A 144,179-nucleotide genomic window follows, 5' to 3' on the forward strand; every position below is an offset into this window, starting at 1 on the left:
CGTGCCTGAAACGATGATACAGGTAATTCACTTTTTTTCCACCATTGGCCTCGTAAGTTCTTTATGAGGATATGCTCCACTACAGAGATGTTTGAACAGGAAAGTATAGTACTCAAAGAAAGATTCAAAAGTAGGGGTTACCCTAGGAGATATGTAGAACAGGCACACTGGAGAGCACGAGCCACAGGTAGACAGAAAATTATTAAAAAGTAAACCCAAAAAAATGAACCAATTGACCAGATTGGTTACTCCGTACAATACAGCATGAAACCATCTGTACGATATTCTAAAAAAACACTGCCCGGTTTTACAAAATGATTCCACGTTGAGACAACACATCACGCCCTATCCAAGCATTACGGCGAAACGAGCACCGACCTTAAAAACGTTACTAACTTCCAGCCATTTCATAAGAGATAAGCACAAAATAGGAATTACAGGTAATTACAAGTGTTGTAAATGTTCAATTTGCCCATTGATGATAACAACAAAGGAGTTCCACAGCACTATCGCCCAGAAAAAAATTATTTATCAGACATTTTATCAACTGTCAGACGATTGGAGTGATTTATCTCCTTGAGTGCCCATGCAATAAACAATATGTGGGACAAACAAAAAACCAACTCAAGACGAGAATCCAGAAACACATTTTAACAATCAGATTGGCAGCACGCGATAGGAGAGAGAACAAACCACTGACCACCGTTGCAGAACATGCCCTCGATTTCCATGGTGGATCTATAGAGGGGTGGCGGGTGATGGGCATTGATAAAATGATTCGGAATGAAAGGGGTGGTGATGTTACAGTGAGATTACTAAACTCGGAGCTAAAATGGATACATATGCTCAGATCTAATCAGATCTAAGCAACCGAGAGGTCTTAATGAAGATTTAAATTTTGGGTGTTTTTTGAACAATTAATAACATATATTTATATCATGCTTAGGTTATTGAGCACTAATATGTTTTTACATTGAAAGGTAAGATTCAGCAGTGATTTTTTTGGTACCTAAGTAAGTAGGGTCCAGTTTCCTGTCAGTTACTGTTTTTGTTCCAACTTGCCACTATGTGACGTGTCTTTTGAGATGCTTCCTGGTGTGATGACTCTTCTCCTCCTGACTCCATAATAATTTTCTCCTTTTTCCTCCAGGGTGGTCCCCTGAGGTGAGCAGTGTGGACCACACAATATAATCTTTCAACATCACATTATAACACTGATGTGATCCCCCCCCCCTTCTATCTGGGTATTTCTTTCCACCTGTACACTGGTACCCATGGGCTTTTCCCTGTGTGGATGTAGTGTTTTTGATATGGGTGTCTCGGTGCTATTATTGGTATAACTGAGATGGAGCAATTTGTTCTAACCAATTTCCCTTATATCCACCTTTGATTAGAATTCGTATTTGCCTTTCATGATCATGAGGATACCAATGGAATTCTTCTACTATACTTCCAAGTGACCTCCAGTCAATTCTGAGAAAAAAACTTTTTGGAATGTGTGGCTTGATGTTTCAGCAATGAATATTCCCCTGTAACTCTATTTTGAGAAGAATATTGATCTATATTGAATATATAATCCTAGCACTAGATGGCAGTAATGCTTTTCAGATGCTAGGATCGTTTTCATGTATTTGTTAATACGGTTTCTTTCTTTCTATATATACAGGGAGTGCAGAATTATTAGGCAAATAAATATTTTGACCACATCATCCTCTTTATGCGTGTTGTCTTACTCCAAGCTGTATAGGCTCGAAAGCCTACTACCAATTAAGCATATTAAGTGATGTGCATCTCTGTAATGAGAAGGGGTGTGGTCTAATGACATCAACACCCTATATCAGGTGTGCATAATTATTAGGCAACTTCCTTTCCTTTGGCAAAATGGGTCAAAAGAAGGACTTGACAGGCTCAGAAAAGTCAAAAATAGTGAGATATCTTGCAGAGGGATGCAGCACTCTTAAAATTGCAAAGCTTCTGAAGCGTGATCATCGAACAATCAAGCGTTGGATTCAAAATAGTCAACAGGTTTTCGTGTGGAAAAACAAAGGAGCAAAATAACTGCCCACGAACTGAGAAAAGTCAAGCGTGCAGCTGCCAAGATGCCACTTGCCACCAGTTTGGCCATATTTCAGAGCTGCAACATCACTGGAGTGCCCAAAAGCACAAGGTGTGCAATACTCAGAGACATGGCCAAGGCAAGAAAGGCTGAAAGACGACCACCACTGAACAAGACACACAAGCTGAAACGTCAAGACTGGGCCAAGAAATATCTCAAGACTGATTTTTCTAAGGTTTTATGGACTGATGAAATGAGAGTGAGTCTTGATGGGCCAGATGGATGGGCCCGTGGCTGGATTGGTAAAGGGCAGAGAGCTCCAGTCCGACTCAGACGCCACCAAGGTGGAGGTGAAGTACTGGTTTGGGCTGGTATCATCAAAGATGAGCTTGTGGGGCCTTTTCGGGTTGAGGATGGAGTCAAGCTCAACTCCCAGTCCTACTGCCAGTTTCTGGAAGACACCTTCTTCAAGCAGTGGTACAGGAAGAAGTCTGCATCCTTCAAGAAAAACATGATTTTCATGCAGGACAATGCTCCATCACACGTGTCCAAGTACTCCACAGCGTGGTTGGCAAGAAAGGGTATAAAAGAAGAAACACTAATGACATGGCCTCCTTGTTCACCTGAGTGATGCAAGTGATGCAGATAACAGGCAAGCTAATAGAGACAGACCTCCCAGTCAGCAGCAGTGAGAGCAGAGCAAACAAGGCATCCCAGAATACCAAGGCTGTGTTTTTTAACCTCTTGGGTACCTGTTATCAGATAAATTTCACATCAGAAAGCCTGCATGTGTAACATTTCTTGAAGTTCTTCTAAGCTGCGGCAATTAAATAGAATGTTTAGAACAGGCATGGGCAAACTTGGCCCTCCAGCTGTTACGAAACTACAAGTCCAACAATGCATTTGCCTTTATGAGTCATGACTGTGGCTGTCAGACTCCTGCAATGCATTGTGGGACTTGTAGTTCCGTAACAGCTGGAGGGCCAAGTTTGCCCATGCCTGGTTTAGAAAGACTAATAGACAGATTCAGGGCAAGCAGAGGCAGTTTAAAAAAAATGCACATCAAAAGGGATGCTGGGGCTGCCTCCTTTATAGTAACTCTGTCTCTGCACAGAGAAAATGTATCAACTCAGCCAGCACAGGTAGTTTAGTGCGGGAATTCCCCGACCTTTCATCGCAAGTGTAAACTGTTTTATGAATTAGCACACAAAAGTCTAAAGTACCGATGCTGTGTTTTCCCTCCAAGATTTTTTTTTTCCGCAAATGTTTTATGAATAGAGCCCACAGTGTTTTAGAGGGGAGGAGTAGAATTAAAGTACAACTGAATTGTGATATATATGGAAGGTGGCATATTTATAGTGGTTGAAAAAGGCATGTGTCCATCAAATCCAACCAGAAAAGTAAGCATTAGGTACCCTTTCCACTTGCATCCTCACATATCCCAATTGAACCAGGGGAAGGCAAAACACCCTTACCTTTAGGGCTGGAACCCACAAGAGCGGTTTTGTGAGCATTTTGGCAGCGCTGCGATACGCTAGCGTTTTGCCAAAACGCTCAGCTAATGTTAATGGATGGGGCAACTTCCACAGGAGCGTTTGCGTTTCCCGAAAACGCAAACGCAGAACATGCAGCATTTTGGGAGCGTTAGCGCTTCAATGTTAAGTATACAAACGCTAGCGTAATCGCTTATCAAAACCTAAACGGAGCGGTTTTGCTAGCGTTTTGAAGTTACAGCACACTGTAACAAAATTAAAATTAATTGAGAGGACCAATCAGGATTAAAACACGAATCGCTAAATGCTACACAACTGCTGACACATAAAATACACTTTTAAAATACGCTCCCTAAAACGAGCATGAATCCGCTTGCAAACCGCTCATACAAAACACTAGCGGTTGCGTTTAGCGTTTGCAGATTTCAGTGGGTTCAAAAATCCGTCCTGACTCTAGGTGGCAGTCACATAAAATCCCTGGATCAACTTTGCAGGGAGTTAACTAGTAATTATAGCTGTAGATGTCCTTAAATGCAAGAAAAGCATCCACACCTCTTTTAAATCCAGATATAAAATTTGTCACAAGTTCACAAGTACTTCCTGTGGTAAAATATTCCACATTTTAACAACTCTTAGGCCTCAATCACATTGCATTCCGCTCACGTTGGCGTTGGACTTTTTTTTAAGTGATTTTTTTCCTTTCCCGGCGATTTCTGTGAGTTGGGTGTTTTGGGTAAGCGCTTTTGTAGCCGTTTTTGCAAACCGATTCCGTTTTTTCACTTCCTGATGTCAGTCAGTAAGTGAACTCTTTGATCTGGAAAAGAATAAGTACAATGTATTTATTCTTAAAAACACGAACGCAATCGCTGCACAAAACGATTTTGTGAGCGTTTTGCGTTTTTCCTATACCTTTCATTGTAGCAAAATCGCCCTGAAAATAGTCCATGCAGCGCTTCTCTGAGCGGAAAGCGGACGGATCGCCCTAATCTGAACTAGCACATAGGATAGCATGGTGAAAGCGCTTTCAGAGTGATTTTGAAAAATCGCAGGTGCCTAACCTAATCCAAAAATGCCTCCAGTATGAACGAGCCCTCACTGTAAAGATTTATTACATGTTAAACAATGCAGATTGACTAGCTGTCCAACTGAGCCTGTAACCTCTTATACTTCTAATCATAGATCCTGAACAAGTCTGACTGAATAAGCTGCATGCTTGTTTTAGGTATGTGATTCTGCCACTACTGCAGCTAAAGAGATCAGCAGCCATGCCAGGCATTTGGTAATATTTAAAAAAGAAATACATATGGAAGCCCCAGATCTCTTACAGTTCAGGACCCCCACAGGGCACGGCTGGCAGTGGCACTGGGCCACTAGTGTTTATTGATAATATGACACAGAACAGAAGCAGCCAAATTAATTATGAGGTTTTCAGAGACATAAATACAGCTAAATGTAGTTAAATCTATTGGGTGGCATTTTATGATACAGATTTACAATATTGATTATACAAAATACAGTATAGAAATACACTCACCTAAAGTATTACTAGGAACACCTGTTCAATTTCGCATTAATGCAATTATCAAATCAACCAATCACATGGCAGTTGCTTCAATGCATTTAGGGGTGTGGTCCTGGTCAAGACAATCATCTGAACTCCAAACTGAATGTCAGACTGGGAAAGAAAGGTGATTTAAGAAATTTTGAGCGTGGCATGGTTGTTGGTGCCAGATGGGCCGGTCTGAATATTTCACAATCTGATCAGTTACTGGGATTTTCACACACAACCAATTCTAGGGTTTACAAAGAATGGTGTGAAAAGGGAAAAACATCCAGTATGCGGCAGTCCTGTGGGCGAAAATTCCTTGTTGATGCTAGATGTCAGAGGAGAATGGGCCGACTTATTTAAGCTGATAGAAGAGCAATGTTGACTGAAATAACCATTCATTACAACCGAGGTATTCAGCAAAGCATTTGTGAAGCCACAACACGCACAACCTTGAGGCGGATAGGCTACAACAGCAGAAGACTCCACCGGATACCACTCATCTCCACTACAAATATGAAAAAGAGGCTACAATTTGCACAAGCTCACCAAAATTGGACATTCGAAGACTGGAAAATGTTGCCTGTTCTGATGAGTCTCGATAGAGTCAGAATTTGGCGTAAACAGAATGAGAACATGGATCCATCATGCCTTGTTACCACTGTGCAGGTTGATGGTGGTGTAATGGTGTGGGGGATGTTTTCTTGGCACACTTTAGGCCCCTTAGTGCCAACTGGGCATCCTTTAAATGCCATGGGCTACCTAAGCATTGTTTCTGACCATGTCCATCCCTTCATGACCACCATGTACCCATTCTCTGATGGCTACTCCCAGCAGGATAATGCACCATGTCACAAAGCTTGAATCATTTCAAATTGGTTTCAGTGACAATGAGTACACTGTACTAAAATGGCCCCCACAGTCACCAGATCTCAACCCAATAGAGCATCTTTGGGATGTGATGGAACAGGAGCTTCTTGCCCTGGATGTGCATCCCACGAATCCCTGAACCTCCCTAGATGTGTATGTCACTGTTAACCACACTAACATTCGCCCTACCTCTCAAGCCAACTGTCTGGGTGTCACCCTGGACTCCGCACTCTTCTTCACTCCCCACATCCAAAACCTCACAAAATCCTGCAACTTCCACCTCCGTAACATATGCAAGATCCGCCCTTTCCTGACCTCTGCCACCACCAAACTCCTCATCCATGCCCTCATAATTTCCCGCCTTGACTACTGCAATACCCTTCTGTCTGGTCTCCTTATGACCCGAATTGCCCTACTGCAGTCCGCCATGAATGCATCAGCCAGAATTATCCACTCCTCCCATCGCTTCACCATGGCAGCTCCCCTCTGTGAATCCCTCTACTGGCTTCCTATCCAGTCCAGAATCAGATTCAAGATACTGTGTCTGACAAATCTGTCCACAAAACCTGTTCAACCTACATTTCCGATCTTACTCAGAGGTACACACGTAACTGCTCACTCCGCTCCTCCAATGAACTTCGCCTGACCGCCCCCCCACATCACCCAGTCCCATGCACGCCTCCAGTACTTCTCAAGAGCTGCTCCAACACTATGGAACTTCCTACCTCCACCCATGAGGGCAGCCCCCTCCTTCAACATCTTCAAGAAGCCCCTCAAAACTCACCTTTTCACTTTGGCCTACCACCCCTCACTAGTGCTCTAATCCCACAACTGAACTCTGGTCCACTACCTTTCGTGTCCCTACCTCTCCCTCTAGATTGTAAGCCTTCGGGCAGGGTCCTCCTTCTTTTGTGTCCTACCTGATTATGCACCTCCATTACTGTGCACTCATGCTATGTATTTAAGTGAACTCAACTTGCCTAATCTCCATGCTCCCATCTAGTGACTGACTATCCATTAGCTTGTACTCATACTGTGCTGCATGATCTGCTTTTTCTTGTATTTCTGTATTGTCTTATTGCTGTATGTAACCCCTAAATGTCCAGCGCTGCATAATATGTTGGCGCTTTATAAATACAATAAATAAATAAATAATTCACTTTTATCTGCTGCCTGATCTTCAGTACATTGCTGCACAGCGTTGGCATTTGTTTACTGCCTGTGAGGACAGGCAGCCAACTGTACCAGGAGTGTGTGGACTTTTTCTCGTTCATTTTGGTAAATTTTAAGTGATACACATTGCTTGTGGACAGAGGGATATGTCTGTTGGTCAGCACCCCTCTAGGAGCAGATCAAGTGAAGTGGGCCCCCGGTTTGATAGCCACCCTAAACACTGCAATGCTAAATTGTGCTTATACGACACCAAAGTGGTGAGTTGGGTGCCGATACTAGCCAATTGGCCAGTACTTTGGCTACCGTTTTGAGGTAATACTAGCTGATTAACTAGTGATAGACGATTGGCTAGTATCTAGGTTAACAAATCAGGTACATTGTACGGCAAGGGTCTGGTGTTAGAAATTAAGAGGGTGTTAGTCAGGCCCGTTTCTAGGGCCGTGCAGCCCGTGCCGCCGCCCGGGGCGCTGACGGGAGGTGGGCGTTGAAATGGAGGGGGGAGCCGGAGCCGCTGGGAGGGCAGCCCGTCCTCTCCCTCCCTCTCCCGAGCCGCCCTCCGTGCTCCGCCCTCAGATGCAGAGTGCAGCGGCAGCCAGGGAGGGAGCGCTGTATACAACATACCTCCCTGCGTTCCAAGCGCTGCTCTCTCGCCGCCGGTCTCTTCCTCTCTGCCGCCTATACGATGATACACACGCTGGTTCCGGCTAAACAGGAACCAGCGTGTGTATCATCGTATAGGCGGCAGAGAGGAAGAGACCGGCGGCGAGAGAGCAGCGCTTGGAACGCAGGGAGGTATGTTGTATACAGCGCTCCCTCCCTGGCTGCCGCTGCGCTCTGCATCTGAGGGGGGAGCACGGAGGGTGGCCCGGGAGAGGGAGGGAGAGGTCGGGCTGCCCTCCCTGCGGCTCCGGCTCCCCCCTCCATTATGGGGGGCAGCTACCTATCTAACGTACCCTGGGGGGCACCTACCTAATCTAACCTACTCTGGGGGGCACCTACCTAATCTAACCTACGCTGGGGGGCACCTACCTAATCTAACCTATGCTTGCGGGGCAGCTACCTATCTAACCTATCCAGGGGGGCACCTACCTAATCTAACCTACGCTGGGGGGCAGCTACCTAATCTAACCTACCCTGGGGGGCACCTACCTAATCTAACCTACCCTGGGGGGCACCTACCTAATCTAACCTACGCTGGGGGGCACCTACCTAATCTAACCTACGCTGGGGGGCACCTACCTAATCTAACCTATGCTTGGGGGGCAGCTACCTATCTAACCTATCCTGGGGGGCACCTACCTAATCTAACCTACGCTGGGGGGCAGCTACCTAATCTAACCTACCTTGGGGGGCAGCTACCTAATCTAACCTACCCTGGGGGGCACCTACCTAATCTAACCTACGCTGGGGGGCACCTACCTAATCTAACCTACGCTGGGGGGCACCTACCTAATCTAACCTACGCTGGGGGGCACCTACCTAATCTAACCTATGCTGGGGGGCAGCTACCTAATCTAACCTATACTGGGGGGCACCTACCTAATCTAACCTACGCTGGGGGGCAGCTACCTAATCTAACCTACCCTGGGGGCACCTACCTAATCTAACCTACCCTGGGGGGCACCTACCTAATCTAACCTACCCGGGGGGCACCTACCTAATCTAACCTACGCTGGGGGGCAGCTACCTAATCTAACCTACCCTGGGGGGCAGCTACCTAATCTAACCTATGCTGGGGGGCAGCTACCTAATCTAACCTATACTGGGGGGCAGCTACCTAATCTAACCTATACTGGGGGGCAGCTACCTAATCTAACCTATACTGGGGGGCACCTACCTAATCTAACCTATACTGGGGGGCACCTACCTAATCTAACCTACGCTGGGGGGCAGCTACCTAATCTAACCTACGCTGGGGGGCAGCTACCTAATCTAACCTACCCTGGGGGGCACCTACCTAATCTAACCTACGCTGAGGGGCACCTACCTAATCTAACCTATGCTGGGGGGCAGCTACCTATCTAACCTATCCTGGGGGGCACCTACCTAATCTAACCTACGCTGGGGGGCAGCTACCTAATCTAACCTATACTGGGGGGCAGCTACCTAATCTAACCTATACTGGGGGGCAGCTACCTAATCTAACCTATACTGGGGGGCAGCTACCCATCTAACCTATACTGGGGGGCACCTACCTATCTAACCTATGCTGGGGGCAACTATTCTGGCTACCTATATTAGAGGCACCCACCTAGCTAACCTGTACTGGGGCACCTACCTATCTAACTTATACCGGGGGCGCCTGCCTATCTAACCTATACTGGGGGCAACTATACTGGCTACCTATACTGGAGGCACCTACCTGGCTAACCTATAGCGGGGGCAACTATACTGGCTCACCTATGCCTGGCTACCTATACTGGGGAACCTATTCTTGGCTACCTATACTGGGGGACCTATACTAAGTGCAACTAGACCTGGATAACCTATACTGCGGGCACCCATACCTTGCTTGGGGGGGGGGGCGCAATTTTTACACACTCGCCCTGGGTGCATTTTAGCCTAGAAACTGCACTGGTGTTAGTCATGAAAGGAATACTGAGGTAAATGATGTATGTCAAACTGAGCCTATATATACAATATGTGCTGGCATGGTTGCATACACTTACACAGTTACATAGTTATTTGGGTTGAAAAAAGACCTACGTCCATTGAGTTCAGCCAGAAAATAAAGTACAACACCAGCCTGCTCCCTCACATATCACTGTTGACCCAGAGCAAGGCAAAAACCCTTACAAAGCATGGTCCAATTAGCCCCAAAAGGGAAAAATATCCTTCCCGACTCCAGATGGCATTCAAATAAAATCCCTGGATCAACACCACTGGGCATTACCTACTAATTATAGCCATGGATGTCTTACAATGCAAGAAAAGCATCTAAGCCCCCTTTAAATGCAGATATAGATTTTGCCATAACTACTTCCTGTGGCAATGCATTCCACATCTTAACCACTCTTACTGTAAAGAGCCTTTCCTAAATAAATGGCTAAAACGTTTTTTCCTCCATGCGCTGATCATGTCCCTCAGTCCTTTGTAAGAGCCTAGAAGCAAAAAGCTTATTCGCCAAGCTTTTATATTGCCCTCTGACATATTTATACATGTTAATTAGATCCCCTCTAAGGCGTCTTTTCTCCAGACTAAATAAACCCAGTTTATCTAACCTTTCTTGGTAAGTGAGACCTTCCATGTCTCGTATCAATTTTGTTGCTCGTCTCTGCACCTGCTCTAGAACTGCAATATCTTTCCTGTAATGTGGTGCCCAGAACTGAATTCCATATTCCAGATGTGGCCTTACTAGAGAGTTACACAGGGGCAATATTATGCTAGCATCTCGAGTTTTTAGTTCCCTTTTAATGTATCCCAAAATTTTATTAGCTGCAGCTGCAGTGGCTTGGCATTGAATACGATTATTTAACTTGTTGTCGATGAGTACTCCTAAGTCCCTCTCCAAGTTTGATGTCCCCAACTGTACCCCATTTATTTTGTATGGTTCTAGACCATTGGTACGACCAAAATGCATGACTTTAAATTTTTCAACACTGAATTACATCTGCCATTTATATGCCCATATAGCCATCCTATCCAGGTCCTTTTGCATTATGTCACTATCTCACTATCTTCCTGAGAGTTGATGATTCTGCAAAATTTTGTATCATCTGGAAAAATAGCAACATTGCTTTCTACTGCATCTACTAGATCATTAATAAATACATTGAAGAGCACTGGACCCAGTATTGACCCCTGTGGGACCCCACCGCTAACAGTCACCCACTTACTGTCTGTTCTCCTCCAATGTGCTCTAGATACTCATAATTCAGTCCATTAGCAGCCCTGACCAGAGTGCGTCGGCCAACTTTGACCCTCAGGTAGTTTAGATGTCCATCAGTCAGAAATGTCTTACTGCACATGCGTTGCTAAACTACCTGAAGGTCAGAGATCGCTGGCACACTTTGGTCGGGGATGCTAACAGGCTGAATAACAAGCAGCAGGAGAATAACAAACAGCAGGAGAGGAACAGACAGTGGCAGCAGAAGGATCAGGATGGAGAACAACGACAATGTAGGGATCACAGCCACATGCCAATCCAGCTGAAATGACAGCCTAGGTGATGCGGCTCAAGTTCAGATCACCATCTGGGCTGGTGTTATTCAGCTTGGTGTGTGTCTGATTGAGCGGCACCGGAGTGAAGAGAGAGGTGAGTGTTGTGTCCCAACAATAGTTTGTAAATCCACTAAGGGAACTCACTACAAGATAACTAAAGCCATCAAAGCAAATCAAAATCCTCATTGTTTCCTGTTATTTTATAAGAGGAATACACAAGGAAGCCTTTTTTGGTTAGAAAAAAAAGTTTTAATCTCCAGGTGTAAGAAAGGGTCCTTTTGTGTAAGAGCAGGAAGACTGTTGGATAGTCTTCCACCCTGATTCTGGGAGATAAGATAGATTGTCTCAGAAAGAAGAAGTGGATTGCCATCCTAAAAGAACAAAACATAAAGAAATAATCAAATATGGAACAAGTATTTTTAACACTGTTGATTTATTGTGATTTGTGTACAATAAAGTTGTTAATTAAAATATGTATATATTGCTAGTAAAGGTAAAACCAATAATGCGTTATATAAAAGTATGTCCTAAGTTATATTACTTATTGTACATTATTTGTAAATAAATCTGTTTTGAGCAATAACTGGAAATACTGTTTTATGCCCCTACAGAGGGTGCAGTGAGCCTAGAGAAATTTTTTACATCTCCTCTGTCCCTTAACAAAATTCAGTTTTCTTTTCCAAACAGCAGAGCACTGACAGCAGGCCTCGACCAGAAAGATCTTTGGGATAAATTATACAAGGTAAACATAGCTATTCTTTTTTTTATTTCTCATAGGCCAGGAAAAGTACTAGTTCACTATAATTTTTTTTAATTATTTCTTCCCATTTCTCATCATTGTGACAGTGAGGCCCCATTTACACTTAATCAGTTGGTGTGCGTTAGTGTGTGTTAGTACGCATTTTTTCCATAGCAGTACATTGTGACAAAGATTTCAGTTAAAACGCGTTAAGTGTGAAAGGTGCCATAGGAAAACATGGGCATTACTTTGAAAATCAGTTTTCTTTCCGTTTTGACTGAGAGAAACTGATTAAGTGTAAAAGGGCCCTGACAGTTATGGAAAGTCCAATATTTTACAGTTGTCGTGTTTACAGGTGTAAGGGCTGGTTCACACTCGGGAGCTTTTCAGCACTTTGCTGATCACCAGCGATGAGCAAAGCGCTGTGATTAATGTATTGCTATGGGATCATTCTCACTGTAGCGTTTGTGGTTTGCATAAATCACAAACTCGCTGCATCCGAAGACATAACAACAAAAGTTGTTTAGGTGGTACCTGTAATGACTAACTGTACAATATTTTTCTGTGCTTTCAAAACTTTAAGTTTCTTCTTCAGGCATGTTTCAAAACCGGTTCTGAAACATGCCTAAAGAAGAATCTTAAAGTTTCGAAAGCCTGTAGAAAAAATCTTGTACAGTTAGTCATTAAAGGTATCACCTAAACAATTTTTGTTGTTATGTCTTCGGATTCTCTCCATGACTAATACCGGACCACACGCAACTAAACTCGCTGCATGCAGCATTTTGGGCGCAATTGCATTGTGATTCCAGTTTTGTTGAATGGGAATAGCAAATCATAGTAAAGCCACAAAATGTTGTGCCACAAAATTGTGATCGCTATTTTCATTTGCGCTTCCAGTGTGAACTACCCTTAAGAATAAATCTCTCAATGCAGCACTTAGAGCCATTTCACAAAAGAGGAACTTTGTTGCTAGTAGCAACTGGCCACAGAAACTAGAAGCTACAACTACACTGCAATACTTTTTAATGGAGCTGCTAGGAATTAGTCACTAGCACTAGCAACAAGTCACTGTAGTTGTTATGACTGGCTGCTAGCGACCCATGACATGACCCTAACAACTGTCAAAAGTTTACCTTCCAGCTGAGTCACTTTGTAACATGTGACACAACACTTGATCAAGAATAACATTTGAAATTTTACATTTTAAAATAGCATTGTCCTTGAAATGTTTTCAGTTAATAAAATTATTACGCTTGCTCTGCTGTCCAACATCTGCTTAGTCTAACAAGCAGAGGCGGCGCCAGGGGGGTGCTTGGGGGTGCTCGAGCACCCCCTAGAATTGTCCAAGCACCCCCTGGAGTGAACTGACTTCAGGCGTCTAAAAGACGCCAAGTCAGTTCACACAGCGGCAGCACGGAGCAGCAGCAGGGCTACGGTAAGATGGCCGCCCGGAGCCCTGTTCTGCAGACTTCGAGTCTGCAGTGCATGGCTTCGGGCGGCCATTTTCCCGTAGCCCTGCTCTCTGCAGGCAGGAAGTCTCGTCGTGACGTCGGGAAGGAAGAGGATCGCGGGCGCTGCGCGCCACAAGGAGGTCGGGACTCGGGCTGGAGGTCGGGAAAGAAGGTCTTCTGGCTGTAGGTGAGAAAATGGGTTTTTCTTTTCTTTTTCAGTTGATGCTGATTGTGCATATTGGGGTCATATCTGCTACGGATTGTGCATATTGGGGTCATTTCTGCTACCGATTGTGCATATTGGGGTCATTTCTGCTACCGATTGTGCATATTGGGGTCATATCTGCTACCGATTGTGCATATTGGGGTCATATCTGCTACCGATAGTGCATATTGGGGTCATATCTGCTACCGATTGTGCATATTGGGGTCATATCTGCTACCGATTGTGCATATTGGGGTCATATCTGCTACCGATTGTGCATATTGGGGTCATATCTGCTACCGATTGTGCATATTGGGGTCATATCTGCTACCGATTGTGCATATTGGGGTCATATCTGCTACCGATTGTGCATATTGGGGCCATATCTGCCACCGATTGTGCATATTGGGGCCATATCTGCCACCGATTGTGCATATTGGGGCCATATCTGCCACCGATTGTGCATATTGGGGCCATATCTGCCACCGATTGTGCATATTGGGGCCATATCTGCCACCGATTGTGCATATTGGGGCCATATCTGCCACCGATTGTGCATATTGGGGCCATATCTGCCACCGATTGTGCATATTGGGGCCATATCTGCCACCGATTGTGCATATTGGGGTCATTGGACGTGTTTTTTGTTAAAATCTGCTCACATTACGTGTATTTTCTTGAGAAAACCTGCACAATTATGTGAATTTTCTGGGAAAAGGGTCACCAAAACTTGGGCCCTCTGTCTTTGTGTTGCACTTTTAAAGGGAACCCGAGGTGAGAATAATATTGAGGCTGCCATATTTATCTCCCTTTAAGCAATACCAGTTGCCTGGCTGCCGTGCTGGTCCTCTGCCTCTTATTCTTTCAACCATAGACCCTGAACAAGCATGCAGCAGGTCAGGGGTTTCTGACAATATTGTCAGAACTGACAAGATTAGCTGCATGGCTTGTTTCTGGTGTAATTCAGTTCACTACTACAGCCAAATAGATCAGCAGGGCTGCCAGGCAACTAGTATTGTTTAAAAGGAAATAAATATGGCAGCCACCATATCACTCTCACCCTGGGTTCACTTTAAATTACAGTTAGCCCCGCCCTCATCCGGTCATGACCACGCCCATTTTTTCGCCGCGGCGCGCTTCGCGCGCCGCAGGTTGTAGCCACACCCATTTTTTGCCGCGGCGCGCTTCGCGCGCCGCAGGTCGTCAGCTCCCCCGGAAATTGGTCCAGCACCTGCATAGCACCCCCTAAAAAAATTTCCTGGAGCCGCCACTGCTAACAAGTGAAGAAACAGTTTCTATTAACAGCTCCAAAGATAGTAGATCTAAGTGAAAATGCTTGACTGAGTTGTGCCTGGAAGAAACTTATCATTAATAACACAACAGGAGGTGTAACACTTTCCCAAAGTACATTTAAACACAGGCCATTACAACCTTTACTGCTGCTAAAAATAGCTTGAACCTTTGTTACACTGATAGTGCACATAAAGATTAGTAGGTGTTATGCAAATTGTATAACGGACACTACACAAACAACGTAATGTATACGATGAGTCATTAGGTGCGACATATGCTTTGTATCTTTAGTATGCTTATGTTACTTTTGAGTACCTGGCATGTCTATACATTGCAATGTACATCCTACTGTTAGGGCACTAGAGTAGCAACCGCAGTTTAACCAGTAAGCTTGACTTACCACCATGGCTTATTCTGTATTTGTTTATGTGCAGACTAATTCTGTTTTTTATGACAATTGGAGACAGTGATTTATACAAGGGTCTGACCTAAATTTCTGACCTTTAGCCCTGTAAAATGCAGGTTCTACTGTGACAATTTGCACTGTGTCTTCCTGTCAGCACTGATGGTGCCCGAAGTGTCTGACGGCGTCAGTTGAGAGAGAGCAGCCTTGCAGGTAGTGTTGGGCGAACATCTAGATGTTCGGGTTCGGGCCGAACAGGCCGAACATGGCCGCGATGTTCGGGTGTTCGACCCGAACTCCGAACATAATGGAAGTCAATGGGGACCTGAACTTTTGTGCTTTGTAAAGCCTCCTTACATGCTACATACCCCAAATTTACAGGGTATGTGCACCTTGGGAGTGGGTAAAAGAGGAAAAAAAAATTAGCAAAAAGAGCTTATAGTTTTTGAGAAAATCGATTTTAAAGTTTCAAAGGGAAAACTGTCTTTTAAATGCGGGAAATGTCTGTTTTCTTTGCACAGGTAACATGTTTTTTGTCGGCATGCAGTCATAAATGTAATACATATAAGAGGTTCCAGGAAAAGGGACCGGTAACGCTAACCCAGCAGCAGCACACGTGATGGAACAGGAGGAGGCGCAGGAGGAGAAGGCCACGCTTTGTGAGACACAACAACCCCGGCCTTGCATGAGGGCAAGAAGCGTGCGGATAGCATGCTTTGTACCGCCATGCAGTCATAAATGTAATAAAGATAAGAGGTTCCATAAACAGGGACCGGCAACGCTAACCCAGCAGCAGCAGCAGCAGCACACGTGATGGAACAGGAGGAGGCGCAGGAGGAGAAGGCCACGCTTTGTGAGACACAACAACCCAGGCCTTGCATGAGGACAAAAAGCGTGCGGATAGCATGCTTTTTACCGCCATGCAGTCATAAATGTAATAAAGATAAGTGGTTCAATAAACAGGGACCACGCGGCAACGCTAACCCAGCAGCAGCAGACGTGATGGAACAGGAGGAGGCGCAGGAGGAGAAGGCCACGCTTTGTGAGACACAACAACCCAGGCCTTGCATGAGGGCAAGAAGCGTGCGGATAGCATGCTTTGTACCGCCATGCAGTCATAAATGTAATAAAGATAAGTGGTTCAATAAACAGGGACCATGCGGCAACGCTAACCCAGCAGCAGCAGACGTGATGGAACAGGAGGAGGCGCAGGAGGAGAAGGCCACGCTTTGTGAGACACAACAACCCAGGCCTTGCATGAGGGCAAGAAGCGTGCGGATAGCATGCTTTGTACCGCCATGCAGTCATAAATGTAATAAAGATAAGTGGTTCAATAAACAGGGACCACGCGGCAACGCTAACCCAGCAGCAGCAGACGTGATGGAACAGGAGGAGGCGCAGGAGGAGAAGGCCACGCTTTGTGAGACACAACAACCCAGGCCTTGCATGAGGGCAAGAAGTGTGCGGATAGCATGCTTTGTACCGCCATGCAGTCATAAATGTAATAAAGATAAGTGGTTCAATAAACAGGGACCACGCGGCAACGCTAACCCAGCAGCAGCAGACGTGATGGAACAGGAGGAGGCGCAGGAGGAGAAGGCCACGCTTTGTGAGACACAACAACCCAGGCCTTGCATGAGGGCAAGAAGCGTGCGGATAGCATGCTTTGTACCGCCATGCAGTCATAAATGTAATAAAGATAAGTGGTTCAATAAACAGGGACCACGCGGCAACGCTAACCCAGCAGCAGCAGACGTGATGGAACAGGAGGAGGCGCAGGAGGAGAAGGCCACGCTTTGTGAGACACAACAACCCAGGCCTTGCATGAGGGCAAGAAGCGTGCGGATAGCATGCTTTGTACCGCCATGCAGTCATAAATGTAATAAAGATAAGTGGTTCAATAAACAGGGACCACGCGGCAACGCTAACCCAGCAGCAGCAGACGTGATGGAACAGGAGGAGGCGCAGGAGGAGAAGGCCACGCTTTGTGAGACACAACAACCCAGGCCTTGCATGAGGGCAAGAAGCGTGCGGATAGCATGCTTTGTACCGCCATGCAGTCATAAATGTAATAAAGATAAGTGGTTCAATAAACAGGGACCACGCGGCAACGCTAACCCAGCAGCAGCAGACGTGATGGAACAGGAGCAGGCGCAGGAGGAGAAGGCCACGGTTTTTGAGACACAACAACCCAGGCCTTGCATGAGGACAAAAAGCGTGCGGATATAGCAGCAATGCTTTTTGCCGCCATGCAGTCATAAATGTAATACAGATGAGAGGTTCAATAAACAGGGACCGGAAACGCTACACCATCCCAGATGTTCATTGGTCATGTTACTTGGTTGGGGTCCTGGAGTGTTGCGTAGTCATTTCCAATCCAGGATTGATTCATTTTAATTTGAGTCAGACGGTCTGCATTTTCTGTAGAGAGGCGGATACGCCGATCTGTGACGATGCCTCCGGCAGCACTGAAACAGCGTTCCGACATAACGCTGGCTGCCGCGCAAGCCAGCACCTCTATTGCGTACATTGCCAGTTCGTGCCAGGTGTCTAGCTTCGATACCCAATAGTTGAAGGGTGCAGATGGATTGTTCGACACAGCTACGTCATCTGACATGTAGTCCTTGACCATCTTCTCCAGGCGATCGGTGTTGGAGGTGGATCTGCACGCTTGCTGTTCAGTGGGCTGCTGCTGCATGGGTGTCGGAAAATTTTCCCACTCCAAGGACACTGCCGATACCGTTCCCTTTTGGGTACTAGCTGCGGCTTGCGTTGTTTGCTGCCCTCCTGGTCGTCCTGGGTTTGCGGAAGTCAGTCTGTCTGCGTACAACTGGCTAGAGGAGGGGGAGGATGTCAATCTCCTCTCTAAAGTCTCCACAAGGGCCTGCTGGTATTCTTCCATTTTGACCTGTCTGACTCTTTCTTCAAGCAGTTTTGGAACATTGTGTTTGTACCGTGGATCCAGAAGGGTATAAACCCAGTAATTGGTGTTGTCCAGAATGCGCACAATGCGTGGGTCACGTTCAATGCAGTCTAGCATGAATTGAGCCATGTGTGCCAGAGTCCTACCAGAATCCTCATCATCCTCTTGTGAGCGTTGTGATAGTTGTTGTGATGCATCATAGTCGTCACCTTCCTCCTGGTCTGCTTCTGCTGACCATTCGCGTTGAATTGTGGAAGTCCAACGTGCACCGCTCTGGCCCTCGTCAGTGGTGGCATGAAATTCCTGCTCCAACTCCAGCTGTTCCTCCTCCTCTTCTTCGTCATAGCTGCTGGGGCCAGCGTTCCCTGAGGCGGATGGCCTGATGTTGGTACCATCACGCTGATCGTTTTCTCCTTCAGATTCCCCCAGTTGCATCATGACAGCTGTTTCCTTGATTTTTAACATCGACCTCTTCAGTAAACACAGCAGTGGTATGGTAATGCTGACTGAAGAGTTGTCACTGCTCACAAGCAACGTGGATTGCTCAAAATTTTGGAGGACTTGGCAGAGGTCCAACATGTTGGCCCAATCGGATCCACAGAAGCTTGGCAGCTGGCCGGATGCGCCTCGGTACTGCGCCATCATGTACTGGACCACTGCACTCTTCTGCTCGCAAAAGCGGGCTAGCATGTGCAGCGTAGAATTCCAGCGCGTAGGGACATCACACAGCAAGCGATGGTGGGGGAGATTGAAGCGCTCCTGCATCTTGGCGAGTGCCCCCGAAGCAGTACTGGAATTTCTACAATGTTTGGCCACTCGACGCACCTTCAACAGAAGATCGGCCACGCCTGGGTATGTCCTCAGGAACCGCTGAACTACTAGGTTCATCACGTGCGCCAGGCAAGGGATGTGTGTCAGCTTAGCCAACCTTAAAGCGCGAATGAGATTACTCCCATTATCACACACAACCATGCCCAGTTTCAGGTCCAGCGGTGCCAGCCACAAATCCGTCTGTTCCTTTATTCCCCTCCAAATTTCCTCCCCTGTGTGCTGCTTATCCCCAAGGCAGATTAGCTTCAGCAACGCTTGCTGACGCATGCCAACAGCTGTGCTGCACTGCTTCCACGATCCTACTGCTGCTGGGTTAGCGTTTCCGGATGAGGTACAGCTTTGAGATGCGTTGGAGGAGAAGGAGTCAGAGAGGTAGGTGCTGCTGTTGTTATCCAGTGGGAGGGACGGTGGTGCAGCTGTTTGTGGCGTGGGCAACACCCGTGCCGTAGCAGGTGAGGAATCGCTGCCAGGCTCCACAAGGCTCACCCAGTGCGCGGTAAGGGAGATGTATCGACCCTGGCCGAACGCACTCGTCCAGGTGTCAGTGGTGAGGTGAACCTTGCAGGCAACGGCATTCTTCAAGCTTCGGGTTATTTTGCTGACCACGTGCTCATGCAACTCAGGCACTGCAGAGCGCGCAAAGTGGTAGCGGCTGGGAACCACGTAACGTGGGATGGCCACTGACATCATGCCCTTGAAGCTGTTTGTCTCCACCACTCGATATGGCAGCATTTCGCAGGCCAGAAGCTTGGCTATGCTGGCTGTTACTGCCACGGCCCGGGGGTCATTTGCTGGCAATTTCCTCTTGCGCTCAAACATCTCCGACACAGACAACTGAACCGTAGCGCTGCACACGGAAGGGCTGTTGGTTGTTGTGTTTGATGAACACTGGGAGACCTCAAGAGCACTACTCCGGAAAGTGACAGTGTCAGCGTCGTCTGATGTTTGTGAATGTTGTGAACCACGCAATGGCTGGGCTACTGCTGCTGCTGAGGCGGGTCTGGTGGTGAGTCTGGTGAACCCAAGGGAGGCAGTGTTGTTGCTGGTACCCTGTCCTGACGCGTTTGCCCACAGAGTGGGATGTTTGGATAGCATGTGACGGCTCATGCTGGTGGTGGAGAGGTTGTTAATACTTTTCCCCCTGCTCAGGCGGGTCTTGCACACCTTGCAAATCGCCATGGTAACATCCTCAGTGCAGTCTTCAAAGAAAGCCCAGACTTTGGAGCACCTGCCTCCTTGCTGGCGATTTCTGTTTGCTCCTCTTTTGCCTCTCACTTGAACTTCCACGCTTGTGGTGCCTGAAATTGCGCGCCGCCTACCTTGTGGCACAAGGCGAACTCGTGCAGCAGTGGGTTCTTCAACAGACTCATCTGTGCTGCTGCTACGACGGCGATGTTCTCGTTCACAAACAAAATCTGGGTCTCTGTCCACATTGTCCATACCCTCCTCTTCCATCTCCTCAAACTCGTCATATGTCATTGTGGGCCGCCGCCGTGGAGTAGAGCTCCCCACAACAACCTCTGCGCAGCACACTCCAACGTCGTCTTCCAGATCTTGTCGGCCGACCTCCTGCAATTGCAACCCCTCCTGCCCAAATTGCTCTGGGATTTGGGTTTCCGAGTCCTCCTCGGACTCGCCTTGTATTTCAGTGCGCGGTGCATTTCCCACAGTTAACGGTTGTGAATCCAGGCACAACATTTCTGGCTGTTCCTCCATTGACCTTTGAAAGGTGGAAGTTTGTTGGGCTGGGAATAGCTCCTGCGAATACCCCATTGTGTCCTGAGGTAATTCATCGGACTGGTTATCTGGCAGTTGTGTGCGTGGTGTCGCTGCCAGTTGTGTCAGCTTTGTGCCCACTGGCTCCTTGTAACTGGCTGAGGACTCGGACCTCGTGCGTGATGTGCTGGTGCTGCTTAACCCACTGCTGGACGCTTGAGAGGTCATCCAAGTAATTATCTGGTCCTGTTCTTTTGGATTTGTGAGGGTTGTTGTCCTGGACAACATGGGCGGTATTGAGTGGGTTTTCTTGGGTGCTCCCCTGTGGCCTGTACGTGAACCGTCAGGGGAAACACCTCTTCCCTTGCCCCTCCCTCTTTCACCGGATTTCTTCCTCATTTCACTTATCCTTACAGTACACGCTGACTGGCAGCAGTACAGTGGCAGTACAGAAATGCTATACAGTACCACTATTCCCAGCAGCGACACAGAGCACAATGCTATACAGTGACGGGTGAGCGGTGTACCACTATTCCCAGCAGCGACACAGAGCACAATGCTATACAGTGGCGGGTGAGCGGTGTACTACTATTCCCAGCAGACACAGAACAGTAAACAGAATGCTATATAGTGTGGCTGAGCGAGCGGTGTACCACTATTCCCAGCAGACACAGAACAGTAAACAGAATGCTATATAGTGTGGCTGAGCGAGCGGTGTACCACTATTCCCAGCAGACACAGAACAGTAAACAGAATGCTATATAGTGTGGCTGAGCGAGCGGTGTACCACTATTCCCAGCAGACACAGAACAGTGAACAGAATGCTATATAATGTGGCTGAGCGAGGTACACAGAGTGGCAGTAAACAGAATGCTATATAGTGTGGCTGAGCGAGTGGTGTACCACTATTCCCAGCAGACACAGAACAGTAAACAGAATGCTATATAGTGTGGCTGAGCGAGCGGTGTACCACTATTCCCAGCAGACACAGAACAGTGAACAGAATGCTATATAATGTGGCTGAGCGAGGTACACAGAGTGGCAGTAAACAGAATGCTATATAGTGTGGCTGAGCGAGCGGTGTACTACTATTCCCAGCAGACACAGAACAGTAAACAGAATGCTATATAGTGTGGCTGAGCGAGCGGTGTACCACTATTCCCAGCAGACACAGAACAGTAAACAGAATGCTATATAGTGTGGCTGAGCGAGCGGTGTACCACTATTCCCAGCAGACACAGAACAGTAAACAGAATGCTATATAGTGTGGCTGAGCGAGCGGTGTACCACTATTCCCAGCAGACACAGAACAGTGAACAGAATGCTATATAATGTGGCTGAGCGAGGTACACAGAGTGGCAGTAAACAGAATGCTATATAGTGTGGCTGAGCGAGTGGTGTACCACTATTCCCAGCAGACACAGAACAGTAAACAGAATGCTATATAGTGTGGCTGAGCGAGCGGTGTACCACTATTCCCAGCAGACACAGAACAGTGAACAGAATGCTATATAATGTGGCTGAGCGAGGTACACAGAGTGGCAGTAAACAGAATGCTATATAGTGTGGCTGAGCGAGCGGTGTACTACTATTCCCAGCAGACACAGAACAGTAAACAGAATGCTATGTAGTGTGGCTGAGCGAGCGGTGTACCACTATTCCCAGCAGACACAGAACAGTAAACAGAATGCTATATAGTGTGGCTGAGCGAGCGGTGTACCACTATTCCCAGCAGACACAGAACAGTGAACAGAATGCTATATAGTGTGGCTGAGCGAGCGGTGTACCACTATTCCCAGCAGACACAGAACAGTAAACAGAATGCTATATAGTGTGGCTGAGCGAGCGGTGTACCACTATTCCCAGCAGACACAGAACAGTAAACAGAATGCTATATAGTGTGGCTGAGCGAGCGGTGTACCACTATTCCCAGCAGACACAGAACAGTAAACAGAATGCTATATAGTGTGGCTGAGCGAGCGGTGTACCACTATTCCCAGCAGACACAGAACAGTGAACAGAATGCTATATAATGTGGCTGAGCGAGGTACACAGAGTGGCAGTAAACAGAATGCTATATAGTGTGGCTGAGCGAGCGGTGTACTACTGTTCCCAGCAGCGACACAATGACAGGGGGGACCCTGGCTAGCGTGGCTGGAGCGCGAACTACCCTGCCTGCCTACCCAAAGCTAAACCCACAGACAAATGGCGGAGATATGACGTGGTTCGGGTATTTATTTACCCGAACCACGTGACAGTTCGGCCAATCAGTGCGCGTTCGGGTCCGAACCACGTGACCCGTTCGGCCAATCACAGCGCTAGCCGAACGTTCGGGGAACGTTCGGCCATGCGCTCTTAGTTCGGCCATGTGGCCGAACGGTTTGGCCGAGCACCGTCAGGTGTTCGGCCGAACTCGAACATCACCCGAACAGGGTGATGTTCTGCAGAACCCGAACAGTGGCGAACACTGTTCGCCCAACACTACTTGCAGGACAATCCTGGTGCTCAAACAGTTTTGTCAAAATTCAGCTTTAGTGCTCAATAAGTTTTATTATATTTTCAAAGTACCACCATTAAAAGTACCAAAAGTGCAGGGCAAATGCAGGGGACGCTTCAGTCTGGAGGCCTCTGTATACCAAAGCTGTGTTTAGAAAGTATGCACCCCGTTATTGCCTGTGTGACTCTGGATTTACCCTGCACTTTTGACACTCTTAATAGTTTACTTGAATACTATATATAATACAGTTACATTTTTAATAATGGTGGTTGAACAGACGTCAAATTTTATTTGACTCGCACTTGTGCAACCCATTCCCCCTTTTTACACAGGCAGTATTATGATGCACTGTTCTGCTGTCACTGGCTGTGTTAATGGCTGCACTTAATGGCACACTTTCCTGAGTCAACTTACATTTGAGTCATCAAAAAAAAAAATCATATTTGGGTTGACTTACATATGAAGTTGACTTATATTCAAATATATTCGGTATCTCCTTTACTGGATGAAATGTATTTCCTATAAATATGTATTTCAAACTTTACTATTTTTCACAGTAGTGGTTCTTTGATGAGACTTTTGTGGATAACTAAATATTAAGATGCTATTTTTTAGTCTGGTTGCCAGAGGCATTGATGTGCTGGCCAGTATAGCTTCTATATACAGTAATATTATTAGTTTGTATAACATTGCTGTTTTTACCTATTGTTTTGGAATGGGATGTTTGGAATTGCGATGTTTGGCATACATCTCTATTATCGCTTATGCTGACTTTTTAGATTACATGTTATACTAGCAAAGTTATACCTTGACTCGGAGGTCCACTGGAACACTTCTGTGGGTTTGTGTACAATTCACAGTTTTCACTTTCTCTGCCACTTTGGGAATTACCTTTGTAAAAGATAAAGAAATATATATTTTTAAACCAAAAAACAATACATTATTGCCTTTATTAGATGCTTTGGTACTTATTTGATTAATGTTCTGATATCCTTGTCACTGAATCATAACATTTAACAGTTATACAGTTGTGCCTGTGTGTACAGTACATACCTGTGGTGCAAAGTTTTCAGACAAAGGCAGGCAGGCAGTTCTGACCTGGAGTACAATATTTTCCAGAAATGTTTAGCAACCTTTTAAAAATGTACTGAAATTAAAATGAAGTGTTGAACACATGCAGGCAGTGGTGTACAAATAGGGGGTGCAGTGGTTGCAACCGCACCAGGGCCCTTGTACCTGAAGAGTACACATGAGGCCCTCCTTCAGTCGCTGCATTAGCACTTTATTGGTGCTACTGTAATTGTAATCATCAATTCTATATATGCTTTGAAGAGTGGTAATCCTCCTCTCTCCTTTCAAGACACACCATCATTACCTACTGCCTCCCTCCTCTACTATCTACATGTAACACACTTCCATCTTCACTGCAAGTACCCCAACCTTCCATTCTTACTGCTGTGTTTGTACAGTCATCTACCTGGTGCAAACTGTGCCTTTCACAAGGAACCCATATTTGCTAGTTCTTATTTGAAAGGGTTTGTTTTCAGTGTCGGACTGGGAGCTTGAAAAGCTGCGGGCCACCAGCTGGCCAAGCAGCAGAAACCATGTGTTATCACTCCCAATAGAAACCTGTAGCAAGTCTTCACTGTGAGCAGCAACTCATGATTACTGCTGCTTGACCAGCAAGTGGATTTCCTCAGCTTTACTATCTCCCAGACTGACACTGTTTTGAATAATGCTGTACTTTGCATTGTAGTTGCATTGATTCAATGCTAATGCTGTAGTTGCATTTATTCAAATTGCTACCTGGCATCACTTTTGAACTCTTGAAGTGGTTTAGGTACAAATATTACACAAGATGTCATAAAGGGGACAGGCAGTCATCTAGATGTTCATAGTTTGGGATTCATTTGTTTACCTATCATTTGATGTTGTTGGTTATTAAATAAGGTCCAGATTTGTTTCCTGCATATGAAGATAGCAGCAGCAACAGCGAGAACAATAAGCAAAACCACAGGCCATGTCACATAGAGTATAGAAGATTCGTTGTTTGTTTCTAGAAAATAAAAAAAAATAAAAATTCAACTGTTACTTATACTTTAAAGGTGGTTTTAAATAGGTCAAACCATAGTCAATATTCTAGTTTTGAAAAATGCTGGCACAACCCTTTGTTTTTATAGCTACAAAAGCTCCTGCTGAAGTTTCAGGCCCCCTTAAACTCATTAGACATACTCTCTGTAATAGAAAGTAGAGGGGTACTCCATCGTGGGGAGGACGCTTTGAGACTGAAACTGTGGGCAGAGTTGCCTAGTTATCTAGGTAAAAAAAAAGACAAGTGTCCATCAAGTTTAATCTCACAAATTATCTCCCTGACTGGATCAAATATCATCTTCCTACATCTAGCAGGCATTGCTGTGGAAGTCCTTCAAATTTAAGAAAGCATCCAAACCCTTTTTAAATGCAAGTATGTTCAGTAATTTGCCATAACAAATTCCTGTACTGAGATATTTAACATCGTAACTAGAGTTGGGCCGAACGGTTCGCCTGCGAACGGTTCCATGCGAACTTCAGTGGTTCGCGTTCGCGTCCCGCAGGCGAACCTTTGCGGAAGTTCGGTTCGCCCCATAATGCACATGGAGGGTCAACTTTGACCCTCTACATCACAGTCAGCAGGCCCAGTGTAGCCAATTAGGCTACACTAGCCCCTGGAGCCCCACCCCCCCTTATATAAGGCAGGCAGCGGCGGCCATTACGGTCACTCGTGTGCTGCCTGTGTTAGTGAGAGTAGGGCGAGCTGCTGCAGACTGTCTCTCAGGGAAAGATTAGTTAGGCTTAACTTGTTCCTGTCTGGCTGCATACCTGTTCTGTGAACCCACCACTGCATACCTGTGCTGTGAACCCACCACTGCATACCTGTGCTGTGAACTCACCACTGCATACCTGTGCTGTGAACCCACCACTGCATACCTGTGCTGTGAACCCACCACTGCATACCTGTGCTGTGAACCCACCACTGCATACCTGTTCAGTGAACCTGCCACTGCATACCTGTTCTGTTCAGTGGACCCGCCACTGTATACCTGTTCATTGAACCCACCACTGCATACCTGTGCTGTGAACCCACCACTGCATACCTGTTCTGTGAACCCACCACTGCATACCTGTTCAGTGAACCCGCCACTGCATACCTGTTCTGTTCAGTGGACCCGCCACTGTATACCTGTTCAGTGAACCCGCCACTGCATACCTGTTGTGTTCAGTGAACCTGCCACTGCATACCTGTTCTGTGAACCCGCCACTGTATACCTGTTCTGTTTAGTGAACCCGCCACTGTATACCTGTTCTGTTTAGTGAGCCAGCCACTGCATACCTGTTCTGTTCAGTGGACCCGCCACTGTATACCTGTTCAGTGAACCCGCCACTGCATACCTGTTCTGTGAACCCACCACTGCATACCTGTTCTGTGAACCCACCACTGCATACCTGTGCTGTGAACCCACCACTGCATACCTGTGCTGTGAACTCACCACTGCATACCTGTGCTGTGAACCCACCACTGCATACCTGTGCTGTGAACCCACCACTGCATACCTGTGCTGTGAACCCACCACTGCATACCTGTTCAGTGAACCTGCCACTGCATACCTGTTCTGTTCAGTGGACCCGCCACTGTATACCTGTTCATTGAACCCACCACTGCATACCTGTGCTGTGAACCCACCACTGCATACCTGTTCTGTGAACCCACCACTGCATACCTGTTCAGTGAACCCGCCACTGCATACCTGTTCTGTTCAGTGGACCCGCCACTGTATACCTGTTCAGTGAACCCGCCACTGCATACCTGTTGTGTTCAGTGAACCTGCCACTGCATACCTGTTCTGTGAACCCGCCACTGTATACCTGTTCTGTTTAGTGAACCCGCCACTGTATACCTGTTCTGTTTAGTGAGCCAGCCACTGCATACCTGTTCTGTTCAGTGGACCCGCCACTGTATACCTGTTCAGTGAACCCGCCACTGCATACCTGTTGTGTTCAGTGAACCTGCCACTGCATACCTGTTCTGTGAACCCGCCACTGTATACCTGTTCTGTTTAGTGAACCCGCCACTGTATACCTGTTCTGTTTAGTGAACCCGCCACTGCATACCTGTTCTGTTCAGTGGACCCGCCACTGTATACCTGTTCAGTGAACCCGCCACTGCATACCTGTTGTGTTCAGTGAACCTGCCACTGCATACCTGTTCTGTGAACCCACCACTGCATACCTGTGCTGTGAACCCACCACTGCATACCTGTTCAGTGAACCTGCCACTGCATACCTGTTCTGTTCAGTGGACCCGCCACTGTATACCTGTTCATTGAACCCACCACTGCATACCTGTGCTGTGAACCCACCACTGCATACCTGTTCTGTGAACCCACCACTGCATACCTGTTCAGTGAACCCGCCACTGCATACCTGTTCTGTTCAGTGGACCCGCCACTGTATACCTGTTCAGTGAACCCGCCACTGCATACCTGTTGTGTTCAGTGAACCTGCCACTGCATACCTGTTCTGTGAACCCGCCACTGTATACCTGTTCTGTTTAGTGAACCCGCCACTGTATACCTGTTCTGTTTAGTGAGCCAGCCACTGCATACCTGTTCTGTTCAGTGGACCCGCCACTGTATACCTGTTCAGTGAACCCGCCACTGCATACCTGTTGTGTTCAGTGAACCTGCCACTGCATACCTGTTCTGTGAACCCGCCACTGTATACCTGTTCTGTTTAGTGAACCCGCCACTGTATACCTGTTCTGTTTAGTGAACCCGCCACTGCATACCTGTTCTGTTCAGTGGACCCGCCACTGTATACCTGTTCAGTGAACCCGCCACTGCATACCTGTTGTGTTCAGTGAACCTGCCACTGCATACCTGTTCTGTGAACCCGCCACTGTATACCTGTTCTGTTTAGTGAACCCGCCACTGTATACCTGTTCTGTTTAGTGAACCCGCCACTGCATACCTGTTCTGTTCAGTGGACCCGCCACTGTATACCTGTTCAGTGAACCCGCCACTGCATACCTGTTCTGTTCAGTGGACCCGCCACTGTATACCTGTTCAGTGAACCCGCCACTGCATACCTGTTGTGTTCAGTGAACCTGCCACTGCATACCTGTTCTGTGAACCCGCCACTGTATACCTGTTCTGTTTAGTGAACCCGCCACTGTATACCTGTTCTGTTTAGTGAACCAGCCACTGCATACATGTTCTGTTCAGTGGACCCGCCACTGCATACCTGTTCTGTTCAGTGGACCCGCCACTGTATACCTGTTCAGTGAACCCGCCACTGCATACCTGTTGTGTTCAGTGAACCTGCCACTGCATACCTGTTCTGTGAACCCGCCACTGTATACCTGTTCTGTTTAGTGAACCCACCGCATCAGTGCGCATACCTGTGCAGTTAAGTGAACCCACCTACCTACGTGAGTGCATGCAGTGTGATATACCACTCCGTGCATACCCGATATGGACAAAACAGGTAGAGGAAGAGGTAGTGCCAGAGCCAGAGGAAGGCCACCCGGCAGGTCTGCACGAGGTCGTGTAAATGTAATTTCGTGTGGACCTGGCCCACAGTACAGTGCTCGGAAGAAGGCACGTCCCATCACCTCCCAAGATTGTCAGGACGTGGTTGAGTATTTAGCGACACAGAACACCTCATCTTGCTCAGCCACCAGCGCTACTACTAGCACCACTTCCGCTGCATTTGACACTTCGCAAGAGTTATTTAGTGTTGAAATCACTGATGCACAGCCATTGTTGTTACAGCCAGATGAATTTTCACCAGCTAATATGTCTGAGTTACGCGGCAACACTATGGATGTAACGTGTCAGGAGGATGAAGGACCTACTGATGGTGCAAGTTTGGATTTGTCTGAGGCAAGCGAAGCTGGGCAGGATGACTACGATGATGACGGTAATAGGGATCCTCTGTATGTTCCCAATAGAGGAGATGAAGAGGGGGACAGTTCAGAGGGGGAGTCAGAGAGTAGTAGGAGGAGAGAAGTTGCTGAAAGAAGCTGGGGCAGCTCTTCGTCAGAAACAGCTGGTGGCAGAGTCCGGCACCATGTATCGCCACCTATGTACAGCCAGCCAACTTGCCCTTCAGCATCAGCTGCTGAGGTCCCCATAGTGCCCACATCCCAGGGTGGCTCAGCGGTGTGGAAATTTTTTAATGTGTGTGCCTCAGATCGGACCAAAGCCATCTGTTCGCTCTGCCAACAAAAATTGAGCTGTGGAAAGGCCAACACTCACGTAGGGACAAGTGCCTTATGAAGGCACCTGGAGAAAAGGCACAAACAGCAATGGGATGGCCACCTGAGCAAAAGCAGCAGCAGCACACAAAAGCAAAGCCACCCTCCTTCTCCTCTTCCTCCTCCATCAGGTGCATTATCTGCTTCTGCCGCTTTCTCCCTTCCACCTTCACAGGCACCCTCCTCCACTCCGCCTCTGCCCTTGAGCGGTTCCTGCTCCTCTGCCCACAGCAGCAGTCAGGTGTCCGTGAAGGAAATGTTTGAGCGGAAGAAGCCAATTTCGGCCAGTCACTCCCTTGCCCGGCGTCTGACAGCTGGCGTGGCGGAACTGTTAGCTCGGCAGCTGTTACCATACCGGCTGGTGGACTCTGAGGCCTTCCGTAAATTTGTGGCCATCGGAACACCGCAGTGGAAGATGCCAGGCCGCACTTATTTTTCGAGAAAGGCCATACCCCAACTGCACCGTGAAGTTGAGAGGCAAGTGGTGTCATCTCTTGCGAAGAGCGTTGGGTCAAGGGTACACCTGACCACGGATGCCTGGTCTGCCAAGCACGGGCAGGGCCGCTACATTACCTACACAGCCCATTGGGTGAACCTGGTGGTGAACGATGGCAAGCAGGGCGCAGCGGACCAAATTGTGACACCTCCACGGCTTGCAGGCAGGCCTCCTGCCACCTCCTCTCCTCCTGCTACATGCTCTTCGCTGTCCTCCTCCTCCTTGGCTGAGTGGCAGTTCTCCTCTCCAGCTACACAGCCCCAGCTCCGCAGGGCCTATGCTGCATGCCAGGTACGACGCTGTCACGCCATCTTAGACATGTCTTGTCTCAAAGCGGAGAGTCACACTGGAGCAGCTCTCCTGGCTGCTCTTAAGAAACAGGTGGATGAGTGGCTGACCCCGCACCACCTGGAGATAGGCAACGTGGTGTGCGACAACGGCAGCAATCTGCTTGCCGCTTTGCATATGGGGAAGCTGACACACATACCCTGCATGGCACATGTCATGAATCTAGTGGTTCAAAGATTTGTGGCAAAGTACCCTGGCTTAGCGAATGTCCTGAAGCAGGCCAGGAAGTTCTGTGGGCATTTGAGGCGGTCTTACACAGCCATGGCACGCTTTGCGGAAATTCAGCGCAAAAACAACATGCCGGTGAGACGCCTCATTTGCGATAGCCCGACTCGCTGGAACTCGACCCTGCTCATGTTCTCCCGCCTGCTAGAACAGAAGAAAGCCGTGACCCACTACCTCTACAACTACAGTAGAATGAAACAGTCTGGGAAGATGGGGATGTTCTGGCCCGACAACTGGACACTGATGGAAAATGCATGCAGGCTCATGCGGCCGTTTGAGGAGGTGACCAACCTGGTGAGCCGCAGTGAGGGCACCATCAGCGACTTAATTCCCTACGCTTACTTCTTGGAGCGTGCTGTGCGTAGAGTGGCGGATGAAGCTGTGAATGAGCGTGACCAGGAACCGTTACGGCAGGAACAGGCATGGGACCAATTTTCATCAGACCCAGCTGTTTCCTCAACACCTGCGGCAGCACAGAGGGGGGAGGAGGAGGAAGAAGAGAAGTCGCGTGCAGAAGACGAGTCAGACTCAGAGGATGATGAGCAAGGTGTTTCTTTGGGGGAGGAGGGGACAGCGGCAGGAGAACAACCTCAGCAGGCATCGCAAGAGGCTTGTGCTGCTCAACCTTCCCGTAGTATTGTTCGCGGCTGGGGGGAGGAGGTTGACTTACCTGACGTCACTGAGGAAGAGCAAGAGGAGATGGAGGGTACTGGATCCGACTTTGTGCAGATGTCGTCTTTTATGCTGTCCTGCCTGTTGAGGGACCCCCGTATAAAAAACCTCAAGGGGAATGAGCTGTACTGGGTGGCCACACTACTAGACCCTCGGTACAGGCACAAAGTGGCGGACCTGTTACCAACTCACCGGAAGGTGGAAAGGATGCAGCACATGCAGAACCAGCTGTCAACTATGCTTTACAATGCCTTTAAGGGTGATGTGACGGCACAACGCCAGCAAGGTACCACTGCCACTAATCCTCCTCCCGTGTCCACGCAGTCAAAGACAGGACGCTCCAGCGATCTCATGGTGATGTCGGACATGCGGACGTTCTTTAGTCCAACGCCTCGCCGTAGCCCTTCCGGATCCACCCTCCACCAACGCCTGGAACGGCAGGTAGCCGACTACCTGGCCTTAAGTGTGGATGTAGACACTGCTGTGAACAGCGATGAGGAACCCTTGAACTACTGGGTGCGCAGGCTTGACCTGTGGCCAGAGCTGTCCCAATTTGCCATCCAACTTCTCTCCTGCCCTGCCGCAAGTGTCCTGTCAGAAAGGACCTTCAGCGCAGCTGGAGGCATTGTCACAGAGAAGAGAAGTCGCCTAAGTCACAAAAGTGTCAAGTACCTCACCTTTATCAAAATGAATGAGGCATGGATCCCGGAGGGCTGCTGCCCGCCCCAAGACTAAGTCAGTCCCCGCACACACAGCATCTCTGCCTGCACGCCGTGTGACTGGCTGCCTGGCCTGCCCCAAGAAGACTAAGTCGCTCCCAGTCCCTCCACACAGCATGTCTGCCTGCAGGCCGCTTGACTACCTTCTCCGCCACCACCAACAGGGTCCGGGACTCCAGGCGGATTGCTGAATTTTTTAGGCCGCTGCTAGCAGCGGCCGCTGTAATAATTTTTCTGGTGTGTGTACATGACTGCCTAATTTTTCTGGCTGCACTGCGGGCAGCTGCAACAACAAAAGAAAAGGCATGTACATGCGCCCATTCCCCTTCGTGATCATTACCTTGCCGTGGTGAAGGGGCTTGCGTATCACAATGAAGCAATGACCGGCGCCTAGATGAGTGTCTCGGGGGGCACACCCACGATAATAAGGTCGTTGCCTCATTGTGGTCAGACCAAATTTGATCAGCTGGACAGTCACTGTTCTGTCATTCAGCTACATCAGCCAGGCGACCATATGGGCTGTAAAGCCACCAAAACCTGCACTCTCGCCATGGTGCGCACCAGTCCAGCACGGCCGTCACTACACAAACAGCTGTTTGCGCTGCGTTACACGGTGAGTTTGGTGTGTCAGTGTGAAGCAGTACCTTAATTACACTACCTGATTGATGTATACACATGCAAGATGTTTGAAAGCACTTTAGGCCTGTCATTTAGCATTCAATGTGATTTCTGCCCTTAAAACGCTGCTTTGCGTCAAATCCAGATTTTTCCCCGGGACTTTTGGCATGTATCCCACTCCGCCATGCCCCCCTCCAGGTGTTAGACCCCTTGAAACATCTTTTCCATCACTTTTGTGGCCAGCATAATTATTTTTTTTTTCAAAGTTCGCATCCCCATTGAAGTCTATTGCGGTTCGCGTTAAACTTTAACGCGAACCGAACCTTCCGCGGAAGTTCGCGAACCAGGTTCGCGAACCTAAAATCGGAGGTTCGGCCCAACTCTAATCGTAACCATGCTTTATAGACCTAGGGATACAAAGATGGGATATATATATATATATATATATATATATATATATATATATATATATATATATATATATATATATATATGTTATTTAGGTCACCTCTAATGCTAGGTATGCAACATGGAATTTCCCATCAGATTGACAGGTTGAAACAATAATTTCCAAAGTGTCTGATCTGCTCCCGATCAATAGCAGGATCAATAACAGAGTCTGAGTGAGCAGCAGAGGGGCCAGGGTTATTTGGAACAGTGCTGCCACCACAGACACATGGAGCGATAGGACCTTGGGTGTATAGCTGAGCTGCCAGAAGGAGCAGTGGTGAGGGGGTAAGGACCAACAGGGCCAGTTGTACTGGCAAATGAATGGCAGGTAGCAACATGCAGTGGCAGTAGTCCAGTGTGGAGTTTTAGATTTTCCTTAGTAAAGGAGGCTCCCAGATGCCAGGTTAGTGGAAGGTGGAAGATGTGTGTCAGGGACTTTGGACCTGTTCCTAGCAGGCCTAATGTAACGCTCGTAAATGACGGGAAGTGTGTCTTCCCAACAACATGAAAAGGGAAGTAGGGTAGGGTGTAAACAAGTTACTGGGCACTAAAACTCACCAGTAATTTTTGCTGGTGAGTTAGGAAAAAGGATAGCGTCCATTCAATGTTACTCATGTCATAGGCTTTGGGGACCAGTTTAGAGCATACTGTCTACCCAAAGAAGCTAGTGTTAACTTTCATTAGTCACCCAGACTTATCAAAGTGATACCTGATATTTTACTGGTTGAGCAACAGAAACTCTTTTCTTCCACTTCCAGCGCCACGTCCATACTGGTTTTCTTCACTGTGTTAGATGCAGTCTTTACTTGACATGTGTAAGTTCCAGAATCATTCATAATAAATGTATTGGCACGACTAAAATTCTGAATAGGCTCTCCATCTCTGTAGAAAGCAAACCACAGTTCTGTTGTTTGTCTCAGTGGACTAAGACTTGTTTCACATGTCAGCGTCACGTGATTTCCTTCCACAGCTCTTAGAACAGGATACGTGAACAGCTCTATGGTATAAAATAAAAAAAATAATTTATATGTGTGGTTCATGCGAAAGGGCAATGCCATAAGTATAGCTGTTTGTGCAGACTATTTAATTGTTACCTCCAAAATTGACCTTGTACCATGGTAGACTACAATTGTGGTAGGTATTAGTTTATGAGCTCCTTTGAGGGACACACCATACTGGTTCACACTGCTGTAAGTCTAGTTGCAGACTTGTATTTCACAGGAAGCTTGATTTATGACATTTTTTTGAGTGGAAGGAAGCAAGTGTTGTGGAGACAAAATGGGGAGCACGCTTCTGTCTCCACAGCCCTTGCACCTCAAGCACTGGATTTGACATAATCTCTGATCTAGGCTTTCTCAACCAGGGTTCCCTGGAACCCCAGGGTTCCTTGAGCACTCTGCAGGTGTTCCTTGGCATTTTCCCCCATTGTGATAGAAGTATAAAAAAGCACATTATAATAGGGGGTACTGTGAAAAGAAACACTAAATTGGGGGTCAGAATATTAATGAGCACATTAATAAAAAGCACTAGGAGACAGTATAATAAGTGGCAGTGTAATAGGGAGTAGTGAAATAAACAGCCTCATCTATTTTTAGGACCTTGCCTCCTGCAAAATAAATGCAGTGGTTCCTCAAGTTAAAAAAATTGTTTGCAGGGATTCCTTGAGAGCCAAAAGTTATTTTTAGGGTTCCTCCAGGAAAGCAGGAAAGAAAGGTTGAGAAAGGCTGACACACACACACACACACACACACACACACACACACCTCTCTCACACACACACACACACACACACACACACACACACACACACACACACACACACACACACACACCTCTCTCACACACACACACGAACACACACACACACACACACACACACACACACGAACACACACGAACACACACGAACACACATACACACACACACACACACACACACACACACACCTCTCACACACACACACACACACACACACACACACACACACACACACACACACACACCTCTCACACACACACACACACACGAACACACACACACACACACACACACACGAACACACACGAACACACACACACACACACACACACACACACACACACACACACACACACACACACACACACACACACACACACACACACACACCATCATGCTCTTCATCCCCATACCATAACAAGCACTTGATCACACACACACATAAAACAAGTGTGTCCACCATGCTTTTCATACCCATAACAAGCACTTGATCTGTAAGGTAGACCCCATGTATCATCTGCCCCTGCTCCCCTATAGTTACGCCCCTGGGTCAAGTATTGGGGGTTGAAAAATTGACGCATTGAAGGCTGGTATTGTGCATACATGTAAAAAAGACGCATTGGAAAAATGTTCTGCTAGTAAAATATCACTAAACTTAGTGATATTCTACTACTGCATTTTGATCGTCAAACATCTTAAAACATTTACCAATATTTTACTAAGGCTAAACCTAAGCCTACTCTCACACAGACCCCTTCCCTGGTGGTGGCTAACCCTAAGAGCCCCCTCTCCCCCCGGTGGTGCGTAGCCCTAAGACCCTCCCCCCCCCCCACCCCGGTGGTGCCTAACCCTTAGACCCCCCCTGGTGGTGCCTAACCCTAAAACCCCTCTGGTGGTGCCAAATTCTAAGACTCCCCCCTGAATTCTGTATAGGATTTACCTTGGACAGAAATGGTCGATTCATCTGAGTGTCTGTAAAATAGTAAGTGATGTTTCACTTGCTTTGTACATGCAAACTTCCAAATAGATCTCCGGTCTACATTAGTAACAAGTAACTCAGATTTGTCTCCCCAGTCTTGTACGACGTTCTGATCCTTTGAAAACACGGTCTGATGGGCAGCATATTCTGGATAATGGTGGCATCTCAGTGTCACATTGTCCCCTTCATAAACATGGAGCGGAGCCTGCAGGATCACATAACCTGAAAATAAAGAGGTAAAACAATAGTACAAAAGAAATCAATGCAGTACTTAGATTACTCAGCTGCATAAGCAGGAGAAACAGCGTAGCATGGAAGAGGATTGCGAGGAACATATAGGCCCACAGGGGCTGGAAGAAGCCCCAGGTAAGTAAAAGAACAATTTGGGGGTTCCCTCATGTTGTTGGGTTTAGGAAACACATGAATGAAGTACCACAGAGACGAGGAACACACTATTGGGAGGAAACTGAACTTGTGAGCCTACAGTTTAGAGAGAAAACCAAGCTGGAATGAAACCATTACTCACCACCCTTAACATCCAGTCTTACTGAATCACTTCTTTCACTGGTCCCTATCTGGCACTGGTAGTTTCCACTGTGTTTACCCTCTGCTTGGTAAACGGTATAGCTTTTCCCTGTGTGTATCCAGTTATCATCCTTGTACCAGTGATAAGCAATGTCTCCTTGCTTGGTAGAATCCAGATTACAGGTCATCGTTGTAGACTCTCCATAGAATATCTTGCTCCAGTTTGGATTGAAGGACACTACAGGCCTCATGTTAGCGCCTATAAGAAAACTCAAATGCACTTACAGATATTTAAAATGGAGAAGACATGCAAGAAAAGATAAATGCTTTCTGGAGAGGTGATTATATACAATAGATCAAAATCTTCTGTTTTTCTCAGCAGTTAGTCTTGAGTTTGACCAGTCATGCCCCATGTTATACTTCTGCTTTAATTTGAAGACCGTGACAGTACTTCATGAATTTACCATAAGGTGATCATCTGTGATCTCAGCTCCATCTTTTGACCCTAGTCTGTTGTTTTATACTTTGTATAAACAGTGCATATTAAAGGGTGGTACAGTGGCATATTGGATAGCATATTCCCTTTGCATGGTTTGTATGTTTTCTTCTTGTTTAGGTTTCCACTAACATTCCAGAAAACAAGCATAGGATAATTTGCTTTCTCTATATTGGCTTTCCTCTAAAAACGGACTCTAGACTATGGTTGCGATTTTAGATGATGACTGTGGCAGTTTACTGGGCCCACTGAAAGTTGCCTAATGCTTACTTTTGTTGCTAAAGCACTGTGAATCCTATGAGCTAAAAGTACTATACAAATATGACCTAGTGGTAGCAGTGTGGTAAATGGAATCATCCTGATTAAAAACTTCTTGCTAGTTTACCCTCTTTATCGTTGCTGGTCAAATAATGCATGTGGGAAAGGTAGCTATTACAGTAACTGTCAAATGGCCTGATGCACAAAATTGTGGTTATAATGCCATGCACAGACAGCACACAGAAATATTAACTTCCTTCTGGCAACAAGTACCGCGAGTTACACCGTTATCATTTAACCCGTGGTACTAGTGCATATAGTAACGATCATTACTAATGAGCCTTACCATTAGTAATGATTGCTCAAGAAGGCACATGCAAAGACCTGTATTAAAAGGAACCTGAGGTGATAGAAATACAGCTGGCATATTTATTTCCCTTTAAACAATACCAGTTGCCTGGCAGCCTTGCTGAATACTGCTGCCAGACTGTTAACCAACCCCATCACCTCCACATTACCGCCAGTCCTGCACTCCCTTCACTGGCTACCTATAAAATGGAGGGTCCTATTCAAGATCGGCCTACTGACATTTAAATCACTAAATAATCTAGGCCCTGGATACATGAAAGAAATGTTACAGCTGCGTAGCAATCCCTGCAATCTCAGATCCACAGGTTCTAATAATTTAGTCATACCCAGATTCCACTTGGAAACTTTTGGTCCCAGAGCCTTCTGTCATGCTGCTCCTACCTTTTGGAACTCCTTACCTCAGCAGATCAGGACAACTCCATCCCTGGATGTGTTTACATCCAGACTGAAAAACCCACCTGTTCAGTGTAAAGGATAGCGGAGATACCGCCGCATGGCCAAGCGGCATGGCGGCTATCTCCGTGTATCAGCCGGCGGCCTCTGCCGCGCAGCTACATGCTGCTGCTTTGCCTGGTCCTTCTAGTGCACATAGATTGAGAGTTACCTGCGCGCCAGGCGACAGGTCCTTTATGCAAGTAAAAGAGGAGTCAGCTGATCAGCCGGTCAGCTGACTCCAGTAGTGCTCCGGATTGGCTGAGTGACTGGGGCGGCGCTGTGGAGCGCTCTGAGTATATATAGGACCTGCCTGTCAGTTGCTGTTTGTCTGCTGTTGCAAATGCTAACGTGTTAGTGCTCAGACCCTAGTCAAATCCTACAGTGTGCTAGAACCAGCTGGAGCTGGGGATCCACACTTAGCCAGTTTCCGTTGATAGCTTAAAGTACTAATTGCATTGTGTTATCTGTGTACTATACCTTAGTCTAGATCCCAGGTGTTGAAACCAAGAACTTCACACCTAGACTAGGATATTGCTACATTGCTATTGTTTATCTGTTATGACCTTCTGCTTCCTTGACTACTCTCCTGTTTGCTGATTCGGTACCTCTGCCTATCTGATTACTGTTGCCGACTCTGCCTGAACCTTAACGTCGAATCAGCCTTCCGTCTTTGTACTTTATCTGTCCGTACGTTGCCTACCCTGCTTGTCTGACCTTCCTGACCTCACTAGTGGGCCTAGCCATTAGTGAGGAATCTCTAAGAGCTGTCACCTACTCCTTAGGTGATCAGCCCTTGCAGCACTGTCTGTAACACTTACTTCTCAAGTGTCCGCTAGCTGCAGTAGAGTCTTAATCACCTGCTCCTCAGGTGATCATCCTTGCAGTACAGTCAGTGATCCCTGCTCCTCAGGTGTCCACTGGCTGCAGTACAGTCTGAATCTCCTGCTCCTCAGGAGATTCTTGGCTGTAGTGTAGTCTTAATCACCTATAAGAAAAATAGTGGTATGTGCGCTCCTCTTCTACAGCTCTAATAAGTATAATACATAGTACATATACTAAAAACCAAATAACAAAGTGTTTCACACTGATTTAGCAGATCGCTATACAAATGGGTGAGTATTTGCACCCTAATGGCGTTTGTAAATTGAAGTAAAGCGCTCTATGCAATAACCAGATGTATAATGCAATAAACTTCTAATACAGAGACATCCCTAATCCCTCAATACAGTCCACTTAAGAGTCCATTAGTAGCGGTCTCCATCCCAATAGTACACATACTGCTCACCAGAAACGTTGGCTGACCAATCACAATCAGCATAAACAGCCTGTAATAATGGTAGCTGGTGATCCCTCCGAAGTTCTCCGTATATACCTCAGGGAAAGAATGCTCACATAGCGTAATACTGTATACAACAGATGGACAGGTATCCCTCCACCAACACTGCTCATCACCAGTGCCAGGCTAACCACCGCCACACACCAAGTGTGTATATCTGATAAATGAAGGCTCACCAGATCCAATGGCTGACCGTATCACAGACCAGCTTAACAGCGTTTCTGGTATGCCTTCCTTGTTCCAGCACAGCTTCTCTCCTTAAAAACTCAGAAGCGGGCACACAATAGTGTATTACCGTTTATTAAAATAAGTTAAAATAAGTAGTGCACTCACAATTTTCCATAAAAATATGCGCATATCAGAGCTCACATAGACGTCCTCCTCATGATCATACTCGCGTCTCCACACAGCAGTCCGAGGCCACGAGAAGTTTATTGCATTATACATCTGGTTATTGCATAGAGCGCTTTACTTCAATTTACAAAAGTCTTAATCACCTGCTCCTCAGGTGATCATCCTTGCAGCACAGTCAGTGGTCCCTGCTCCTCAGGTGTCCACTGGCTGCAGAACAGTCTGAAAATCCCCTGCTCCTCAGGGGATCCTTGTCTGCAGTATTGTCTGAATCTCCCGCTCCTCGGGAGATCTCATCTTCTCATTACTGTTGCACCAAAACACAATCCCACATTGGTTGTCCCGTGTTTAGCTATACTAGCATTATTGGTGATTCTGCAGATCACCACATAATCAGGTATAGTATCTGTATTATTGGTGATACTGCAGATCACCAATAGTCAGAAAAATCTGTGTTGCTGACACCAATCGTTACATTCAGTTTGGCATTTGCAGAAATATAACTTTTGTTGTGTGAATACTTCATCCTACTACTAACTACTGAATCTGAGAGAGCCTAAGCGCTTTGAGTCCTATGGGAGAAAAGAGCTATAGAAATGTTATTGTATTGTATTATTGTATTTAGATGCAGTGATGTCTGAATAACACCAGAAACAAGCATGCAGCTAATCTTGACAGATCTGACAATAATGTCAGAAACACCTGATCTGCTGCATGCTTGTTCAGAGTCTATAGCTAAAATTATTATAGGCAGAGGGTCAGTAGGACAGCCAGGCAGCTGGTATTGCTTAAAAGGAAATTAATATGGCAGCCTCCATATACCTATCAATTCAGGTTTCCTTTAAAGGGGAACTGAAGTAAGAGGTATACGGAGGCTGCCATATTTATTTCCTTTTAATCAATACTAGTTGCCTGGCAGCCCTGTTGGTCTATTTCTCTGCAGTAGTATCTGAATAACACCAGAAACAAGCATGCAGCTAGTCTTGTCAGATTAGACTTTAAAGTTTGAAACACCTGATCTGCTGCATGCTTGTTCAGGGGCTATGGCTAATAGTATTAGAGGCAGAGGATCAGCAGGGCTGCCAGGCAACTGGTATTGCTTAAAAGGAAATAAACATGGCAGCCTCCTTATACCTCTCTCTTCAGTTCCCCTTTAAGTTTGACAGTGAAAAGTAATTTAGAGAAATTTAGGGAGAATGTGCTGTGGTCACATAATACCAAAACAAAGCTCAACTGGAACAGCCATGTTTGGAGTAAGAAAAATACTGAGTAGAACTTACCACCATCCCCACAGTCAAGCATGGCAGTGGAAACATTTTGCTTTGCAGCTGTTTTTCTTCGAAGGGTACAGGACATCTGCAGGACACCACAATGAGGTGCCAATGAACCTTAAAGTTTTGGTTGATTGTTACTGCTTTTTTAGAATATAAGAATAAAATTGCTGCTTTGTGCGGAGACTGACCACCCATTCTTCCACCATTCCCGAAAAAAAATGCTGAAAGTTGGGGGAGCTGAATTGTTTAGACTTAAAGGACAACTGACCTGAGGTGATATTCAGGCTGTCATTTTTACTTCCTTTTAAACAATGCACATTGCCTGGCAATCCTGCTGATCCTCTGCCTCTAATTTTAGTCATAGACCCTGTTTCAGATGTGTGCTTCAGACACTACAGATGCAGTGGCGTAGCCAAGGAGCTATGGGCCCTGGTGCAAGTTTTGCATTGGGCCCCCCCAAGCATGCTATACATAACAATTGATACGGTTTATCAAAACCAATAGAGGACAACCACAGTGTCAGAGGTGCAAGAAGGGGATTGCAAACTGTGTGTTAATGATCCCTACTATTCAAAGCATCTATAGAAGTGGATATTATCAGCACAGGACCAATAAAGAGCTAATACTGTGGTTGAGGGTGGGCCCCACGGGGCCCCTCTAGCCCAAGGGTCCCGATGCGGTCACTACCTCTGCACCCTCTATTGCTACGCCACTGTCACAGATGCATGGAATACCAGCAGGATTGCCAGGCAACTGGTATTGTGTAAAAGAATATACCACTCATGTGAGTTCTTCATCTTTCCCTTTTAGGACACCTTCATATCACATGCTCATAATTTCCTTCTGCTGCCATACAATTGCTTTATAAGCTATTTTCAGACTCGCCCATTTGAAATTGGGAGAATAGTAAATATGATGATATGTTCTAATTTGTATCAACATCTCTGCATACTATAATCGAGGTTGTATATGTTTATTTGAACGCCTCGCAATTTTCAGATGTTGGGAATTCATCCAGCCAAACCAAGCCCATCTAATTTTGGCCCTCTGATATCTTTTTTTTATATAGGCCAGAGAGATTGCAGCAGAGCCGGTCTTTGGGGGGGGGGGGGGGGGCAACTGGGGCAGGCCCCACGCTTGAGCAGGCCCCGCGCCACTTGACCGGAGGGGAGAGCGAGGGAGGGAGGGAGAGCCCTAAGGTGAGGGAAGGGGGAAGGGATGGCCCCCCTTCTCCACCACTGCACATATACCCCTGCCTACATATACTGGGCACATATACCCCTGACTACATATACTGGGGACATATACCCCTGCCTACATATACTGGGCACATATACCTCTGACTACATATACTGGGGACATATACCCCTGCCTACATATACTGGGCACATATACCTCTGGCTACATATACTGGGGACATATACCCCTGGCTACATTACCCCCTGTATTGGGCACATATACACCTGGCTACATATACTGGGCACATATACACCTGGCTACATATACTGGGCACATATACCCCTGGCTACATATACTGGGCACATATACCCCTGACTACATATACTGGGCACATATACCCCTGGCTACATATATAATGGGCACATATACCCCTGGGTACATATACTGGGCACATATACCCCTGGCTACATATACTGGGCACATATACCCCTGACTACATATACTGGGCACATATACCCCTGACTACATATACTGGGCACATATACCCCTGACTACATATACTGGGCACATATACCCCTAGCTAGATATACTGGGCACATATACCCCTGGCTACATATACTGGGGACATATACCCCTGACTACCTGTTCTGGGGACATCTCTACCCCTGGCTACCTGTTCTGGGGACATCTATACCGCTGGCCACCTATTCTGGGGACATCTATACCGTTGGCCACCTATTCTGGGGACACCTATAGACCTGGGGCTACCTATTTTTGGGGAACCACTGCTGTCAGATTGAGGGTATTTTGGGGAACTGCTGCCAGGTGAGAGGTGTCTTGCATATTGAGGGGGCATTCTGCCTATTTATGTGAAATGCTGTCTATTTATGTGCCTCATGACTGCTGAATTTGTCTTGTTGGGGGCCTCATGGTTACCGAATTTGTCTTGTTGGGGGCCTTATGATTTGTTGGGGGCCTCATGGTTGCTGAATTTGTCTTGTTGGGGGCCTCATGATTTGTTGGGGGCCTCATGATTGCTGAATTTGTCTTGTTGGGGGCCTCATGATTGCTCAATTTGTCTTGTTGGGGGCCTCATGATTGCTGAGTTGGTCATGTTGGGGGCCTCATGATTGCTGAATTGGCTGAATTTTGCAAGACAAAAGTTACTACAACAATGTGAATTTTGTGAAACGTGAACCTTAGAATTTCCAAATTAACTGAAGCATGAGCTCCCCCACCCCCGCACTTAAAACCACCATGCAAATGTTTGTTTTTATATTGGTTGGCTTAGTGCCCTTTACCTGACATAATTGTTTTCAAACAATAATAATAAGGAATACTGCATTAAAGGCGGACAAGCCCATGAACGTGGTGATATGGTATATGGCCTACACTTATGGCTCTAGGCCCCGCATGCGACACTCGCCCCAGGCCCCGCATACTCTAAGGCCGCCTCTGGATTGCAGTAGGGTGGCACTACAGCGTGTATACATACGTATAATGAACATGCGCTAGTGGGTTTAAGCGTGCCTCTTCCTAGGCATACTTCATCAGCGTGCTCTAGCCAACAGACATTGGATGCAGGCAGGTAGAGAGAATAAAGGCTGGCACTGTTGCAGTTGCTTATTGTTGCAAAAATACTCATAAGTGGTACACATACCAAAAGTGAGAAGAGGCACCGTGGGAGTGGTGGGTGCTGGGTACAGCATGCCTGACGGACGTTTCACGCGCTGCTGCGCTTCTACGTAGCCTCCATCTTTTATTATATGCCTGATCTGTAGTATAACTGTAGAATAGATGAACCGGCACCATCCAGATAAGTATTTTGCTCTTTTTATTTTAGATAAACATCACAGCTAGAGACAAAGCGACATTTCAAAGCAACTGCTTCTTTATCAAGCTATGCTGTGTATGTACAACGTGAAACTGACATCAACACCATTTATATAACATACATGGTTAGTAGCTAGCCAATCAGCTGTGCCTGCGCTTTCAACCAATAACTGCGGTTCATACCTAGTTGGACCTTATGGAGAACTATCTGGCTAGCACCTGATAGGATAGTTTGAAATCCTATGGGCTCATTTCAAACTATCCTATCAGGTGCTAGCCAGATAGTTCTCCATCAGGTCCTACTAGGTATTGGCCGCAGTTATTGGTTGAAAGCACAGGCACAGCTTTGTGTTTTATAAATGGTGTTCATGTCAGTTTCACGTTGTACATACACAGCATAGCTTGATAAAGAAGCGGTTGCTTTGAAGTGTCGCTTTGTCTCTAGCTGTGATGTTTATCTGAAATAAAAAGAGCAAAATACTTACCTGGACTGTGCTAGTTCATCTATTCTACAGTTACACCGATCTGGAGTGCTGCCAGATCCACCATGGCACATCCCAGTTGGAATTAAGAGGAGTGCTCTACTACTTTCTTTTCAAGTGATTTGTAGTATCACAAGATAAGACTAATACTTTCTTATTTCTTTTTAGTTTCTTACCTGGATACATAAATAACTATGTGTGATGCAGGGTTATAGCCTGATTAGCCAGTAGTGCTTGTCACGTGACAGCTGTTGTCATTTTCAGTCAGCCCTCGCTTGACAGTGGAATCAGATTGTAGAGATTGCTGTACCTCTTGCCAGGACCGTATTTGTACATTCCAGTGCCCTAGGCCTGCTGTCATCAACCGCCCCCCTCCCCCCCACCAAAAAATATTCTGTCCAGCACTCTGACTAGCGATCACTGGCTGGTTTGAATGGGCTCATTTCAGTTGTACTGCTCTGCCCCCCATTCAACAAATAATTCCTGTAATTCGCGCTCCTGCCTGAATGTGCACAGCAGCCAATAGTGTTCTGGGCATGCATACTGGAGAAATGACACTGATGTATGACCGGTACTTGTCAAGAATGCATAACATTGTATCGGCCTCGGTTGCTGTGCACATCTGGGCCAGAGCATGCGCTGCTTCTTTGTCCTCTGTGTGAATGGCTGCAGTCAGAGCCACAAACAGGTGGCAGGGCAGTGCAATGGAGAGAAGCCCATCCAAAACAGAGAACAGGTAAGTAGCAAACATCCTTTCAAGACCCACTTTGGATGTTCTGTTGTAATTAGTGTGGACCTGAACTCAGAACATCCTCTCTGCTCTAAAAGATATGCCAACAACATAACATTTAAAGAAAAACATTTCTTTGTTACAGCTGATACAAATCCTGCAGTAAATCTGCAGTGTGTCTACTTCCTGCTTTCATGGAAGCAGCCATATAATTAACATCCTGTGCTTTCAAATGAGCTTAGATGTTGTGGCAGTCAGGTGACACAGTGTAGAGATCAAATTACAACTTGTGATTAGACACAGAGGAGGGGGAATTAGACAGCCTCTCTAAATACATACATGGTACATTTCTCTGTTTTCCTTCTGTCCTGTGCAAGAGTTCAGCTCCAGTTTAAAGCATCTGAATGACATTTATTTATATTTGCTGAAAAATCAATGTATCTCTTTTGAATGCTGAATGTACATATGGTGGTGTGCTCTAACATATTGACAGTATACGGGAACAAAGTCTGAAGAAGGCTTATTAGCATAAAGCTTACTCTTTTTCTTTTAAGCCAAGAAAAACAAAAGTTTGCTTTCTTAAAACAGAAAGAATTTGTGATAATTCAGGTTGGAGTGAGCTTGAGATGTATATGAATATATGCAAATTAACCATTGTTACCCTTAGAAGCTAAACACACCTTCAGAACCGCTGGAAATCAATGATGTGTCAGCTTGTTAATTTGTACAGAGCCATATTAATCCAACACGCATACAGACTGTTGGTATCATCCTGATTCAAAACTTTCTGCTTTTTGCTGATGGCTAAGATGGTACAATGCTCTACTGCTACAGGAAAGCAGAAGGACAGAAGGATGCCAAACCATACACACTAGCATAGAGGTAGTAACAGCTGAGGTGAGCAATGAAAGAGAAGCAAACTACATTCTTATTCTGTCAGTTCTCATAGATGGTAGGAGCAGGACAGAAAATGAGTCAGGAAAGAGTTTTCTGAAGCAGGGAAGAGATTACTGCTAGCTAGGAAAAAAAAAGAGAAACAGTCATAAATTAGGGTTAGAACATAATTAACAACTGCTGGGGTCAGTGTCACAGCTGTAAAAGAGGTGAAGAAACTAGCAGAGCTCACTGATGTTTGTAAATGCCTGCAATAAAACTCAGCGGAACTTTACTGTATGTCCATCATACAGAGGAATGGATCATCAGGTGACAGCAGATGAGATGCTGATTGTCTTAACACATCAGGAAGTGAGAGAGAGAGAAGCAGGGATTGGGGAACTCTGGAATTCAGCTATTAGTGCAGAGCAGGGCGATGCATGGCTGCGCTGCGGGACCAGATGAGATGATTTACTTTGACATATGACCTCTTCTCTCTCCAAGTCCTTCCGCCCTTCTTATCTTATCTGATTTTATCTCCCTAGGCCATGGCCTTTCTGGCCTTCCCAGAAATCCGGCCCTGCCTCTTGCCTAGGTACTAGAAGGCCGCAATAGTAGTATAGAGGGTGCTATTGTGGCTGGGAACGCGAACAATCACTCACGTTCCCATGCCTGTCGGCCGGTGACGGCGAAACCGGAAGTCGTCGCCGGCGGGTCCAGGAGCATCGGAGCGGAGCTGCGAGGGCACCGATCAGCTGCAGGGGGCTGAGGGAAGCCCCAGGTGAGTTAAACTCAGTTTTTTTACTGACTTAAGTATCCCTTTAAATATATCATGTAGGCGACACACACAGTGATATTTGAGAAGTGAAATGAAGTTTATTAGATTTACAGAAAGTGTGCAATAATTGTTTAAATAAAATTAGGCAGGTGCATATATTTGGGCACTGTTGTCATTTTATTGATTGCAAAAACCTTTAGAACTAATTATTGGAACTCAAATTGGCTTAGTAAACTCAGTGACCCCTGACCTACATACACAGGTGAATCCAATTATGAGAAAGAGTATTTAAGGGGGTCAATTGTAATTTTCCCCCTTCCTTTAATTTTCTCTGAAGAGTAGCAACATGGGGGTCTCAAAACAACTCTCAAATGACCTGAAGACAAAGATTGTTCACCATCACGGTTTAGGGGAAGGATACAGAAAGCTGTTTCAGAGATTTCAGCTGTCAGTTTCCACAGTTAGGAACATATTGAGGAAATGGAAGACCACAGGCTCAGTTCAAGTTAAGGCTTGAAGTGGCAGACCAAGAAAAATCTCAGATAAACAGAAGTGACGAATGGTGAGAACAGTCAGAGTCAACCCACAGACCAGCACCAAAGACCTTCAACATCATCATGCTGCAGATGGAATCACTGTGCATTGTTCAACCACTTTACACAAGGAGATGCTGTATGCGAGAGTGATGCAGAGGAAGCCTTTTCTCCACCCACAGCACAAACAGAGCCACTTGAGGTATGCTAGAGCACATTTGGACAAGCCAGCTTCATTTTGGAATAAGGTGCTGTGGACTGATGAAACTAAAATTGAGTTATTCGGGCATAACAAGGGGCGTTATGCATGGAGGAAAAACAACACAGCATTCCAAGAAAAACACCTGCAACCTACAGTAAAATATGGTGGTTATTCCATCATGCTGTGGGGCTGTGTGGCCAGTGCAGGGACTGGGAATCTTGTCAAAGTTGAGGGATACATGAATTCTACTCAGTATCAGCAGATTCTGGAGACCAATGTCCAGGAATCAGTGACAAAGCTGAAGCTGCGCCGGGGGTTGGATCTTTCAACAAGACAACGACCCTAAACACTGCTCAAAACAAGTACAATGTTCTGGAATGGCCATCTCAGTTCCCAGACCTAAATATAATTGAAAATCTGTGGTGTGAGTTAAAGAGAGCTGTCCATGCTTGGAAGCCATCAAACCTGAATGAACTAGAGATGTTTTGTAAAGGGGAATGGTCCAAAATACCTTCATCCAGAATCCAGACTCTCATTGGAACCTACAGGAAGTGTTTAGAGGCTGTAATTTCTGCAAAAGGAGGATCTACTAAATATTGATTTCATTTCTTTTTTGTGTTGCCCAAATTTATGCACCTGCCTAATTTTGTTTAAACAATTATTGAACACTTTCTGTAAATCCAATATACAGTGGGTTGCAAAAGTATTTGGCCCCCTTGAAGTTTTCCACATTTTGTCACATTACTGCCACAAACATGCATCAATTTTATTGGAATTCCACGTGAAAGACCAATACAAAGTGGTGTACATGTGAGAAGTGGATCGAAAATCATACATCATTCCAAACATTTTTTACACATAAATAACTGCAAAGTGGAGTGTGCGTAATTATTCGGCCTCCTGGGTCAATACTTTGTAGAACCACCTTTTGCTGCAATTACAGCTGCCAGTCTTTTAGGGTATGTCTCTACCAGCTTTGCACATCTAGAGATTGAAATCCTTGCCCATTCTTCTTTGCAAAATAACTCCAGCTCAGGCAGATTAGATGGACAGCGTTTGTGAACAGCAGTTTTCAGATCTTGCCACAGATTCTCGATTGGATTTAGATCTGGACTTTGACTGGGCCATTCTAACACATAGATATGTTTTGTTTTAAACCATTCCATTGTTGCCCTGGCTTTATGTTTAGGGTCATTGTCCTGCTGGAAGGTGAACCTCCGCCCCAGTCTCAAGTCTTTTGCAGTCTCCAAGAGGTTTTCTTCCAAGTTTGCCCTGTATTTGGCTCCATCCATCTTCCCATCAACTCTGACCAGCTTCCCTGTCTCTGCTGACGAGATCAGTGCTGGGCGTAATGAAAAAAACTACGCTTACGGATCATTACGCGTAATTTTACGCTATTACGCATTACGGAATTACGCTTATGGCGTAGACATTTAATTACGGTTCATGTCTGTAATTACGCATAGTCCTTACGCAATTACACGTAAGAATACCGTAATGCAGGTTGTTACGTTATTGCCTTACGCGTAATTTCCTACTAGCAATTAATGCGTAAGGCCATGCTCCCAAGCGGAAAAGTTGACGCATGGATCAATGTTAGGTAGCCGCCGACTTTAAGGGCTAATAGCAAAGCCCCCCATGGGTGCAAAGCAATGGCCCCCCATGGGTGCCAGCATGTATATGGGTGACAGGTGTGGACGGAGTGGACGGCGGGAGCCGGCGGGGACTTAGCGTAAGTGTATGCGGCGGCCGGCGGGTGAGCGGCGAGAGACGTCGGGTGCGGTGGAGTTACAAAGTAACAAAGTTGTTACATTGTAACAACTTTGTTACATTGTAACTGATTAGCCAATTTCCGAGGATATTGCGTGGGAACTGGCTTTTAAAGGGACAGGTAAGTATTAATGGTTAATTAAGAATATTAAAGGACTTTTTTCGTGGTTATGTTTTTTGTTCAATTAAAATACTTTTTCTAAGTGTTTGTGTGTTTATTTACTTTTAACTCTTAAAAGAAATGGGTAAGGGGTACAAGTACCCCTATACTCATTTCTCCTGGGAGGGGGGGGGGTGGGCATCTGGGGGACCCCCAGATGCCACCATGAACCCCCCCCCCCCACAGGAAATCGCGGCCTCCACCTCCACCGCCCATCGGAGGTGGAGAAGAGCCCCTTGTCCTTGGATTGGACAAGGGCTCGGAGGGGGAGGGGAAAGCTTGGCTGCCCCTCCCCTTCCGAGACCCCCCAATCCATGGACCATGCGAGCTGGTATAGTCAGGGTGCGGAGCCCCACGCGGCCGGTGCTCCGCATTCTGGCTATCCCAGCCTGCATGGGGGACAAGGGGTTAAAGAGGTCTGGGAGGGGGGACCCCACGTCGTTTTTTTTTATATTTCCCACACTCAGAACGAAGTAAGTAAAACTCTTCCCACTTGGGGGAATCTATGAAAATAAAACACTATTGTTACCTGTGCAAAAAAAACTGACATTTTCCGCATTTAAAAGACATTTTTGCCCTTGAAACTTAAAAATCGATTTTCTCAAAAACTATAAGGTCTTTTTGAAAAAAATGTTTTCCTCGTATTCCCACTGATCCCCTTAATATACCCTGGGAATTTGGTGTTCCTAAATTTTAAGCAGGCTTTGCTATTAACCGTTAAAATCGGCGGGTTTTTAAATGTATATATTTTTCCTTTGAAACTTTAACATCGATTTTCTCAAAAACTATAAGGTCTTTTTGAAAAAAAAATTTCCTCTTATTCCTTCTGATCTCCTTAATATATTCTCCAAATTTGAGGCTCTTAGCACTTAAGGGGGCTTTGCTATTAACCCTTAAATTCGGCGGCTTTTTTATATTATACGGGAGCGTAATATTACGCGATTACGGCAGACTGTGTAATTTCAATAGGAGTTTACTGTCTTACGCGTAATTTGTTACGCGTAATAACGTAACCTACGGTCTACGCGTAATTAATTACGTGTAATACCGTAACCTTACACGTAAAGCTTACGGTGCATTTGTAGTGAATTACGATGCGTAAATACGCTAATGCGTAATTTCGGCCCAGCACTGGAAGAGATGCACCCCCCGAGCATGATGCTGCCACCACTATATTTGACAGTGGGGATAATGTGTTCAGAGTGATGTGCAGTGTTAGTTTTCCGCCACACATAGCATTTTGCATTTTGGCCAAAAAATTCCATTTTGGTCTCATCTGACCAGAGCACCTTCTTCCACATGGTTGCTGTGTCCCCCACATGGCTTGTGGCAAACTGCAATCGGGACTTCTTATGCTTTCTGTTAACAATGTCTTTCTTCTTGCCACTCTACCATAAAGGCCAACTTTGTACAGTACATGACTAATAGTTGTCCTATGGACAGAGTCTCCCACCTGAGCTGTAGATCTCTGCAGCTCGTCCAGAGTCACCATAGGCCTCTTGACTGCATTTCTGTTCAGCGCTCTCCTTGTTCAGCCTGTGAGTTTAGGTGGATGGCCTTGTCTTGGTAGGTTTACAGTTGTGCCATACTCCTTCCATTTCTGAATGATCGCTTGAACAGTGCTCCGTGGGATGTTCAAGGCTTTGGAAATCTTTTTGTAGCCTAAGCCTGCTTTAAATTTCTTAATAACTTGATCCCTGACCTGTCTGGTGTGTTCTTTGGACTTCACGGTGTTGTTGCTCCCAATATTCTCTTAGACAACCTCTGAGGCCCTCACAGAGCAGCTGTATTTGTACTGACATTAGATTACACACAGGTGCACTCTATTTAGTCATTAGCACTCATCAGGCAATGTCTATAGGCAACTGACTGCACTCAGATCAAAGGGGGCTGAATAATTACGCACACCCCACTTTGCAGTTATTTATTTGTAAAACATGTTTGGAATCATGTATGATTTTCGTTCCACTTCTCACGTGTACACCACTTTGTGTTGGTCTTTCATGTGGAATTCCAATAAAATTGATTCATGTTTGTGGTAGTAATATGACAAAATGTGGAAAACTTCAAGGGGGCCGAATACTTTTGCAACCCACTGTACTTAATTTCACTTCTCAAATATCACTGTGTATGTCTCCTATATGATATATTTAACTGACATTTTTTATCATAACAACCAACGATTTATACAGGAAAATCATGACGATTAACAAGGTTGCCCAAACTTTCGCATCCCACTGTATGTAACAATATAAATAATATAAAAATAAAAATAGGCACCAGTTTACAAACCTAAATACCATAAAAGAAACTTACCAACTCCTATAAAAGCAGCCCCTGCAAAACAAAACAAAGCAAAAAAGAAGACATTTGATTAAAAATTGATTTCTTATGGTCAAAGGTTAGCTGGAAGTACAAAAAAATATTTTTAGTATATGGGTAATAAGTACAGATGAGGTTTAAATGTATTATTATTTAATATAAATGTGTGTTAATATAGTGTTGTACACAAGAGGGACGTTCACCAAGCGCACTCCTCCGGCATCTAAGTGAGGTGCAATTGCAGTCAGCCCACCAGAGCACAGGCAGGCCCAGTATCAGCGCAGAGAGTGCACATTCTGGCTTGAGGACGCGCAGCCATCGGCCGAAACAGCTGGTGGCCAGTGTCTGTTGCCAGTTTAGAAGACACATGGGTTGGATCCTATGAATACTGGACTCTAATATATCCAGTTAGGTTGGGCTTACTTGATGGAGTTTAGTTACCATTTATTTATTGACTACCTTTTTTGCCAATTTATGCCAACTGGATTGTCACAGTCAAACTGCAATTGTTACATTTGTAGTAAAAAAAAGTAAAAATTACTTAAAAGTAAAAAAGTAAAAATTACTTATTCAGTAACGCTATCTGGAGTGGGCTGGTCTTCACATAGAAAGATATTAATATAGTGTGAATCCTACCACAGACATAGTCTTGCCTTTGTTGTAGTCCAATGCCAGCTTTTTTTCTTGGGGGGGGGGGGTACTTAGCTTATCTGTATGTTTTGGAGGGCTCAAATTTATCTTTTAAACTGGCCAATGAAAATCCTTGACCGTGGAACAATGGGGAGCCCCAGCAGGAGCTTTAACCAGTTCACCCCCAAGGGTTTTTATCCTAACGGACCAGAGCAATTTTCAGTTGTCAGTGCTCCTCCCTTTTATTCCCTAATAACTTTATTACTACTTATAACAAGAAAATGATCTATACCTCGTTTTTTTCGCCACCAATTAGGCTTTCTGTGGATAGTACATTTTGCTAAGAATTTTTTTATTCTAAATGCGTTTTAATGAGAAAAACAGAAAAAAAAGAAGAAAAATCATTATTTCTCAGTTTTCAACCATTATAGTTTTAAAATTAAACATTCTCCTGTGGATAAAACAAACACGTTTTATTTGCCCAGTCGTTCCGATTATTAAACAGTTTAAATTATGTCCCTATCACAATGTATGGCGACAGTATATTATTTTGAAATATAAGTGTTATTTTTCTGTTCTGTTTTTTTTTTTTTATTCTGGCCATAATTACAAGCCCCTATGTAATAAATTAAAATTAATTTCCCCCCATAAAATATAAATTAACAAAGCTTAGTCCCTAAGGCAACTATTTTTTTTAATTTTTTTAGCTGATTTTTTTTTTACAAGTGTATTTTTTTGGGGGGGGGGGGGGGGGGGGGGTTGGAAGTGTAATTTTATTAAGATCTGTATGTACTTGAAAATGAATGTATTTTGTAGGTGTAATATACTTTTTGGCCACAAGATGGCGCTAGTGAACACTCATAGGAAATGTTCACTTTTTTTTTTCTTCACTTTATTTAATTGTTACATTTCCTGTTATTGTGAATGGACGTAGCCGCTGTTCGCGGTCACGTCCATTCACTCCAGGCACTGCGATTGGGTAGAGGACCGTTCGGTCCTCTTCCCCAATCACCCAGCACGGAAGCCCGACGGTAATGGCGGCGGTAGCGGCGCACACACGGCGGCAGCAGCGGCGGGAACGCGGGACGTATTAAAACGTCATGTTGCTGTTAATAGCGGTAAGCATGACGTTTTAATACGTTAGAATGTCAGTAAATGGTTAAACATGCTTTACCGGGGCTCTCATTACTATAGAGCAAGAGTGTGCTGATGGGAAGTGGCGGTGGTTGCAGGCACTGCAGGATAAGTAGCGACAGGACCAAAGGTGCCCGCCGAACTTCCTTGAGGAGCAATGCTGCGGAGGGCGGGGACCAGTATGTAGCGATGATCAGCGGCAATAGTCCGGCGGGGACTGATGGGCAGGAAATGATTCTCCAAGCAAAATAAAGAAGACAGAAGTAAGAAATAAAAGAAGAATAAAGTTGAAGTGTACTTTTACACTAAATATGTATAGGGTCAAAAGTGACCTTCTATACTTATTTACCTGGTAGAGGAAGGACATCTGGGATCCCCTTATTAAAGGAAGCTCCCAGATTCCAACGTAAGCCCCATAGAAACAAATACAGGTAGAAGGCTGCACATCCCTGATCTAAATACTACAATTGAATGGTTAAGCGATGTGGCGTACACCGCCCCTCCTGGACTAAAATTGCATGCCTCGCATCCAAACAATGCAATACTGGTTCATGGAGAAAGTTTAGCTTCCATTATAGTTTGCATGCAAAATACAATCTACTAGACATCTGCACCAACGTTGAGGTAATTCTCCGAAGCAGATGTCCTACACTATCTAACCTAGGTTAAAAGCATATGTCCTTACCCTGGCAGCAGCTAAGCAAAAATGTGTAACTTACATTCAATGGGCTTAATTCACAAAGCAGTGCAAAGTGTTTGCACGCTAGTGAAAAGCCCTTTATCACGCCTAAACTCAGTTTAGGCGTTATAAAAAGAAACTCGCACGAAATTCCCGCGCGCAAAACTTTGTGCGGGCAATCGCGCAGCGCCCATTAAACCCTATGGGCGCTGTGTGCGCAATTGCACGATTGAGTGCGGGGCTTTGCACGTGATCAGTAGAGATGGGCCGAACGGTTCGCCGGCGAACATCGGGTGGTTTGCCTTCGCCGGCGAAGGCGAACTTTCCCGGAAGTTCGATTCGCCCCATAATGCTCTATGAGGGTCAACTTTGACCCTCTGCATCACAGTCAGCAGGCGCATTGTAGCCAATCCAGCTATACTAAGCCCTGGAGCCCCACCCCCCCCCCCCCTTATATAAGGCAGGCTCCGGCGGCCATTAGCCTCACTCGTGTGCCTGCTAGAGACAGAATAGGGACAGCTGCTGCAGACTTGTTCTCCTAGGGACAGATTAGTCAGGCTCTTGACTTCTTAGCTTGCTTAGCTGAATCTTATTGCTATAATAGCGCCCCAGAAAAGCTCTTTTCAGAGCTCATCCTGCTCGTGTGATCAATTTTTTTTTTCTGTGTTTGAAACTGACACTTGTGTTTTTTAGACAGCATTGCTAATTCATACTGTGTGTCCCACTGCCAGCAGCAGCACATTCAGTGACTACCTGTGTGTGTGAGACACTTGTGTTTTTTAGACAGCATTGCTAATTCATACTGTGTGTCCCACTGCGAGCAGCAGCAGCACATTCAGTGACTACTACCTGTGTGTGTGAGACACTTGTGTTGCTTAGACAGCATTGCTAATTCATAATGTGTGTGTCCCACTGCCAGCAGCCCACCAGCATTCAGCAGCACATTCAGTGACACCTGTGTGTGTGACAGGGAGCTGCACATTGTACTACCTACCCAGTACTGCATTTACCTACTACTAGTACCTGTTGTGTTTAGTTAACCCACCTCATCACTGCATACACCTACGTTTGTGTTGAGTGAACCCACCTCGCTGCACATAACTACCTTTTGTGTTAAGTGAACTTGCGTCACTGCATATAACTACCTTTTAAGTTGAGTGAACTCACCTCACTGCATATCTACCTTTTCTGTAGAGTGAACTCACCTCACTGCATATCTACCTTTTCTGTAGAGTGAACTCATCTCACTGCATATAACTACCTTTGTGTTGAGTGAACTCAGCTGACTGCATCTAACTACCTGTTGTGTTCAGTGAACTCACCTCACTGCATATAGCTACCTTTTGCATTCAGTGAACTCACCTCACTGCATATCTACCTTTTCTGTTGAGTGAACTCACATCACTGCATATAACTACGTTTGTGTTGAGTGAACTCAGCTGACTGCATCTAACTAGCTGTTGTGTTCAGTGAACTCACCTCACTGCATATATAACTACCTTTGGGTTGAGTGAACTCACCTCACTGCACATAGCTACCTTTTGTGTTCAGTGAACTTACCTCACTGCATATATAACTACCTTTGGGTTGAGTGAACTCACCTCACTGCACATAGCTACCTGTTGTGTTCAGTGAACTCACCTCACTGCATATATAACTACCTTTGGGTTGAGTGAACTCACCTCACTGCACATAGCTACCTGTTGTGTTCAGTGAACTCACCTCACTGCATATCTACCTTTTCTGTTGAGTGGAACTCACCTCACTGCATATAACTACGTTTGTGTTCAGTGAACTCAGCTGACTGCATCTAACTACCTGTTGTGTTCAGTGAACTCACCTCACTGCATATATAACTACCTTTGGGTTGAGTGAACTCCCCTCACTGCACATAGCTACCTTTTGTGTTTAGTGAACTCACCTCACTGCATATATAACTACCTTTGGGTTGAGTGAACTCACCTCACTGCACATAGCTACCTTTTGTGTTCAGTGAACTCACCTCACTGCATATATAACTACCTTTGGGTTGAGTGAACTCACCTCACTGCATATATAACTACCTTTGGGTTGAGTGAACTCACCTCACTGCACATAGCTACCTTTTGTGTTCAGTGAACTCACCTCACTGCATATATAACTACCTTTGGGTTGAGTGAACTCACCTCACTGCATATCTACCTTTTCTGTTGAGTGAACTCACCTCACTGCATATAACATACGTTTGTGTTAAGTGAACTCAGCTGACTGCATCTAACTACCTGTTGTGTTCAGTGAACTCACCTCACTGCATATATAACTACCTTTGGGTTGAGTGAACTCACCTCACTGCACATAGCTACCTTTTGTGTTCAGTGAACTCACCTCACTGCATATATAACTACCTTTGGGTTGAGTGAACTCACCTCACTGCATATATAGCTACCTTTGGGTTGAGTGAACTCACCTCACTGCATATCTACCTTTTCTGTTGAGTGAACTCACCTCACTGCATATACCTAGCTTCCCCCCGAGATGGACAAAATGGACAAACCAGGTAGAGGAAGAGGTAGAGGAAGACCCAGAGGAAGGCCACCTGGCACTGGCCGGTCTGTGCGAGGTGGTGTTGCTGTGATTTCGTGCGGACCTGGACCAAAGTACAGTGCTCAGAAGAAGGCACGTGCCATCACTTCCCAAAATTGTGAGGACGTGCTTGAGTATTTAACACAGAAGACCTCATCTCCCGCAGCCAGTGCTACCAGCGCTAGTACAAGCACCACATCCGCTGCATTTGACACTTTGCAGGAGTTATTTGGTGGTGGTGAAATCACTGATTCACAGCCACTACTGCAACAACAAGAAGAAGGTGCAGGTACACCACCTCATACGTCTGAGTTAGGTGGCGATAGTATGGACGTAATGTGTGAGGAGGGGCATGATGAACCACCTGAAGTTGGTGCAGTTGTGGAGTTGTCTGAGGAAAGCGAAGTTGGGCAGGAGGATTATGATGACGATTATACGGATGCTACGTATGTTCCCAATAGAGGAGATGACCAGGGGGACAGTTCAGAGGGGGAGCCAGAGAGGAGTAGGAGGAGACGACTCCATGATAGAAGCAGAGGGAGCTCGTCCTCATAAACAGCTGGGGGCAGTGTCCGGCGCCATCTATCGCCAGCTATGGCCAGCCAGCCAACATGCCCTTCAACGTCAGCTGCTGATGCCACCGTAGCGCCATCACCCCAGGGGGGCTCAGCGGTTCGGAAATTTTTTAACGTGTGTGTCTCAGATCGGAGCAAAGCCATCTGTTGTCTCTGCCAGCAAAAATTGAGCCGTGGAAAGGCCAACTCTCACGTAGGGACAAGTGCCTTACGAAGGCACCTGGAGAGAAGGCACAAACAGCTATGGCAAGAACACCTGAGGAAAAGCAGCACCCCTCAAAAGACAAGCCACCCTCCTTCTCCTCTTCCTCCTTCAGGTGCATCGTCTTCATCTGCTTTCTCCCTTGAACCTTCACAGCCACCCTCCTTCACACCGCCTCTGCCCTTGAGTGGTTCCTGCTCCTCTGCCCACAGCAGTAGCCAGGTGTCCGTGAAGGAAGTCTTTGAGCGGAAGAAGCCAATTTCAGCCAGTCACCCTCTTGCCCGGCGTCTGACAGCTGGTGTGGCGGAACTATTAGCTCGGCAGCTATTACCATACAAGCTGGTGGAGTCGGAGGCTTTCCGTAAATTTGTGGCCATTGGGAAACCGCAGTGGAAGATACCAGGCCGCACTTATTTTTCACGAAAGGCCATACCCAAACTGTACCGTGCAGTTCAGAGGCAAGTGGTGTCATCTATTGCGAAGAGCGTTGGGTCAAGGGTCCACCTGACCACGGATGCCTGGTCTGCCAAGCACGGGCAGGGCCGCTACATTACGTACACAGCCCATTGGGTCAACCTGGTGACTGATGGCAGCAAGCAGGAAGTACGTGGCTGTTCAGCGGACCGACTTGTCACACCTCCACGGCTTGCAGGCAGGCCTCCTGCCACCTCCTCTCCTTCTCCTCCAGCTACATCCTCTTCGCTGTCAACCTCCTCCTCCTCAGCTGAGTGTCAGTTGAACTCTAGCGGTTCTGCCATCTCCTCTTCCTATCCAGCTACACAGCCCCATCTCCCCAGAGCCTACGCTGCATGCCAGGTACGACGGTGTCACGCAATTTTAGACATGTCTTGCCTCAAAGCGGAGAGTCACACTGGAGCAGCTCTCCTGGCTGCTCTTAACAAACAGGTGGAGCAATGGCTGACCCCGCACCAGCTGGAGATCGGCAACGTGGTGTGTGACAACGGCAGCAATCTCCTTTCCGCTTTGAATTTGGGAAAGCTGACACATGTACCCTGCATGGCACATGTGCTGAATCTGGTCGTGCAAAGATTTGTCTCAAAGTACCCAGGCTTAGAGGACGTCCTGAAGCAGACCAGGAAGTTGTGTGGGCATTTCAGGCGGTCTTATACGGCCATGGCACGCTTTGCGGACATTCAGCGGAAAAACAACTTGCCGGTGAGACGCTTGATATGCGATAGCCCGACTCGCTGGAATTCCACCCTGCTCATGTTCTCTCGCCTGCTAGACCAGGAGAAAGCCGTCACCCAGTACCTGTACAACTACAGTAGAAGGACACAATCTGGGAAGATGGGGATGTTGGGGCCCAACAGCTGGACACTGATGCGAAATGCATGCAGGACCATGCGGCCGTTTGAGAAGGTGACCAACCTGGTGAGTCGCGCTGAAGGCACCATCAGCGACTTGATCCCCTACGCTTACTTCCTGGAGCGTGCCGTGCGCAGAGTGGTGGAAGAAGCTGTGGAGGAGCGGGAACAGGAACAGCTACAGCAGGAGGAGTCGTGGGACCAATTTTCAGCCGAACCACAGGTTTCCTCAACACCTGCGGCACCACAGAGGGGGGAGGAGGAGGAAGAAGAGGAGTAGTGTGGGGAAGGAGAGGAGTCAGACTCGGATGACGATTATGAGGAAGGTGTTTCTGTGGAGGAGGAAGAGGCGGCAGCGGCAGAAGAACAACCGCAGCAGCCGTCACAGGGGGCTTCTGCTGCTCCACATTCCCGTGGTATTGTTCGTGGCTGGGGGAGGAAGAGGAGTTGCGTGACGTCACTGTGGAAGAGCAAGAGGAGATGGAGAGTACGTCTGGATCTGACTTTGTGCAGATGGCCTCTTTCATGTTGTCCAGCCTGTTGAGGGACCCCCGTATCAAAAAACTCAAGGCGAATCACCTGTACTGGGTGACCCTCGGTACAGGCACAAAGTGGAAGACCTGTTAGCAACTCAACACAAGGCGGAAAGGATGCAGCACTTGCAAAACAAGCTGTCAATGATGCTTTACAATGCATTTAAGGGTGATGTGACAGTACACTGCAATAAAGGTACCACTGGCAGTATTCCTCCTCCTCCTCACCAGTCCACGCAGGCAAGGTCAGGACGCTCCAGCGATCTCGGGGTGATGTCGGACATGCGGACATTCTTTAGTCCAACGCCTCGCAGTAGCCCTTCGGGATCCACCCTCCACCAACGCCTGGACTGGCAGGTAGCTGACTACCTGGCCTTAAAGGGGTTCTTTCGCGAATGATGAAAAAAATAAAAGGTGGTTCATGCATAAACTATTAAACATCCTTCTAAAATAGTGCAAAAAGTTTTTCAAAAAAATGAATGCTTTCCTCAATACAACATGTAATATAAACAGTGACGAATGATGGATTGGGAGGCTAATCCATTTGATAGGGGTGGTTTTTTTTTTACTTGCATTGTACAAACAGAACTCCTGCCTACGTAGTTTTCAGTTGTGTAATCCATTGCTGTTAGGAGATCAGCCGTTATCGCTGTAACAAACTCCTATGTATATGCTTCTTGTATTCACTCACAGAGAAAGGAGCCCCCTCCTCCTCCCTGCAGGAATGGCTAAGCGCAGATGCCGGCAACTATTCAGTGACTTCGTCATGTGTTTACATAGTTGCCCAGCAACCAGACCCGGCATCTGTGCAGAATAGTTTGTATCTTCTCCCAGAGAGTAATCTGCTATCAGCTGTAGTGTGTCCCCTTATTGAACTTTTAGTTCTCCTGGCAGAGATAAGATAAGGGGACTGACTCGCTGGGAGAAGATACAAACTATTCTGCACAGAGGCCGGGTCTGGTTGCTGGGCAACTATGTAAACACATAAGGAACTCAGTAGTTGCCGGCATCTGCGCTCAGCTGTTCCTGCAGGGAGGAGAAGGAGGGGGGTCCTTTCTCTGTGAGTGAATACAAGAAGCATTTACATAGGAGATTAGCCGTTATCGCTGTAACTGCAACTCCTAACAGCAATTTATTACACAACTGAAAAGTGAAAACTAGGCAGGAGTTCTGTTGGTGAAATGCAAGTAAAAAAAAACACCCCTATCAAAAGGATTAGCCTCCCAATCCGTCATTCGTTTATTTTACATGTTGTAGTGAGGAAAGCATTCATTTTTTTGAAAAACTTTTTTCACTATTTTAGAAGGATGTTTAATAGTTTATGCATGAACCACCTTTTATTTTTTTCATCATTCGCGAAAGAACCACTTTAAGTGTGGATGTACACACTGCGACTGCGAGCAGCGACGATGAACCCTTGCTCTACTGGTTGCGCATGCTTGACCTGTGGCCAGAGCTGTCCCAATTTGCCATACAACTTCTCTCTTGCCCTGCCGCAAGCGTCCTGTCAAAAAGGACCTTCAGTGCAGCTGGAGGCATTGTCACTGAGAAGAGAAGTCGCCTAAGTCATGACAGTGTTCAGTACCTGACCTTTATCAAAATGAACGAGGCATGGATCCCTGAGGGCTATTGCACGACCGAAGACTAAGTCAGTCCCCACACACAGCATCTCTGCCTGCAGGCCGCTTGACTGCCTTCTCCGCCACCACCACCAGGGTCCAGGACTCTAGGCGGATTCCAGAATTTCTAAGGCCGCTGCCAGCAGCGTCCGCTATACTAATTTTTCTGGGGCGTGCACATGCCTGCCTAATTTTTCTGGCTGAACTGCAGGCGGCTGCAACAAAAAAACAAAAGGTATGTACATGTGCCCATCCCCCTTCGTGATCATTACCTTGCCGCGGTGAAGGCGCTTGCGTATCACAATGAACAATGACCGCCGGCTATATGAGTGTCTCGGGTGGGGGTGGCACACCAAAGATAATAAGGTCGTTGTTTCATTGTAGTCAGACCAAATTTGATCAGCTGGACAGTTACTGTTCTGTCATTCAGCTACATCAGCCGGGCGACCATATGGGCTGAAAAGCCCCCATCACCTGCACTCTCGTCATGGTGCGCACCAGTTCAGCACGCCCGTCACTACACAAACGGCTATTTGCAGTCACTGCATACCTTTCACTGCATCTGTGACTGCACATTATACCTGGCAGTCAGTGCATAACTTGCACTTGAATGGATACAGTTTTAACCACTTTACCCCCGCGCGTACGTATTTCTCCGCCCCTTTTTCCATCCTTTAAAAACCAGGGACGGAGAAACACGTACTTTCCGCGTTCCCGACGCTGTCCGCGCTCCCGCTCGTAAACACGCCGCCCGCCGCTAGTAAAACCGCCGCCGCCCGCTCGCCCGGAGATCAATGAACGGGAAAATCCATTCCCGTTCGTTGATCTAAGCCCCACAATGACCCGCTGCTCTCCTATGGGCAGCGCGATCATTGTGAGAAGAAACTCACGTGTCCAGCCTCCTTATTCTTCCTCCAAGCTTCCGGAAGGAGGCTTGGAGGTCGCAATAAAGCAAAAAGTTACTGTGGCCATCTTGTGGCCAAATAGTAAACTACACCCTACACATTTTTCACATACAAATAAATGACTTTTACACACAAAATTAACTCATTACCTCCCACACTCCCCATTTTTATTTTTTTTTGTAATTAAAAAAAAATTCAAAAATTTACAATTAAAAAAAATACATAATTAGTTACCTTAGGGACTGAACTTTTTAAATATTTAAGTCAAGAGGGTATAACACTGTTACTTTATAAACTATGGGCTTGTAATTAGGGATGGACGCAAAACTGAAAAAAATGCACCTTTATTTCCAAATGAAATATTGGCGCCAAACATTGTGATAGGGACATAATTTAAACGGTTTTATAACCGGGACAAAAGGGCACATAAATTTCATGGGTTTTAATTACAGTAGCATGCATTATTTAAAAACTATAATGGCCGAAAACTGAAAAATAATTTTTTTTCCCCACATTTTTCCTATTTTCCCATTAAAACACATTTAGAAAAAAATAATTCTTGGCATAATGTCCCACCTAAAGAAAGCCTAATTGGTGGCGGAAAAAACAAGATATAGTTCATTTCATTGCGATAAGTAATGATAAAGTTATAGACGAATGAATGGAAGGAGCGCTGAAAGGTGAAAATTGCTCTGGTGGTCAGGGGGTAAAACCCCTCAGTGGTGAAGTGGTTAAACAATTGAAAAATACAACCATCTACGTTTTCAAACAATTTAAAAATACAACCATCTACATTTTCAAACAGTTTAAAAATACAACCATCTACAGTTTCAAACAATTGAAAAAAAAGGCAAAAAACTTGCCCTCCGTAAAACATTCCTGTATTGTTATTTTTGGTCACTACCTCGGGGCGGGCGTGTATGCCTGCCTGCTGCCCTCCTTGCCTGGATGTGTGGTGGTAGCCGTTTCTCAGGCTCCAACTCCGAAACGCAATACAACCATCTACATTTTCAAACAATTGAAAAATACAACCATCTACATTTTCAAACAATTTAAAAATACAACCATCTACATTTTAAAACAATTGAAAAATACAACTATCTACATTTTAAAACAATTTAAAAATACAACCATCTACATTTTCAAACAATTTAAAAATACAACCATCTACAGTTTCAAACAATTGAAAAAAAAGGCAACAAACTTGCCCTCCGTAAAACATTCTTGGCAAATGCTTTCGACTTGGTTTGTCTTCCGCTGGGTCAAGGGTCCATCTGATCACAGATGCCTGGTCTGCAAAGCACGGTCAGGGCAGCTACAGCATGGGTCTCAGCAGGCTCCCACTTCGGGCCGGAATCCAACCTTCATTCCCCGCCCATTACCTGTGGTGACAATGTCAGACTTGCCCGCCTCCATATGATTCTCGTGAAAGGAATGTGGTGTCATCTTTGCCCGCCATAACTGGTTCTCGTTAAAGGATTTAAAGTACATTCATTTCAAATACAGCAAGCCCTCGATAGTCCTCCTGTATTGTTATTTTTGGTCACTACCTCGGGGCGGGCATGCCTGCCTGCTGCCCTCCTTGCCTGTGTAGTGGTAGCCGTTGCTCAGGCTCCACACCGGATTCCATCCCTCATTCCCCGGCCATTACCCGGGGTCACAAATGGCAGACTTGCCCGCCTCCATATGATTCTCGTGAAAGGAATGTGGTGTCATCTTTGCCTGCCATAACTGGTTCTCGTTAAAGGATTTAAAGTACATTCATTTCAAATACAGCAAGCCCTCGATAGTCCTCCTGTATTGTTATTTTTGGTCACTACCTCGGGGCGGGCGTGCATGCCTGACTGCTGCCCTCCTTGGATGTGTAGTGGTAGCCGTTGCTCAGGCTCCACACCGGATTCCATCCCTCATTCCCCGGCCATTACCCGGGGTCACAATGCCAGACTTGCCCGCCTCCATAGGATTCTCATTGTAGCGGTACTGAACAAGTACCGCTACAAGTAGAAAATGTAATTTAAAAACAAAACGTAAGCTTTTTAACAATGCCATGGAAAGTTGAGAAGGCAGTCACACATTACCTGACATCACTGAGTGAGGAAGAGCAATCTTGCCATGTTGCGTAGTAGTCCAGCATGGCCGTCACTACACAAACAGCTGGTAACTTGCGGTGCGTTACACAGTTAGTTTGGTGCGTCAGTGTGAAGCAGTACTCTAATTACACTACCTGATTGATGTATACACATGCAAGATATTTGAAAGCACGTTAGGCCTGCAATTTAGCATTCAATGTGATTTCTGCCCTTAAAACGCTGTTTTGCTTCACATCCAGATTTTTCCCCGGGACTTTTGGCGTGTATTCCACTCCGCCATGCCCCCCTCCAGGTGTTAGACCCCTTGAAACATCTTTTCCATCACTTTTGGGGCCAGCATAATTTTTTCTATTTTTCAAAGTTCGCCTCCCCATTGAAGTCTATTGCGGTTCGCGAACTTTTCCGTGAACCGAACCTTCCGCGGAAGTTCGCGAACCCGGTTCGCATACCTAAAATCGGAGGTTCGGTCCATCACTAGTGATCAGCAGCACAAAGCGGTGATAACTCAGCTAGTGCAAAGGTTATAACGCCTAAAGTCTTTTAGGCGTGATAACTGGGTTATCACCGCTTTGTGAATCAGGCCCAATATGGACAGCAGAGAATAAAGCCAGCGCTCACCACATGGGCTGCATTTGAATGACTTATCACCTCATGTGCACCACTTATATAGCTCAAATACACACTCAGCAATCAAACAGATGCAAAACATATGCATAATTAAATACTTACCATGCAAACAGGAAAGCACTATGGGAGCTGCTAACCTGGTAGTTACAAAATTATGGAAACAAATACAGGTAGAAGGCTGCGCATCCCTGACCTAATACTACAATTGAATGGTTAATCGCTGTGGCGTACACAATATACTTCATTTCACTTCTCAAATATCACTGTGTATGTCTCCTAAATGATATATTTAACTGACATTTTTTATCATCCTACCTCTCCAACCGCTCCTTCACGACCTCCTTCAATGAGTCCTCGTCCACAGCCAACCACCTCTCAGTGGGAGTCCCCCAAGGCTCGGTCCTTAGCCCCCTACTGTTCTCTCTATACACATCCTCCATTGGCAAGGTTATCTCCTCCATGGGTTTTAACCAGTTCAGCCTTCAGTTGTTTTCACTTTATGCATCCGAGCAATGTTCACCTCCCATTCATTAGCCTATAACTTTATCACTACTTATCACAATGAACTGATCTATATCTTGTTTTTTCCGCCACCAGTTAGGCTTTCTTTGGGGGGTACATTTTGCTAAGAGCTACCTTACTGTAAATGCATTTTAACAGTAAGAATAAGAAAAAAAATTAAAAAAATCATTATTTGTCAGTTTTCGGCCATTATAGTTTTAAAATAGAACATGCCTCCATAATTAAAACCCACGTATTGTATTTGCCCATTTGTCACGGTTATTTCACCGTTTAAATTATGTCCCTATCACAATGTATCGCGACAATATTTTATTTGGAAATAAAAGAGCATTTTTTCCGTTTTGCATCCATCACTATTTACAAGCTTATAAAAAAAAAATATAAAGAGAAAAATTTAATCTTTACATAGATATTTTAAAAGTTTAGACCCTTAGGTAAATATTTATGTGGTTTTTTTTTTTTTATAGTAATGTTTTTTTTTTTTTTTCTTAAACATTTTATGTGGGCATTTTTGGGAGGGTGGGATATAAATAGTGTTTTATTTGGGGAAATATTTGTGTATTGTAATGTTTTTTTACTTTTACTTGTAGTTTCACATTTTGGCCACAAGATGGCAATCTTGAGTTTGTTTACATGACGTCACTCTAAGTGTACAATGTACGCTTAGAGGGACATAGCTTCAGAAAAAGCGTAGCTTCCGAGAGAAGCTGTCGCTTTTTCAGCGGGGGAGAGGAATCTGTGATCGGGCACCATAGCCCGATACATTGATTCCTGGGAGCGCGCGGACGTGCACGTGGCCTCCTGGACGTAGGTACTACGTCCTGGAGGCATACATGGTTAACTATCATCTGTATGCAGATGACACCCAAATCTACCTCCACACCCCTGACATATCCACCACTACCATGGACAAGGTCTCCTCCTGCCTATCTGCCATCTTCTCCTGGATGTCCGCTAGGTTCCTGAAACTAAATCTAGACAAAACGAAATGTATGATCTTCCCACCCTGGTCATCCCTGGACCTCCCAGATGTGCAGGTCACTGTTAACACACTATCATTCGCCCTACCTCTCAAGCCCGCTGTCTGGGTGTCACCCTGGACTCTGAATTCTCCTTCACTCCCCACATCCAAAATCTCACAAAGTCCTGCAACTTCCACCTTCGTAACATCTGTAAGATTCGCCCTTTCCTGACCTCTGCCACCACCAAACTCCTCATCCATGCCCTCATAATTTCCCACCTCGACTACTGCAATGCCCTTCTGTCTCGTCTCCCTATGACCCGAATAGCCACATTGCAGTCCATCATGAATGCAGCAGCCAGAATTATCCACTCCTCCCATCGCTCCACCAGTGCGGCTCCCCTCCGTGAATCCCTCCACTGGCTTCCTATCCAGTCCAGAATCAGATTCAAGATATTGTGTCTGACCTATAAATCCGTCCACAAAACCTGTCCAACCTACATTTCTGATCTTACTCAGATATACACACCAAGCCGCTCACTCCGCTCCTCCAATGAACTTCGCCTGACCATCCCCCGCATCACCCAGTCCCATGCACGCCTCCAGGACTTCTCAAGAGCCGCTCCAACACTATGGAACTCCCTACCTCCACCCATTAGGGCAGCCCCCTCCTTCAACACCTTCAAGAAGGCCCTCAAAACCAGACGCGTATCTGGAGGGATGCAGACATGACACGTGCCCCAGGCGACCTCCCTCTTCAATCATCAGGGGGGGCGCAGAGCTGCTGACAGCATTCCTGAGTCTAAGGGAATAACAATCATCCAGCAGCCTGCCCTTCTCAGCCTTTGTCATTTATCTACATTACAAGCTATTGAGAGGTGAGCTCCAAAGTTTTCCCTCACTCCCTAATAGAGATCATGTCTCAGTCCCCGGAGATAGCAGCAGAAGCTCCTGGTCTGGAGGTTACAAGATCTCACATCCATTCAGCTCTGTCATTCACACATTCCTCAGCCTTATCTCAGTGTGCTGTTTACTTACTTTTATTTATGACACTCTCTGCACTTTAACCATTATGCTGATGGCATCTCTGTGGCCAGATTTAACAACCTCTCTCTTGTACAGTGTACCTCTCAGTTGTTAAAATGCATTATATTTCTAGCTCAGTACCTATCTACTGATATTTAATAGGTTGTTAGGCTTTTATTATGTTATAACCATCACTGTAAATGTGTCATTGCTTTCATTAATATGAGAGTGGTGGCTGCCAAATGTATTTCCTTTTAAACAATACCAGTTGCATGGAAATCCTGCTGATCCTTCTGGTCACTAGGGTCTAAATCACACACCTGAAACATGCATGCAGCTAATCTTTTCAGATGTGTCCTAGACATTTGATCTGCATACTAGGGTCTATGGCAGGGATCACACTTGTTTTTCAGTTTTCAACTCTGCTTTTTCTGCGCACATTTTCTGCACACCAAGTGTGTTTCTATGCAGAAAAACGTGTGCTTTTTTTTACAGCAGCTAATGTAATTGATACAGAAAACTGACAAAATGTGCACAATTATCATGCAGAATGTCGGGTTTTTTTCTGTGCAAGAAAAACACATGGGGCCTGATTCACAAAGCGGTGCTAACAGTTAGCACGCTGGTGAAAAGCCCTTTATCATGCCTAAACTCAGTTTAGGCATGATAAGTTTAGGTGTGATAAGTTTAGGCATGATAAGTTTAGGTGTGATAAGTTTAGGCATGATAAGTTTAAGCACCAACTGGGTTAGCACCGCAGTGCACAGCTGATCAAAAGTTTTACGCTAGCAAAGTCTGGTGCACTTCGCATAGAGTTTAATGGTGCTGCTTTGCGTGCGGGACTTTGCAAGCGATCTAAACTTATCTAAACTTATCATGCCTAAACTTATCACATCTAAACTTATCATGCCTAAACTTATCACACCTAAACTGGCTTTTCACCAGCGTGGTGCAATAGTTATCATGCCTAAAGTCTCTAACTGGGTTAGCACCGCTTTGTGAATCGAGCCCATAGTGTGAACTAGCCCTTGATTAACATGAGTTTTCAGTTTTTCTGTGCAGAAAACGCCATGAAAACAGTCAAGTATGTTCCCTGTCTTAAACTATTAGAGGCAGTGGATCAGAAGGATAGCCTCATTTATTTCATAGTGACTGTTACATTCTGGTAATTGTGTGTGCGTGTGTGTTCTGAATGCATGAAGGAGTTACCCTGTCCAAAAAGGTTAGACAGGATGCTGTTGATTGTAGGAGTGTGTGTGTGTGTGTGTGTGGGGGGCCCGGGGGGCGCAATTTTAGTATTTGCCATGGGCGCTGTCTTGCCTAGATACGCCACTGCTCAAAACTCACCTTTTCACTCTTGCTTACTACCCCTCACAATTGCTCTAAACCCACAGCTGAACTCTGGTCCCCTGCCTCTCGTGTCCATACCTTTCCCTCTATATTTTAAGCCTTTGGGCAGGGTCCTCCTCCTTTTGTGTCCTACCTGATCATGCACCTCCAGTACTGTAAACCCATGCTATGCATCTGAGTGAACCTAACCTGCCTAATCTCCATGCTGCCATCCAGTGACTGACTAAGCATTACCTTGTACTCATACTGTGCTGTGTGATCTGGTTTTCTTGTATTCCTGTATTGTCATATTGCTGTATGTCACCCCTAAATATTGTCTGTAACCTAAATTAATGTCCAGCGCCGCGTAATATGTTGGCGCTTTATAAATACAATAAATAATAATAATATCATAACAACCAACGATTTATACAGGAAAATCATGACGATTAACAAGGTTGCCCAAACTTTCCCATCCCACTGTATGAAACAATATAAATAATAAAAAAAAAATAGGCACCAGTTTACAAACGTAAATACCATAGAAGAAACTTACCAACTCCTATAAAAGTAGGCCCTGCAAAACAAAACAAAGCAAAAAAGAAGACATTTGATTAAAAATTGATTTCTTATGGTCAAAGGTTAGCTGGAAGTACAAAAAAATATTTTTAGTATATGGGTAATAAGTACAGATGAGGTTTAAATGGTATTATTATTTAATATAAATGTGTGTTAATATAGTGCTGTACACAAGAGGGATGTTCCCAAAGCACACTCCTCCGGCATCTAAGTGAGGTGCAATTGCGGTCAGCCCACCAGAGCACAGGCAGGCCCAGTATCAGTGCAGAGAGTGCACATTCTGGCTTGAGGATGCGCAGCCATCGCCCGAAACAGCTGGTGGCCAGTGTCTGTTGCCAGTTTAGAAGACACATGGGTTGGATCCTATGAATAGTGGACTCAAATATATCCAGTTAGGCTGGGCTTACTTGATGGAGTTTAGTTACCATTCATTTATTGACTACCTTTTTTGCCTATTTATGCCAACTGGATTGTCACAGTCAAACTGCAATTGCTAAATTTGTAGTAAAAAAAAGTAAAAATTACTTAAAAGTAAAAAATTACTTATTACTTAGTCTTGCCCTTGTTGTAGTCCAGCACCAGTTTTTTTTTCTTGGGAGGGGGGGGGGGGGTGGATTACTTAGCTTATCTGTATGTTTTGGAGGGCTCAAATTTATCTTTTAAACTGGCCAATGAAAATCCTTGACCGTGGAACAATGGGGAGCCAGTACTATAGAGCAACAGTGTGCTGATGGGGAGTGGCGGTGGTTGCAGGCACTGCAGGATGAGTAGCGACAGGACCAAAGGTGCCCGCCGAACTTCCTCGAGGAACAATGCTGCAGAAGGTGGGGACCAGTGTGTAGCGATGATCAGCGGCAATAGTCCGGCAGGGACTGATGGTCAGGAAATGATTCTCCAAGCAAGATAAAGAAGACAGAAGTAAGTAATAAAAGAATAAAGTTGAAATATGTACAGTGGTGTGAAAAACTATTTGCCCCCTTCCTGATTTCTTATTCTTTTGCATGTTTGTCACACTTAAATGTTTCTGCTTATCAAAAACCGTTAACTATTAGTCAAAGATAAAATAATTGAACACAAAATGCAGTTTTAAATGATGGTTTTTATTATTTAGTGAGAAAAAAACCCTCAAAACCTACATGGCCCTGTGTGAAAATGAAATTGCCCCCTGAACCTAATAACTGGTTAGGCCACCCTTAGCAGCAATAACTGCAATCAAGCGTTTGCGATAACTTGCAACAAGTCTTTTACAGCGCTCTGGAGGAATTTTGGCCCACTCATCTTTGCAGAATTGTTGTAATTCAGCTTTATTTGAGGGTTTTCTAGCATGAACCGCCTTTTTAAGGTCATGCCACAACATATCAATAGGATTCAGGTCAGGACTTTGACTAGGCCACTCCAAAGTCTTCATTTTGTTTTTCTTCAGCCATTCAGAGGTGGATTTGCTGGTGTGTTTTGGGTCATTGTCCTGCTGCAGCACCCAAGATCGCTTCAGCTTGAGTTGACGAACAGATGGCCGGACATTCTCCTTCAGGATTTTTTGGTAGACAGTAGAATTCATGGTTCCATCTATCACAGCAAGCCTTCCAGGTCCTGAAGCAGAAAAACAACCCCAGACCATCGCACTACCACCACCATATTTTACTGTTGGTATGGTGTTCTTTTGCTGAAATGCTGTGTTACTTCTACGCCAGATGTAACGGGACATGCACCTTCCAAAAAGTACAACTTTTGTCTCGTCGGTCCACAAGGTATTTTCCCAAAAGTCTTGGCAATTATTGAGATGGTTTTTTTTAGCAAAATTGAGACGAGCCTTAATGTTATTTTTGCTTAAAAGTGGTTTGCGCCTTGGATATCTGCCATGTAGGCCGTTTTTGCCCAGTCTCTTTCTTATGGTGGAGTTGTGAATAGAGATGGGCCGAACGGTTCGCCGGCGAACGGTTCCACGCGAACTTCGGTGGTTCGCGTTCGCGTCCCGCTGGCGAACCTTTGCGGAAGTTCGGTTCGCCCCATAATGCACCTTGAGGGTCAACTTTGACCCTCTACATCACAGTCAGCTGGCACAGTGTAGCCAATTAGGCTACACTAGCCCCTGGAGCCCCACCCCCCCTTATATAAGGCAGGCAGCGGCGGCCATTACGGTCACTCGTGTGCTGCCTGCGTTAGTGAGAGTAGGGCGAGCTGCTGCAGACTGTCTCTCAGGGAAAGATTAGTTAGGCTTAACTTGTTCCTGGCTGGCTGCATACCTGTTCTGTGAACCCACCACTGCATACCTGTGCTGTAAACCCACCACTGCATAACTGTTCAGTGAACCCACCACTGCATACCTGTTCTGTGAACCCACCACTGCATACCTGTACTGTGAACCCACCACTGCATACCTGTTCTGTGAACCCATCACTGCATACCTGTTCAGTGAACCTGCCACTGCATACCTGTGCTGTGAACCCACCACTGCATACCTGTTCTGTGAACCCACCACTGCATACCTGTTCAGTGAACCTGCCACTGCATACCTGTGCTGTGAACCCACCACTGCATACCTGTTCTGTGAACCCACCACTGCATACCTGTTCAGTGAACCTGCCACTGCATACCTGTGCTGTGAACCCATCACTGCATACCTGTTCTGTGAACCCGCCACTGCATACCTGTGCTGTGAACCCACCACTGCATACCTGTTCTGTGAACCCACCACTGCATACCTGTTCAGTGAACCTGCCACTGCATACCTGTGCTGTGAACCCATCACGGCACACAAAAGATAATAAGGTCGTTGCTTCATTGTGGTCAGACCAAATTTGATCAGCTGGACAGTCACTGTTCTGTCATTCAGCTACATCAGCCAGGCGACCATATGGGCTGTAAAGCCACCAAAACCTGCACTCTCGCCATGGTGCGCACCAGTCCAGCACGGCCGTCACTACAAAAACAGCTGTTTGCGGTGCGTTACACGGTGAGTTTGGTGTGTCAGTGTGAAGCAGTACCTTAATTACACTACCTGATTGATGTATACACATGCAAGATGTTTTAAAGCACTTTAGGCCTGTCATTTAGCATTCAATGTGATTTCTGCCCTTAAAACGCTGCTTTGCGTCAAATCCAGATTTTTCCCGGGGACTTTTGGCGTGTATCCCACTCCGCCATGCCCCCCTCCAGGTGTTAGACCCCTTGAAACGTCTTTTCCATCACTTTTGTGGCCAGCATAATTATTATTTTTTTTCAAAGTTCGCATCCCCATTGAAGTCTATTGCGGTTCGCGAACTTTAACGCGAACCGAACCTTCCGCGAAAGTTCGCGAACCCGGTTCGCGAACCTAAAATCGGAGGTTCGGCCCAACTCTAGTTGTGAACACTGACCTTAATTGAGGCAAGTGAGGCCTGCAGTTCTTTAGATGTTGTCCTGGGGTCTTTTGTGGCCTCTCGGATGAGTTTTCTCTGCGCTCTTGGGGTAATTTTGGTCGGCCGGCCACTCCTGGGAAGGTTCATCACTGTTCCATGTTTTTGCCATTTGTGGATAATGGCTCTCACTGTGGTTCGCTGGGGTCCCAAAGCTTTAGAAATGGCTTTATAACCTTTACCAGACTAATAGATCTCAATTACAGTACTTTTGTTCTCATTTGTTCCTGAATTTCTTTGGATCTTGGCATGATGTCTAGCTTTTGAGGTGCTTTTGGTCTACTTCTCTGTGTCAGATAGCTCCTATTTAAGTGATTTCTTGATTGAAACAGGTGTGGCAGTAATCAGGCCTGGGGGTGACTACAGAAATTGAACTCAGGTGTGATAAACCACAGTTAAGTTATTTTTTAACAAGGGGGGGGGGGGGGGGGCAATCACTTTTTCACACAGGGCCATGTAGATTTGGAGGTTTTTTTCTCACTAAATAATAAAAAACATCATTTAAAACTGCATTTTGTGTTCAATTATGTTATCTTTGACTAATAGTTAATGGTTTTTGATGAGCAGAAACATTTAAGTGTGACAAACATGCAAAAGAATAAGAAATCGGGAAGGGGGCAAATAGTTTTTCACACCACTGTATAGGGTCAAAAGTGACCCTCTATACTTATTTACCTGGTAGCGGAAGGACATCTGGGATCCCCTTATTAAAGGAAGCTCCCAGATTCCAACATAAGCCCCATAGAACCTATCCACCCCCACCTCCTCCTGGACACCAGAGGTGGGGTAGAGCCCCTTGTCCATTATATGGACAAAGGCTCTGTAAGAGAGGGGGAGGCTTTGTCACCCTTTTCTTACAAAGCCCCTTATAAGATGTACCAAGTGGGCTGGTTTGTTAGTATGGTGGAGTCCCACACAGACTGATCCAGCCATCTTTGCTATACCAGCCTGCATGGGTGAGGAGGAATTAAAATGAATTAACATTTTAGAGGAGAATCTACATACTTTTTCTCTTTTTTGGACTAAATTAAAAAAAAAATGGCATGCCATCCCTTTAAACTTTCTTTAACCCCTTCTCACCCATGCAGACTGGTATAGCCAGGATGGCTGAGTGAGCCTATATGGGGCCCTGTCATACTAAGCCATAGGAGTCCAGTACATGATATTGATGGCTCTGTAAGAGAGGAGCTACAAAGCCGCTCCCTGTCACTACTACAACCACCCTTGTTCTTTCTGTGTAGTGGAAGTGGCGGAGAGATTGGATAGTCACTGCAGAGAGACGGGAAATGGAGTGACGGTACCAGGAGAGCCAGGCAGATAGCGGCAGACATTGGTTGCTGGGGAGCTTTCTGGCCTTATGGAGGCTAGTGATGGAGTATGCTCTAACAAAGGTATTGCTAGAGAACCCCCATTTTCATGATGTTCTCGTGTTCCCGTGTACATATGTCACTTGACTTGACAGAGGTTTATACAGTATAATATTTACTATGATTCAAATATACCTGATCAGCATGGATGTCTATTGATGAGCCAGAATATACAAATACCTATCTTGTTCATCTCTCACCCTCTTTTCATTTGTGCCTTTACCACCTGTCCTTTAATTGACCACTTCACATCAATATCATTGTCACACAAACATATGAGTGTAGTGCACATTATAATATACAGGGGGTGCAGAATTATTAGGCAAGTTGTATTTTTGAGGAATAATTTTATTATTGAACAAAAAGCATGTTCTCAATGAACCCAAAAAATTCATTAATATCAAAGCTGAATTTTTAGTTTGTTTTTAGTTTTAGCTATTTTAGGGGGATATCTGTGTGTGCAGGTGACTATTACTGTGCATAATTATTAGGCAACTTAACAAAAAACAAATATATACCCATTTCAATTATTTATTTTTACCAGTGAAACCAATATAACATCTCAACATTCACAAATATACATTTCTGACATTCAAAAACAAAACAAAAACAAATCAATGACCAATATAGCCACCTTTCTTTGCAAGGACACTCAAAAGCCTGCCATCCATGGATTCTGTCAGTGTTTTGATCTGTTCACCATCAACATTGCGTGCAGCAGCAACCACAGCCTCCCAGACACTGTTCAGAGAGGTGTACTGTTTTCCCTCCTTGTAAATCTCACATTTTATGATGGACCACAGGTTCTCAATGGGGTTCAGATCAGGTGAACAAGGAGGCCGTGTCATTAGTTTTTCTTCTTTTATACCCTTTCTTGCCAGCCACGCTGTGGAGTACTTGGACGCGTGTGATGGAGCATTGTCCTGCATGAAAATCATGTTTTTCTTGAAGGATGCAGACTTCTTCCTGTACCACTGCTTGAAGAAGGTGTCTTCCAGAAACTGGCAGTAGGACTGGGAGTTGAGCTTGACTCCATCCTCAACTCGAAAAGGCCCCACAAGCTCATCTTTGATGATACCAGCCCAAACCAGTACTCCACCTCCACCTTGCTGGCGTCTGAGTCGGACTAGAGCTCTCTGCCCTTTCCAATCCAGCCACTGGCCCATCCATCTGGCCCATCAAGACTCACTCTCATTTCATCAGTCCATAAAATGTTAGAAAAATCAGTCTTGAGATATTTCTTGGCCCAGTCTTGACGTTTCAGCTTGTGTGTCTTGTTCAGTCGTGGTCGTCTTTCAGCCTTTCTTACCTTGGCCATGTCTCTGAGTATTGCACACCTTGTGCTTTTGGGCACTCCAGTGATGTTGCAGCTCTGAAATATGGCCCAACTGGTGGCAAGTGGCATCTTGGCAGCTGCACGCTTGACTTTTCTCAGTTCATGGGCAGTTATTTTGCACCTTGGTTTTTCCACATGCTTCTTGCGACCCTGTTGACTATTTTGAATGAAACGTTTGATTGTTCGATGATCACGCTTCAGAAGCTTTGCAATTTTAAGAATGCTGCATCCCTCTGCAAGATATCTCACTATTTTTGACTTTTCTGAGCCTGTCAAGTCATTCTTTTTACCCATTTTGCCAAAGGAAAGGAAGTTGCCTAATAATTATGCACACCTGAATTAGGGTGTTGATGTCATTAGACCACACCCCTTCTCATTACAGAGATGCACATCACCTAATATACTTAATTGGTAGTAGGCTTTCGAGCCTATACAGCTTGGAGTAAGACAACATGCATAAAGAGGATGATGTGGTCAAAATACTCATTTGCCTAATAATTCTGCACTCCCTGTACTAGACAACTAGTATGCTTTCAAATATGTCCCTGAGTCACATGTTCATTGCACAGCCGAGTTCTACTCTTGCTCTGTATAACCAACGGGAGAGTGAGGGTGTCGATTCTTCTGGCTGCCAGACTTGTGCTCTGGATCTTTGTTTTTATGGGATGATTGGTATATACTGTAACTATATATACACAACCCAGGATGAATGTGAACAGTGAGTTGAGACCTTTTTTTTCCCCCAATGGTTAGGTTACAGTGACGGTCCTCCTAGGCAAGACCATCACTATTAGGTTAGTTGGAAAGGTACATGCCACATTCACAGTGGGTGGAAAGGACCAGATTATCAATGCCCATATATATGGCAACAACCTCTCTGTACTAGGGGGGGCAGGTAATGGTATATATATATATATATATATATATATATATATATATATATATATATATATATATATATATATATACTTCCAGGATTGGAGAGAGATTATTTGGCTCATCTGAGAGCTGCTTGCATTAACACTGTGTTGCACCTTGCACTTTGCTTTAATATGAATATCCCAGACAAGGCAAACATGTTGGATTTATAGTGCTGTTATATATGAGTATATTTATGAGTAACTAGTAGGGAGTGATTAATTAGGAACCCTGCATCCAAAGTGATTGATAGTGGGACTAGACACTTAGAAGTAGTAGACATTTAAAAGTAGTAGCCTAGACATTTAGGAGAAGTAGCCTGTGTACAATTTTGCAAGCTCGCATACTCTTGTACTCTCTCCTTCTTGTTTTACCTATGTGTGTGTCAGTTGTATTTCAGCTGTTTAGATGAGTAGTCATTTTCCAATTCAAGGAGTCGGACTAGGATTGTTGTTATTCAGTGTTTGGTTTTGCATATGGTTAGGAAGGTCAAACTCCCGTCTTAGGGGACTAAAGGTTTTAATAGCATTATCACCCACTATGACCTGAATATACCATGATCTACTCAAACATTAGGGTTGGCTCTCTTTATATGTCTACTCCCATTAAAAGGAAGGCTAGATATGGCGATATATGAGTCAGTCATTTCTGCCTCTAGGGCAGTTGCAGAGTTTTGCTCAACCCCTCCCCATCTTTACTCCCTTTTATAATCAATAATATTACTGCGGAGGTAAGTTTTGGCTTACCTCCACAGATGACATGAATACAATACATTTTATGGATGAAACACAACAAATACAACACATTTTGGGCTTGATTTACAAAACGGTGCTAACTTTAGCACTGGCCCTTAGCACGTCTAAACTCAGTTGAAATGTGAGAAGTAGTGATTGTGCGCAAAGTACCGCGCGCAAAGTTTGGCGCACTGCACAGGGCGCTCCGCGCGAAGTGCCCACTAAAGCCTATGGGACTTAGCGCGCAGTACTTAGCGCGCGATCTGATTGAGAAAACTGGTGCTAACCTACTTAGCACCCTGGTTAGCACGCCTTAAGACTTTAGACGTGCTAAGTAGGTTGGCACCGCTTAGTAAATCAAGCCCTTTATGGTTTACAATCCACTTCCTCAATTTATTTGCTTGCAGAAAAGAAAAGCTATATGATTACTTCTAATAATTATCAGAGGCGCTTATCATAGCTTTTCTTGCACAAAGCTGAAGGCACATACATTAATCTGAGAAAGTGTATTGTAAACTGAAAAATATATTTATCTTTATTGTGCTATGGCTACAAAATTTATTGTTTGATTTTTGTCATCTGTGAAGGTGAGCCAACATAAACCTCCTTTTTACACTGTTTTTAACTGTTTTATTTGCATACTCGGCGCCTCCTACCTACCTCTTTTTGAAAACGTGTTCCACAAAATTAACATATTCTGTAGTTTCCATTAAATAAACAATAAAGTTTCCCAGTTTCATAGTGTCATATGTTGTAGCACTGTCAATTAAATATAGGGTTATTATGATTTTACATATACCGGTAGTTTTTAAAACAACACAGATAGGTAACAAGGATGTTCTTATACAGACCTGTTTATCAGGCCTAAAAAGAAGGGCAGCTGTGTGTGAATGAGGAGCAAGCACAAGAAGTCTCACAAGAAATGCTGTCCCTCAAAATAAAGATACATCATTTGGGAGATTAGATGTTTTGTAGTTGTGTTTGTTCTCTAACTTTACCGTGAATATTGTACAAAGAATGTTTCAGTCTCGAGTTCTTAGCCTTCTTTCAATTAACTTTCCCCTAGTTTTCTTTTTGAAATTGTTTTCACATCTTATTAATAAAATACATTTTCAATTGCCACTAAGAAGGTTGCTATTACATTTCTTAAAGGGAACCTGAAGTGAGAGGTGTATGAAACAGTGGCGTAGCAATAGGGGTTGCAAAGGTTGCAACCGCATCGGGGCCCTTGGGCCAGAGGGGCTCCGTAAGACACTCCCTCAACTGCAGATTTAGCTCTTTATTGGTCCTGTACTTGTAATAATCACTTCTATAGATGCTTTGAATGGTAGTAATCATGAACGCACTGTTCCCCCACCGTACCTCTGACACTGTGGTTGTCCTTGGCAGGTTTTAGTGGGAGGTATTAATTGTTATGTATAGAGTGCTTGGGAAGGGAGGGGGCATGTAAAACTTGCACTGGGACCCAGAGCTCCTTAGTTATGCCACTGATATGAAGGCTGCTATTTTTTAAAAAAAATTTAAACAATACCAGTTGCTTGACTGTCCTGCTGATCATTTTTCTCTGAAACATCTGATCTGTATGTTTGTTCAGGGTCTATGGCTAAAACTGTTAAGGCTCATACACACGCTTCACTAAAGTTGGCTGAGGCAGCCAATAATAACTGCCTGGCGGCTCAACTCACCCCTGCAATGGCTGATCGCATTGTCTGTCCGCCTTGTGCCCCCAATGCTGATCGCACTGTCGCATTGTGACATGCGCTCCATCATCCCTCCACCTCCCTACATAGCAACACAGCGTGTCACTCCCAATCCCTAATGGCAACATCCATCAAAGGTGTGTATGCAAGGCAGAGAATCAGCAGGACAGTCAGGCAATTTGCATTGATTAAAGGAAATACATATGTCAGCCTCCATATCCCTTTAACTACTTTTTTTTATACTTTCTTTCACTTGCTAAGTGCTGACACTTGACTTTTATTAATTCCTTTGCTCTAGTAATACCCTTCTTTGGTAGATTTGTAGTTTGAATCCTTTTCTTAAATACATTTACTACAAATTTTCAAACAGTCTGGAATAATTATACTCACAGAGAACAGTCAATAGTGCAGCGATGTACATGATAATCATGATGAATCTATTCCTCCCAAGAAATGCCTCCGTACAGATCCAAATACCAAACAGATTCTGGTTTCATTTCTCCAAAAACGGAAGCTGTCACAGATGCTGGTGGAGAATTTCCAAAAACAAATAGAACGCAATGATCTTTGTTCTGAGTGAGTTAGTTCACTCTGTGCATTCTGTTGCTGGATCCCAGCTGTTTATGTACATTCAGGGACAGGTCCTGATAACCTATGATGTACTAAAGAATTAAAAGCTTGATAACAATTGTTTTCCATCCAATCTATCCAAAACTGAAAAGCAGGCATTGAATAATACATGCCAAATGCTTAAATCATACAGTAATTAAACCAGCAGACAAGGGGGAGAGAGATTTTCACTCTGGACAAAAAAAAAGACTATACAGGCAGTACTCTACTTACCAACCCTCCAGGAAAGGGAAATGTTTTGGATTAACGCTTACACCAGAAGGACTTAAAGTGTACCTGAAACAAGAAGCATCTTAGGTACCATCCTTACCTGGAGCTTCCTCGAGCCTCTTTAGGCTCCTCATCCCTTGCTGTCTCCCTGGGTGGCTCTGGTGCCCCATAATTCAGCCCGAAAGCCTGGCAGAGTCACAATTTATCGCGCAATGGTGTCCCCATTTCGCTCCCGCAGCTTGGAGCCTTCTGCATTTCTGCAGTAGTACATTATGGATCTAAACTCAAAACTTCCTCTTGGCTCTAAAATATTAGGCACATGCGCAGAAGATGCCAACCCATGGGGGGTTGGCGACCCTTAGAGTCTGCCAGGGGGACCCCAGAGAAGACTGGAGCTGCAGTGAGGGACACAAATGACTTCTAGGAGTTGGAAGAAGTCCCGGGTAAGTAAAACTACATTATTTTGTCACCTCGTAAGTCCTTTAAATCTTCTGTCTTTTTCTGTACAGGCAGAGCTGCAGTGCTGTGAGTCACAGCTATTGATAAGATTAATTACACTGTTGCGAGTACTGAGCCAGTGGTTGGCGGGGGCTCTCCTGGGGTGTGGAATCTAAGTGGCTACGGGTCTTCACCAGAGCACCCCGCAAAGGATGATGGGCTGCTACCCCTAGTGGGCAATGGACTTCTTTGCTGCCTGGTCGCCACTAGGGCGCGGTCCACAGGATTGCCCACCGGAGGCAAAGAGAATGACAGAGTCCGCAGTGGTAGGATGGATGCGTAGTCAAGTGTAAGCAGAAGGTGCAGGCAGATGTAATCGAGAAAACAGGCAATAGGTCGAGGCAGGATCGGTAAAGAGGAATTAAACAAACCCAAGTATAAATGTACAGTATCTCTACTCTGGTCCGCCCACATCTTGGTCAATGATATCTAGTAAAGAAATTTGATTGGCTCTTATCTTGTGTTCCGCCCAAAAACCCATCCCAAAGAGGAAGTTACTATGTATACAAAACTATCTTATGGAACGTTAAATAAACTCCACCTTAAAGAAAGGAGAGAGTGCAAGAAAGTGAATTGGTAAAGTGAAAGGTGCCAAAACCGTTCGCACCTCAAACGGAGTAGAGGAGAGGAAAAAAAGTGAAAAAAATTAATTTAACCATGCTTGGATCACTTAATATCCCATCAACCCATAGATCCCGCATTACCCAGAGTCATGTGGGACTATTGTCCAGACGTGGGGGACATATTGTCCAAAAAAAGGAATGATTTGTTATACATAAAGGAATTTCAGTTTCTATAAAATATCCCTGGGCATGGCTAAAGCTCTATAAGGGCTATCAAGACACAATAAAGTACAGTATATCCCAGGTTCAAACCTCACTCTTTTGAGATGCGAACCTTAGATCAAGAAAGAAGGAAAAAGAGGTTCCAGAATATGGAAAGCCTCTAATACAAAGCCTCTAATACAACACAGAGGAGACAGGAACAGACAAGACTAATGTATAATCTTGTTAATTCTGCTGCGCTCTCCCAAGTATGTACCAGCTTGCAATAAATCAAACAGCTCCACATAGCGTAACACAGTACTGGTAACTGACATTTCACTCAACGCATGCCATGCAAACCCTCTTGAATGTGAGTTGTAAAGTGCTTGCACACCGTGGGTACACTGCACACCCCTATTCCCTTGCAGGTTACTAGATTCAACAACAAATTACATTTGTAAAGCGCTTTTCTTATAGAAATGTAATAGAATTATAGAGATGTATTAGAAATCTTTATTACAAAATCTTCAACATCATAAACATTAAAATATGTGAACCGTCACAGGGACAATCCAGCAATACGATAACTGCCAAAGACGGTCAATGTCCATCAAAAGCCTAGTCCCCAAGCAGACGGAGAATTTATAGCACTCGGGTAGACAAAGTACACTTTACTTGACTTGAAGATGGGCTGTACGCCTGAAACAGCTCTTGGCCAGTGTCTGTCGCCATGATGTTTGGACGTTCTATATGATGGTGACCTTTGTCTACCCTGTGTAACGATTGTGGAATTCCCTCTGTGATCAGCGCACAGGGCGTGCGCTGACACTGCGGAAATCCTCCACAAGCATATAATTTGAGGGAACCCAGCAAAAGGTGCAATGCACCTGTAGAGGGAAATTCCTGTCGGCAGGTGGAGCTGTGGAGTGCAGAGGAACAGCTCCTCTGCCCTGCCACACACGCCAGACAGGAATTGCATGAAGGGAAGAAACGCAGGGCAAGATAACCCTGAAAGGGAGAGATCAAAGTGACAGAGGGTATGTGTGTCCACCAATCTAGTCGCCACCCTGCGACGATGAACACACAACCATGAAGAACAGGTGAGAAGGCAATCGCCAGAGATGGCGATTGCTAACAGCGACACAAGACTGAATAAGCACAGATGAGGAATGTATGTATGTCCACCAATCTAGCCGCCACCCTGCGACGGCGGACACACAACGGAGGAAACCAAGTAAGAACGCAATCGCAAGAGAAGCGATTGCGAAGAGATTGAGCAAAGGGACAGATTGTATGTGTGTGCACCAAACTAGTCGCCAACCCGCGACGATGCATACACAACAGCAGATATGAAGTAGGAACGCAATCGCGGGAGAGGCGATTGCCAGAGGTGACACAAGGCTACAGCAAGGCAGAGCACGAGAGTAGCAAAGGCACAGCAAATCATACAATGAGAAGATAAGTAAAATAACAAACGCTAACTAAACGCGAACACCGCACTCATTCGCAACAGTGCACGCGTTTATGCGTGGTTTCCACGTGTTAAGCACAACAGAGACAAGCACGCCTAACTAACCACCGACAGACAAACATGAAACAGAGGACGCGAGCGCTTGCTTAACGGTTACCTCACCGAGCCTCCAGCAAGCGTTCGTAGCAGACAAGACAGATACACGAAAACTGGAATAAGTGAGAGAGACGGATCCACAGCACTAGCGCAAGGCGAGTGCGATCCAGGCAAGACAGATTAGATGAGATAGCTGGTAGCAACCGCTGCTCCAGCTATACTCCAAGAACAAAGATCAGAACGACTTCCTGTCGACCACCGCTTGGACAGAACAATCGCAACAGACAAACAAAACAGATATGCAATCCTAACTGCACTAGGGAATCTGCCTAGTGCAGTCCCAGGAATTACTCTAAGCTAATCTTTAAACAATGAACAAGGCTGACACTCCAGGAGGGTTTCACAGGACTAACCCTTATGACCAGCCCAGGTCTGTGATATCACATGGTATTTATAGAGCAAGCCTACAAAGGATGTGGCTAGGCAATCTGCATGACAAACGTATGCAAATTCCTCAGCAGCAAGCTGCAAAACTGACAAAAGGTCTCTCTTCCAGAGACCTGCAGAATGCAGACCTGAACAGTGGTCAAAAAGCTGCCTGCCTGCGCAGGCAGCCGAGCGGATCCTCACACCCTGCTATAAATACTCCGTCTGCTTGGGGACTAGGCTTTTGATGATCCCAGTTATAAAATACAAAAAAAATGAATTCTATGGCCCTTCCCGTGTAAAATGATACTTAATCTGGTTCTTGAGTATTGTACAGATTACAAGACATGGGTCTTGCCCCCCCCCCCCTGGCCTCCCTGAAGACTGTTGGAGGTCTCTGGTCTTGGCGTCGGTGTCTCGCCTCCCCCTCTTCTTTTCTTTCTATCGCTTTCTCTTTTTCTTTCCTTTCTCTTCTGCTCTTTCTTATGTCTTTGTGTATTTGGTTGGCTGTTCCAACACAATGTGCTATTCCTGAGCCCGGGGCATCTGACTAAGTTTGCTTACCCCTTTAGATATTATGCAAGGGAGGGGGCCCTGGTAATTGATCCCTTTGGTCCCGGGGCCCTCGCCTCAAATATGGCAGCCTGCCTTCTGAGGTGGTCTTACTGGTGTACACATGGGGGCAGCCATGTGTTGAATATGCTATTTGGTATCGCTCTTGTTGGCATCCCGGATTGGGAAAAGTATTATACTGGTTGATCCCTAATGTTGGAGGATATTATTTTGCACATTGTTCAAGTTCTGAGTTTTTGGCAGCACTGGGTAGCTGCTATTCTTGTGGTGTTATTATATTTTGTGATTGGACTATACATATTGCTGTTTTATGTATGCACTGTTTTCTATTGAACAATTTATGAATAAAGAATCTTAAAAAGAATGATACAGCAGCATATGCCATATTTTATTAATAGCTGAGCATATGGCGGGCCGTTATCCCCAGCCTGCGCATCTGTAGCGATCGGATGTGTTTGCTAGGGTTACAGTTTGAGGGATCATACTGCTGTACAGATCCATCGCTAAGCAACAGTGGAATGATACATCTGTAGAGCATTGGGTCTCCAAACTTTCGCACTAGGGATCGCATCTGATTGCTACAGGTGGTAGTCATTACAGTACCATTAAAAAATTGTAAAATTTAAAATATCTGTAAACACATAAAAATAAGAAGTATGTTTCTTCGAGATTAAAATGAGCCATAAATTACTTTTCCCCCATATTGCTGTCCCTTACAGTAGGTAGTAGAAATCTAACAGAACCGGCAGGTTTTGGTCTACTCTATCTCATCATGGGGGATTCTGAGTATGGCCTTTATTCTTTATTAGTTTGTCAAAATGAAGGATCTGCATTTTCAAAACGGTCTGCAGTACATTTTGTGCTAGGCCAATTCACCATGACAACTTCCCTCCTTAGAACTGGTCTCTACTTACGTCAGTTAGCACTCAAGTGAAAACTGCATGTTCTAGAACCTGAGTTTCAAGCTGACGCAATTCTGGCTTACAACAATTCAACAAAGGGAACATATCAGTCTTTTCCCACAGGAAGCGACAAATTGTACCACTCACACCACTTCAAAAGAGAGAACCAAAAAAGAAGAAACTCATTGAAAAGGATTTATATAAAGATCCTGGCCAGCCTCCGTGCTTGCTGCACACTTTTTTTTAGCAGTTGGACGGAACAACTGCCATTCACTAAGTGCTTTTGAAAATAAAGAAAACGCTGAGAATCCCCCATGAGGAGATGGGTTAGTCCAAAACCTGTCAGTTCTGTCAGATTTCTACTACTTACTGAAAGTGACAGCAGCATTGGAGAAAAGCAATTTATGGCTCATGTAACTCTGGAAGAAATGTACTTTTTATTTGTATGTATTTAAAATTTGACAATTTTTGTGATAGTGTTTTTTTTTTAAAAGATTATAAACAGGTATGGGTATTGCAGGGATAACAGTGGGTTAATAGGCTAGTTAAAACTTAGTTGAAACTTAACTGGGGATTAAAAAACAAAAAAACAAAAACGCTTTTTAATTTATTGGGACTGTCACTTTAATTTTTTTTTTTATTTGTAAAACTTTTTTTTTTATGCTTAACTGTATGAATGATTGTCGCTATTGCTAACAGCAGTCATTCAGTTTTAACACAGGCTAGTGAACATGCACGAGCTCGCAAGATCACGTGCACGTGTGGGAGCATGCACGGTGCACTCACACGTGGCGGCGGGTGGCAGCGTTTAATGCAGGGCACAGATTCTACGTCCCAAAATCGACAGCAGCACTAAATAGCACGTAGAATATACATCATGTAATGTAAAGTATTTAATAAACGCCTCAAAAAATGATATGCAGACTTCTTCGTCCAGATTTTCCATCTTATAATCTCCCTAGTGACCCTCTTGCGGTGTCCCGCTCTCTCACTGTCTCCGTGTAATGGCTTAGTGTTCCTGTTTACCACACTTCCTCCCAGCCAGTGGGCGGGAGGAAGTCAGACCTGCTGGCCCCCTTGTACGAGTTTAGTCATCACACAGTGACGATGAAAAGCGTAGGGCGGAGCCAGCAGGTCCGGCGTCATTTCGCCCACGGGCCAGTAGGAAGTGTGGTCACCAGGAATGCCGAGCCGCCAAGCCGTTACATGGAGCAGGGCAGATACAACTATAACAGCTCCATTTGTCACATTGCCAACCAACCTGTGTGTCATCAACTACTTTGCTGATACTTTGTGGCCAGTATGTACTGTAACCACATGTACACATTCATGCTGAATACATTTCCATACTAAACGGTTCAAAACTGACCTAGATTTAAAACTGGCCACACAATTTTTCCAGCATATTCAGTCAGTGTGGATTATCTGAAGAGTGAACTTCTGCCCTCATTTTAGACAGTTTATAAAATAGGTTGATCAGGAATGTTATAAAATCTTCATCGAGCTGGTTGGAAAAAGAGTAGGGGGACAGCAACCGCATAATATAGTACTGGATCAAGCAAAACAATAGTAGGGGGACAGCAACCGCATAATATAGTACTGGATCAAGCAAAACAAGAGTAGGGAGACAGCAACCGCGTAATATAGTACTGGACCAAGCAATACAAGAGTGGAGTGACAGCAACCACATAATATAGTACTGGATCAAGCAAAACAAGAGTAGGGAGACAGCAACCAAGTAATATAGTACTAGATCAATCAATACAAGACTGGGGGATAGTAACCTCGTAATATACTATGGGATCAAGCAATTCATGAGTAGGGTGGACAGCAACTGCGTAATATAGTACTGGATCAAGCAATACAAGAGTAGGGGGAGGGGGGGTAGCAACCAGGTAATATAGTACTGGATCAAGCAATACAAGAGTAAGGGGGGGGGGGGGGGGGCAGCAACCGTGTAATATAGTACTAGATCAAACAATACAAGAGTAGGGAGGACATCAACGGCGTAATATATTATTATTATTTAGTATTTATATAGCGCCGACATATTACGCAGCGCTGTACAGTGTATATATATATTCTCTTGTAATATAGTACTGGATTAAGCAATACAAGAGTGGGGGGGATAGCAACCTCGTAATATAGTACTGGAACAAGAAATTCATGAGTAGGGTGGACAGCAACTGCGTAATATAGTACTGGATCAAGCAATACAAGAGTGTGTGTGTGTGTGTGTGTGGGGGGGGGGGGGGGGGGGCAACCAGCGAATATAGTACTGGATCAAGCAATACAAGAGTAAGGGGACAGCAACCACGCAATATAATACCAGATTGAGCAATACAAGATTCGGGGAGACAGCAACCGCGTAATACAGTACTGGAACCAGCTATACAAGAGTAGGGGGGACAGCAACTGCGTAATATAGTACTGGATCAAGCAATACAAGAGTGGGGGAGACAGCAACTGTGTACTATAGTACTGGATCATGCAATACAAGAGTAGGGGGACAGCAACCACATAATATATTTCTGGATCAAGCAATACAAGAGTGGGGGACAGCAACCGCGTAATATAGTGCTGGATCAAGCAATACAAGTGCAGGGGGGACAGCAATCACATAATGTACAGGGCCGAATCTATTGAGCAGGCCCATCATGGGACTGTGACAACCATGAGGGTTAATGGTTTTCAATTGTTAGATGTGACAGTTTACATTGGCATTGCTGTGAGGTATTTATTATGGCCTCTATGGCTGAGGTAACTAACCCCCTGATTGGCTGTCTATTCTCTCTCAGGTAGTGAGGGAAGAAAAATGTAGGCCTAGCTGTGATTGGTCGCTATAGGTTGAAGGTAGACTCTGCCAGGTGTTGCTAGGCCTTAAACTATGTTGCATCAGCCAATCAGGAGGGTTTTAAGGGTATATAAGTAGGGCTGTGCAGTCGTTTTTTACCTTGTGTTCCAGCGTGGATGGGACAAGCTCCCCACCCACCCTCCCATGAAGAAGAGATTCGTCGTGGTCAAGCATTATCGTCGTGGTCAAAACTTTATTGGTAAAGTGAAGAGGTCCTGCGGTTTAATAAGATGTACTAAGTGGGTCTGAACTGTAATGGTGGACCTATCCTGGAGTGTTTGGTTATTTATTAATTATTTATAAAGTTTTAATAAAGTTATTTTGGACCCTTTAAAACTATTATTTGAAACCAATAAAGATGGCCACGGCCTTTTTTATGCACCAATAGACATGGTTTGTTTATTTGTTTATAGTAATAGTTAACTAATTGTGTTGTCTACATTCCCATATACTACCAGATCAAGCAATACCAGAGCAGGGGGGACAGCAACTGCGTAATATACTACCGGATCAAGCAATACAAGAGCAGGGGGGACAGCAACTGCGTAATATACGACAACCGGATCAAGCAATACAAGAGGGGGGGGGGGACAACAACGTAATATAGTACTGGATCAAGCAATACAACACTAGCAGATAAATCGAGCAGACAAGGTTGTAGTACTGTTTAACTTAGCAGTTTCTGATAAAGAAGTGATTAATCACTTTGCAGATTGGGCTGTTAAAAACTGTATGGCTAAAGTCTGCAATCTATTCTCTGTATGTTGCCTCAGGTGGAGCTGTGGCTTCCTCTGATTAAATTCACATCCCACAGCTGCAGCCTTTGTCCCTGGAAAGCCAGGCTAAGTGAAAACAGACACTTTAATCCCTATCAGGCCTCGCTGCATTGAGGAACTTTATCCGAAGTGTTCCATTTTCAGCCACTCAGCAGAAGTTTCCAAACCGAAATGCAGCCAAACCATAAGCAATTTGTCTTAATATCCATGAGAACATGGAAAAGTGTGTTCATATAGGAAGATGATGTGGTTTATCTGCAAAGATGTGAATTTAACAGCACCAAATTCTAAAAGGAAAACCTGGATTCAAACCGAGGTTGATCCTCACTTGAGATTTATCCTTTGTTTCCACAATTCAGGGAAATGGAAATTTTATTAAAAATATAAAAACAAATCTTTATAATAACTACACAAGCTATTCTGTAATTTAGGAAATACTTTATAAAGCTGCAAAAAATTGACCCCTTTATGCCTCGATTCAGAATGCAGCATTTTGCAAAGGAAACAGATTCATGTATTGTGGCTCATACCTGTGTGGGTGTTAGTTAAATAGTTCTGCTAGATTTACCTGCTCAGTGGAATGGTGTAGCTGAGTCATATGATAGAGATGGAGTGGATTTTTATTTGCCAATATTTAGGCAGGGCAAATATAATTAACTTGAGTAAGTGTAAAGGCCCCTAGCCACTACACGATTTTCCTGACGATTTTTCCAACAGCCAGCAATTTTTTGAGCAACGAGTGATCGTTTCTGCGATCACGTGGCATGAGTACAGGTAGGTGATCATGCGAACAACATTTAGCTACGTACCGCATGCGAAAACCGAGTTTCGTGTTCCGAATTTTCGTGTTCCGAGTGCATTTCTATTGAATTAAATAGTGTTAAGTTCTGCGGTTAATTGTAAAGCCCCCGTACATGCTATCATCACCAAATTTGGCATGTATGTTAAGCAGATGAGTAGGAACATGGTAAAAAAAAATTTTTTGAAAAGAGCTTATAGTTTTTGAGCAAATCGATTTCAAAGTTTCATAAGAAAAATGTTTTTTAAACTGTGTAAAATGAAACTGCTGCAGAGCAGGTTACTGCATTCCGAGTTCTGTATACATATTGTATACATTTCATGAAAACAGACAGCGTGGGGTCCCCCCTCCCAAGCCTCCTTAACCCCTTGTCCCCCATGCAGGCTGGGATAGCCAGAATGCGGAGTCCCGGCCACGTGGGGCTTCGCACCCTGAGCTATACCAGCCCGCATGGTCCATGGTATGGGGGGGCTCTGGAGGAGAGGGGCGGCCAACCTCCCCCTCTCCCCCAGAGCCCTTGTCCAATCCATGGACAAGGGGCTCTTCCCCACCTCCGGTGCCCCAGGAGGAGGTGGGGGCCGCCGACGTCCTGGGGGGTTCATGGTGCCATCCGGGGTTCCCCTTTAACAAGCGGGAATCACTTACCGAGAGAAGAGCTCTGTGTGCCGCTGCTGGTCTGGTCTCCTGCATTGCATTGTCCAATTACGCTCTCACAGGAAGTACTGCGAGAGCGTGATTGGACAGTGTCAGTGCAGAATACCAGACCAGCGGCACACAGAGCTATCGCTCTCGGTAAGCCGTTCCTCTGGCTGGCTGAAATTCTGGAGGTGGGGGGGGGAGTGCGCAAGGGGGGGGGGCACTAGGTGAGGTAAGGGAGGCTTCCCCCCCTCCCCGCCGCTCTGTGCCCACTTTCCCACCTTCCTGCGCTGTGCCCCCCTCTATTCTCTTAGGAGGTCCCGCGCAGCTGCCGATCCTGCAGAACTCCTGGGGATGAATGGCTGTAGACAGCCTCTGCAATCTGTATTGCATAAACTAGAAACACGAAAATTGTTTGCTAAAACAAGAATTTTCGTCAAACAGTGTCATAAACAAAATGGCTGCTGGGGAATCCCCGTTCCCCGGAGGCCACCTCAGAGTGTCAGAATACGCGTTATTTCACATGAATGGGTGGGTCCAGGGGATTAGGGCACCTCCTGCTCTGGTCACCTGGACCCACCATCTATGTGAAAAATCACTGGTTTCGCCACTCTAGTGTGGCCTCCAGCGATCGGGGATTTCCCAGTGGCCATTTTGATTGCATCACTGTTTGCCGAAATTTCTTGTTTTAAAGGCAAAATTTTCGTGTTCTCAGCCTCTGCTATACAGATGCAGAGGCTGACTGTGACCATTCAGTGGTGGGAGTTCGTCAGTGTGGGAGGGAGGTGGGATGTCATAAGAGGATACTGGCGTGGGACCACTCCTGAGGTTACTGGCGTGAGATTATTGCAAGGTAAGTATCCCTGGTTAATTTAGAACAATAAAGGACTTTTTTCGTTGTCGTGTTTTTATTTCTTTTTTTAACTCTGCTGAAATGGGTAAGGGGTACCGTGTACCCCTATACTCATTTCTCCTGGGGAGGGGGCGGCTTCCGGGGTTCGCTTGTTAAAGGGGAACCCCGGATGGCACCATGAACCCCCCAGGACGTCGGCGGCCCCCACCTCCTCCTGGGGCACAGGAGTTAGTGAAGAGCCCCTTGTCCATGGATTGGACAAGGGCTCTGGGGGAGAGGGGGAGGTTGGCCGCCCCTCTCCTCCAGAGCCCCCCCATACCATGGACCATGCGGGCTGGTATAGCTCAGGGTGCGAAGCCCCACGTGGCCGGGGCTCCGCATTCTGGCTATCCCAGCCTGCATGGGGGACAAGGGGTTAAGGAGGCTTGGGAGGGGGGACCCCACGCTGTCTGTTTTCATGAAATGTATACAATATGTATACAGAACTCGGAATGCAGTAACCTGCTCTGCAGCAGTGTCATTTTACACAGTTTAAAAATCATTTTTCCTATAAAACTTTAAAATCGTTTATTTCAAAAACTATAAGCTCTTTTCACAAATTTTTTTTTTACCATGTTCCTACTCATCTGCTTAATATACATGCCAAATTTGGTGATGATAGCATGTAAGGGGGCTTTACAATTCACCACGGAATTTAGCACAATTGACTTCAATGTAAACACGAATTCGGTACTCGGAATTGCAGAATTTTCGAGTTTCGAGTGCTTACTCGGAACTGCCAAATTCCGATGGCAAACTCGAAATTCGGAATCCGAGAGCTCAGCCCTAGTCACGGAGAATCGGTTCTTTAAAATCCCTGATGACTCCATGCACAGTACTGCAATCACTTGACTTCCTGTTCAGGCACCTCACGTAACATCATGCATACAGTGGTTTGCAAAAGTATTCGGCCTCATTGAAGTCTTCCACATTTTGTCATATTACTGCCACAAACATGAATCAATTTTATTGGAATTCCACGTGAAAGACCAATACAAAGTGGTGTACATGGGAGAAGTGGAACGAAAATCATACATGATTCCAAACATATGAAAAAAAAAATAACTTCAAAGTGGTGTGTGCGTAATTATTCAGCCCCCCTGAGTCAATACTTTGTAGAACCACCTTTTGCTGCAATTACAGCTGCCAGTCTTTTAGGGTATGTCTCTACCAGCTTCGCACATCTAGAGACTGAAATCCTGAGTTCCAGCTCAGTCAGATTAGATGGATAGCGTTTGTGAACAGCAGTTTTCAGATCTTGCCACAGATTCTCGATTGGATTTAGATCTGGACTTTGGCTTGGCCATTCTAACACATGGATATGTTTTGTTTTAAACCATTCCATTGTTGCCCTGGCTTTATGTTTAGGGTCGTTGTCCTGCTAGAAGATGAACCTCCGCCCCAGTCTCAAGTCTTTTGCAGACTCCAAGAGGTTTTCTTCCTAGATTGCCCTGTATTTGGCTCCATCCATCTTTCCATCAACTCTGACCAGCTTCCCTGTCCCTGCTGAAGAGAAGCACCCCCAGAGCATGATGCTGCCACCACCATATTTGACAGTGGGGATGGTGTGTTCAGAGTGATGTGCAGTGTTCGTTTTCCACCACACATAGCGTTTTGCATTTTGGCCAAAAAGTTCCATCTTGGTCTCATCTGACCAGAGCACCTTCTTCCAAGTGTTTGCTGTGTCCCCCACAGGCTTGTGGCAAACTGCAAACGTGACTTCTTATGCTTTTCTGTTAACAATGGCTTTCTTCTTGCCACACTTCCATAATGGCCAACTTTGTGCAGTGCACGACTAATAGTTGTCCTATGGACAGATTCCCCAACCTGAGCTGTAGATCTCTGCAGCTTGTTCAGAGTCGCCATGGGCCTCTTGACTGCATTTCTGATCAGCGCGGTGCTCTCCTTGTTCGGCCTGTGAGTTTAGGTGGACGGCCTTGTCTTGGTAGGTTTACAGTTGTGCCATACTCCTTCCATTTCTGAATGGTTGCTTGAACAGTGCTCCATGGGATGTTCAAGGCTTTGGAAATCTTTTTGTAGCCTAAGCCTTCTTTACATTTCTCAATAACTTTATACCTGACCTGTCTGGTGTGTTCTTTGGACTTCATGGTGTTGTTGCTCCCAATATTCTCAGAGACAACCTCTAAGGCCGTGACAGAGCAGCTGTATTTGTACTGACATTAGATTACACACAGGTGCACTCTATTTAGTCATTAGCACTCATCAGGCAATGCCTATAGGCAACTGACTGCACTCAGACCAAAGTGGGCTGAATAATTATCCACACTCCACTTTGCAGTTATTTATTTGTAAAAAATGTTTGGAATCATGTATGATTTTCGTTCCACTTCTCATGTGTACACCACTTTATATTGGTCTATCACGTGGAATTCCAATAAAATTGATTCATGTTTGTTGCAGTAATATGACAAAATGTGGAAAACTTCAAGGGGGCCAAATACTTTTGCAAACCACTGTAACTGCAGAAAGGGAGATGGAATGGGGACCGCTTGTTGTCGAGGGACATCACCAGATCCATCTTTCTGCATCGCTATGGTGATTTTTCAGCTTGAGAGCTTGAAAATGACAGATGCTGTAGAGCCTAGGTTATCAACACATGGTGCACGTACCTCTAGGGGTATTAAGAAGTCAGAAGGTGTCGGGGGGGGGGGGGGGAGGGGGGGTTACTTACAATACAATAATACAATACAATAACATTTCTATATCGCTTTTCTCCCATAGGACTCAAAGCGCTTAGGCTCTCTCAGATTCGGTAATTGGTAGTAGGATGAAGTATTCATGGAACAAAAGTTATATTTCTGCAAATGCCAAACTGAACAGGCGGGTTTTCAGTCTGGATTTAAACACGTCCAGGGATGGAGCTGTCCTGATCTGTTGAGGTAAGGAGTTCCAAAACGTAGGGGCAGCATGACAGAAGGCTCTGGGACCAAAAGTTTCCAAGTGGACTCTGGGTATGACTAGATTATTAGAACCTGTGGATCTGAGAATGCGGGGATTGCTACGTAGCTGCAACATATCTTTCATGTATCCAGGGCCTAGATTATTCAAGGATTTAAATGTCAGTAGGCTGGTTTTGAATAGGACTCTCCATTCTATAGGTAGCCAGTGAAGGGAGTGCAGGACTGGCGTTATGTGGCAGTGACGGGGTTGGTTGGTTAGCAGTCTGGCAGCAAAATTCTGTATCAGCTGTAGGCGGTACAAGACCTTTTTTGGAAGGCCAGTGTAGAGAGCATTACAGTAGTCCAGTCGGGATGTGATGAAGGCATGGACTAAGGTTGGCAGATCTTCTGGGGGGATGAGGTGCTTGATTTTTGCAATGTTCTTCAGGTGAAAATAGGATGATTTCACCACAGCAGAGATTTGAGTTCTGAAGTTTAAATCCCCATCAATTAGAACTCCCAGGCTACGCACATGGTCAGAGCTGCGTAGATCCGTGCCTCCTATTCCCAGTGGTGAAGACTGCAAGTTAAGTTGTTTTGTTATCATGCTCTGCCCTCCAATCAGAAGGACTTCAGTTTTGTCTGCATTTAGTTTCAGCCAGTTGTCATTCATCCATTGCTGTAGTTCACGTAAGCAGGCGTTTATAGTTAGAGTTGGGTCTGTCACACCAGGCTTAAAGAAAAGATATAGTTGGGTGTCATCTGCATAGCAGTGGTATGTCAGGCCATATTTTTGGATTAGTTTTCCAAGCGGTAACATGTAAATCGTGAAAAGCAGGGGAGAGAGAATTGAGCCCTGGGGCACCCCATACTTAAAGAGACACTGAAGCGAAAAAAAATATATGATATAATGAATTGGTTGTGTACTATGAATAATTACTAGAAGATTAGCAGCAAAGAAAATATTCTCATATTTTTATTTTCAGCTATATAGTGTTTTTTCTAACATTGCATCATTCTATAATATGTGCAGATTACACAACACTCAGCATTCAAAATGATTCTTTCAGAGCAGTCTGTGAACTAATGACCTCTCCTCTGCCAGAGGAAAAGTAAATAGTTAACTAACAGTTGAGATAATAAAAGTCAGAAAACAGCCCTCTCCACGACTTTAAAAGTCGTAGAGATAATGGCTTTTTTGTATAGAGATAACAACTGGAGTTTCTTAACTCTTCCTGTACTGGAAACTATTAGACTGATGCATCTGATCTTAATGTTTTATTTCTTAGCTGTACCACACATACAAATCATAATATCATAGTTTTTTTTTCGCTTCAGTGTCTCTTTAAGTGATACAGGGGTGGACACTTTGTGGGTTCTGCCACTCAAGAAGGATTGGAACCATTGAAGAACTATGCCATCAATGCCGCAGTATTCCTGTAGCCTGTTTATCAAGATGTCATGGTCAACTGTATCAAAGGCTGCAGAAAGGTCTAGCAGTATAAGGATCGAGCACTCTCCTCTGTCTCTTGCCATGAGCAGGTGGTTGCATATTTGGATGAGGGCAGTTTCAGTGCTGTGGTGTTCCCTGAAGCCAGACTGGAATGGGTCATAACTGTTGTTTTGTAGGATTTTGTCTTCTAGCTGGAGGTAAACAGCTTTTTCAATTAGCTTGCCCAGAAAGGGGAGGTTAGAGACAGGTCTGTAGCTGGTCATTGCATCTGGGTCCAGGGAGGGTTTTTTGAGGAGAGGCCTGATGATTGCTTCCTTCAGTAAAGCAGGAAATATCCCTGATTGTAAGGAACAATTAACAATTTTGAGGAATACCGGTACGAACAGGTCGGGGCAGTTCAACATAAACTGTGTTGGGCCAGGATCCAGGTCACAGGTAGTTAGGCGGAGGTGAAGGAGGATGCTTGATGTGACTTCTTCATCAATTTCTTTGAAGTTTGACCAAGGTGTTACGTTGTCTCTGCTAATGGTCTTCAGCGCTATATTAGGCTCAGATGCTGTAAGTTGGATGGCGGACCTTATAGCGGAGACTTTGTCTGTGAAGACATGGGCAAATTGGTCACAGAGGTCCTTTGAAGACTCGATATTAAGTTTTTGACATGCCGGGTTGCAGAGTTTTTCCACTGTGCGGAACAGTTGGGCTGGTTTGTTAACTGCATTTGCAATCTCTTGTGATAGAAAGGATGATTTTTTTTCCGTGACTTGAATTTGTTGTAGTCAGTCTGTTACAATCAGTTTAAGGTTTCAAAAAATGATAGCTTATATAAAAATGAACCTGAAAAGTATTTTTAGTTAAATAAAAATATAAAGAAATGTTTGAAAAGCATTTAGACACATTTATACACTAAGAAATATATAAGCATCAAAGGGTGCTTCAGATGATGTTAGGGTGAACTCAGCTAACACCATCCATCATAAAGGGGTACATATTGTAATAATCCTGAGAAACAATGCTGTAGAGACAGATTCTCTTCAAACAACATAGCGAAGGATGCAATAAATATAGAGAGGACACCCACTGGCTGCAAGCAAGCTGGTAAGATTCTCCAAGTAAGAAGACAACAGAAATCTATCAATATGGAAAAGGCACCAGATTAGGATGGAGTTACTGGAAAGGAAACCCTGAAGATGTCTACCTATTGACCTAAAGAACATTTTTACACCTCAAAACACCTGTGCTATTTACTATCCCAGCATTTATGTCACTGGCATATTTAAGGGCTCTGTTGAAGACCATTATACACATTAGCCCAGCAGGAGAACTTTCCTAATAACTCCAATGAACACTTTGCTTTGTTAGAAGGGAAGGCTTTGCTCACCACTTGTTTTAGGGGCACCCCCAGACTTGCAGGATTTTTATTGACTCCTTTCTAGTTGCTATGGCTTAGTGGCAGGCTACTATAGTTGTTGGGATCCTGTTGATCTCGGCACAGGTGATTGGTGGTGAGGCGCTCTCAGGATGTGGGACTGAAGTGAGCACGGGTCTTCACCATCGCACCCTGCAAAGGATGATGGGCCACTAATGGTAGATGGACTTTGCTTTGCTGCCTAGGATCCACAAGGTTATGACCCCTAGAACTGCCCCACCAGACAAAAAGAACAGGAGGGGTCAACCTTGCCATAAAGAAAGGAGAACTAGGACTGATAAGACGGGACTGATGTGACAGGACTGTCGTGAATGGACTGGTGTGAAAGGACTGATAGTCAGGACAAGCATGGCAAGACTAATCAACAGGACTGGATTGACTGGACTGCTGACAGGACTGGCATGACTAGACTGATGAAAGTACTGATGATGGGACTGATGACAGGACTGATTACAGGACTGATAACAACTGGTGTGAAAGGCCTGATGAGACAGAACTGGCATAAGTGGACTGATGACATGATTGATGACACAACTGATGACATGACTGATGACAGCACTAATGATGACTTGTGTGACAGGACTAATGAGACAACACTGGTCTGATGACAGGACCAGCGGACTGGACTGAAGACAGGTCTGGTGAGACTGGACTGATGACAAGATTGATGACAAGATAGATCTGCACAGGACTATCTGACAGGACTGATCTGCCAGGACAGACAGTAATAAAGAATGGCATGAACCCTCGGCGCAGCTTCAACAAATGACGTAACAGCACTGAGCATAGTTTGGTCAGGGTTTACATACCATGCACTGTAAGGACACTTAGGGCATGCACACTCCTAATAGCGTGCACCCCCTGCCAGCTGTGGCTGACTAAAACCATGCTGTTTCCACCAGGATGTTAATTCGTGGACTGCGAGGAGACTTCCACTGGACCCACCCTAGGAGGTGTGACAATAGTTCAGGAGGGGATCACACTGTTTTTTTCATTGCTTTTTTTGAGCTGAATGTATTCAGCAACTCAGTTTCCGTTTAACAGTAACTAAGCCAATAGGCTCAGGCTGTCAAACCAGATTGCAGGTGATGCTGCCTCTTATCACACCATCTCACACATGAGATAACATAAGATAAATTTCCAATTAACATACCGTAAAGGGGCCCATACACCTAACGATTTTCCCGCCGATATACGGCCGATTCGGTCACAGTGATCGAATCGGCTGTGAAATTGCCGCACACACCGCTGACAGAACGGTCGCTTTCCGTCCGAAATCGATCGTTCCCGTCGATTCCCGTCGATCCGTCCGTGCGGAAGATTTCTCTCGATCGCCGGCGGGTTGGGAGTGCATCGCTAGCGGCGTTCGAATGCCCGACGACCGACGCAATACAGCGTGTATACATTACCAGTTCCGGCCGGCGCGAGTCCCCTAGTCCCCGCTGTCTTCTTTCCGCGCTGGGTTCCGGACCGGCTACAACTACACAGAACTTCCTGTCCCGGCAGGAAGTTTAAACAGTAGAGTGCCCTCTACTGGAGGGGGGGATGGGGGGGCGGCAGCAGCGGCAGCTCCACTGATTGTGATCGGTTTCAGGCTGAAATCGATTCACAATCTGTTTGCAGTAAAGGTGGCCATACGATCCCTCTCTGATCTGATTCGATCAGAGAGGGATCTATCTGTTGGTCGAATCTGATGACAAATCGACCAGTGTATGGCCACCTTAAGAAATCAAGCATGAATTAAGGTTACAATAAGGTGCAGCAATTATAAACTGGTTATAGCAGTCTAAAGGTGGCCATACACCATACAATTAAAAGATCCAATTTTTCACCGACTCGATAATTTCAATCGGTTTTCTTGAAAAATCGAGAGTTTTTCTTTGTTTTTGATCGATAAATCCGATTGAATTACTCGTTTTTTCCGATTTTTGGAGATTGGACATGTTGGAAATTTCAGACCAACTTTATCAAGAATTGTATGGTGTGTCAATTACTTGATGTACAGTTCCAATCAATTTTTTCTGAGCTTTCAAATATTTTATTAATGATTAGGGGAAAATTGAACATAGGTGTGTGGTACATTGGTCAGATTTTTTAATTGTTACAATCAGTCAGAAAAATTGGTTGTTATTCTTGAATTAAACAGATATTTAAAAAAAATGTTTATGGTGTGTGGCCACCTTTAGAAAATCTTTATGCCCTTACAGGTAATTCTTTGCTCTCCTTTCACATAGGCTGAGCTGAAAACATACTATGGTAGCAAGTACTGAAATGTAGATGATCATGATACTGGTATTCTGAGCAGAGATGGATTAAGATGTAATGGGGCCCTAGGCAAGGTAACAGATTTGTGGTCCTTTTGGTAAGCTGAAGTAGAGATAGGTCAAAGAAGGTGACAGGTAGGCCCCTTAACACCTGCCTAGGTTTGCCTGGTGGATGATCCTGCTCTGATTCTGAGCTGTCTACTCTTTCATTTTGAAGTTGATTAAAAAAACGTTTTTGTACCAGGAAAATGAGCTTATGAGTTGCCTACCAACTCTTATACCAAAGACTTATACTACGGCATTGCACTCAGCATTTGAAGTCTACATGATTATTTATTTGCCTCTTGTATTTAAAATGTACCTCATTATATACTTTTCTGTTGCACTTTTTAAACTTCAGCACTTAAACTGTTCAGATATATGAACCATAAAAAAAGTGATTAATTATGTTGTGGCAGCCCAGTGGCATAGTGAATAGCACTCTACTTGCAGCGCTGGGTCCCTGTTAGGAATCCCAGACAGTGCCCTGTCTGGGATTCCCTGTTAGGAATCCCAGACAGGGCACTGTCTGCACAAAGTTTTTATGTTCTCCCCAGGTCAATGTGGGTTTCCTCTGGGCACTCCGGTTTCTTCCCACATCCCAAAAACCATAGCTCCCAACTGTCCCCTTTTTGAAGGGACAGTCCCTCTTTGGGGGCCCTGTCCCTCTGTATCTCTTTCTTCCTCATTTGTTCCTCTTTCAGGACTTTTTCCTTCTTTCTATGTAAATATATATATTTCTCTACTAAAAATGTGTTTGTTTGACTCTAAACTTTATTCCCATCCTTTGAAATAATATATTACCAATTTTAAAATGTTAATATGAAGGAAAATGAACCAGGATCAAAAGAACCAATGTGGTTTGAATTATAACACAATATATTGTTCTTATGAAATCTTTATGGTATGTGTGACTAGGGGCTTGACTTATATATATATATTGCATGGTGCAGCCTATCTGTCCTGTTTGTAACTCACTATTATACCAGTTCATTACATCCATCGCCAGTAGGTAGCAGCACTTGCTCAGCAAATACACTCAGCCAGACATATACTTTAGTGAGTGGTGTTTAGCCATAGTGCTCCAGTTAACGTGCCTCTTGGCAATGTTTTACTGCATGAGGCGTGTAGTAAGCTGTGACACCCACTGGGTATATGTGCACAGGGTAATACAGCTTACTTCAGTGTTACTGAATTAATCTCTACATCTCTTCAGGCCTTAGGCCCCGTTCACACTTGCGTTTTTGGAAAAAACGGACCAGATGTCCGGACCGGATCCGGACCGTACCAGACCGGACCCGTACGGTTCCTATCCGGATCCGGTCCGTTTGCATACGTTTTTCATGAGGTATGAATACGGCTGCGATCCGGATTCGTTTTTTTAAAGAGATACACACTATAACACACTAACACATTATTACACACTATATAAAAGTGGAATACATCACAATCAAACAAAACACATATGAAAAGCCACAAGCCCCCCAAAACAACACTTGTAGTCAACATACCCTCTGCCACTTGCTGTCTGCGGTTCAGGTGTTTGAACCCCTCCACGTACAATGCTGGGCCCATGTGTCCCCATCCAAAATGGCCACTATTACCAAAGAAAACGCATAGGAAGTGGGGTAGAACGTCCTGTTTTTATAGCCAGTGTTTTCTGTGCTTTCCGTTTCCCATTGGTTTCTATTGCCGGATGGTGCAGTCAGGCTCCTGTCCGGGTGCTTCGGCCGGATGATCCGGACCTAAAAAATGGAGCATGTTGGAAAAGTGTCGGGAGTCCGGATCCGGTCCGGCTCCGGCCCGTACGGAACGGACGCGTGTGTACGGCCGCATAGACTTTTCATTGCTATGCCGAACGTCCGTTCCGTTTGTACAGTATACGGTCCGGATCCGGCCCGGCGAATCCGGACAGCGAACGCTAATGTGAACCGAGCCTAAGAGATGAGGTCTCTTTACTGCAAATCCTGGGTCTGATCCTATATAATTTGAAGATCAGGATGTCCCTGTCCACTTTGGGGTTCTGTCATAAAAGCAAAATTACACTCAACACTAGTAGTTTGCAACACTAGTAGTTTGCTTTGGACAGATCTGAGAAGATAAGGAGCTTTTGTTAGATTGTATTACTATCTGGGTGCATGAACCCTTTAGATACCAACTCCAGCCAAAAGGGTTTTATTTTGTTGTTTAGAAGAATCTGGCCATCAACTTTAAAGAGCCCCTCCGGCCAAAAAAAAAAGGTTTGAATGACAATACATATATGTAGTCTATGCCCTGTGTACAGTTAGATGAACACAAAGCTTACATCTTCTACATCGTAGTGGATAGAACAGATTCACATCTATATCTGCATTAGCACTTCCTTCCTTCTCCTCATGCTGAAGCCTTGCCAAAGTACATCCTCAGCACTGGGTCCTTCGCTCCAGCCTGGTGCCCTCCCCTACTCTCTGCCTGCCTGGATCAAATGACATCTCTTTTCACAGTGTGTAAGGAGACTAGAGACAGGAGAACGGCTGCAGCCTGTCTTATCCTGTCTGTTTGCTATAATTTTTATTTCAGATTTCTGTCTACCTGCCTGGATTAGATCACATGGACATGGGGGAGAAGTTCTGACATAATTCCACCAGCATCCTTTGCAACTATGGTTTGGAAAGAAAAAAATCACCCTGGCACAATTTTTAAATTGTGGGTTGGGAATTTTAAGAACATATGTGGAATATGTGTATGTAGAACAGAGGCGCCAGCAGGATAAAAGTCAATAAAAATTTTAAAAATTGCTTGGAGGAAGTGGTGGGCTTGCCTCCCAAAAGCAGACACGAGATTCTGTCTTCATATAAATCAATACATTTATTATATGGTACCCCAAAAACAGTTCAACGTGTTTCGCAGGCCCAGCCCGCTTCATCAGGCAATAAACGTGGGGACAAAACAGAATTTCGACAAATAGCAGGTGTAGCGTCTCTATTTTATATGTGGAATATGGACCCTTGGAGTGAGAAAATCACACTTGATTATGTGTGATTTTATATATCTTGGCAAATTATTAGGTTTAAAGCAGCCTGCACTTTATAGTAACGTAGGTACTCTTTAAAGCGAACCCGAGGTGAGAGTGATATGGAAGCTGCCATATTTATTTCCTTTTAAGCAATACCAGTTGCATGGCTGTCCTGCTGATCCTCTGCCTCAAATACTTTTAGCCATAGACCCTGAACAAGCATGCAGCAGATCAGGTACTCTGACTCAGCTGACTCAGGTTTAACTGGATTAGCCATATGCTTGTTCCAGGGTTTTGACTCAGACACTACTTATGCCAGAAGATCAGCAGGGCTGCCAGGCAACTGGGATTGTTTACAAGGAAATAAATATGGCAGCCTCAATATCCCTCTGAATATTACAATAGTAATTTATAAATTACTAGCTGATGGCCCAGTGTTTCCCGGGTATGTATTTGGCTAGTGTTGGCTCCACCCACTTTTTCTGACCCTAACACACAATTGTTCAATTTCTCAATGACCTAGTTTGTGAGCTTTGTGGTCTTTGGCATCAATAATTTGCATTGAAATGAAATAAATCTGATTGGCTGTGGCTCCACCACCTTTTCTGAATTTGAACTCCAGTCACCCAATGACCAACTGTACCAGGTGTGAGGCTTGTGCCATTAACAGTGCAAGAATGGCAGCAATTAAGTATTCCCCTTGAAAATCAATAGGTGAATTTTGATTGGCTTTTGTATGCTCCGCCCACTTTTCTGAATATTAATCCCAGTGACCAACTGTGCAAAGTTTGAGAACCCTACTATTAGCAGTGTAAGAATGGCTGCAGTTTACATTCATCCCAGTGAAATTTGTATTTGTCTCCGCCCACTTTTTGGTTATGGGAATAGAAAGTATCCTATTTCATTCAAATCCGTTTAGTCATTGTTGCGTGATTGAGTAACAAACATCCAAACATCCAAACTTTCACATTTATAACATTAGTGAGATTTATTAATTGTTTGCCTATTGTAAAATCACCCTAATTTACATTCTAAAAATGTATCACAGATGGCATCTTCTTTGGCCCTGTTAGTCCCAGTGCACATTTGCTGAAAATAATACCTGGTCTCCCTGCTCTGGGAGGAGAATTCCATATAGCCTAAAAGCCTAGGCTAAGCGTCACTGGGAGGGCAGGTCTATATACCAATATACAGTGATATATACATACAGGAAATGTTCTGATGCTGAAACCAGGAAAATATCTGTGGGTATCCTGAGTAATTTATTGCATTCTATTTATCACTATGGTGCCTCTTTAAGTAGCCACTAGATGGCATGACAGACCAAAATACAAACAATGAAGTCCACCCCAATGATATTCCACCCCAATATACAATTTTGCATGGCACTTTCACATGCATAAGGACAAAAGGCACAACATGAAAAGTCTGTCTCTTTGAGACAGTGGATGGAAATCATACCTCCTGCAAATCCTACCTTTATGGGGGTTCGATTCTCTTCAGTCAGCAAACCACTAAATGCTGCACTTTTGGTACAATGACATTCAGCCCCATTCAGTGGTTGTACTTGTATCAAAAACAAAGAACAAGGGCACAGGAAAAATGATTGTGTACTTCTTGTGCACTTTGTGTTAAGTAGTTTGAATCGGCCCTCAGTTTACTTAATAATACCTTTAATGGATATTTGGTAGGTAAGCAGAGTACCAGAAGGAAGTCCACAAAAACACAGGAAGAAATTAAAAACTCCATGCAGAGAGAGACAAGGCCGGGATGCTAGTGCTCCAGCATGAGACCGCTAGCCATCACATCATTTAAAGGAATACTGTAGGGGGTCGGGGGAAAATGAGTTGAACTTACCCTGGGCTTCTAATGGTCCCCCGCAGATATCCTGTGCCTGTGCAGCCACTCACTGATGCTCCGGCCCCGCTTCTGGTTCAGTTCTAGAATTTCAGACTTTAAATTCTGAAAACCACTGCGCCTGCGTTGCCGTGTCCTTGCTCCCGCTGATGATGTCACCAGGAGCGTACTGCGCAGGCATAGTGGTTTTCAGACTTTAAAGTCAGAATTCCAGAAGTGAACTGGAGGCGGGGCCGGAGCATAGGTGAGTGGCTGCGCTGGCACAGGATGTCTGCGGGGGACCATTAGAAGCCTTGGGTAAGTTCAACTCATTTTCCCCCGACCCCCCTACAGTATTCCTTTAAAGCAGTGTTTCTCAACATTTTATTGGTATGTACCCCTTTTAAAACCCTGTACTCACCAAGTTCTCCCTAGCATAGTAAACATTATTACAAGTACCCCTTGACAAATATATATTTATTCGAAGTACATAATAATTGGTTGTTATCAATTTCCAAGCATTTACTATTGCTTTTAATTAGCTAAAATACTTATTTGGTGTTGTTTAAATAAGATTTATAATTTTCTAAAACTCTAAATTTGTTTTGCTTGGTTAAGTGTATCAAGCCCAAGTACCCCCTGGAACCATCAGAAGTACCCCCTGGAACCATCAGCAGTACCCCCTGGGGTATGCGTACCACCCGTTGAGAACCTAGGATTTAAATCATCCATCGAACTGCTGGTTTATAGGACATATAGTTTATTAGTTTTACAAATCCATATTATCCAGCTTGCAGACAAATGTTTGTGTGTCTGACTGTTATGGCCTTCATCAGAATAAACTCAATATGGTTCTGTGGGTAAATGTTAAAGAGTTAATCTCTTTAGTAAACATATGTACTATATATAACATATGTCATGCCTACACAAACCATTTTGTAACTTAACATTGCTAAACATAATATTAAATATAATATTTCAGCTTCAGTGTGTAGCTGCTATATATATATATATATATATATATATATATATATATATATATATATATATATATATATATATATATATATATATATATATATATATATATATATATATATATATATATATATATATACATATATATTTCTAGTAACCTTGCTGGAAAAAAATCGCAGCAACAGGCAACAGTATACAACTTGGTGTAAAAGACTTACCAGTATTCTCATTTCTTCGTTTACATTAGTGGTTCTGAAGCCTGTTTCAAAGCAGGAAGTAAAAATTCACACATGGCTACATTCTTTAGTTTTTCTGCAATTTAGAGGCAGGCCGGCCTCTTCCTCTTCATACATTCAGGGGTGGGGCCTGTTGATTGGTGTCAGAGAGTGGGTGCAGGGGGTGCAACCTGCATCGGGGCCAGAACAAGACAACCAGGGCTCCAGCCTTTGGCGCAGTTGAGAAAGGGATGTGGGTAAGGGGCTTGACTTCTTTCCTCTTTAAAGTGGTATCGTCACCATAAAAATCAAATGTCAACAGCAACTGGTCTGAGTGTATTAAGTGATAAAGATGCTAATCCTGCATTCAAAACTTTCAAAACTTTTTCTGTGGTTATGGTTTGGAGTTATCACTGCGGTTATGGTTTGGAGTTATCACTGGCCCTTTAATAGCCATTGCCATTCAGTTGCATGCTGGGGGTTCTTTTTATCTATAATGTATTCCTCCTTTTCCCTTCATTTCCCTGCTTACTTGCCTAGCGGAAACATGATCCTCTGCTCACTTGTGTTTACAAGCAAGGCTGAGGTGACTCAGCGATTGGAGTAGAAAAAAAAAGTTAAGGGAAGAAATTACATCAGTATTTAGCCTCAAAGTGTGGGCAAAAGACATGGTTCCCACCAGGAACCAAATTATCCTCATTTACTATATAAAATTCACTGAAATCAAAATGTGGACAGTAAAATACATGTGTTATGTAAGTAGATCAGATATTTATCTACTTATATATGTGTTTTTCCCTGGCATAGTATGGCTAATCATCCTGCTTTAAGGGCCTGCTACTATCACTACCTGCCTGCTACTACAATCTATGTATCAGATTGTGATTTGACATGTGAGGCAGAGGAGAGTGAGAAGGGCCCTATAGGCTTGCCCAGTATGGGGCTCAGAAAATTCTGATGGCGGCCTGCTCATATAAGTAGTGTCAAGGCTAAAATAGACAAACAATTTCACTTATTGAATTCTTCATTATGTACATGCAGCTATCTACCATGTTGTAGTTGTGCCATGGATCAAATTATGCAGATACAAAACATGAGCTTCAGTTAATGATCACATTTCAGAATGGGGAAAGATGTCATCTCAGCAATTTTGGCCTTGGCATGGTTGTTGGTGCCAGATGATTTTGTTTGAGTATTTGTTGAACTGACAATCTCATTGTAACACACAGCTAATGTGTCAAATGTTTACTTATAAGGACCAGTTCACACTGCATGGATCAAAAACTGATCAGTGAAATGGATCAGTTTTTATCGGGCATCAGTATTGATTCGCGTTATGTCAGTACATGTTAAATGTGATGCATCTGTCGATCCAGAAAAATTGCTCCCTCCCCGAACTTAGAGTCCATTCAGAAGAGCGGGGACAAACGGATCCGTTCCAACAGGGCAATGTTAACAGATCCTATTTATTAACTGTAACGATCGGTGTAACACAGAGAGGGTCTGATTACCGATGATCTGCAGTATCACCGAGAATGCAGAATATACCCGATTATTGATGATCTGCAGTATCACCGATAATCAAATATATCTACTAACCTCTGGACACCTGAGAGAGAAGTGAGTGTTTGGGTGTAACAGTAACACTAGAGGACTGTACCTAGGGGGTAGGTACAGAGGCAGTAAGGGATACTGCACAGAAGTATGCTCCTTCCGTAAGCCTAGACTCTCCCGGGGGAGGAGCTAAGCAGAATGTGGGAAGGACAGAGCGTGAGTGACACCAATGAGCGGGTGTCACTAACAGATCTGGGAACTGCCTCTAACAGTAAGGCTAGTTCTCGAGGTCGGCAAGCCAGGTCGTCAACACACAGACAGATAAAGTACAGAATCAGAAGGCAGATACAGAATCCAATAACAGGCAGGGTCAGGCAACGGAGAATCAGAATAACGAGGTACAGAATCAGGAGGCAGGTACAGAGTCCAGGAACGAGCAGAGATTGGCAACAGGATATCAGAAATAGCAAGGTACAGGATCAGAGTTCAGAGGAATAGTCAGGCAGGCAGGAGGTCATAACAAATAATACAACTCAATATTCCTAATGCTAAGGTGTGAGCTCCTTGACGTCAACACCTTTGGAAACTATGCTAGAACACAGAAACAGACAAGGCCTGAGTGCTACCATGTAGTGATCGCAACGCCAGACACCAGAGAAATGACCAGCACCCAGTATATATACTATAGCGCTCTCCAGGGCCACCCTTAAGTGCTGGACCAATGAAAAGTGGTGGAAATGTCAGCTGACCAGCTTGGTCAGCTGACCTTCTTCTGGCTGTCATATAAACTCTGCCTCTCAATGCGCGCGCGCGTCATTCTGAACCTGTGTGGACTATCAGTCCCAGCCACACCAGTCACGCTTTGCAATGTCTCTGCTGGCCTGCACGCGGGGTGAGACGCACCGCTATCTGCACATGCGGTGGCCTCCCCGCGCCTGGTCAGACTGTCAGTAGCAGGCCTGTGCGCGCAAACCGCCGCGTCCGACGCGGCAGTTTCTCCGCGTTCCGCTATGCCATCATCCGCCTCATCCTGCGTCCATGCGGCGGCTTTTCCGCGTTTCTTCACATTAACATTGGATCCGTTCACATCCGTTAGGATCAGGTCCGTTACTGTAAACCAACTCTGAAAATGAGAAAAACTTCAACTGAGCAGCAGCTCAGCAGAAGAAAATTTTGTGTTGATGAGAAAAGTAAAGTTGCCACACTTGCTGGAGCCGATTGAAAGAATAGGGGGAACTCAAATAACCACCATTTACAACTGTGTAGAGCAGAAACGCATATTAGCATGCACAATGCATTGATGATGGGTTACACACCTGTCAACAACCAACAACATAAAGCTTTGAGTGCAATAGACCAAATCATACTGAACACTTGAAAACTGGAAAAACAGTCTGGAGTAGCAAACCTCAGTTTCTGCTGAGGGATACAGATGGCAGGGTGAGAAGAACTTGGTGTCAACAGCATAAACCCATGAATCCAAACTGCCTTGTGTCAACAGTCCAGACCAATGGTGGACGTATTCCTGAGCTTGGGCTATCATTGGCATCAACATGTTGCAGTTAATATAGCCAGTTTACAAGAGACAATTACTAGTGATCCCTCCCTTCTTTCTGTATTGCCACTTCCAGTCATGTCAACAGTAGAATAGCAAAATCACGTTGGTTTGTTTTATGTTAGATTTTGCAAAAATATTTTACTCCTAAAAAATTTACCAGAGGCAAACTTAAAGAGAAACTGAAGCAGAAAAAAAATTATGATATTATGATTTGTATGTGTAGTACAGCTAAGAAATAAAACATTAAGATCAGATACATCAGTCTAATTGTTTCCAGTACAGGAAGAGTTAAACTCCAGCACGGTGGCGTAGTGGTTAGCTCTCTCGCCTTGCAGCGCTGGGTCCCTGGTTCGAATCCCAGCCAGGGCACTATCTGCAAAGAGTTTGTATGTTCTCTCCGTGTCTGCGTGGGTTTCCTCCGGGCACTCCGGTTTCCTCCCACATTCAAAAAACATACGGATAAGTTAATTGGCTCCCCCTAAAAATTGGCCCTAGACTGCAGTACGTTCACTACATAATATAGACATATGGCAATGGTAGGGATTAGATTGTGAGCTCCTTTGAGGGACAGTTAGTGACAAGATATATATATATATACACTGTACAGCGCTGCGTAATATGTTGGCGCTATATAAATACTAAATAATAATAATAATAACTCCAGTTGTTATCTCTATGCAAAAAAGGCCATTAAGCTCTACGACTTTCAAAGGTCATTAGTTCACAGACTGCTCTGAAAGAATCATTTTGAATGCTGAGTGTTGTGTAATCTGCACATATTAGAGAATGATGCAATGTTAGAAAAAACACTATATACCTGAAAATAAAAATATGAGAATATTTTCTTTGCTGCTAATCTTCTAGTAATTATTCATAGTACACAACCAATTCACTATATCATATATTTTCGCTTCAGTGTCTCTTTAAGAAGAGAAAAGCCTCTGGATTTTACAGAGGCTTCACACATCGTCCTCTGGTCCCCTGCTGCAGAGTGTGGACCCCCCAAAGAATTCGGACAAGGGCTTGTCAGTGAGAGGATTGGAGCCCTATTCAGGCATGATCATGACCATACTGACCATACTGCACCTGTGTGAGTATGGCTGTGCCTGTGCAGTAGGTTGTAGCCGCTCGTGTCTGAGTGGTTCCATGCTACTGTGCAGGTACGGCCCTGCTCATGTCTGAAAAAAAGAGTGTGGCCTGGATCTTTTGGAGGGCTCCGGAGAGTGGCGGCAGTGGTGAGGAGGATGCGGGAAGCCTCTAAAGCATCCAGAGGCATCCTTCTTCTTCAGTAAGTATGACTACTTCTTAACCAAGGTTTGCCTCAGCTGTCAGCTATACTATCTACCCCCCCTCCCCCCCCCCCATATATAAGTAGATAAATACTTGCTGTAGGCACATAACATATGTATTGCACTGTCCACGTTTTGATTTCAGTGAGTTTTACATAGTATTAAGAGACAACTGTTTCAGGAATTTGCCATTTTGGAATCCCTGTGTCTGAAGCCAATCCTGATGTCATTTCCTCCCTTACTCTGGGAGGAGGGCAGCCAATGCAAACACAGACAGTCTTCAGACTCTCCCACCCAGCTCTGCAATAGAAAGTGTATTGTCATTGTGTGACTCTGTAGCTTGAGAAGCATGAGAAATATTGGCCAATCAGAGAGGAACAGAGGTGTGGGAGGGGAAAACAGGAGGGAAAGAGGCTTCAGCCAGTCAGGCTGCATTAGTTAAGTCTGAGGGGATATTAAAGAAGCAAAAAAAGGACAGCCCAGCATGCCCTGCAACTTCCTTTGTGTGGCAATGTACCAAATAAGAGCCAGGTAAACTGGGGAATGATCTTTTATCAACAACAAAAGTAAGAGTGATTTTTAACTATTGGATTGCCTGGTTAGCATCCTTATTACTTGTTTACCAGATAAAAACAAAGAACTGATTTTTTATTTTATGCCTGAGAGTTATGCTTTAAAATCAAAATGCATTGAAGTCTACAGGGATTTATTTCTTAGAGAATTTAGTTTCAGTTATTTTGAGCTTTGAAATTGAAACAAAGCTTGCCAGCAACATATTTAGAATTGTTGCATATAATAAAGAAGGTTGAGCATAAAATAATGATTCAGAAGGACCTTATGACATGCAAGGGGAAGTCTTGTGTACGGAGTGGCCAATAAACATTTAAAACACACCAAAGGAGGAAAACAAACCTATTCCTGCTCTCGTATCAACTAACAATGGTTCCAGATTCAGTTTTCGAAAAAACAATTATTTTATTACAAGTTGCGCTAAATTACTGTAATCATTGCACATTATAAAATTTAAAATGATTACTCCAAATCCCTCTCTAACCAAATCTGAGGTGAACTCTCCACTTTGGATATACACAGGAAAAAAGGATACGTTCTAAGGTTTTCCAACAATATACAAAATACATCAAAAATAAGGTTTGACTGAAGTTTTCCAGTGTATATAAATGTTAAATAGATATTTTTACAAGGTTCTTCTGTAAAAATCCTAGTCACTGCCAAGGCTTCAGGCCTAGAGGGGCAGGCAGTTTCAGCAGAGATGACAGAAATCTGCCTTACCCAAGAGACCAAACACTTCCCTGCAGCTGACCTCTCACTGACAGCTAAAACTGAGCAGATTCTAATGTGGCTAAACCAAGCCCACTCTTGCCGGGAGATGAAATGACACCCTTAAAAGATGAGGGCAGGGGGAGGCCAGGCCCTATCACTCATTCCCTCTCACATATTTTTTGAATAAAGTTTCCCTCATCATGGCATTTCCTCTTTTTCCTCTTGTACTGTTTTGGATAATACAAAACATTTTCTTTAAAAAAAAAAAGAGAGAAAAAGAAGGAAGAGGTCAGCAGTGGGCCAAGCTAGGGATCCCAGGGAGGCCGGAATGACTGAATCCCGCTGGTAATTGCTTCAAACCTCCCAAGCTTCATTATGAAGAAAACGTAAGCAATGGACTTGAGGCCCTTTTGACCTTGCCCAGCCATAAAGGGGTGGAGAGACAACAGAAAGGGCAGTCACCTTGGCTTTGAAGTGCTTCTAGGCCAGAGTTCAGGTTTATGAGCTGGAAGTCTGTGGCTCTCAGGCAAATGGCATAATTTATGGCTGCTTAACGATCCTGGGTGCCACAATGGAAAAGAAAAACAATGAAGTCAAGCCATGGCAAAATGGTGGCCCCTCTATGTCAATAGATGACTGGACCCTCCCATAAATCTTGACTGCATAAGCACTATTCCTCTGACCCTGGGGAGGAGTGGGCGGAGGTCATAGCCGCTGTTCACCTGCCTTTCTCCAGTTCCTCAATGAAAGGAAAAGTTCATTACCTTCTAGGCACTAAAACGAAAAAAAAAAACAACTTTTAATCACTGAGCCACATCACAGTGTCAGAGCTGGGTAAAAGCAAAATGAATTCTAACTGTGAGGAAGTATACTAAGAACCTTTAATAATTGAGACACTCTTGGGGACTGATTTAACAAGCCAGGGAATTGCTATTTGTGATCCCCTGACTTCTTGCAGCTGCAGTCAACACACGCATGTGCTAATGTTTCCCTGTTCATCGCCAGACATCACAGAGCTTGGTGGGCTGGAGATGCAGATCATTTTTCAAATACATATATTGCACCGCTGCTTGGAATATTATTATTATTACATTATTATTATTTATTGTATTTATAAAACGCCAACATATTACGCAGCGCCGAATACCCAACTTAAGATATAATGAATTGTATATGTAGTATGGATAATTATTAGAACAATAGTTCTAAAGAAAAGAGTTTCATATTTTTATATTGTTATATAGCTTTTTTTTATAACATTGCATGATTTTCCAATATTTGTAGTTTACAGACTGCACTCTGCATTTTAAACTATGAAACAGAACTGAGGTAATGACCATTTGAGCTTCTTATCTGAAGTTGTCTTTCATTGTTTCTTTAATGTATAAGTGCTTAATACCAGAAAATAGCACTGTTCTCTGACTAAATTAGTTGGAGAGCTCAGAGAACCTCTTTTGCATAGATAACAAGTGAAGTTTTTTAACTCTTTCTGTACTGGAAACAATGCGAGACTCGTATCTGTGCTACTAATGTTCTATTTCTTAAAGGAAAACTTAAGTCAAAAAAAAAAAATGACATTTACTCACCTGGGGCATCCCTCAGCACCCCGAAGCTGGATGGTGCCCTCGCAGCCCCGCTCCGATCGTCCTGTCCCCGCCGGCGGCTACTTCCGGTTCGGCGACAGCCGCCGACAGGCTGGGAACGCGGATATATATACGCTATAGCAGCATAGAGGGTGATAGCAGCGGCTGGGAACGCGGAAAAACAGCCGCGTTCCCAGCCTGTCGGCGGCTGTCGCCGAACCGGAAGTAGCCGCCGGCGGGGACAGGACGATCGGAGCGGGGCTGCGAGGGCACCATCCAGCTTCGGGGTGCTGAGGGATGCCCCAGGTGAGTAAATGTCATTTTTTTTTTTTGACTTAAGTTTTCCTTTAAGGTGCGTATACACGCACTATGGCCGCCAACGACGAGTCCTTCAGACCCTCCCGCTGAGTGGATCGTTCAGAAACAGCCTTATCAGTCTGCCGACAGCGCGTACACACGCGCTACTGTCGGCTGAACGTCCGCCCAGTGGGAGGGTCTGAAGGACCCGTCGTTGGCGGCCGTAGTGCGTGTGTATGCACCTTTAGCTGTACTACATTTACAATTCATTATAAGTTTATTTTCAGGCAGTGGCACACACACAGTATGAATTATCAAGGCTGTCTATGCAACACAAGTGTCAGTCGGACACACACAGGAAAAAAAAATAGATCACAAGAACAAGATTAGCTCTCAAAAGAGCTGTTGTGGGGTGCTATTTTAGCAATAAGAATCAGCAAGGAGCAAGCTAACAAGCCTACAAGAGCCTAACTAATCTTTCCCTATGAGAGAGTCTACAGCAGTTGTCCCTTCTCTATTTACTGCAGGCACACGAATGAGTATAATGGCTGGCGGTGCCTGCCTTTTATAAGGGGGGGGAGTGGCTCCAGGAGGGAGTGTAGCCTGATTGGCTACAATGTGCCTGCTGACTGTGATGTAGAGGGTCAAAGTTGACCCTAATGGTGCATTATGGGTGCGAACCGAACTTCCGGAAAAGTTTGTGGTTCTCCGCGATTGCGAACCACGGACGTTCGCCGGGAGCCGTTCGTGTCATCTCTAGTGAAGCCAGGTTTAGTATAAAAAAGGTCAAAAAATTGTTTAAATAGGTCATATTTAAAGTCATATGTTCATATTTGTGATCATAGTTTCACTCTGAGTCTCCTTCCTGCATCATGTCCTCATATCCATATCAGTTCATCTCAATTGCCCTCTCGTCTTCCTGGCTTCTGTTTCCACACATCATTTTTTCACAATGCCCTTGTCTTGAAATGACTTCCTGGATCTTGATTAAGCTCCTTGGTTGCCCAGGTCACAGCCTGGGCGAGAGGGCACACTGGCACGTAATGCATGCCTTCTTATTTGGGAATTCTAAATTAGTTTTTAGGCCCCGTGCCCACACTTCCTGACCCGGCCAACAAGGGCCGTGTCTGAGTTCAGGACCTCTTAATAAAGGGAGGTTGGCTCTCTCTGTGCCAAGTGATAAGGCATGACTTTGTCTGTGAACCGGCTGTGACCTTCTTGTGACTCATTAAGAAAACACAGAGCTTTCTTCACCAATGTAATGTTTTTCACATAACGCTGCCTGGGTCCTGTGATGTCCTTCAGGTCACAACATGAGCTAAGAAGGAATTCCAGTGCACTTGAGAAGCTGGTTATGATTTTAACCCAGAAAGAAACTCCAACCCATTGCTTGCAATGAGAAAGCACCTAGCATAGGAGTGGTAACATTGTTTAATGGTTAAACTTTTGGCCGTACCTTTGTTACCCATTCAGTTAATCACTGAGTACTGTTTTTCCATGCTAGTAATCTGCCTTGGACATATTCCACAGAAAAAGCATTTCTGCTATTAAAATTTTTGGGCATCATGGAATGAGCTTAGATGCATATTCAGAATCAGAAGGTGGTTCATATGACTATAGAAACAATACAGTACGGTGTGAGGTGTGAGTGCATAATTTTGGATTCATATGCATTGCATGACCATTGATAATTATGTACAATAACGCAGCTTTTGATTTTAGTCAGCGCGTGGAAAAGTTATTTTACTTATGTATGTTTAATTTACAAGGTTAAAGGGATCCCTGTTTGATACACAGCTTTTAGGAAACACCCATCAGCTGCATTTCTGGATAACAATACAGTACTGGTTCAACCTTTCACAATAGGTGATGATTAGTATTCACCTCATTACAAGTGCAGCAATCAGGCTGGCATTCAAATGAATCTGCTCTGTGATCATTATAACATGTACATTTCAAAACGCTGGGCGCTAATTTGGGCACGGGGGGAAAAATAAAAAAAAAATAAAAAGCGTTTTATAGCGGTAGTAGAACATCAGTAAATCTACCGATATTCTGCAACTTAACTTGCACAGTGACACATCAGTAAGATTTGCCGATATTTTACTATGACCTAACCTCTCCCTACTCTCACACAGAACCCTCCCCGGTGGGCAACTAATGACCAACCCCCCGAGAGCAACTAATACCCCCCCTCCCCCCACAATTAATAAACCCCCTGGGCAACTACTAACCCCCCTGCAATTAATGATCCCCCAGGCAACTAATAAGCCCCCGGCAACTAATAAACACCCCCCCAGGCAACTAACCCTCACCCCTCTTCCCGTGACACCTAATGGCACCTAACCTTAAACCCCACGCCCCCGCAATAAAAAATGGTCACCCACTATGCAAATTGTGGCTACTAACAGCTATTGGTAGCCACAGTTCACAAAAAGGGCAGCCCCAGCTATTAAGCGCGCCAATTTTTGTTGTGCTACAATTACCTGCTCCGTCATGACATCAGTCAGGCACTGTAAACTTTCTACCTCACATACAGTCTCCACATATGCTGTCTCTTATACAGCAATAGCAGGTAAAAGACAAATTATTTAAAGGGACTCAGAGCAGTGATTAAAAACAAAATCTGAACTTACCTGGGGCTCTCTCCAGCCCACTGTAGGTCGGGAGGTCCCTCTGCGTCCTTCTGGCTCCTCTCCCGGTCCCTCTGCAGAAATGACACCCGGCGGCTCCCGGCGACAGCGGGACCGAGTGTCGGGCTCCCTCTTCCTGAAAGATGATGATGAGGTTTAATCACGCATGCGCAGTACTGTCACACCGGCCACCGTGATGACACGCGGCGGCCGGCGTGATGACGACTAACGTCATCTTTCAGGAAGAGGGAGCCCGACACTCGGTCCCGCTGTCGCCGGGAGCCGCCGGGTGTAATTTCTGCAGAGGGACCGGGAGAGGAGACAGAAGGACGCCGAGGAACCTCCCGACCTACGGTGGGCTGGAGAAAGCCCCAGGTAAGTTCAGATTTTGTTTTTAATCATTGCTCGGAGTCCCTTTAAAGAGACTCCGTAACAAAAATTGCATCCTGTTTTTTATCATCCTACATGTTCCAAAAGCTATTCTAATGTGTTCTGGCTAACTGCAGCACTTTCTACTATGACAGTCTCTGTAATAAATCAATGTATCTTTCCCCTGTCAGACTTGTCGGCCTGTGTCTGGAAGGCTGCCAAGTTCTTCAGTGTTGTGGTTCTGCTATGAACTCACCCTTCCTGGCCCCTCTATACACACTGCTTGTGTGTTATTTAGATAAGAGAGAAGAGAGAAGCTGCTCTAATCAGCTGGATAAATCGTCCTCTGAGCTGGCTGGGCTTTCACATACTGAGGAATTACAAACAAGGGCAAAGCTGTTTGCAAGAAGAAAAGAGCAGCCTGAAACTTCAGTGCATGGGGGAAAGAAACACACAAATGATCTCTTGAGATTCAGAAGTAAGGCTGTATACAGCCTGCTTGTGTATGGATGTATTTTCTATGTGTGGACATACTGTACATCAACCTACTTCCTGTTTTGGTGGCCATTTTGTTTGTTTACAAACAAACTTTTTAAAACTGTTTTTAACCACTTTTAATGCGGCGAGGAGCGGCGAAATTGTGACAGAGGGTAATAGGAGATGTCCCCTAACGCACTGGTATGTTTACTTTTGAGCGATTTTAACAATACAGATTCTCTTTAAGTGCATCGCAAGAAATTAGGTTGTGGCTATACTTTCAATGTAAATTTACTGATCACACAATATTGCAGATGCATCCTTTATGATTGGGGTGCAACGATAAAATTGAACAGTTATAAAACATAATGATTATACAGTATATACCGTTATATTGAAAATGGCAGCCACAACAATTCAATGGTATTGTTAGGTATACATAAGGGGAGGTTAGTGTTTTAATTTCAACAGTTATATACCATAACGGTTTTATATACCATTACATCGATATTGGAAACCACAACAGTTTAACGGTTTCAGGGAGGCTAGTGTTAGACATAGGCAGTGGGAGATTAGTGTTATGGTGGCCATACATGGTACAATTTTTTCATACAATCTTACCATTTCTATGTAGTATAAGAGTAAGGCTTCTTGCACACAGGGACGTTACAGGCGCACGTTAGTAACACAAGTGGGCTAATGTAACACAAGTGGGCTGTTCACACTGCCCACGTTGCGTTACATGTAACGCTGCACGTTGTAGTGAAAGTGCAGCATGCTGTGCGTTCTAGCGGCTTTAGCCGCGTTAGACTGTTTGCACATGCTCAGTGGGGGGCGGAGAGGAGGCGGGGAGATGCCGCTACAGTAGCCGCGCACATGGCTACTTAATATGCACTGCACTGGCGGCCGCTGATTGGCCGGCGGGACCACGTGATGCGGAGTGTCTCGCTCCGCATCACGTGGTCCCGCCAGCCAATCAGCGCCACTCTGGGAGACCTTATGCGGATAGAGCCGCCTAACGCGGCTCACTCTACCGTCCTCTCCCGCACCACCATGCTTTGCGTTGGGGGCACGTTATGCGACCATAACGTCCCCTAAAACGCAACGTCTTGGTGTGTAAGTAGCCTTAATTAAGTGAATATACTGAAAGAATAATTTAAGCAGTTCCCTTATATTACATAGAAATGGTAAGATTGTATGAAAAAATTGTACCATGTATGGCCACCATTAGGCGTGATAGGGGATAGGTTAGAGTTAGGCATAGGTGCAGGGAAGGTTAGTGTGTCCGAAGGCCAAGAGCCGAGGCTGCTATACTACGGCGCCCCAGTCACACTTGGCAATCATCTGTCATCTTGGGGGGCGGGGGTGGGAAGGAGGGGAAGGTTCAGGAGTGATGACCCAGTTCTTTATAGAAAGGTGCAGTGATGGCTGAAGCTGCTGAGGATCCTGATTGCTGACATCTGGCAGTGCAGGCCAAGGTGTTCCAGTTCAAAAGTTGCATTAGCGTTAATTTCTGTGGTGGGTCCTGACTTAAAGTGGATCCGAGATGAACTTTTACTCATTGTATAATTGTGTTCCTTTCCTATTGTTTATAGGGCATTCCTCAAGCCAAATACTTTTTTGTTTTTGTTTTAATACTCTAATTGCCTATAAACTAAACAAGCCATGCCCACAGGTTTTCAGAGAGCCAAGGCACTTTCAGAGAGTAGCAAGGGCTCATGGGAGCTCAGTCTGGGCGGGAGGAGGGGTAAGTATTACTAGCCAGAGATTTCAGAGGCAGAGGGGAGGAGGAAGGAGGAGGGGAGATTAGTTTTTTTTTGCTCAAGATGCAGATAAGCCTGACTCTGTGTAATGTTTACAAACATGGCCGCTGTCATTGTATCACAGAATGAAATAATCATATTCTATTTAAGTTGTTTGCAGCTAGATTTGCTGTGTAAATTATCTAAACTTTAGATAAGATATATAGACAGGTTACTTGTTATAGTTCGTTTTTCATCTCGGATCCGCTTTAATGCATTTAAGAGAAACTGTAAAGAGAATTTTTTTTCAAAACAAAAGAAAAGTAAGTGTGTTATGTGGAGAAGAAGAAGAGATAACCAAAAGAGAAAACAAAACCTTTTACCCTGTCAGTGTCGTGTAGAAAAGTGTCTCATGCAGCATGGGAGGAATCATGTTAAATACTGGCATGCAGGACTAGAGGGTGTTTTTGTTAATTGGTGCAAAATCACTGCTATTTTGTTGCATTTCTGTTTGCAATTCTCGTGAACAAGAATTGCCAATGCAATTGCCTAAAAAATGATTGCCAAATGCTATGCTTTTCACACTGTGTTATTTCTGCTTTTTCTCTGCTCTTTACCAGGCTGCTACATCATTGCTGTGTCTGATCCTGTGCTGCTGCTGCTATTTCTCTGCTCTCCACTAGGTTGCTATGCCAATGCTGTGTCTAATCCTCCTATGTCTACAATATTATGTTATGCTACTGCAATGAAAGGCTCAAAATCTGTGCACCCATAGCTCCTACCAGTGATGCTCAAATACCCCTTTTCAAAATTCGAGTTAGGTCGAATTCGAATAGTAAATTATTCGAGGTCAGTCGAATATTCGAGTCGAATAATTTTTACTATTCGATTCGACCTCGGAATTCGAGCTCACTATTCGAGTCGGTATTCGAGCTCATTATTCGAGCTGACTATTCGAAATGGCCTTAAATAGCTTCCAACACTTGTTTTGAGGGTGAATGATGCAAGAAACGTCTTTTTTTCCAAGTAACAACAGCAAGTGATTATGTGGGGATGTTCCTTTAAAAAAAAAAAGTTGAAAAGAGAAGTTGTGTCCAGAAATTTGTTCAGTACTGTATATACTTCTTCTTCTTCTTCTTTATCTTCTATATCTTCTTCTTCTTCTTCTTCTATATCTTCTTCTTCTATATCTTCTTCTATATCTTCTTCTTCTTTTATATTGTCTTCTTCTTCTTCTTCATCTTCTTCATCTTCTTCATCATCATCTTCTTCTTCTTCATCTTCTTTTTCTTCATCTTCTTCATCTTCTTCATCTTCTTCTTCATCTTCTTCATCTTCTTCTTCATCTTCTTCATCTTCATCTTCTTCATCTTCTTCATCTTCTTCTTCTTCTTCATCTTCTTCTTCTTCATCTTCTTCATCTTCTTCTTTATCTTCTTCATCTTCTTCATCTTCTTCTTCATCTTCTTCATCTTCATCTTCTTCATCTTCTTCATCTTCTTCTTCTTCATCATCTTCATCTTCTTCTTCTTCATCTTCTTCTTCTTCATCTTCTTCTTCTTCATCTTCTTCATCTTCATCTTCTTCATCATCTTCATCTTCTTCTTCTTCATCTTCTTCTTCTTCATCTTCTTCATCTTCTTCTATATCGTCTTTTTCTTCACTTATTTCTCTTTTCAAATTTTTTTTTTTAAAGAAATGCAGCTATTTTTGAGCGTAACAAATAGCTGGTGGCGCACGCATGTTGGAAGCGCCATTGTATGTGCTCCCTGGCAGTGGAAACACACAGACAGCAGGAGGTAAATTCAGCAGCAGGAGGAGGAGGATGAGTGTGTGGCAGCAGGCAGTCAATGAGGCAGGCAGCGTGACATAATAGCCCTGGTACCTAGCGGTGATACCAGGGCTGTAAATAAACACAGCAGGCAGGAGGTCCCAGACAGCGGTCGTGCAGCCCACATTGTGTCCAATACACAACTGGGACAACACAGTTTTCAACCCGGGCACCTCAGAAAAATTAAACCTTTTTTTGGGGGGGGGGGGGGTTTGTTTTGTTTTTACAACAAATTACACAGATATAGCTATTTTTTGACGTAATAGCTGGTGGCAGAGTGGCAGCAGAAGGTAAATCTGTGTACCCTGGCAGTGGGAAACACAGACAGACAGCAGCAGCAGCAGGAGGAATGGAGGAGTAATGTGAGCAGCTATTGTTTGACGTAATAGCTGGTGGCAGAGTGGCAGCAGAAGCTAATTCTGTGTACCCTGGCAGTGGGAAACACAGACAGACAGCAGCATCAGCAGGAGGAATGGAGGAGTAGTGTGAGTGTGGCAGCAGGTAGGCAGCGTGACATAATAGCCCTGGTACCTAGCGGTGATACCAGGCCGTAAATGAACACAACAGGAGGTCCCAGACAGCGGTCGTGCAGCCCACATCGTGTCCAATACACAACTGGGACAACACAGTTTTCAACCCGGGCACCTCAGAAAAATTAAACCTTTTTTTTTTGTAATGGTTTTGTAGTTTTGGTTTTACAACCAATTACACAGATATAGCTATTTTTTTACGTAATAGCTGGTGGCAGAGTGGCAGCAGAAGGTAAATCTGTGTACCCTGGCGTTGGGAAACACAGACAGACAGACAGCAGCAGCAGCAGGAGGAATGGAGGAGTAATGTGAGCAGCTATTGTTTGACGTAATAGCTGGTGGCAGAGTGGCAGCAGAAGCTAATTCTGTGTACCCTGGCAGTGGGAAACACAGACAGACAGCAGCATCAGCAGGAGGAATGGAGGAGTAGTGTGAGTGTGGCAGCAGGCAGGCAGCGTGACATAATAGCCCTGGTACCTAGCGGTGATACCAGGCCGTAAATGAACACAACAGGAGGTCCCAGACAGCGGTCGTGCAGCCCACATCGTGTCCAATACACAACTGGGACAACACAGTTTTCAACCCGGGCACCTCAGAAAAATTAAACCTTTTTTTTTTTTTAATGGTTTTTTGGTTTTGTTTGTAAAACAAATTACACAGATATATAGCTATTGTTTGACGTAATAGCTGGTGGCAGAGTGGCAGCAGAAGGTAAATCTGTGTACCCTGGCAGTGGGAAACACAGACAGACAGCAGCCCACTGTAGGTGTAAAGTGTGTGGCTGCAGGCGACATAATAGTCAAAGTGAACCAGGCTGGCTTAGTGAGCAGGAGCCAGGAGGTGGTAAAGGGTGGTAAGGCACATTAACGATGGTTCTTAGCCAGTTCATGTCCCCCTCTCGCCGACAACAGGGGCCAGGAACTCGCCTTCCACCCACGCCTGGTTCATCTTGAGAAACGTCAGTCTGTCCACAGACTTGTGAGACAGACGTGAGCGTTTCTCGGTGACCACACCACCAGCTGCACTGAAGCAGCGCTCGGACAGCACGCTGGAAGGGGGGCAGGACAGCACTTCCAGGGCGTACTGCGCCAGCTCGCTCCAGATCTCCAGGCGCTTGACCCAATACTCCATGGGATCAACAGGGGCATCGCTGTCAAGCCCGCTGTAGGACCCCATGTAGTCAGCCACCATGCGGGTCAGGCGCTGGCTGTGACCGGTGGAGGATGCTGCTGCATGCACCTCCTCTCTAGTCACTGCTGCCGGAGCCTCTACAGTCCTGTAGAGCTCGTGGCTGAGAGACAGCAGGTCTGTGGGGCGCTTGCTGCTGGATGCAGGCACCTGCTGCTGCCTCTGTGCTGGCTGCTGGACAGTGGGGGTGGAAGGCTGGGGGAAGGCTTCCTCCAAGCGCTCAACAAGGGCCTGCTGCAAGCTCCTTATTTGTTGCGCTGGGTCTCCTCCTGCGGGCGGCAGGAACTGGCTCAACTTCCCCTTGAGGCGTGGGTCCAACATCATGCTGATCCAGATGTCCTCCCTCTGCTTCATCTGGATCACCCTGGGGTCTCTGCGCAGGCACGTCAGCATGTGCGCTGCCATTGGGAAGAGGCGGGCCACGTCTGCTGGCACATCGACGGCAGTGCTGCTGTCCTCATCCTCCTCCTCTGCCTCGTCAGCCTCATCCTCTCTCCACCCCCGCACCAACTCAGCTGCACTGTGCTGCTCCCCCTCATCAGCAGCAAGGTCAGGGACCTCCACCAAGTCCTCCTCCTCCTCCCCCTCAGAGGTGGACTGTGCAGCTGCTTGCCGCTCCTGCTGGTCCAAGGCTGCCGCTCCCTGTTCCAGCAAAGCATCGAGGGCCCTGTTCAGCAGACAAACCAGGGGCACCCACTCGCAGACCATAGCATGGTCCATGCTCACCATGTTAGTGGCCTGCAGAAAGGGAGCCAGCACTAAGCACACCTGCTGCATGTGCCTCCAGTCATCATCGGGGACGATGGACGGGATGTTGCTGGTCTTGTCCCTTCTCTGAGCGGCGGAAACAGTGGCCAGGGCAAGGTACTGGTTGACAGCGTGCTTCTGTTCAACCAGACGCTCCAACATCGCCAGGATGGAGTTCCAGCGAGTCGGAACGTCAAGGATCAGCCGATGGCGTGGCAGATCCAGCTCCTTTTGCACGTCTTCCAGGCTCGCACAGGCTGCAGCCGAGCGCCGGAAGTGACGCACAACGTTCCTTGCCGTTTCCAGCAGTTCGCCCATCCCCTGGTAGGTGCGCAAGAACTTCTGCACTACCAGGTTCAGCACGTGGGCAAGACAGGGGATGTGGGTCAGGTTTCTCCTGTCTATTGCGGCAACCAGATTGGCCCCATTGTCGGCCACCACCTCTCCGACTCTGAGGCCTCTGGGGGTCAGCCAAATCCTCTCCTGCTCCTGGAGTTTGGCCAACACATGGGTTGCCGTCAGCTTGGTCTTCCCAAGGCTGACCAAGTGCAGCAGCGCTTGGCAGTGGCGGGCCTTCACGCTGCTGCTGAGGCGGGGGGTTTGGCCAGGTGTGCCGGAGGATGGCAGAGGATCGGAGGAACCTGCTGCAGTTCCCCTGACCCTGCGGGGTGGCACCACCCACTGTGTTGCTGCTGCTGCTGTGCCCGCTGCTGCTCTCCCATCCTCACCCCCTTCCACCAAGCTGACCCAGTGGACAGTGAAGGACAGGTAGCGGCCTGTCCCGAAGCGGCTGCTCCAGGAGTCCATGGTGACGTGGACCCTTTCACCAACCGCGTGCTCCAGCCCTCGCTCCACATTGGCCATCACAAAGCGGTGCAGTGCAGGAATGGCCTTGCGGGAGAAAAAGTGTCTGCTGGGGAGCTGCCAGTCTGGGGCTGCGCAAGCAAGCAGCGCACGAATGTCGCTCCCCTCCTGCACGAGAGTGTACGGCAGGAGTTGGGAGCACATGGCCCGTGCCAGCAAGCCGTTCAGCTGCCGCACGCGACGGCTGCTGGGAGGCAGAGCCCTAACCACCCCCTGGAAGGACTCGCTCAAAAGGCTCTGGCGTGGCCTTTTGCTGGCACGGGAATCAGCAGACACAGCGGAGGAGGCCACTGAGGACTGGCTGCCAGAACAGGCGTCAGTGTCAGCGGCAGGAGTTGCAGAGGGGGGAGGAGCAGTGCGTTTCCGCACTCCTGCTGGTGCTGCTGGAGGAGCAGGAGGGCGGGTGGCTGCTGTTGCTGCTGCTGCTGAAGGCTGTGCAGTGATGGGTGTGGTGCCACTGCCAGCACCAGATGCCTTCAGCCTCTGGAACTCCTCATGCTGGTGGAAATGTTTCGCAGCAAGGTGGTTGATGAGCGAGCTGGTGCTGTACTTTAAGGGGTCTGCACCTCTGCTCAACTTCCGCTGACAGTGGTTGCAAGTGGCGTATTTGCTGTACACAGTGGGCATGGTGAAATATCGCCAGATTGGTGACAGAAACATCCCCCTACGGCATGGAAGCGCTGCTGCCTGTCTCCCTGTGGTGGTTGGGGGGGGGGCTTGGGTGCGGCTGGTGGTGGTACTGGCAGATGCTGCTGCTGCTGCTGCTGAGCCTGAGACACCAGCAGGCTGTGGGACCTGCCTACTGCTGCCAATGCTTGCAATGATGCGCCTCCTTGCAAGGCCCACAAGAGCATCCTCCTCCTCCTCCTCAGAGCTGCTGAGGACGACATCCCCTGGAGGTGGTGGCACCCAGTCTCTGTCTGTCACCGGGTCATCATCATCCTCCCCCTCCTGAAACATGTCCTGCTGGGATGATGACCCCCCAAACTCCTCTCCTGATGCATGGATGGGCTGCTTGACTGTCGCCACAGTCTTGCTGTCCAATCCCTCATCCCCCAAAGTGCCCATCAGCATCTCCTCCTCAAAATCGCCAACAACAGCAGACAATACCCTGATGGTGCCTGGGGTAAAAATACTGCTGAGTGACAGGTCGCCAACTTGTGACGGTGAACTGGCCTCCTCCCCAGACCCTGCTGGGCGGCTGCTGCGAACAGGGGTGGTGGTGGTGGTGAGGGTGGAGGCCTCGGATGCAGAGCTGATGGCGGGCTGCTCATCCTCCGTCATGAGTTGCACCACAGTGTCTGCATGCTTTTCCTCAATGGGACGTTTCCGACCCGGCTGGAGGAAAATCGGAGCAGGTGCTACACGCTGCTGCTGCTGTGTCTCTGCAGCGTGAGTTGCAGATGCTCCTGCTGGGCGGCGCCCAAGGCGTCCACGGCCAGTGGCTATGGGAGGAATGTTAGCCACTGACGCTGCTGCTGCGGAACTGTGCATGGTGGCGCGGCCGCGGCCTGCCACAATGCTGCTCCCTCTCCTCCTGATTCCCTTGCTGCCCTTCCCCTTGCCCAAACCGCGCTGGCTGCCACTTCCAGACATCTTCGATGTTTTGGGCGTATAGACAAAAGTTTTTTAAAAGGGCGGGTGAAAAGTGGGGTACTTTAATGGAGTGGGTTGGTGGGTGAGGTGACTGAGTGAGTGTCCCTAGTACAGTAAGTAAGTAGTAACAGTCAGGAAGTACAACTAAATAATTACAATAAGCAATCAGTTATCAGAAGGAAATAGAGTGTGTGTAGTGTGTGTACACAGACAGTGAGTGCACACACGCAGGAGCTAGTAGCCTATGAACAGTGACTGAGTGTCCTAGACTCCTAGTACAGTAAGAGTAAGTAGTAACAGTAAGTACAAACAACTAACTAATTACAATAATCAATCAGTTATCAGAAGGAAATAGAGTGTGTGTAGTGTGTGTACACAGACAGTGAGTGCACACACGCAGGAGCTAGTAGACTATGAACAGTGACTGAGTGTCCTAGACTCCTAGTACAGTAAGAGTAAGTAGTAACAGTAAGTACAACTAACTAATTACAATAAGCAATCAGTTATCAGAAGGAAATAGAGTGTGTGTAGTGTGTGTACACAGACAGTGAGTGCACACACGCAGGAGCTAGTAGCCTATGAACAGTGACTGAGTGTCCTAGACTCCTAGTACAGTAAGAGTAAGTAGTAACAGTAAGTACAACTAACTAATTACAATAATCAATCAGTTATCAGAAGGAAATAGAGTGTGTGACTGTGTGTAGTGTGTGTACACAGACAGTGAGTGCACACACGCAGGAGCTAGTAGCCTATGAACAGTGACTGAGTGTCCTAGACTCCTAGTACAGTAAGAGTAAGTAGTAACAGTAAGTACAACTAACTAATTACAATAAGCAATCAGTTATCAGAAGGAAATAGAGTGTGTGTAGTGTGTGTACACAGACAGTGAGTGCACACACGCAGGAGCTAGTAGCCTATGAACAGTGACTGAGTGTCCTAGACTCCTAGTACAGTAAGAGTAAGTAGTAACAGTAAGTACAAACAACTAACTAATTACAATAATCAATCAGTTATCAGAAGGAAATAGAGTGTGTGTAGTGTGTGTACACAGACAGTGAGTGCACACACGCAGGAGCTAGTAGACTATGAACAGTGACTGAGTGTCCTAGACTCCTAGTACAGTAAGAGTAAGTAGTAACAGTAAGTACAACTAACTAATTACAATAAGCTATCAGTTATCAGAAGGAAATAGAGTGTGTGTAGTGTGTGTACACAGACAGTGAGTGCACACACGCAGGAGCTAGTAGCCTATGAACAGTGACTGAGTGTCCTAGACTCCTAGTACAGTAAGAGTAAGTAGTAACAGTAAGTACAAACAACTAACTAATTACAATAATCAATCAGTTATCAGAAGGAAATAGAGTGTGTGTAGTGTGTACACAGACAGTGAGTGCACACACGCAGGAGCTAGTAGCCTATGAACAGTGACTGAGTGTCCTAGACTCCTAGTACAGTAAGAGTAAGTAGTAACAGTAAGTACAACTAACTAATTACAATAAGCAATCAGTTATCAGAAGGAAATAGAGTGTGTGTAGTGTGTGTACACAGACAGTGAGTGCACACACGCAGGAGCTAGTAGCCTATGAACAGTGACTGAGTGTCCTAGACTCCTAGTACAGTAAGAGTAAGTAGTAACAGTAAGTACAAACAACTAACTAATTACAATAATCAATCAGTTATCAGAAGGAAATAGAGTGTGTGTAGTGTGTACACAGACAGTGAGTGCACACACGCAGGAGCTAGTAGCCTATGAACAGTGACTGAGTGTCCTAGACTCCTAGTACAGTAAGTAGTAACAGTAAGTACAACTAACTAATTACAATAATCAATCAGTTATCAGAAGGAAATAGAGTGTGTGTAGTGTGTACACAGACAGTGAGTGCACACACGCAGGAGCTAGTAGCCTATGAACAGTGACTGAGTGTCCTAGACTCCTAGTACAGTAAGTAGTAACAGTAAGTACAACTAACTAATTACAATAATCAATTACAATAATCAATCAGTTATCAGAAGGAAATAGAGTGTGTGTAGTGTGTACACAGAAAGTGAGTGCACACACGCAGGAGCAGCTAGTAGCCTATGAACAGTGACAGTGAGTGTCCTAGTACAGTTACAGTATATAACTACAATACTAATACAATCAGTAGTAAAGGACAGCAGAAATACTGGTATAGAATAGAGAGAAATTAACAGAGGACAGGAGGACAGCTGCCCACACAGGCAAGGCCCTGAGGCCTAAAGCTGTAAGCCTGCAGCAGCTGGCCTGTTTCTATGTAACACAAAAGCTACTAACTAAAATACAATGTCTAACTAACTAACAACAATATAGGTGTGTATAGGAGGTGTATGTGAGCAAAAACGCTAGGTAAATGACCACAATAGAGCTCTTGCTAAGCCAAAGCACAAAGGAGCAACTCTCTCTCTGTACAAGTCTCAGGCAAGCACGGAGAAACCTAACATGGCGGCCGCTATTTATAGGGTAGGGGCTGGCCAGGGTCCCCCTCTGTGATTGGCTGCCGTCAGAGGGCCTGGGAGCCCTCTGATTGGCTCTAAGGACATCAATCTGGGCTATGACGCTATTCGAGCTCGGTACCGAGCTCGAATAGCGCCGTTTGCTCGAATAGCTCGAATAGTGAATGGGCTATTCGAGTGTACTCGAATAGCCCATTCGAATAGCTACAGCTATTCAGAGCTCGAATACCGAGCTCGAATAGCTGGAAAAGAGCTCGAATATTCGAGCTACTCGAATATTCGAGCTCTGCTGAGCACCACTGGCTCCTACACACTCCAAATTTTGAGGGTAGAGAGGGGACCCACCAAACTACCTCTGTGCCACATACATTTAGTGTGCCACAATTCTCATATGCCCAACAGTCTGGATACACTGCTCCCCAGTGTATCTCCTCCCGCTTTCTTGTTGCCTCCCCCCCCCCCCAGCAGTAATCCCTGCTTTCAAATTCCTCACAATAAAGGTAGTCATATATCTAGCGATGATGGGCAGATTTGACCAAGAGACAAATCTCTCGTAATCCAATCTGATTAGAGAGAGGTCTTTCAGCTGCCCATACACTGCAGGCCGATTCCCGATCAATTTCATGTTGAAATTGATCCGGAATCAGCCTTGTGATGCGGCATTTGCTGCCTCCCCGACACTGTCCCTCTACTGTGCAATGTGCCCCCAGCGTACTACACATTGCCTGTCCATGGCTTGTCCTCCACCGGCTCTAGGCGCAGTCCTTTGTCCATACACACACCCCAGTTGAGGAAGGCAAGAATGGGGAATGTTGAGCTCTATGGTAGAGTGTGTAGCCAGCAGAAAGGAGGAAATTAACTATATTCCATGGACCATCAGCACCCCCACCATCTTTCACAGTGACAGCACAGATAATTGTTAGGCAATACGTTTTGTAAAGTCTTAAGGTGCGTACACACGTACTACTACAGAGAACAACAAGTCCGTCAGACCCTCCTGCTGGGCGGTCGTTCTCCCGACAGTAGTGCGTGTGTACAGTCTGCCTGCAGACTGATAAGGCTGTTTCTGAATGATCTGCTGGACCAGAAACAGCCTTATCAGTCTGCAGACAGACTGTACACACGCACTACTGTCGGGAGAACGACCACCCAGCGGGAGGGTCTGACGGACCTGTCGTTCTCTTTAGTAGTGCGTGTGTACGCACTTTTAGAGTTGGTTCACACAAGTACATTTTGCTGACTTATATGTCTGTGCAACATTGTCTGCAGCACTGCACATTGTTTCATCCAAGGTGCAGATGCACACTGTTTCTCAAATGAATGAAAAATGTTCCCACTTGCTTTGTATGAAGTGGTTCGTGCAAAAGCATGATGTCATTTGCCTGTCCAGTGGTCACTCCATTGCAATGCAGCAAAGATAGTGTGAATTGGTTCTAAGAACATGCATAGTTGATTTACAGAGGAATGCTTTTTTCAGGGAAAGTGGAATGTCAATCTATTTTGAAAACGATCCAGTTCTTGTTTCCACAAGCCATAGGTTCATTCTCCACACTGTTCCAAGAGCTCTCTTACTCTACAGCTGAACTAACCTTCCATGTTTCTTTGGCTGAGACATTCCAGTATCTTGACGCCTAGTGAAATAGGTGTGGCACTATTGTGTTAGAGGCCGACACGCCTGCAAAATAAAACAAAAGTCACAGCTTGAGAGGTCAGTTTAGCCTAAATGGCCAAGAGAAATATCAGTGATATGACATCACCGGCCTGGGTAGCTCCGCCAGACAGCTGCTAGGTGGAGAGTCTCAGACTCATACCACATCGCCTAGAGAGCAATGCATGAAGCATCCCATTATAAGACACAAGAGGTAACGAAAGGAGAGCTGCAGGATAAATTGAGTCATAAATATATTAAGTGATTAGATTTTAACCTGTCTTTACCTTTTTACTTTTTTGACAGCCGCTTCTGAATGAAAAATAATATTCCTTTAAAGCACAAATTGGCAGACCTTGCTTTTATCTTTGTGGAAACTCTTTGTTTAGGTGATTTCAAAGTAATTTGTCTATATATGTTACCTAAAGTTTAGATCAGTGGTTCCCAACCTTTTATGAGGTATCGCCCCTTAGGGGGAGACGACTCACCCCTGTCACCCCCCTTCTCTTAGTACGGTATACCCTTATTTAAATGTAAGAAACGTGTTGTTGTAAAAATAATAGACTGAATTATTCTGTTAAATGATTTATTACTATATACAGCAAATAATTAACCAATGTAGATGTATCCAGAATTCTTCCTCTCATCAGTCTCATCTCATGAGTTTGAGCTCAATTTAAAAAAAAATCTGTTCTCTCAAAAAACTGCTTTTACGATTTTGATGAAATTTAAGTATTGTCCTTTTGACCCCGAAATAAATTACACCCCCACATATCTGTAAATGGTACAGTTCAAAGTATTTTTTCTTTTAGCTACTCACGGTGCTAACCCGTGTACAACAACCACGGAAAGATTACTTTAAGAAAGACATTTTCTTAGCTGTGTACAAATACCTAAACTTAATCGTAGATTGTAGAATGAGAGTAAAAAAGTTGCGTCATAGAATACCCTGAACCAATTTTACAAAATGTTTATAATTTCAATTTAATTTATTTACCTTTTTAATGGCTCCCTTACGCTTGGTGGACTGCAGTCAAAGCCTGAATATCCGGCTGTATGTTGGTCAGGTGAAGGCGCAAGACGTATGACAAACTGGGGTGAGTGTTGTGATTGACACGAAGACTAGATGTGTACGCCAGGTGGTGGTACCAGTGGAGGGGGTAGCGCTGTGACCTTGCCAGCTAAAAATAGCCAGTGACTCAACTACTTGCGCCAATTCCCTTACCGGCGCGTGACCAACGAGCCCTGAGGAATTACGCAACTCTATCATGCACACTTGCATATTTTATACAGATCATATTTTTTGCCCATCATTTTCTTAAAAACGAGTGACACTGCGACACTTAAGATTCTACTCTACAGAAGAGTTAGTTTATTTTTTCTGCCTTTTCATACTGATCGCCCCCCACAAATTTATCGCCCCCCTTAGAACCCAAATCGCCTACCGGGGGGCCATCGCCCCCAGGTTGGGAACCACTGGTTTAGATAGTTTACACAGCATATCTATCTGCAAACAGCTTTAACAGAATATGATTATTTCTTCCTGTGATACAATGAGGGCAGCCATGTTCTGTTTGTCACAGGCTGCTATCAGCTATCAGGAAATGCTATCAACTTGCCTCTGTGTAAATCCAGTCCCCTCTACTCCTCCCTCCTTCCTTCTGCCTCTGAAATGAATGGGTAGTAACACCTCCCCCTCCTCCTGCCCAGACTGAGCTCCTGTAAGCCATTGCTACTGTCTGAAAATGCCAAGGCACTGTGAAAAATGTAGGCGAGGCTTGTTTAGTTTATAGGGAATTAGAGTATTAAGACAAAACAAAAAAAGTATTTGGCTTGAGGAATGCCCTATAAACTATATGAAAGGAACACAATTATGCAATGAGTAAAAGTTTATCTCGGATCCACTTTAATGTGCTTGGTTCCTCACAAACTCCTGTTTTCATTGGGTACAAGTAATTAAGTGCTGTAATTTGCTAAAACAAACCTGAAGCTGGGGAACTGGCATCAGACTGGATACTTACCCATGTAGAGGAAAGCCTTCCCGGTCCTCTCTCTGTACCCTCGTTCCACCACTGTCCCCTGTTAAATTTTTGGCAGGCTTTGGAAGCACTCATATCCCTGAGTGCTTCCAAAGATTGGTGCATCCATACTGTGCATGCCTGAGCCCTGACATGCACGTGCGCAGTAGGAATTCGCTAGTTTTCGGAAGTACTCGAGATGTGAGTACTTGTGAACAGAGCCGGGACAAGGTCCTCCAGCACCCAAGGCTGAGACACCAAAGTGCGCCCCTCCATCCCTCCCACTCCAGCCGTCACACACTGATTGCTATTAGATTAAGAGGCCCACAACCTCCCCAACACCTTAATATCTAATTATCTGGCTTGCAGTCACTGCCATGTATCCCCTTTTCTTATTTCTTTCTGCTTCAAACACAATTAGGAATGACAGCTGAATGAATTCTGCGCCCCCTCCTACACTGGGCCCTGAGGCTGGAGCCTCTCCAGCCTATGCCTCGGCCCGGCCCTGCTTCTGAAGGTTGGTTGAGGGGGGCTGAAGACGTATTCAACCTTTTGGGTTAATAACTTCAATAGGGGGGCATTAGTGGAATGTGGGCACAGAGAGAGGACCAGCAAGGTTGCATTGGATCCAGAGCCTTTCCTCTACATAGGTATACACCTAACTATTTTTTTCCTGGACCGCTTCAGATTTACTTTAAATTTGGTGGGAGAAAGTAGATACTTAGAGTATCTGTAAAATCATGTTACTGATAGTTCCTGCCTTATATTATCTTCCTCCTCATACCTAACCCTTAACCTCCCTGCTTATCAACCCCCCCCCCATGCTTACCTTAAAGGGACTCTGAGCACCTCTCATGGGTATGCCTTTAAGCCAGACGACTCCCAACAAACTCGTGTTATGACCCCTCTGGAGGAGCCTTTTGCAATGGCCATATGTGTCACTTCCTCTTCCTTCTTCATTTAGTGATGCACTTCTCTAACAGAGAAGACAGGGGTGACCTGGAAGTTATAACATAGCCAAGATGGCAGCTGCAATTTTTTAATTGAAATTGAACGAAAACTATTTGGTGTAGAACGGCGATTCAGGCATCAAATGAAAGTGGAGAGCACAAGCTACAGAAAGGTATGTATCAAGTACTTTGCAGTACTGGTCGGAGTCTCTTTAACCTCTTTGCCTAATATACCCCCCTCCTTATGCCTAACCCTTAACCTAGTGCCTAACATAAACCCCTTCCATGCATAACCCTAACCTCTGCCTAACAAAATCCCCCTCCTTATGCATAACCCTAACCTCCCAGCCTAATATAATACTCCTTTTCATGCTTAATGACACATTCATTGAAGTATGCCAGATCTAAAATCTATGAACTATTTACCCTTTTTATATCTGTACTCTATATAGTGCTGCAGAACACGTCAGTGCTATATAAATACACAATAATAATATGGTATGACATTAGACTGTGATTATGTGAGCTCCTCTGAGGACAGTTAGAAAAGGGGGACATAAAAAAGAGGGGGAATCATAGGGGGGAGGGGGGTAGAGACATAAGACAGAGGTAGAGGCACAAGACAGAGAGCCTGGTGGGAGAGAAGTAATGGCAGGAAGGCCTCTCACCAGGGCTGCAGACATCACCAGTACTGTTTGGCAGGACATGCTGTTAAAACAAGCCATTAAAATCTGAAAAGAGTTTAAAATCTGAAAAAAAAATCTGAAAAGAGGAAAGGGGAAGACAACAGGGTGGGAGGGGGACTGGGAAAATAGATAAGATTAACTGCAATCAAGCTAATCTAAATTGCCTGGAGCTTTCTTCTCTGCTCACTACAGATTCGGCTGTCAGCACCAGTATCACAGGCTTCTGCAACGGCATACTGCCCTGTATTATTGATTAATTACTCTGATCAGGATAAATAATCAATAGTCTCGGGCACTCTGGTATTACAGCAGCCAGTGCACATGGCTACTAATGACAGGCAACTTCTGAAACACTAAACACATCCTGCCACCTCTTCCTGCTAATGTCCCAGCTGCAGCACAGCAATCATTCTCTCCACTCACCCTGCTGCTCTGCACATTCACTCACTGCAGGCTGTGTATAGAGAGTGAGGAAACACATTGCCCATGAGACAAGAAGGGGGAGGGATACTCCATCCAGTGCAGGAAGTAGTACAATCTCCTGCACTGCTTGCTGCTATTTTCCATGAATGTTGCCCAAACTATGAAAAACAGTCCCAGATGGAAGAACACAGTGACTGAGCACCACAGCAGCACCCCTAGCCATTGCTACACTCGGTGCTGTGAGTACCTGCGGCCTTATGGTAGGTATGCCACCCTAACATAATTCCTCTTACCTAACCAAAACCTTCCTGCCTAACTCAATACTCCTTATTATACCTAGCCATAACCAACCCTAACCAATACTTTACTTTTGTCCACTTTCACATCCTAGCACAGGGCTTCTTTCTAGCACCCCATCCCATAAAGCCTGCTAGCAACCCCATCAACTAGGCCATTTTAGAATTTTATGGTTCTTGATGTAAAATGAGTGTGTGTTCTCTTATATCCTTGGTTGTAGCTATTCAACCTGCTTGGTCAAATAGCTGTTTGGAATTCCTTGGACAACCTTCCCAACTACTTGCATCCCCTTGTAATTCAGTACTGCGCATGTGTAAGTCCGAAATCGAGTACGGATGCTCATCCTCGGAAATATATGAATAGTTCTGTAGATTGCCCGTGTATTTATGAACAGCTATTCGATTAAATAGTCACAACTGGGGACGGTACTTCAACAATGAGCCGGGCAGAGGTGCAGGAAAACATACTATCCAGAGCCTTCCCACCACTTCAGATTTTCTTTAAACTAGAACTGAAACGATTCTAAAGAAAAAATAAAAGTTGCATACTCACTTATGGAGATGGAATGCTCTGGATCCTATTAAGCTTCCCCTGTCCCCTCTTTGTCCGCTTCTTCCAGGGCTGTCACCCCTGTTGTGGGTATTTGACCAACTGGTTCAAATATGCCTTCGGGGAGCATTATGGAGCCTCTCGTCCTCGGGAGCACTCGTGTCCCAGAGTGCTCCTGAAGCTTTCCAAGGCCTCCCGGGGGTGGAGTAACTTCACCAGGAAAAAGCTCTGGAACAAGGAGACCTATAGGGAACAGGGAAGGCTCAATATAAACTCACAAACACTGGTCCACATGACAGCCCAGGGGCCCCAGGTCTCTCTCACTCACTGGGGCCCCCAAACCACCATGCGACACCTAGAGGGAAGTGCGGGCAAGCCCTGGACCTCTCACCTCCAGGGAACTCACCCCACCACCTCTAAACTGAATGCCAACTGCAACAAACACAATTGCTAACTTCCAGTCAGAGCAATATCCTGCCTCTATCTGGCCAGCAGACGCTAGTCAGCCAATCAGGTGCACTGGCATACACCCTTTGCCTGCTGTACCATACCTAGCAGGAATTACATAGATTAGCATTCAGGTGGGAGGCTTCGGTTGGACGCAATCGTGAATTGCGTCGTTTACAGGGACGCCCCGTGTAGGCACATCTCCCACACGGTCCCCTCCCTAACCACTCACCTGTCAACCGCATCCTAGAAGCTGCAAAAAATAAATTTAAAATCACAAACACTGGTCCACATGACAGCCCAGGGGCCCCAGGTCTCTCTCACTCACTGGGGCCCCCAAACCACCATGCGACACCTAGAGGGAAGTGCGGGCAAGCCCTGGACCTCTCACCTCCAGGGAACTCACCCCACCACCTCTAAATTGAATGCCAACTGCAACAAACACAATTGCTAACTTCCAGTCAGAGCAATATCCTGCCTCTATCTGGCCAGCAGACGCTAGTCAGCCAATCAGGTGACTGTCATACACCCTTTGCCTGCTGTACCATACCTAGCAGGAATTACATAGATTAGCATTCAGGTGGGAGGCTTCGGTTGGACGCAATCGTGAATTGCGTCGTTTACAGGGACGCCCCGTGTAGGCACATCTCCCACACGGTCCCCTCCCTAACCACTCACCTGTCATCCGCATCCCAGAAGTTGCAAAAAATAAATTTAAAATCACAAACACTGGTCCACATGACAGCCCAGGGGCCCCAGGTCTCTCTCACTCACTGGGGCCCCCAAACCACCATGCGACACCTAGAGGGAAGTGCGGGCAAGCCCTGGACCTCTCACCTCCAGGGAACTCACCCCACCACCTCTAAACTGAATGCCAACTGCAACAAACACAATTGCTAACTTCCAGTCAGAGCAATATCCTGCCTCTATCTGGCCAGCAGACGCTAGTCAGCCAATCAGGTGCACTGGCATACACCCTTTGCCTGCTGTACCATACCTAGCAGGAATTACATAGATTAGCATTCAGGTGGGAGGCTTCGGTTGGACGCAATCGTGAATTGCGTCGTTTACAGGGACGCCCCGTGTAGGCACATCTCCCACACGGTCCCCTCCCTAACCACTCACCTGTCATCCGCATCCTAGAAGCTGCAAAAAATAAATTTAAAATCACAAACACTGGTCCACATGACAGCCCAGGGGCCCCAGGTCTCTCTCACTCACTGGGGCCCCCAAACCACCATGCGACACCTAGAGGGAAGTGCGGGCAAGCCCTGGACCTCTCACCTCCAGGGAACTCACCCCACCACCTCTAAACTGAATGCCAACTGCAACAAACACAATTGCTAACTTCCAGTCAGAGCAATATCCTGCCTCTATCTGGCCAGCAGACGCTAGTCAGCCAATCAGGTGCACTGGCATACGCCCTTTGCCTGCTGTACCATACCTAGCAGGAATTGCATAGATTAGCATTCAGGTGGGAGGCTTCGGTTGGACGCAATCGTGAATTGCGTCGTTTACAGGGACGCCCGGTGTAGGCACATCTCCCACACGGTCCCCTCCCTAACCACTCACCTGTCAACCGCATCCTAGAAGCTGCAAAAAATAAATTTAAAATCACAAACACTGGTCCACATGACAGCCCAGGGGCCCCAGGTCTCTCTCACTCACTGGGGCCCCCAAACCACCATGCGACACCTAGAGGGAAGTGCGGGCAAGCCCTGGACCTCTCACCTCCAGGGAACTCACCCCACCACCTCTAAACTGAATGCCAACTGCAACAAACACAATTGCTAACTTCCAGTCAGAGCAATATCCTGCCTCTATCTGGCCAGCAGACGCTAGTCAGCCAATCAGGTGCACTGTCATACACCCTTTGCCTGCTGTACCATACCTAGCAGGAATTACATAGATTAGCATTCAGGTGGGAGGCTTCGGTTGGACGCAATCGTGAATTGCGTCGTTTACAGGGACGCCCCGTGTAGGCACATCTCCCACACGGTCCCCTCCCTAACCACTCACCTGTCAACCGCATCCTAGAAGCTGCAAAAAATAAATTTAAAATCACAAACACTGGTCCACATGACAGCCCAGGGGCCCCAGATCAATGTAACCCAGAGCCTTTTTTTTATTACTACAGATTTGCATCAAAGCAAAATTACAGTCGTCTCTGCTCCAACATATTTGCCACAATAATTAAAACAGCAAAACAGACTCCTGGTTAAAGGGACTCCGAGCTCAGAAAAAAAAGGAAAGTTGTACTCACCAGGGGCTTTTTCCAGCCCAGTGCTGGTCGGGAGGTCCCACGCCGGCGTCCTGGCTCCTCTCCTTCTCCCCGCTCCGGAATGGCTGGCAGGCGGCAGCCCGGGCGACACTCTCCCGAGTGTCGGGCTGCTTCTTCCGCATATGACGCGGATTACGTCACACGCCGGCCGCCTCGCGTCATCACGGCGGCCGGCGTGAAAGCACTGCGCATGCGCGCTTTGTTCGCGCATGCGCAGTACTTTCACGCCGGCCGCCGTGATGACGCGAGGCGGCCGGCGTGTGACGTAATCCGCGTCATATGCGGAAGAAGCAGCCCGACACTCGGGAGAGTGTCGCCCGGGCTGCCGCCTGCCAGCCATTCCGGAGCAGGGAGAAGGAGAGGAGCCAGGACGCCGGCGTGGGACCTCCCGACCAGCACTGGGCTGGAAAAAGCCCCTGGTGAGTACAACTTTCCTTTTTTTTCTGAGCTTGGAGTCCCTTTAAATAAAATGCCTCAAATGATTATTAAGATTTACTTTCACATTCCCTCTGGAGCCCTGCCATGGCTCATATTGGTTGAGGATGAGATCGTGACAGCAGAAGATAAGACTTTTTATAAATCAAACAGTTCAGATATTTTACCTGGGTGACTGATATGAGAGCTGCACTGAGTATAGTAGCAGACTGCTGGGTGTTCCACATTAGGATATCAGATAAACATGCAATGGTCACTGCCAGCATTTGCTGGTTTTTGACCTGGAGGAAATGTTGATTTCTTACACAGAAAGAATACATTATTTTGGGATAATTGCATGCAGGCTAACTACATTGGCAGCAAGGAATTGGATGAGAGGTATTTGTTTGTTATGCCAGACTTTAAATCTACTTTAGCAAATCAAGACCTAGATTTACCAATTTTTTTCTGTAGGGTGCATGCATGCGACTGGAAGAGCACTGATACCTTGTCTAAATTCACACTGAAGTTTCTCAAAGGCCTGAAAAACTGCATGAATCTGGCACTGTAAGTTGCAGGTTCTTGTAACTGCCTTAACCACTTAATGTTTACAGTACAGTATATCTACTCCCCTAAAAACTTCATCTAAGCCTCAGGGGAGTAGATATTCGAAACTCTGCCACAATCGCCGCTGTGCGTGCTCTCACATGCTCACGCACTAGTTCTCACTGCTACATGTAAGCCTGGAGATCAATGAATGGGAACGCAGTTCCCATTCATTTTTCTAGTTCCCCGTGTCCATGATCGCGACATCAATTAGATGCCTGCGGTCATTTGTAAACACTGTAAGTTACACTTACACGCATTAGTTCCTGTTTGTGTACTAAAAGCATGCGCAGGAAGCTAATAACTGAGAACATCTTGCGGCCAAAGAGTAAAATTACACCTACAATAATTTACTTTAATAAAGAGACCTACACATAATTTAAAATTAACCCCTTACCTCCCACTCTCTCCCATAAATGCCCAAATAAAACTTTTACATTTAAAAAAAATAATATAATAAAGTAAAAAAAACAAAACTAAATAAATACTTACCTTAGGGACTGAACTTTTTTTATATGTATGTCAGGAGGGTATATTACTGTTATTTTTTTAAATTATGGGCTTGTAAATAGTGATGGACGCAAAACTGAAAACATGCACCTTTATTTCCAAATAAAATATTGGCGGCATACATTGCGATAGCAGACTATGAGAAAACGCGGAAAAGCTGCTGCGGGTGCTCAGAGCAAGGCGGCTGATTCCGCGTCCAACACGGCAGGTTGCGCGCGTGGGCCAGCATCTGCTAGCATGACTGAACGCGGAGAAACCGCCGCATGTCCTGAGAACAAGGCGGCGGATTCCGCGTCCGACGCGCTGGTTTGCACGCATAGGCCTACATTTGTCGGTATGGCTGAACGCGGAGAAACCGCCGCATGCTCTGATAGCGGTGCGGCTGGTTCCGCGTCCAGCACAGCGGATGGGTTACAACACATGTCTGGTGTGGCTGGGACTGATAGTCCACACAGGTTCAGAAGGACGCGCGTGCGCGCTGAGAGGCAGAGCTTTTATGACAGCCAGAAGGGAGTCAGCTGACCAAGCCGGTCAGCTGACAATTCTATCAGTTCTCATTGGTCCAGCACTTAGGGGAGGCGCTGGAGAGCGCTATAGTATATATACTGGGTGCTGGTCATTTCTCTGGTGTCTGTCGTTGCGATCACTACGTGGAAGCACTCAGAATCTGTGTTATTCTCTAGACCAGTTCCAGGGTGTTGATGATCACGGACCTCACACCCCAGACTAGGAATACTGTATTTCATCTGTGTTATGCTCTAGACCAGTTCCAGGGTGTTGATGATCACGGACCTCACACCTCAGACTAGAAATACTGTATATTATCTGTGTTATCCTTCAGACTAGTTCCAGGGTGTTGATGACTACGGAACTCACACCCAAGACTAGGAATTAGCGTTACCATCTTGTCATATTTCAGACTAGTTCCGGGGTGTTGATGATCAAGGAGCTCACACCTAAGACTAGGCATTGTTTGATTATTTGTTATGACCTTCTGCTTTCCTGACCACTCTTCTGATCTCTGATTTGGTACTTCGCTATATCTGATTCTCCGTTGCCAAACCTTGCTTGCCTTAGGATTCCGAATCAGTCTCTTGTCTCTGTATCTGATCTGTCTGTCTGTTGCCGACCTGGCTTGTCCGACCTTGAGAACTATCTCCTCTGTTTAGAGATAGTTTACAGATCTGTCAGTGACACTCCACCATTGGTGTCACTCACACTCTGGTCCTTCCCACTCTCACCCTGACTCCTCCCCTTGGGGAACCTCAGGCCATTGGAAGGAGCCTGTTCTTTGGGCAGTATCTCTTACTGCCTTGCACCCTCTATACGGGTGCTCTCCTCAAAGTATTACTGTTGCACCAAACACTCATATTACTCAGGTGTCCAGAGGTTAGAGATATATCTGATTATCGGTGATACTGCAGATCATCAATAATCAGGTATATATCTGTATTCTCGGTGATACTGCAGATCACCGATAATCAGATTCTCTCTGTGTTACACCGATCGTTACACAAGATAATTTAAATGGTGTAATAACCAGGACAAATGGGCAAATAAAATACGTGGGTTTTAATTATGGAAGCATGTATTATTTTAAATCTGTCATGGATGAAAACTGAGAAATAATGATTTTTTTCTGTTTCAATAGTTTTATTGAGAAAAATTATTTTCAAATTACAGTGATAACGTTTGTAACATAGCTATTCAAAAGAGTTTTGGCTTATTTCCAGACAGTTGAACAGGTCTCTAGTAACAATTAGCGAGTAACAGCATTGAATCAGGAATCTTTCTTTTAAGTCTAAAACGCTATAAATGATTATAATCTAGCGAGTTTCTTTAGAATAAGCTACAGCTGAAATCTAACATACATCGTGAGTTCTTTAGCATTGTTTGGTAGATATATCAAATAGTTGAGCATTGTTGAGGATGGGTTCACAGCCTAAATTTTTAAAGGAATAAGAAAGGGATTGATAGTTTTAGGGCTTCCTTCTGGGGTTGGGATCCCATTATCTTAATTTCAGGTCTGGCAGGGTGTAAAGCTTATCAGAGAGATGGGTGGGTGGTGTGTGTGTTTGTACTCTATGCGGGTGTCTTCAGGTGGTATCTGACATAGTTTGTTTGTAGGTATCTGAGTCTTGAAACTCGTACCAGGTGGCCCATATGAGGGTTATTTTTTCTGCCTTGTCTTGGGCTAGTAGAATGTTTTCTTCTATGTCTTTAATTTTTTCCACTCTTTGGATCCATTGTTTAATGGATGGGACTGCTGTGGATTTCCATAGAGTTGGAATGAGTGCTCTAGCAGCGTTTATTAAGAAAGGGACTGAGGATGTTTTGTAGCTTTTAAGGGAGTCGTGTGATCCATGTAAAAGAAAGGTCTCAGGGTTATATTGCAGGTTGGCGCATGTGATCTGGTTGATCATTTGGTGTATCTTAGACCAGTAGGGCTGGATTATGGGACAGTCCCATGCTATGTGTCTAAGGTCTGCATTACTCTTTTGACATCTCCAGCAGGCGTGTTGGGAAGATGGGAAGATTTTCTGGAGTTTTGCTGGTGTGCGGTACCAAGATGTGAGGAATTTATAATTTTGTTCTTGGGCAGAGACGTTTAAGGAGGATTTGTGAGCTTTGGTATATAGTAGTTCCCACTGGGTATCAGGGAGTTGCTTCCCCAGGGCCTGGTGCCATTCTTTCTGGAACGGCAGGAGGATCTGTGTGTCAACTGGGCTTAGTAGGTTGTATGCCCAGGATATGACATGTCTTTGGGGTTCTTGTGAGTTACATTTTAGGTCAAAGGGGGTGTAGGGACGTCTTAGGTTAGAGGTGGGTTTAATTGAGGTGATGTAATGTGAAATTTGTTGGTAGGTCCACATTGGGATCGGCTGAGGGGATGTGAAGTTTTTGCAGTGTTCATATGGAATCACTCTGCCATTGGATAGGAAATCGCCAATTTTAGGAGGGTGTGGGTGGGTCCATCCTTTTAAGTAGTGGTTGCTCAGGCCTGGTTTAAATTCTGGGTTGCCTAGGATTGGTGTCATTGGTCCCTTGATGTGGGTTAGTGTTTGCTGTTTAGCTGCTTTTTGGAATGTTTTTATTGTAGCATGTATAAGTGGGTGAGTGGCGATTGGTGTAGGGGTTGTCTTAAATCGGCACCAAGGTAAGCTAGCTATTTTTGGCTCTACAAAGGCTTGTTCCAGGTTGACCCAGCTTTTGGAGTCTGCATGGACAGACCAGTCTATAATTCTAGAGAGTTGAGAGGCCATGTGGTAGGTGCTGAAGTTTGGGAGGGCTATTCCTCCGTCTAGTTTTGCTCTTCTTAGTGTTGCTACAGCAATGCGTGGGCGTGATTTGGCCCAGACAAATTGGTGCATCTGTTTGTGTAGTGTTTTAAAGTAAGAGGGTGGAAGATGTATGGGAAGTGCCTGACTAATGTAAAGAAATTTGTGCAGAATAGACATCTTTGCTGCTGCCACCCTGCCAAACCATGAGAGGGAAGAGATGGAGTCCCATTCCTCGAGGAGCAGCCCCAGGTTTTTTTGACCCAAGGGGGCAAAGTTTAGCTTGTATAGGTCTTCAAGTCGGGAGGGAAGTTTAATTCCAAGATACGGTATCGACTCTGGATCCCATTGGAAGGGAAAGAGATTTTGACATGTTTTGAGTGTTTGAGGTGATAAGGATACGTTAAGAGCGAAGGATTTGGAATAGTTTATTTTTAGGTTTGATATAATTCCAAAAAGTGAGAAGGCAGAAATTAAATTTCAAAGGGACGACTCTGGCTCGGTGAAAAAGAATAGTAAGTCGTCTGCAAAGGCTGCTATTTTGTACTCAGTTTTGCAAATAGAGACTCCCTTCACTTCCGGGGTATTTCTTACCATGTTAAGAAAGGGTTCCAGAGTCAACACGTATATGAGGGGTGATAAGGGACAGCCCTGACGGGTACCGTTACTTCGAGTAAAAGAGTCAGAGAGTGTACCATTCACTGAGACTCTTGCAGTTGGGTTTGAATATAGTAGGGTCATCCATGCCTGCATTGTGTGACCCAGTCCCAAGTTCGAGAAGACAGCAAACATATAATCCCATGCCACCCTATCAAATGCTTTCTCGGCGTCCGTGGAAAGAAACATGCCCTCCACTGAACGCCGAGAAAGCCATGAGTGGATGCCCACCGCTTTCATTGTGTTGTCTCGAGCCTCTCTGCCCATGACGAAACCCACTTGGTCATTTTTAACCTTTTCAGCAATTATCTCTTGAAGTCTTGCGGCCAATATTCTTGCTAATATCTTAGTATCAAGGTTCAGCAGGGATATTGGCCGGTAGCTTGGCATAGACTAGGGTCTTTCCCTGGTTTGGGGATGACTGTGATGTGGGCTTCGAGAAGTTGTTTTGATGGAGTCTTCCCTGGGGGAAGTTTGTTAAAAGCTTGTAGGAATGGGGTTGTTAAAGTAGTGGCATAGGACTTATAGTATTGTGAAGTCAGGCCATCTGGGCCTGGGCTTTTGCCTGGTTTTGGGCTTTAATTGCAGCTAGAAATTCTAATGCTGTGATATCTCCTTCTAGATCTTCTTTTTGTTCTGGGGTAATCGGGGAGAAGCCATATTTGGCTAGGAAGTCGTTTATTTCCATTTCACGTGCTATCTTAGAGGGGGGTCTGATAGAATTAGTCTTGAGATTGTATAGTTGGGAGTAGTAGGAGCGAAACGAGTTGGCTATGTCAGGAAGGGTGTGGCAAAGATTCCCGTTGGGGTCTTTGATTTGGTGTACTGTTCGGTTTGCTTGCCTCTTCTTAAGCAGTCTAGCCAAGAGGGGGCCTGTTTTATTGCCAAATTCGTAAAACAGCTTAGTTTGAAGCATAAATTTGCATTTGTACTCTTTGTTTAAGTATGTCAGGAACTCTTCTCTGAGGTGTGTGAGTTCTTTTAGTGTAGCTTGTAGGAGTGACTTCTTGTGTTGTTGCTCCAAGTTATGGATTTTAGAGGTGAGAGCGTTGTATCTGGCTAGTTTTTCTCTTTTTTTGCGGGCGCCCTGTCTGATAAATTCACCCCTGATCACTACTTTATGTGTTTCCCATGTTGTTAAAGAGAATCTGTATTGTTAAAATCGCACAAAAGTAAACATACCAGTGCGTTAGGGGACATCTCCTATTACCCTCTGTCACAATTTCGCCGCTCCCCGCCGCATTAAAAGTGGTTAAAAACAGTTTTTAAAAGTTTGTTTATAAACAAACAAAATGGCCACCAAAACAGGAAGTAGGTTATAGAAAATACATAGAAAATACATCCATACACAAGCAGGCTGTATACACCCTTCCTTTTGTAGCTCAAGAGATCATTGTGTGTTTCTTTCCCCCTTCTGCTCTCATGCACTGAAGTTTCAGGCTGCTCTTTTCTTCTTGCAAACAGCTTTGCCCTTGTCTGTAATCCTCAGTATGTGAAAGCCCAGCTAGCTCAGAGGACGATTTATCCAGCTTGTAAAAGATAAGAGAGAAGAGAGAATGTGCCATAATCTAAATAACACACAGGCAGTGTGCAAAGAGGTGCCTGAAGGGGGGGAGATTCATCACAGAACCACAACACTGAAGAACTTGGCAGCCTTCCAGACACAGGCCGACAAGTCTGACAGGGGAAAGATACATTGATTTATTACAGAGACTGTTATAGTAGAAAGTGCTGTAGTAAGCCAGAACACATTAGAATAGCTTTTGGAACTTGTAGGATGATAAAAAACAGGATGCATTTTTTGTTACGGAGTCTCTTTAATGGTGAAACATCTTCAGTGTTGTTATTCTTAAAAAAGGTGGACAGTTTTTTAGCTATGATGTCTTGGGTTTCTGTGTCTGCTAATAGTTGAGGATTTAGCCTCCAATTGAACTGCTTGTTTCTAGCTATTGGGACTGATAGTTTAATATATACAGGAGCATGGTCTGAGACACCAATGTTGCCGATCGTGGCTTCCCGAACTAAGTCAAGGTCCTGTTGTGTGATAAATAGGTAGTCTATTCTAGAATAGCGTTGGGCCGGGTCTGAGTAATAAGTAAAATCTATACCCTGTGGGTGAAAGATTCGCCATGTGTCCATGAGAGTTAGTTCTCTTAGTTTTAGTTTGATCATTTTCAGGGCTCTGTAGGTAAGAGTAGAGTGCCCTGTAGAAGTATCATTGAGTGGGAGAAGCGGAACATTTAGGTCACCCCCTAGTATAACTATCACTTTGGCAAAGATTTGTAGGGCATTTAGAGTTTTAAGGATAAAGCTGGGTTGGTTTAAATTCGGGGCATAGATATTGGCAACAGTGATTTCTCTAGTACCAATTGTCCCTCTCACAAAGAGATATCGCCCTTCTGGGTCGATCATGATTTCTTGTTTTTGGAATGGGCAGTTTTTGCTAAAGATAATGGAGACACCCTTAGTTTTGGAATGCGAGTTGGTGGCATAGTAATGGTTATTATAATGCCTATTCGTTAATCTCGGGACTGAGCCTGTCTTGAAATGGGTCTCCTGAAGTAGAGCAATGGTAACCTTTTCTTTGTGCAGGTTGTCGAGGATTTGAGACCTCCTTTGGGGGGTGTTTAATCCATGTACATTATAGGAGCATATTCTCCAATTGGTATGCGTTACCTGGGTTTCTTGGGTTGGTACCATTATGCAGGTTTGGGTGTGTGATAGGAACCTAAGAAGGATATGCCCTATTAATAAGATAATGGGGCTGTGAACCTTGTGTATCATTCAGATCAGTCAGGTTGAGTGAGGTACTGACTGAGTATTTTATCCGATGGGAGTCAGCTGTGCAGTCCAATAAGGGTGCACACTGGGTGGGGAGAGTATAACCAGGAACAGATGATGAGAGTGGGATACTCGTGTACCACTAGTCCCCTCGGCCTAGAGGGTATGGGTGTTAAGATTTTAAATTCACCAATTAGTCTAACCTTATAGAGGACAATTTAAGAGGATTTTAATCACTTAAGGATTATTGTTTAAGATTAATATGCTAGATGTGGTTGTTATAATAATAGTATTAGTGATAGTAATAGTAAAGGGTGCAACTTGCAATCAGATTCAAACAATTAACTTAGCTGTGGAACATCTTAATCAAAACACTTGCATGAGAATTAAATGATGCTGGCTGCAACCGCTTCTGTCC

The 144,179-nt window shown here is 45.2% G+C and overlaps 1 protein-coding gene across 3 annotated transcripts; it reads right to left on the reverse strand.

Moving 5' to 3' along the window:
• Positions 1-11,525: 11,525 nt before the first annotated feature.
• On the reverse strand, positions 11,526-79,087 carry LOC137531748 (Fc receptor-like protein 3). 3 transcript variants are annotated; one of them, XM_068251715.1, is made up of 9 exons: positions 78,963-79,087; positions 69,100-69,120; positions 51,819-51,839; positions 36,445-36,702; positions 35,880-36,140; positions 33,890-34,177; positions 25,276-25,413; positions 24,165-24,248; positions 11,526-11,670 (listed from the first exon to the last, which is right to left on the reverse strand). In XM_068251715.1, the coding sequence occupies exons 1-9, from the start codon at positions 79,000-79,002 to the stop codon at positions 11,645-11,647; spliced, it is 1,137 nt and encodes a 378-aa protein (XP_068107816.1). In that variant the 5' UTR covers positions 79,003-79,087; the 3' UTR covers positions 11,526-11,644. The 3 variants fall into 3 exon arrangements, with proteins under 3 accessions (XP_068107816.1, XP_068107817.1, XP_068107818.1); XM_068251716.1 differs by lacking the exon at positions 51,819-51,839; XM_068251717.1 differs by lacking the exon at positions 36,445-36,702 and having other exon boundaries at positions 78,963-79,086.
• Between the last annotated feature and the right edge of the window lie 65,092 nt (positions 79,088-144,179).

The sequence above is a fragment of the Hyperolius riggenbachi genome, chromosome 9 (assembly GCF_040937935.1).
Source record: "Hyperolius riggenbachi isolate aHypRig1 chromosome 9, aHypRig1.pri, whole genome shotgun sequence".
Classification (NCBI taxonomy): domain Eukaryota; kingdom Metazoa; phylum Chordata; class Amphibia; order Anura; family Hyperoliidae; genus Hyperolius; species Hyperolius riggenbachi.

Excerpts from the sequence above, each read along its gene's own strand:
- LOC137531748 (XM_068251715.1), bottom strand. The coding sequence starts at position 79,002 with ATGATTATCATGTACATCGCTGCACTATTGACTGTTCTCT. Across the intron at positions 69,121-78,962 it reads TGCACTATTGACTGTTCTCT|GGCCTACTTTTATAGGAGTT; the intron begins GTGAGTATAATT and ends TTTGTTTTGCAG. Across the intron at positions 25,414-33,889 it reads CTCAACCAGTAAAATATCAG|AAACAAACAACGAATCTTCT; the intron begins GTATCACTTTGA and ends TTTATTTTCTAG.